At 55.7% G+C, this 144,179-nt stretch overlaps 2 protein-coding genes across 2 annotated transcripts in view; one reads left to right on the top strand and one right to left on the bottom strand.

Annotated features, from left to right (window-relative positions):
• The window catches only part of LOC134433002 (proto-oncogene vav-like), a gene marked incomplete at its 3' end in the record, with an annotated part of 57,298 nt that extends 683 nt beyond the window's left edge, over nucleotides 1-56,615 (bottom strand). The window contains 20 exon segments of the mRNA XM_063181879.1: nucleotides 2,041-2,086; nucleotides 5,396-5,418; nucleotides 11,845-11,942; nucleotides 12,797-12,898; nucleotides 13,006-13,115; nucleotides 15,097-15,229; nucleotides 16,585-16,670; nucleotides 20,043-20,129; nucleotides 26,704-26,772; nucleotides 29,075-29,170; nucleotides 31,538-31,634; nucleotides 37,576-37,685; nucleotides 40,494-40,562; nucleotides 41,594-41,683; nucleotides 42,111-42,143; nucleotides 42,145-42,220; nucleotides 44,929-44,994; nucleotides 50,637-50,695; nucleotides 52,470-52,586; nucleotides 56,412-56,615. Of these exon segments, the coding sequence (XP_063037949.1) occupies nucleotides 2,041-2,086; nucleotides 5,396-5,418; nucleotides 11,845-11,942; nucleotides 12,797-12,898; nucleotides 13,006-13,115; nucleotides 15,097-15,229; nucleotides 16,585-16,670; nucleotides 20,043-20,129; nucleotides 26,704-26,772; nucleotides 29,075-29,170; nucleotides 31,538-31,634; nucleotides 37,576-37,685; nucleotides 40,494-40,562; nucleotides 41,594-41,683; nucleotides 42,111-42,143; nucleotides 42,145-42,220; nucleotides 44,929-44,994; nucleotides 50,637-50,695; nucleotides 52,470-52,586; nucleotides 56,412-56,615 (1,771 nt within the window).
• A 16,838-nt stretch (nucleotides 56,616-73,453) lies between these two features.
• Nucleotides 73,454-133,527, top strand: LOC134432979 (2-hydroxyacyl-CoA lyase 2-like). The gene is given in 18 exon segments (XM_063181857.1): nucleotides 73,454-73,482; nucleotides 84,387-84,496; nucleotides 94,992-95,186; nucleotides 98,006-98,134; nucleotides 100,579-100,717; nucleotides 105,338-105,418; nucleotides 105,421-105,448; nucleotides 111,407-111,506; nucleotides 113,845-113,942; nucleotides 115,003-115,139; nucleotides 116,875-117,009; nucleotides 119,000-119,114; nucleotides 120,082-120,251; nucleotides 124,784-124,854; nucleotides 127,307-127,378; nucleotides 129,208-129,313; nucleotides 132,957-133,007; nucleotides 133,122-133,527. Coding segments are annotated over 17 exon segments (1,857 nt in total). The 5' UTR covers nucleotides 73,454-73,482; nucleotides 84,387-84,394; the 3' UTR covers nucleotides 133,250-133,527.
• The last annotated feature ends 10,652 nt before the right edge of the window (nucleotides 133,528-144,179 follow it).

Genomic DNA, 144,179 nt, shown 5'->3' with positions numbered 1-144,179 from the left:
TTGGGGGGAATCAAAAACACCCCCGGGACCCCCAAAAATGGATTTGGGGGGGTCCAAAACCCCCAAGAAGGGATTTGGGGGGCTCCAAAACCCCCCAGGACCCCCAAAAATGGATTTGGGGGGCTCCAAAACCCACCCGGGACCCCCAAAAATGGATTTGGGGGGGTCCAAAACCCCCCCGGGGACCCCCTAAAATGGATTTGGGGGAGTCCAAAAACCCCCCCGGGACCCCCAAATGGATTTGGGGGGGTCCAAAACCCCCCGGGGACCCCCAAAATGGATTTGGGGGGGTCCAAAACCCACCCGGGACCCCCAAAAATGGACTTGGGGGGGTCCAAAAGCCCCCCCCGGGACCCCCAAAATGGATTTGGGGGGGTCCAAAACCCCCCCGGGACCCCCAAAATGGATTTGGGGGGTAAAAAACCCCCGGGACCCCCAAAAATGGATTTTGGGGGGGGGGGTCAAAATCCCCAAAAATGGATTTAGGGGGTTTAAAAATCCCAAAAATTGATTTGCGGGGTCAAAAACCAACCAGGGACCCGCAAAATTTGAATTGAGGGGGGTGTTAAAAACCCCAAAAATTGAATTGGGGGGGTCAAAATTGGCAGGGACCCCCAAAAATGGATTTGGGGCAGTCCAAAAACCACCCGGGATCCCCCAAAAATGGATTTGGGGGGGACAAAACCAACCAGGGACACCCAAAAATGGATTTGGGGGGGGTCAAAAACCCCAAAAATTGATTTGGGGGGTCAAAAACCAACCAGGGACCCCCAAAAGTGGATTTGGGGGGGTCGAAATCCAACCAGGGCCCCCCAAAATTGGATTTGGGGGGAGTCCAAAACCCCAAAAATGGATTTGGGGGAGTCCAAAAACCCCCGGGACCCCCAAAATTGGATTTGGGGGGCTGTTAAAAACCCCAAAAATTTATTTGGGTGGGGTTAAAACCCCCAAAAATGGATTTGGGGGGGGACAAAACCAACCTGGGACCCCCAAAAATGGATTTGGGGGGGTCCAAAACCCCCCCGGGACCCCCAAAAATGGATTTGGGGGGGGTCAAAATCCCAAAAATGGATTTAGGGGGTTTAAAAATCCCAAAAATTGATTTGCGGGGTCAAAAACCAACCAGGGACCCCCAAAAATGGATTTGGGGGGGGGGGGTTAAAAAACCCCAAAAATTGAATTGGTGGGGTCAAAAACCAACCAGGGACCCCCAAAAATTGATTTGGGGGGGGGTTAAAAACCCCAAAAATTGAATTGGGGGGGTCAAAAACCAACCAGGGACCCCCAAAAATGGATTTGGGGGGAGGTTAAAAACCCCAAAAATTGAATTGGGGGGGTCAAAAACCAACCAGGGACCCCAAAAATGGATTTGGGGGGGTCCAAAACCCCCCGGGACCCCCCAAAAATGGATTTGGGGTGTCAAAACCCCCATAATACATTTGAGGGGGACAAAACCAACCTGGGACCCCCAAAATTTGAACTGAGAGGGTCAAGACCCCCCAAAACCTCCCCAAATTTCAATTCAGGGGGGGTCAGGACCCCCAAATTTCACCTGGCGGGGGATTGGGACCCCAAAATTTGAACTGAAGGGGGTCAAGACCCCCCAAACCCCCCCAAATTTTCAATTCAGGGAAGGGTCAGGACCCCCAAATTTCACCTGGTGGGGGATTGGGACCCCAAAATTTGAGCTGAGGGGGTCAAGACCCCCCAAAACCCCCCCAAATTTCAATTCAGGGAGGGTCAGGACCCCCAAATTTCACCTGGTGGGGGATTGGGACCCCAAAATTTGAGCTGAGGGGGTCAAGACCCCCTAAACCCCCCCCAAATTTCAATTCAGGGGGGGTCAGGACCCCCAAATTTCACCTGGCGGGGGATTGGGACCCCAAAATTTGAACTGAGGGGGTCAAGACCCCCTAAAACGCCCCCAAATTTCAATTCAGGGAGGGTCACGACCCCCAAATTTCAACTGGTGGGGTCAGGACCCCCAAAATTTCTCCCTCGGGGGGGTCGGGGGGGTCGGGACCCCCCCAAAGTGCTCACCCAGCTCCCCCCGTTTCTTTTCGGGTCCCGGGCGCTGCGATTTGTTCTGGAGGGGGGAAGGAGACCCCCGTGAGTTGGGGGTTGGGGACACCAAAATCCCAACCCGGGACCCCCAAAATCCCAACCCGGGACCCCAAAATCCCACCCGGGACCCCAAAAATCCCAACTTGTGACCCCAGAAACACCCGGACCCCCAAATCCCCAACCCGGACCCCAAACCCTCACCCGGGACTCCAAAATCACACCTGGGACCCCCAAAAATTCCAATCCAGGCCCCAAAATCACACCCGGGACCCCAAAATCACACCCAGGACCCAAAATTCCAACTTGTGACCCCAAAAATTCCAATCCAGGCCCCAAAATCACACCCGGGACCCCAAAATCCCAACTTAGACCCCAAAAATTCCAATCCAGGCCCCAAAATCACACCCGGGACCCCAAAATCACACCCAGGACCCCAAAATTCCAATCCAGGCCCAAAAATCACACCCGGACCCCAAAATCCCAACTTCGACCCCAAAAATTCCAATCCAGGCCCCACAATCACACCTGGGACCCCAAAAACCCAACCCGGGACTCCAAAATCCCAACCGGGACACCAAAATTGCAATCCAGGCCCCAAAATCACACCCGGGACCCCAAAATCCCACCCGGGACCCCAAAAGTCTCAACCTGAACCCAAAAAACCCACCCGGGACCCAAAATTACACCTGGGACCCCAAAATCCCACCCGGGACCCCAAAAATCCCACCCGGGACCCCAAAAATCCCACCCGGGACCCCAAAAACCCAACTGGGACCCCAAAATCCCACCCGGGACCCCAAAATTCCAACTTCGACCCCAAAAATTCCAATCCAGGCCCCAAAATCCCACCTGGGACCCCAAAAATCCCAACCGGGACCCCAAAATCCCAACCGGGACCCCAAAAATTCCAATCCAGGCCCCAAAATCACACCCGGGACCCCAAAATCCCAACCGGGACCCCAAAAGTCGCAACCTGAACCCAAAAAACCCACCCGGGACCCAAAATTACACCTGGGACCCCAAAATCCCACCCGGGACCCCAAAATCCCACCCGGGACCCCAAAATCCCACCCGGGACCCCAAAAACCCAACCGGACCCCAAAATCACACCCGGGACCCCAAAATCCCAACTTCGACCCCAAAAATTCCAATCCAGGCCCCAAAATCACACCCGGGACCCCAAAAGTCGCAACCTGAACCCAAAAAACCCACCCGGGACCCAAAATTACACCTGGGACCCCAAAATCCCACCCGGGACCCCAAAATCCCAACCGGGACCCCAAAAACCCCACCGGGGATCCGAAAACCCACCCGGGACCCCAAAATCACAACCGGGGACCCAAAATTCAAACCTGGGACACCAAAATCCCACCCGGGACCCCAAAAATCCCAACCTGGGACCTCAAAATCCCAACCGGGACCCCAAAAATTCCAATCCAGGCCCCAAAATCACACCCGGGACCCCCAAAATCCCAACATAGACCCCAAAAATTCCAATCCAGGCCCAAAATCCCACCCGGACCCCAAAAATTCCAATCCAGGCCCCAAAATCACACCCGGGACCCCAAAATCCCAACATAGACCCCAAAAATTCCAATCCAGGCCCCAAAATCCCACCCGGGACCCCAAAATCCCACCCGGGACCCCAAAAGTCGCAACCTGAACCCAAAAAACCCACCCGGGACCCAAAATTACACCTGGGACCCCAAAATCCCACCCGGGACCCCAAAAATTCCAATCCAGGCCCCAAAATCCCACCAGGACCCCAAAATCCCACCCGGGACCCCAAAAACCCAACCCAGGACCCCAAAATCCCAACTTCGACCCCAAAAATTCCAATCCAGGCCCCAAAATCACACCCGGACCCCAAAATCCCAACTTCGACCCCAAAAATTCCAATCCAGGCCCCAAAATCACACCCGGGACCCCAAAATCCCACCCGGGACCCCAAAAGTCGCAACCTGAACCCAAAAAACCCACCCGGGACCCAAAATTACACCTGGGACCCCAAAATCCCACCCGGGGACCCCAAAAACCCAACTGGGACCCCAAAATCCCACCCGGGACTCCAAAAATCCCACCCGGGACCCCAAAATTCCAACTTCGACCCCAAAAATTCCAATCCAGGCCCCAAAATCCCACCCGGGACCCCAAAATCCCAACCCGAGACCCCAAAAGTCGCAACCTGAACCCAAAAAAACCCACCCGGGACCCAAAATTACACCTGGGACCCCAAAATCCCACCCGGGACCCCCAAAATCCCAACCCGGGACCCCAAAATCACACCCGGGACCCCAAAATCCCAACTTCGACCCCAAAAATTCCAACTTCGACCCCAAAAATTCCAATCCAGGCCCCAAAAATCACACCTGGGACCCCAAAATCCCACCCGGGACCCCAAAAACCCCACCCGGGACGCCAAAAGTCGCAACCTGAACACAAAAAAACCCCACCCGGGACCCAAAATCCCACCTGGGACCCCAAAATCCCACCCGGGACCCCAAAATCCCAACTTCGACCCCAAAAATTCCAATCCAGGCCCCAAATCACACCCGGGACCCCCAAAATCCCAACCCGAGACCCCAAAAATCCAACTTCGACCCCAAAAATTCCAATCCAGGACCCAAAATTTCACCCCGGACCCCAAAATCACACCCGGGACCCCAAAATCACACCCGGGACCCCAAAAATTCCAATCCAGGCCCCAAATCACACCCGGGACCCCAAAATCCCACCCGGGACCCCAAAAACCCAACTGGGACCCCAAAATCACACCCGGGACCCCAAAATCCCAACATAGACCCCAAAAATTCCAATCCAGGCCCCAAAATCCCACCTGGGACCCCAAAAATCCCACCCGGGACCCCAAAATCCCAACCGGGACCCCAAAAATTCAATCCAGGCCCCAAAATCCCACCTGGACCCCAAAATCCCACCTGGGACCCCAAAAATCCCAACCGGGACCCCAAAATCCCAACCGGGACCCCAAAAATTCCAATCCAGGCCCCAAAATCACACCCGGGACCCCAAAATCCCACCCGGGACCCCAAAAGTCGCAACCTGAACCCAAAAAACCCACCCGGGACCCAAAATTACACCTGGGACCCCAAAAACCCAACCCGGGACCCCAAAAAACCCAACCCGGGACCCCAAAAATCCCAACTTCGACCCCAAAATCCCAACCGGGGACCCCAAAATTCAAACCCGAACCCCAAAAATCCCCCCAGAAACCCCCCGGGGATCCCCCTGCTAAAAATCCCCCCCAAATTTGGGGCTTTTGCTTCATCCCGAGGCGCCCCCTTCCCCCCCCCCGTTTTTGGGTTTTTGGTACCTTCCGTCCGCCCGATCCGGGGTCTGTGGGGAAGAGAATTAATTAGGGAGGGTTAATTAGGGGTTTTCTTAATTAGCGATGGGGTAATTAGATTGTGCTTTTGTTAATGAGGAGTAATTAGCGCCCATTTTATTAATGATGGAGGAATTGGTCATTAATTTCCTGAATTATTAAAGGAATAATTAGATTAATTAATTGTTGTTGGGGTAATTAGTCCATCCCTTTATTAATGATGTGGTAATTAGCCCCTCTCCTAATTAATGGTGGGGTAATTAGGGCTGAGGGTAATTAGTCCATCCCCTAATTAATGATATGGAAATTAGCCTCTCTCCTAATTAATGTTGGGGTAATTAGTCCATCCCGTAATTAATAATATTGTAATTAGCCTGGCTCTAAATTAACATTGGGGTAATTAGTCTAACTAATGATATAGTAATTAGTCCCTCTGCTAATTAATGTTTGGGTAATTAGTCCATCCCCTAAATAATGATATGGTAATTAGTTCATCCCCTAATTAATGATATGGCAATTAGCCCCTCTATTAATTCGTGTTGGGGTAATTAGGGCTGAGGATAATTAGCGCGTCCCCTAATTAATGATGGATTAATTAGCCTCAGCCCTAATTAATTAAAGGGAAAAAAAAATCTACCACTAATTAACGACAGCCAGTGACTCCACCCCCCTAATTAATGATGGATTAATTAGCCCAGCCCTAATTAATTCAGCGATTAATTAATTCCTCTCTTAACGAATGCTTGCATTGAATCAGGTGCTGCCATTGCGGCATCCCACAATGCCTTGCTCCATGTCGGCCATCTTGTATCCTACAGTGCCCTCCTGTGGCAGCCATCTTGTATCCCACAATGCCCTGCGAATTGTCAGCCATTTTGTATCGAATGATACGCAGCGTCAGCCATCTTGTATCCCACAATGCCCTGCGAATTGTCAGCCATTTTGTATCGAATGATACGCAGCGTCAGCCATGTTGTATCCACAATGCCCTGCTAATTGTCAGCCATCTTGTATCCCACAATGCCTGTTAAATGTCAGCCGTCTTGTGTCCTACAATTCCCAGCATGATCTCAGCCATTTTGTATCCCACAATGCCCTGCTTTGGCAGCCATCTTGTATTCCGTAATTATCAGTATCAGCCATTTTGTATCCCACAACGCCTCTGCTGTGTCAACCATTTTGTATCCCATGCTACTCAGTGTCATCCATCTTGAATCCTACAATACCCTGTGCTGTCAGCCATCTTGTATCCCACAATTCTCTGCTTTAGCAGCCATCTTGTATTCCGTAATTTTAACTGTCAGTCATTTTCTATCCCACGATGCCCTGCTGTGTCAGCCATCTTGTATTCTATAATGCTTACTGTCAGCCATCTTGTATCCCACAATGCCCGTTAAATGTCAGCCATCTTGTATCCTACAATTCCCAGCATGATCTCAGCCATTTTGTATCCCACAATGCCCTGCTTGGGCAGCCATCTTGTATTCCGTAATTATCAGTGTCAGCCCTCTTGTATCCCACAATGCCCTGCTGTGTCAACCATTTTGTATCCCATGCTACGCAGTGTCATCCATCTTGAATCCTACAATACCCTGTGCTGTCAGCCATCTTGTATCCCACAATTCTCTGCTTTAGCAGCCATCTTGTATTTCGTAATTTTAACTGTCAGCCATTTTGTATCCCACAATGTCCTGCTGTGTCAGCCATCTTGTATTCTATAATGCTTACTGTCAGCCCTCTTGTGTCCCACAATGCCCTGCGAATTGTCAGCCATTTTGTATCAAATGATACGCAGTGTCAGCCATCTTGTATCCCACAATGCCCTGTTAAATGTCAGCCATCTTGTATCCTACAATTCCCAGCATGATCTCAGCCATTTTGTATCCCACAATGCCTGCTTGGCAGCCAATCTTGTATTCCGTAATTAGCAGTGTCAGCCATTTTGTATCCCACAATGCCCTCTGCTGTGTCAACCATATTGTATCCCATGCTACTCAGTGTCATCCATCTTGGATCCTACAACACCCTGTGCTGTCAGCCATCTTGTATCCCACAATGCCCTGCTTTAGCAGCCATCTTGTATTTCGTAATTTTAACTGTCAGCCATTTTGTATCCCACAATGTCCTGCTGTGTCAGCCATCTTGTATTCTATAATGCTTACTGTCAGCCCTCTTATATCCCACAATGCCCTGTTAAATGTCAGCCATTTTTTATCCTCTGATACTCAGTGGCAGCCATCTTGTATCCCAAAATACCCTGCTAAATGTCAGCCATGTTGTATCCCAGAATGCCCTGCTAAATGTCAGCCATTTGTATCCCACAATGCCCTGCTTTGGCAGCCATCTTGTATTCCATAGTGATCAGTGTCAGTCATCTTGTATCCCACAATGCCCTGCTAATTGGCAGCCATCTTGTATCCTACAATTCCCAGCATGATCTCAGCCATTTTGTATCCCACAATGCCTGCTTGGGCAGCCATCTTGTATTCCGTAATTATCAGTGTCAGCCCTCTTGTATCCCACAATGCCCTGCTGTGTCAACCATTTTGTATCCCATGCTACGCAGTGTCATCCATCTAGAATCCTACAATACCCTGTGCTGTCAGCCATCTTGTATCCACAATTCTCTGCTTTAGCAGCCATCTTGTGTTCCGTAATTTTAACTGTCAGCCATTTTGTATCCCACAATGCCCTGCTGTGTCAGCCATCTTGTATTCTATAATGCTTACTGTCAGCCCTCTTGTATCCCACTATGCCCTGCGAATTGTCAGCCATTTTGTATCAAATGATACGCAGTGTCAGCCATCTTGTATCCCAGAATGCCCTGTTAAATGGCAGTCATCTTGTATCCTACAATTCCCAGCATCATCTCAGCCATTTTGTATCCCACAATGCCCTGCTTTGGCAGCCATCTTGGATTCTGTAATTAGCAGTGTCAGCCATCTTGTATCCACAATGCCCTGCTTTAGCAGCCATCTTGTATTCCGTAATTTCAACTGTCAGCCCTCTTGTATGCCACAATGCCCTGCTGTGTCAGCCGTCTTGTATTCCATAATGCTTACTGTCAGCCATCTTGTGTCCCACAATGCCCTGCTAAATGTCAGCCATTTTGTATCCTATGATACTCAGTGGCAGCCATTTTTGTATCCCAGAATGCCCTGCTAAATGTCAGCCATTTGTATCGCAGAATGCCCTGCTTTGGCAGCCATCTTGTATTCCATAGAGATCAGTGTCAGCCATCTTCTATCCCACAATGCCCTGTTAAATGTCAGCCATCTTGTATCCTACAATTCCCAGCATGTTCTCAGCCATTTTGTATACCACAATGCCCTCTGCTGTGTCAACCATTTTGTATCCCATGCTACGCAGTGTCATCCATCTTGAATCTTACAATACCCTGTGCTGTCAGCCATCTTGTATCCCACAATGCCCTGCTTTAGCAGCCATCTTGTATTCCGTAATTTTGTCAGCCATTTTGTATCCCACAATGTCCTGCTAAATGTCAGCCATTTTGTATCCTATGATACTCAGTGTCAGCCATTTTATATCTCACAATGCCCTGAGCTGTGTTAGCCCTTTTGTCTCCTGTGCTACTCAGTGGCAGCCATCTTGTATGCCAAAGCAATACCCTGCTAAATGTCAGCCATGTTGTATCCCAGAATGCCCTGCTAAATGTCAGCCATTTGTATCCCACAATGCCCTGCTGTGGCAGCCATCTTGTATTCCATAGTGATCAGTGCCAGCCATCTTGTATCCACAATGCTCTGCTTTAGCGGCCATCTTGTTTTCCATAGTGATCAGTGTCAGCCATCTTCTATCCCACAATGCCCTGTTTGATGTCAGCCATCTTGTATCCTACAATTCCCAGCATGGTCTCAGCCATTTTGTATCCCACAATGCCCTGCTTTGGTAGCCATCTTGTATTCCGTAATTTTAACTGTCAGCCATTTTGCATCCCACAATGCCCTGCTGTGTCAGCCATCTTGTATTCTATAATGCTTACTGTCAACCATGTTGTATCCCACAATGTCCTGCTAAATGTCAGCCATTTTGTATCATATGATACTCAGTGGCAGCCATCTTGTATCCCACAATACCCTGTGTTGTCAGCCATCTTGTATCCCACAATTCTCTGCCTTAGCAGCCATCTTGTATTCCATAATTTTAAGTGTCAGCCATGTTGGATCCCACAATGCACTTCTAAATGTCAGCCATTTTGTATCCTATGCTACTCAGTGTCATCCATCTTGCATCCCAGAATACTCTGCTAAATGTCAGCCATCTTGTATCCTATGATACTCAGTGTCAGACATATTGTATCCCACAATGCCCTCCAAAATGTCAGCCATCTTGTATTCCATAGTGCTTACTGTCAATCATGTTGTATCCTAGAATGTCCTGCTAAATGTCAGCCATTTTGTATCCCATGATACTCAGTGTCAGACATGTTATATCCCACAATGCCTGGCTAAATGTCAGCCATCTTGTATCCCAGAATGCCCTGCTAAATGTCAGCCATTTTGTATTGAATGATATGCAGTGTCAGCCATGTTGTATCCCACAATGCCCTGCGAAATGTCAGCCATTTTGTATCCCACAATACCTTGCTAAATGTCAGCCATTTTGTATCGAATGATACTCAATGTCAGCCATGTTGTATCCCACAATACCCTGGTTTAGCAGCCATCTTGTATTCTGCAGTGATCAGTGTCAGCCATCTTGTATCCCACAATGCCCTGCTTTAGCAGCCATCTTGTATTCTGTAACTATCAGTGTTGGCCATTTTGTATCCCACAATGCCCTGCTGTGTCAGCCATCTTGTATTCTATAATGCTTACTGTCAGCCATCTTTTATCCCACAATTCCTTGCTAAATGTCAGCCATTTTATATCCTATGATACAGTGTCAGCCATGTTGTATCCCACACCGCCCTGTGATGTCAGCCATATTATATCCCAAAATTACCAGCGTCGGCCATTTGGTATCCCACAATGCCCTGTGCTGTCAGTCATCTTATATCCCACAATGCCCTGTGCTGTCAGCTTTCATGTACTCTATAATGCTTAGCATCAGCCATTTTGCATCCACAATGCCCTCTGCTGTGTCAACCATTTTGTATCCTATGCTACTCAGTGTCAGCCATCTTGTATCGCACAATGCCCTGTGCTGTGTCAGCCATCTTGTATCCCACATTGCCTTGCATGTCAGCCATGTTGTATCCACAATTCCCTGCAAAATGTCAGCCATCTTGTATCCCACAATTCCCTGCTTGGGCAGTCATCTTATATTTCATAATGATCAGTGTCAGCCATTTTGTATCCCACAATATGCTGCGCTGTCAGCCATCTTGTATCCCACAATGCCCTGCTAAATGTCAGCCATCTTGTATCCTATGATACTCAGTGTCAGACATATTGTATCTTACAATGCCCTGCTAAATGTCAGCCGTCTTGTATCCTACAATTCTCTGCAAAACGTCAGACATGTTGTATCCCACAATGCCCTCCAAAATGTCAGCCATTTTGTATCCCACAATTCCCTTTGTTGTCAGCCATCTTGTGTCCTACAGTGCTCAGTGTCAGCGATCTTGTATCCCACAATGTCCTGCTAAATGTTACCCATTTTGTATCCTATGATACTCAGTGGCAGCCATCTTGTATCCCACAATGCCCTGCTAAATGTCAGCCATCTTGTATCCCACAATGCCCTGTGCTGTCAGCCATCTTGTATCCTAAAGTGCTCGGTGTCAGCCATCTTGTATCCCACAATGCCCTGTGCTGTCAGTCTTCATGTACTCTATAATTCTTAGCATCAGCCATTTTGTATCCCACAATGCCCTGCTAAATGTCAGCCATTTTGTATCCTATGCTACTCAGTGTCAGCCATCTTGTATCCCATAATACCCTGCTGTCCCAGCCATCTTGTACCCCACAATTCCCTGTCTTTGCAGCCATCTTGTTTTCCGTAATTATCAGTGTCAGCCATTTTGTATCCCACAAAGCCCTCTGCTGTGTCAATCATTTTGTATCCTATGCTACTCAATGTCAGCCATCTTGTATCCCACAATACCCTGTGCTGTCAGCCATCTTGTATCCTACAGTGTTCAGTGTCAGCCATCTTGTATCCCACAATTCTCTGATTTGGCAGCCATCTTGTATTCCGTAATTTTAAGCGTCAGCCATTATGTATCCCACAATGCACTTCTAAATGTCAGCCATTTTGTATCCTATGATACTCAGTGTCAGCCATCTTGTATCCCACAATGCCCTCCAAAATGTCAGCCATCTTGCATCCCACAAATCCCTGTGCTGTCAGCCATCTTGTAACTTCCAGTGCTCAGCGTCAGCCATCTTGTATCCCACCATGCCCCTCCCCAATCCCACAATGCCCCTCCCCAATCCCACAATGCCCCTCCCCAATCCCATGATGCCGCTCACCAGTTCCGGCCTTCCCGCAGGTCCCCACGCGCCCCAGGCACTCCTTGTGGGCGGGGGCTCGGCAGCGGCTGCAGCGATAGCCCTGGTAGAAGGTGCCCCTGGGGACACGGGGAGTACACGAGGTCATGGTCACAGAGAACACCACCAGATGTGCTCCACACCCACCCAAGGCCACCCGGGACTGCCCAGTCTATGGTTGCCCTGAGCGCACCCAGGACTGACCAGTCCATGGTTGACCCACTTTGGCTTCCACCCAACCTTGACCCACTTTGGTCTTGACCCACCTTGTAATTTTCTACCCAACCATTGACCCACCTGGACCTCCTGACCTCCACCCAACCTTGGTCTCCACCCAGCTTTCACCCACCTTGACTTCAAACCAACCTTGACCCACCTTGGCCTTGACACACTTTGGTCTTGACCTCCAACCAACCCTTGACCTACTTTGGTCTTGACCCACCTTGTAATTTTCTATCCAACCATTGACCCACCTTGACCTCCTGACCTCCACCCAACTTTGAACCACCTTGACTCCACCCAACCTTGACCCACTTTGGCCTTGACCAACTTTGGCCTTGACCTCCAACCCAATCTTGACCCATCTTGGTCTTCACCCACCTTGTCATTTTCTACCCAACCTTGACCCACCTTGGTCTTGACCCACCTTGACCCACCATGACTCCAACCCAACCTTGACCCACCCTGAGGTCACTCAGAGCTTGACCCCCCAAGGATCTCCTTGACCCCCAACCCTTGACCACCCTCCAAGGCTTGACCCACCTTGACCTTGACCTTCCCACCACCCCACCAGCCCCTCCATCACCAACTTCCACCTTGACCTCACCAACCCAAGGCCATGTCCCACCCACCTCCACCCTCCTGGGGGTCTCCTCCTCTCCCAACCCCTCCATGGCCTCTCCAGGACCACGTGGACAAAACTTTGGGTTCCTACCTCAGCAACATCTGGCAGGCCCTGCAGGATGTGGTGTCCTCGAAGGAGAACATCTGGAAGTCGTGTCCATCAGCCAGGGCGTTCTCAGGGAAGATGTTGGACCTGCCGGACACGGGGAGGGACCTGGGTCTGGTGGGGACAGCCCGGGCGTCCCCAGGAGCACCCGGTGGGGCAGGTGGGACCTCCTGGGTGGGGACAGGGCCACCTACAGGGCCATCTCGAACTGCTCCAGCCACTTCTTCTTCAGCTCGCGCGTCTTGAAGAAGAGCTCGTAGTCCGGCAGCCCGGCCATGTCCAGCAGCATGAAGGTGTGGGACCACTGTGGGGTGGGGTGGGGTCACGTGGGGACATTGGGGTCACCACCCTCCACCTCTGGGGTCATCGGGTGGTGGGGTGGCCACTGAGGAGGTGGACATGAGGGTGAACCAGGGACGAGATTTTGGAGATCCACCAGGGGAATGGGTTTTTGGGGTCCACCAAGGAAAAGGATCCTGGGATCCATCAGGGAACACAGTTTTGGGGTCCACCAAATCCGGACATTTGGGACCACCAGGGACCTGGATGTTGGGGTCCATCAGGGAACAGGATTTGGGGGTCCATCAGGGAATGGGATTTTGAGGTTCACCAGGGAATGGGGTTTTGGGGTTAACCAGGGAATGGGATCTTGGGGTCCACCAGATCTGGACATTTGTGACCACCAGGGACCTGGATGTTGGCACCACCAGGAACCAAAATCCTGGGAGCCACCACACCTGGACCTCTGAGGCCATGGGGAAGAGGATCTGAGGACCACCAGGGAATGGGGTTTTGGAGTTCACCAGATCTGGACATTTGGGACCACCAGGGACCAGAATCTTGGGATCCACCAGGGAAAGAGGGTTTGGGGTTCACCAGGGACCAGATTATGGAGATCCACCAGGGACCAGGATGTTGGGGTCCACCAGGAACCAAAATCCTGGGATCCACCAGACCTGGACCTCTGAGGTCATGGGGAAGAGGACCTGGGGACCACCAGGGAATGGGAGTGTGGGGTCACCAGGGACCAGATTTTGGGGATCCACCAGGGAATGGGGTTTTGGGGTCACCAGGGACCTGGATGTTGGAACCCACCAGGAACCAAAATCCTGGGATCCACCACACCTGGACCTCTGAGGTCATCGGGAAGAGGACCTGGGGTCCACCAGGGAATGGGGTTTTGGAGTTCACCAGATCTGGACATTTGGGACCACCAGGGACCAGGATCTTGGGATCCACCAGGGAATGAGGTTTTGGGGTCCACCAGGGACCAGGTTATGGGGATCCACCAGGGAATGGGGTTTTGGGGTCCACCAGGGACCAGATTATGGAGATCCATCAGGGACCTGGATGTTGGGGTCCACCAGGAACCAAAATCCTGGGATCCACCACACCTGGACCTCTGAGGTCTTGGGGAAGAGGACCTGGGGACCACCAGGGAATGGGAGTGTGGGGTCACCAGGGACCAGATTTTGGGGATCCACCAGGGAATGGGGTTTTGGGGTCACCAGGGACCTGGATGTTGGAACCCACCAGGAACCAAAATCCTGGGATCCACCAGACCTGGACCTCTGAGGTCATCGGGAAGAGGACTTGGGGACCACCAGGGAATGGGGTTTTGGGGTCCACCAGGGACCAGGATGTTGGGGTCCACCAGGAACCAAAATCCTGGGATCCACCACACCTGGACCTCTGAGGTCATGGGGAAGAGGATCTGAGGACCACCAGGGAATGGGGTTTTGGAGTTCACCAGGGACCAGGTTATGGGGATCCACCAGGGAATGGGGTTTTGGGGTCACCAGGGACCTGGATGTTGGAACCCACCAGGAACCAAAATCCTGGGATCCACCACACCTGGACCTCTGAGGTCATCGGGAAGAGGACCTGGGGACCACCAGGGAATGGGAGTGTGGGGTCACCAGGGACCAGATTATGGGGATCCACCAGGGAATGGGGTTTTGGGGTCCATCAGGGACCAGATTATGGAGATCCATCAGGGACCAGATTATGGAGATCCACCAGGGACCAGGATGTTGGGGTCCACCAGGAACCAAAATCCTGGGATCCACCACACCTGGACCTCTGAGGTCATCGGGAAGAGGACCTGGGGTCCACCAGGACCTGGACTCTCGAGACCACTTGGAACTGGACACGCGCCCACCAGGTTCCTGAGGTCCACAAGACTGGAGGACACCTGTGTCCACCTGGTTCCTTTGGGACTGGAGGAACGTGGACACTGATGTCCCCCTGATGTCCCCATGATGTCCCCACGGTGTCCCCGGTACCTTCTTGCCATCGCGAGGCTCGAGGTCACCATCGTGGAGCTGGTGGCTCTGGAGGTCCACCACGTCCTTGGTCTCGTAGGAGTCCCCGCGGCGCTTGCAGATGATCAGGGCCTTGTCCAGCAGGAAGCCGTACCTGGAGATGGTGGCAAAGGTGGCACCGTGTCCCTGAGGCCACCGCCGCTCCACGGGGTGTCCCCATGGCTGCCCTGGACCACCAGGAACCACCACACACCTCCAAGTGGCCCTGCGGTGTCCCTGTGGTGTCCCCAAGGGTGTCCCCATGGGGAGGTCTTGGTTTTCTCATGTCCCCATGGTGTTCCTGAGGTGTCCCCATGGATGTCCCCATGGCCCTGTGGTGTCCCCATGTCCCTGAGATGTCCCCATGGATGTTCTCATGTCCCCATGCTTGTCCCCATGGTGTCCCTGAGATGTCCCTGAGGTGTCCCCAAGGTGTTCCTGAGGTGTCCCCAAGGTGTTCCTGAGGTGTCCCCATGGATGTCCCCATGTCTCTGAGGTGTCCCGATGTTCCTGAGGTGTCTCCATGTCCCTGAGGTGTTCCTGAGATGTTCCTCAGGTGTCCCTGAGGTGTCTCCATAGATGTCCCCATGTTCTTGAGATGTTTCTGAGGTGTCTCCATGGATGTTCTCATGTCTCCATGGTGTCCCCATGATGTCCCCATGTCCCTGAGGTGTCCCCAGGTGTCTCCACGGATGTTCTCATGTCCCCATGGTGTCCCTGCAGTGTCTCCATGGTGTCCCCATGTCCCTGAGGTGCCCCTGAGGTGTCTCCATGGATGTCCCCATGTCCCTGAGGTGTCCCCATGTCCCTGAGATGTCTCCAAGGTGTCTCCATGAATGTCCCCATGTTCCTGAGGTGTTCCTGAGGTGTCCCTGCAGTGTCTCCATGGATGTTCTCATGTCCCTGAGGTGTTCCTGAGGTGTCTTCATGGATTTCTCTGCCTTCTTGAGGTGTTCCTGAGGTGTTCCTGAGGTGTCTCCATGGATGTCCCCATGTCCCTGAGGTGTCCCCATGTCCCTGAGATGTCTCCAAGGTGTCTCCATGGATGTCCCCAGGTTCCTGAGGTGTTCCTGAGATGTTCCTGAGGTGTCTCCATGTCCCTGAAGTGTCCCCAAGGTGTCCCTGAGGTGTCCCCATGGTGTCCCCATGTCCCTGAGGTGTTCCTGAGGTGTCCCTGCAGTGTCTCCATGGATGTTCTCATGTCCCCATGGTGTCCCCATGTCCCTGAGGTGACCCTGAGGTGTCCCTGCAGTGTCTCCATGGATGTTCTCATGTCCCCATGGTGTCCCCATGTCCCTGAGGTGATCCTGAGGTGTCTTCATGGATTTCTCCACGTTCTTGAGGTGTTCCTGAGATGTTCCTGAGGTGTCTGTGTGATGTCCCTATGTCTCTGTGGTGTCCCCATATTCCTGTGGTGTCCCCAGGTGTCCCCAGATGTCCCTGTGGTGTCCCCAGGTGTCCCCAGCCCACCTGTCCACCTTGGAGCGTCTCTCGGCGCTGGAGACCTTCAGCTCCCCGTCGATCTTGGGGCGCCCGAACTGCGCCAGGGACTGCGGCTGGCACGGGGTGGACATCGGGAGTGAGGTGGACATCAGGTATGGGATGGACATCAGGAACGGGGTGGACATCGGGGGTGAGGTGGACATCGGGTACGGGATGGACATCAGAAATGGGGTGGACATCGGGAGTGAGGTGGACATCGGGTACGGGATGGACATCAGGAACGGGGTGGACATCGGGGGTGAGGTGGACATCGGGTACGGGATGGACATGAGGAACGGGGTGGACATCAGGAGTGAGGTGGACATCGGGTACGGGATGGACATCAGGAACGGGGTGGACATCGGGAGTGAGGTGGACATCAGGTACGGGATGGACATCAGGAACGGGGTGGACATCGGGAACGGAGTGGACATTGGGACAACGGGAATGGGATGGACATCAGGAACAGGACATTGGGAATGGGACATCGGGAATGGAGTGGACATCAGGAATGGGGTGGACATTGGGACATCAGGAGCGAGATGGACATCGGGAATGGGGTGGACATCGGGAATGGGGTGGACATCAGGAGTGGGATGGACATTGGGACATCAGGAACGGGGTGGACATTGGGACATCAGGAATGAGGTGGACATCGGGAATGGAGTGGACATCAGGAATGGGATGGGCATTGGGAACAGAAACGGGATGAACATCAGAAATGAGGTGGACATCGGGAATGGGGTGGACATCGGGAATGGCATGGACATCGGGAATGGGGTGGACATCAGGAACGGGATGGACATTGGGACATCAGGAATGAGGTGGACATCACGAATGGGGTGGACATTGGGACAACGGGAATGGGACGGACATCAGGAACAGGACACTGGGAATGAGGTGGACATCAGGAACAGGATGGACATTGGGACCTCAGGAATGAGGTGGACATCACGAATGGGGTGGACATTGGGACATGGGGTGGACATCAGGAATGGGATGGACATCGGGAACAGAAATGGGATGGACATCAGGAATGAGGTGGACATCAGGAATGGGATGGACATTGGGACATCAGGAGCGAGATGGACATCGGGGGTGAGGTGGACATCGGGTACGGGATGGACATCAGGAACGGGGTGGACATCGGGAACGGAGTGGACATTGGGACAACGGGAATGGGATGGACATCAGGAACAGGACATTGGGAATGGGACATTGGGAATGGGACATTGGGAAGGGGGTGGACATTGGGAATGAGGTGGACATCGGGAATGGGGTGGACATCAGGAACGGGATGGACATTGGGACATCAGGAATGAGGTGGACATCAGGAATGAGGTGGACATCGGGTACGGGATGGACATCAGGAACGGGGTGGACATCGGGGGTGAGGTGGATGTCGGGTACGGGATGGACATCAGGAACGGGGTGGACATCGGGGGTGAGGTGGACATCGGGTATGGGATGGACATCAGGAGCGAGATGGACATCGGGGGTGAGGTGGACATCGGGTACGGGATGGACATCAGGAACGGGGTGGACATCGGGAATGGAGCGGACATTGGGACAACGGGAATGGGATGGACATCAGGAACAGGACATTGGGAATGAGGTGGACATCAGGAACGGGATGGACATTGGGACCTCAGGAATGAGGTGGACATCAGGAACGGGATGGACATTGGGACCTCAGGAATGAGGTGGACATCACGAATGGGGTGGACATTGGGACATGGGGTGGACATCAGGAATGGGATGGACATTGGGAACAGAAATGGGATGGACATCAGGAATGAGGTGGACATCAGGAATGGGATAGACATTGGGACATCAGGAGTGAGATGGACATCGGGAATGGGGTGGACATTGGGAATGGGGTGGACATCAGGAATGGGATGGACATCAGGAATGAGGTGGACATCAGGAATGGGATGGACATTGGGACATCAGGAGCGAGATGGACATCGGGAATGGGGTGGACATTGGGAATGGGGTGGACATCAGGAATGGGATGTGGGATGGACATCAGGGAGACATCATCAGGAACGGGATATTGGGAACAGGACACAGGAATGGGGTGGACATCAGGAATGGGGTGGACATTGGGAACGGGATGGACATCAGGAAGGGGGTGGACATGAGGAGCGGGATGGACATGAGGAATGGTGTGGACATCAGGGATGGGGTGGACATCGGGAACGGGGTGGACATCGGGAATGGGGTGGACATCCATCAGGGATGGGGTGGACATTGGGAACGGGGTGGACATCAGGAACAGGATGGACATGAGGAGCGGGATGGACATGAGGAGCGAGATGGACATGAGGAATGGTGTGGACATCAGGGATGGGGTGGACATCGGGAACGGGGTGGACATCGGGAATGGGGTGGACATCCATCAGGGATGGGGTGGACATTGGGAACGGGGTGGACATCAGGAACAGGATGGACATGAGGAGCGGGATGGACATGAGGAGCGGGATGGACATGAGGAGCGAGATGGACATGAGGAATGGTGTGGACATCAGGAATGGGGTGGACATCGGGAACGGGGTGGACATCGGGAATGGGATGGACATCAGGAACGAGATGGACATCAGGGATGGGGTGGACATCAGGAATAGGTTGGACACCGGGACATTGGAAACAGGGTGGACATCAGGGATGGGGTGGACATTGGGAATGGGACATTAGAAATGGGGTGGACATCCATCAGGGATGGGATGGACATCAGGAGCGAGATGGACATCAGGAATGGGGTGGACATCGGGAACGGGGTGGACATCAGGACTTCGGGAACGGATCCTGGGGGATTTTTGGGGTGTTTTGGGGGTATTTTTTTGGGGTCCCCACCATGTTGTGCAGGCAGAGCTGGACACACACTGGGGGGATTTGGGATCATCTGGGATAATTTGGGGGTCCCCGGGGTTATTTGGGTTTGGTTTTTTTTGGGGGTGTTCTTTGGGGGGGGGATTGGAGAATTTGGGTTTTTTTGGGGGGGATTGGGGATTTTGGGGGTTTTTTTGGGGGGAGGAATTTTGGGGTTTTTTTCGGGGGGGATTTTTGGGGTGGGTGTTTTGGGGGGTTTTTTGTGGGGGGGATTGGAGAATTTGGGGTTATTTGGGGGGGGATATTTGGGTTGGGTGTTTTGGGGGGTTTTTTGGGGGGGGATTGGAGAATTCGGGGTTATTTGGGGGGGGATTGGGGATTTTGGGGGTTTTTGGGGGGGGATTAGGGATTTTTGGGGTTTTGGGGGGGGGATTTTGGGGTTTTTTTGGGGGGGGATTTTTGGGGTGGGTGTTTTGGGGGGTTTTTGTGGGGATGATTGGGGATTTTGGGGGTTTTTTTGGGGGGGATTTTGGGGTTTTTTTGGGGGAGATTTTGGGGTTTTTTTGGGGGGGGGATTTTTGGGGTGTTTTGGGGTGTTTTTTTGGGGTCCCCACCATGTTGTGCAGGCAGAGCTGGATGCTCGTGAGCTGCTTCAGGGTCTCGTTGTCCCGTTTGACCTCGTTCACGCACTGCGCCAGGTCCTGCCGGCGTTTGGGGGGGGGGGGCTCCGGTCAGAGACCCCCGAACCCCCAAAATCCCCAAATCCACCCGAACCCCTAAATCCCACCCTGAAATCCCCACCCAGAATCCCCAAAATCCCCCAAAATCTCACCCAGAATCCCCAAAATCCCACCCTGGAATGCCCAAATTAACCCTGGAACCCCCAAATCCTCCCCAGGAACCCCCAAAATCCAACCCAGGACCCCCAAAATCCCACCCTGGAACCCCCAAATTATCCCGGGAACCCCAAATCCTCACCTGGACACCCCAAAATCCCACCCTGGAACCCGCAAATCCTCCCCTGGAACCCCAAAAATCCCACCCAGTATCCCCAAAATCCCACCCTGGAACCCCCAAATTATCCCGGGAACCCCAAATCCTCCCCTGGAACCCCCAAAATCCCACCCTGGAACCCCCAAATCCTCCCCTGGAACCCCCAAATCTTCACCTGAAAACCCCAAAATATCTCAAATTCCCCCCGAACCCCAAAATCCCACCCTGGAACCCCCAAACCTGCCTCGAACCCCAAAATCCCACCCAGAATCCCCAAATTCCACCCTGGAAACCCCAAAATCCCACCCAGAATCCCCAAATTCCACCCTGGAAACCCCAAAATCCCACCCAGAATCCCCAAATTCCACCCCGGAAACCCCAAAATCCCCCCCAGAAACCCCAAACCTCCCCTGAACCCCAAAATGTCCCCGGGATTCCCCCAAATCCCACCCTGGAAACCCCAAAATCCAACCCAGGACCCCCAAAATCCCACCCTGGAACCCCAAAATCCTCCCCTGGAACCCCCAAATCCTCCCCTGGAACCCGCAAATCTTCACCTGGAAACCCCAAAATATCTCAAATTCCCCCCGAACCCCAAAATCCCACCCAGAATCCCCAAATCCCACCCCTGGAACCCCCAAAATCCCACCCAGAATCCCCAAATTCCACCCCGGAACCCCAAAATCCCCCCAGAAACCCCAAACCTCCCCTGAACCCCAAAATGTCCCCGGGATTCCCCCAAATCCCACCCTGGAAACCCCAAAATCCAACCCAGGACCCCCAAAATCCCACCCTGGAACCCCAAATTATCCCTGGAACCCCAAATCCTCCCCTGGAACCCCCAAATCTTCACCTGGAAACCCCAAAATATCTCAAATTCCCCCCGAACCCCAAAATCCCACCCTGGAACCCCCAAACCTGCCTCGAACCCCAAAATCCACCCAGAATCCCCAAATCCCACCCTGGAAACCCCAAAATCCCACCCAGAATCCCCAAATTCCACCCTGGAAACCCCAAAATCCCACCCAGAAAACCCCAAATCCCACCCCGGAACCCCAAAATCCCCCCCAGAAACCCCCAAACCTCCCCTGAACCCCAAAATGTCCCCGGGATTCCCCCAAATCCCACCCTGGAAACCCCAAAATCCCCCCCAGAAACCCCAAACCTCCCCTGAACCCCAAAATGTCCCCGGGATTCCCCAAATCCCACCCTGGAAACCCAAATCCAACCCAGGACCCCCAAAATCCCACCCTGGAACCCCCAAATTATCCCACCCTGGAACCCCCAAATCCTCCCCTGGAACCCCAAAATCTTCACCTGGAAACCCCAAAATATCTCAAATTCCCCCCGAACCCCAAAATCCCACCCAGAATCCCCAAATCCCACCCCTGGACACCCCAAAATCCCACCCAGAAAACCCCAAATCCCACCCTGGAACCCAAAATCCCACCCAGAATCCCCAAATTCCACCCCGGAACCCCAAAATCCCCCCAGAAACCCCAAACCTCCCCTGAACCCCAAAATGTCCCCGGGATTCCCCCAAATCCCACCCTGGAAACCCCAAAATCCAACCCAGGACCCCCAAAATCCCACCCTGGAACCCCCAAATTATCCCCCCTGGAACCCCCAAATCTTCACCTGGAAACCCCAAAATATCTCAAATTCCCCCCGAACCCCAAAATCCCACCCTGGAACCCCCAAACCTGCCTCGAACCCCAAAATCCCACCCAGAATCCCAAATTCCACCCCGGAACCACCAAAATCCCACCCAGAATCCCCAAATTCCACCCCGGAACCCCAAAATCCACCCAGAACCTCAAACCTCCCCTGAACCCCAAAATGTCCCCGGGATTCCCCCAAATCCCACCCTGAAAACCCCAAAATCCAACCCAGGACCCCCAAAATCCCACCCTGGAACCCCCAAATTATCCCCCCTGGAACCCCCAAATCCTCCCCTGGAACCCCAAAATCTTCACCTGGAAACCCCAAAATATCTCAAATTCCCCCCGAACCCCAAAATCCCACCCAGAAAACCCAAATCCCACCCCTGGAACCCCCAAATCCTCCCCTGGAACCCCCAAATCTTCACCTGGAAACCCCACAATATCTCAAATTCCCCCCGAACTCCAAAATCCCCCCCAGAATCCCCAAATCCCACCCCTGGAACCCCAAAATCCCCCCCAGAATCCCCAAATTCCACCCCGGAACCCCAAAATCCCCCCCAGAATCCCAAACCTCCCCTGAACCCCAAAATGTCCCCGGGATTCCCCCAAATCCCACCCTGGAAACCCCAAAATCCAACCCAGGACCCCCAAAATCCCACCCTGGAACCCCCAAATTATCCCCCTGGAACCCCCAAATCTTCACCTGGAACCCCCAAATCTTCACCTGGAAACCCCAAAATATCTCAAATTCCCTCCAAACCCAAAATCCCACCCAGAATCCCAAAATCCCCAAAATCTCACCCAGAATCCCCAAAATCCCCCAAAATCTCACCCAGAATCCCCAAAATCCCACACTGGAACCCCCAAATTATCCCGGGAACCCCCAAATCCTCCCCTGGAACCCCAAAATCCAACCCAGGACCCCCAAAATCCCACCCTGGAACCCCCAAATTATCCCGGGAACCCCCAAATCCTCCCCTGGAACCCCCAAAATCCCACCCTGGAACCCGCAAATCCTCCCCTGGAACCCCAAAAATCCCACCCAGTATCCCCAAAATCCCACCCTGGAACCCCCAAATCCTCCCCTGGAACCCCCAAATCTTCACCTGGAAACCCCAAAATATCTCAAATTCCCCCGAACCCCAAAATCCCACCCTGGAACCCCCAAACCTGCCTCGAACCCCAAAATCCCACCCAGAATCCCCAAATCCCACCCCTGGAACCCCAAAATCCCACCCAGAAAACCCAAATCCCACCCTGGAAACCCCAAAATCCCACCAGAAACCCCAAACCTCCCCTGAACCCCAAAATGTCCCCGGGATTCCCCCAAATCCCACCCTGGAAACCCCAAAATCCAACCCAGGACCCCCAAAATCCCACCCTGGAACCCCCAAATTATCCCCCCTGGAACCCCAAATCCTCCCCTGGAACCCCCAAATCTTCACCTGGAAACCCCAAAATATCTCAAATTCCCCCCGAACCCCAAAATCCCACCCAGAATCCCAAATCCCACCCTGGAAACCCCAAAATCCCCCCCAGAAACCCCAAATCCCACCCTGGAACCCCAAAATCCCACCCAGAAACCCCAAACCTCCCCTGAACCCCAAAATGTCCCCGGGATTCCCCAAATCCCACCCTGGAAACCCCAAAATCCAACCAGGACCCCCAAAATCCTCCCCTGGAACCCCCAAATCCTCCCCTGGAACCCCCAAATCTTCACCTGGAAACCCCAAAATATCTCAAATTGCCCCCGAACCCCAAAATCCCACCCTGGAACCCCCAAACCTGCCTCGAACCCCAAAATCCCACCCAGAATCCCAAATTCCACCCCTGGAACCCCCAAAATCCCACCCAGAAAACCCCAAATCCCACCCCTGGAACCCCAAAATCCCACCCAGAATCCCCAAATCCCACCCCTGGAACCCCAAAATCCCCCCCAGAAACCCCAAATCGCACCCTGGAAACCCCAAAATCCCACCCAGAATCCCCAAACCTCCCCTGAACCCCAAAATGTCCCCGGATTCCCCAAATCCCACCCTGGAAACCCCAAAATCCAACCTAGGACCCCCAAAATCCCACCCTGGAACCCCCAAATTATCCCTGGAACCCCAAATCCTCCCCTGGAACCCCCAAATCTTCACCTGGAAACCCCAAAATATCTCAAATTCCCCCCGAACCCCAAAATCCCACCCTGGAACCCCCAAACCTGCCTCGAACCCCAAAATCCCACCCAGAATCCCCAAATCCCACCCCTGGAACCCCAAAATCCCACCCAGAAAACCCAAATCCCACCCTGGAACCCCAAAATCCCACCCAGAATCCCCAAATTCCACCCCGGAACCCCCAAAATCCCCCCCAGAATCCCCAAATTCCACCCCGGAAACCCCAAAATCCCCTCCAGAAACCCCAAACCTCCCCTGAACCCCAAAATCTCCCCGGGATTCCCCCAAATCCTCCCCTGGAAACCCCAAAATCCAACCCAGGTCCCCCAAAATCCCACCCTGGAACCCCAAATTATCCACCCTGGAACCCCAAATCCTCCCCTGGAACCCCCAAATCTTCACCTGGAAACCCCAAAATATCTCAAATTCCCCCCGAACCCCAAAATCCCACCCTGGAACCCCCAAACCTGCCTCGAACCCCAAAATCCAACCCAGGACCCCCAAAATCCCACCCTGGAACCCCCAAATCCTCCCTGGAACCCCCAAATCTTCACCTGGAAACCCAAATCTTCACCTGGAAACCCCAAAATATCTCAAATTCCCCCGAACCCCAAAATCCCACCCAGAATCCCCAAATCCCACCCTGGAAACCCCAAAGTCCCCCCCAGAAACCCCAAACCTCCCCTGAACCCCAAAATGTCCCCGGGATTCCCCCAAATCCCACCCTGGAAACCCCAAAATCCAACCCAGGACCCCCAAAATCCCACCCTGGAACCCCCAAATCCTCCCCTGGAACCCCCAAATCCTCCCCTGGAAACCCCAAATCTTCACCTGGAAACCCCAAAATATCTCAAATTCCCCCGAACCCCAAAATCCCACCCAGAATCCCCAAATCCCACCCTGGAAACCCCAAAATCCCCCCCAGAAACCCCAAACCTCCCCTGAACCCCAAAATGTCCCCGGGATTCCCCCAAATCCCACCCTGGAAACCCCAAAATCCAACCCAGGACCCCCAAAATCCCACCCTGGAACCCCCAAATTATCCCCCCTGGAACCCCCAAATCCTCCCCTGGAACCCCCAAATCTTCACCTGGAAACCCCAAAATATCTCAAATTCCCCCCGAACCCCAAAATCCCACCCAGAATCCCCAAATCCCACCCCTGGAACCCCAAAATCCCACCCAGAAAACCCCAAATCCCACCCCGGAACCCCAAAATCCCCCCAGAAACCCCAAACCTCCCCTGAACCCCAAAATCCCCCCAGAATCCCCAAATTCCACCCGGAACCCCAAAATCCCCCCCAGAAACCCCAAACCTCCCCTGAACCCCAAAATGTCCCCGGGATTCCCCCAAATCCCACCCTGGAAACCCCAAAATCCAACCCAGGACCCCCAAAATCCCACCCTGGAACCCCCAAATCCTCCCCTGGAACCCCCAAATCCTCCCCTGGAACCCCCAAATCTTCACCTGGAAACCCCAAAATATCTCAAATTCCCCCCGAACCCCAAAATCCCACCCTGGAATGCCCAAATTATCCCTGGAACCCCAGTCCTCCCCTGGACACCCCAAAATCCCACCCGGAACCCCCAAATCCCACCCTGGAAACCCCAAAATCCCACGCTGGAACCCCAAATCCGCACCTGGACACCCCAAAATCCCACCCAGAATCCTCAAACCTCCTCTGGAAACCCCAAAATCTCCCCCCCCCCCCCAGGACCCCCCAAATCTCCCCCAAGACCCCCAAAATTTCCCCCTAATTCCCCCAAATCTCTTCCAGAACCCTCCAAATCTTCCCCAGGACCCCCCAAATTGCTCCCAAATCCCCCCCAAATCTTCCCCAGGACCCCCCCAAATTCTCCTCAAATCCCCACAAAATCCCCTCAAATCCTCCCCCAAAATCCCCCTCAAACCCCTCAGGACCCCCCAAATCTCCCCCAAATTTCCCCCACAGGAGCCTAAAACTCTCCCCCCAAATCTCCCCCAAATTCTCCTCAAATCCCCCAAAATCCCCCTCAGTGCCCCCCAGGACCCCCCAAATCCCCCTCAGGACCCCCAAATCTCCCCCAGGACCCCGTCAAATCCCCCCTAAATCCTCCCCAGGACCCCCAAATCCCCCCCGCAAAATCCCCCTCAAACCCCTCAGGACCCCCAAACCTCCCCCAAATTTCCCCCAAATTCTCCTCAAATCCCCCCCAAATCTTCCCCAAATTCCCCAAAATCCCCCTCAATGCCCCCCAGGACCCCCCAAATCCCCCTCAGGACCCCCAAATCTCCCCCAAATCCCCACAAAATCCCCTCAAATCCTCCCCCAAAATCCCCCTCAAACCCCTCAGGACCCCCAAACCTCCCCCAAATTTCCCCCAAATTCTCCTCAAATCCCCCCCAAATCTTCCCCAAATTCCCCAAAATCCCCCTCAATGCCCCCCCAGGACCCCCCAAACCGCCCCCAGCCCCACCCTCATGGCGTCCAGGGCCCCCCTCAGCCGCTCCCGCTCGGCCGCGTCCGGGGTCAGCTTCACCAGCTCCTGCGCGGGGTCAAAGGTCAGCGTGGGCACAGGTGACCCCCAGGTGTGCCCAGGTGTGTCCCAGGTACCCCCAGCTGTGCCCCAGGTGTGACCCCAAATGTCTCCAGGTGTGCCCCAGGTGTGCCCCAGGTGTGTCCCCATGTCCCCAGGTGTGTCCCAGGTGTGCCCAGGTGTGCCCAGGTGTGTCCCAGGTGTGCCCAGGTGTGTCCCAGGTCCCCCCCAGGTACCCCCAGGTGTGCCCCAGGTGTGACCCCAAATGTCTCCAGGTGTGTCCCACGTGTGTCCCCATGTCCCCAGGTGTGTCCCCAGGTGTGTCCCCAGGTGTGTCCCCATGTCCCCAGGTGTGTCCCAGGTGTGCCCCAGGTACCCCCCAGGTGTGCCCAGGTGTGTCCCAGGTGTGACCCCAAATGTCTCCAGGTGTGTCCCAGGTGTGCCCAGGTGTGTCCCAGGTGTGTCCCCAGGTGTATCTCAGGTGTATCTCAGGTGTATCTCAGGTGTATCTCAGTGTGTCCCAGGTGTGTCCCCATGTCCCCAGGTGTCCCCAGGTGTGTCCCCAGGTGTGTCCCCATGTCCCCAGGTATGTCTCAGGTGTGTCCCAGGTGTGTCCCCATGTCCCCCAGGTGTATCTCAGGTGTATCTCAGGTGTCCCCATGTCCCCAGGTGTGTCCCCATGTCCCCAGGTGTCCCCAGGTGTATCTCAGGTGTGTCCCAGGTGTGTCCCTTCCCCCCAGGTGTCCCCAGGTGTGTCCCAGGTGTGTCCCCATGTCCCCATGTCCCCAGGTGTATCTCAGGTGTATCTCAGGTGTCCCCGGTCCCACCTGGAGCAGCAGCAGGTGATATTTCAGCACCCTCTGCATGGGCACCGCCAGCAGCTGCTGCCCCCAGGTGTGTCCCAGGTGTGTCCCCATGTCCCCAGGTGTATCTCAGGTGTCCCCATGTCCCCAGGTGTGTCCCAGGTGTGTCCCAGGTGTGTCCCCATGTCCCCAGGTGTGTCCCAGGTGTGTCCCCATGTCCCCAGGTGTATCTCAGGTGTATCTCAGGTGTGTCCCAGGTGTGTCCCCAGGTGTGTCCCCATGTCCCCAGGTGTGTCCCTCCCCCCCAGGTGTATCTCAGGTGTCCCCAGGTGTGTCCCCATGTCCCCAGGTGTATCTCAGGTGTATCTCAGGTGTATCTCAGGTGTCCCCATGTCCCCCAGGTGTATCTCAGGTGTATCTCAGGTGTCCCCGGTCCCACCTGGAGCAGCAGGTGATATTTCAGCACCCTCTGCATGGGCACCGCCAGCAGCTGCTGACCCCAGGTGTGTCCCCATGTCCCCAGGTGTGTCCCTCCCCCCAGGTGTGTCCCAGGTGTGTCCCCATGTCCCCAGGTGTGTCCCAGCTGTGTCCCAGGTGTATCTCAGCAGTCCCCAGGTGTGTCCCAGGTGTGTCCCCATGTCCCCAATGTCCCCAGGTGTGTCCCAGGTGTGTCCCAGGTGTGTCCCCATGTCCCCAATGTCCCCAGGTGTGTCCCAGGTGTGTCCCCAGGTGTGTCCCAGGTGTGTCCCCATGTCCCCCAGGTGTATCTCAGGTGTATCTCAGGTGTGTCCCCGGTCCCACCTGGAGCAGCAGCAGGTGATATTTCAGCACCCTCTGCATGGGCACCACCAGCAGCTGCTGACCCCAGGTGTGTCCCCATGTCCTCAGGTGTGTCCCCAATGTCCCCAGGTGTGTCCCCATGTCCCCAGGTGTGTCCCAGGTGTGTCCCCAGGTGTGTCCCAGGTGTGTTCCAGGTGTGTCCCCATGTCCCCAGGTGTGTCCCCATGTCCCCAGTTGTGTCCCAGGTGTGTCCCAGGTGTGCCCCCATGTCCCCAGGTGTGTCCCAGGTGTGTCCCCATGTCCCCAATGTCCCCAGGTGTCCCCAGGTGTGTCCCCATGTCCCCCAGGTGTGTCCCCATGTCCCCAGGTGTGTCCCAGGTGTCCCCGGTCCCACCTGGAGCAGCAGCAGGTGATATTTCAGCACCCTCTGCATGGGCACCACCAGCAGCTGCTGACCCCAGGTGTGTCCCCATGTCCCCAGGTGTGTCCCCATGTCCCCCAGGTGTATCTCAGGTGTATCTCAGGTGTGTCCCAGGTGTCCCCAGGTGTGTCCCAGCTGTGTCCCCATGTCCCCAGGTGTGTCCCAGGTGTGTCCCCATGTCCCCAGGTGTGTCCCCATGTCCCCAGGTGTGTCCCAGGTGTGTCCCCATGTCCCCAGGTGTGTCCCAGGTGTGTCCCCATGTCCCCAGGTGTCCCCAGGTGTGTCCCAGGTGTGTCTCAGGTGTCACCTGGAGCAGCAGGTGATATTTCAGCACCCTCTGCATGGGCACCATCAGGAGGTCGCGCAGGGAGAATCGCCCGTTGGTGGCGCGCTGCGAGCACTCCTGGGGACAGCGGGGACAGCGGGGACATGCGGGGACATTCGGGGACATTTGGGGACATTTGGGGTCACTTTGGGGACATTCGGGGTCAGTTTAGGGTTTTTTGGGGGCCGCTTTGGGGAAATTTTGGGTCGGTTTGGGGTCGTTTTGGGGACAATTTGGGGTCACTCAGCATCCGTTCGGGTCAGTCTGGGGTCACTCTGAGGACACTGGGGTCACTTGGGGGTCACTTGGGGGTCACTTTGGGGTCAGTTTCGGGTTTTTTGGGGGGGAATTTGGGGTCATTTGGGGAAATTTTGGGTCAGTTTGGGTCGGTTTGGGGTCGTTTTGGGGACATTCGGGGTCATTTTGGGGACAATTTGGGGCTGTTTGGGGACATTTGGGGTCACTTTGGGATCACTTTGAGGACACTGGGGTCACTCGGGGGTCACTTGGGGGGCACTTTGGGGTCAGTTTAGGGTTTTTTGGGGGGCGCTTTGGGGTCATTTGGGGAAATTTTGGGTCGGTTTGGGGTCGCTTTGGGGACATTCGGGGTCACTTTGGGGCAATTTGGGGTCAGTCTGGGGTCACTCTGAGGACACTGGGGTCACTTGGGGGTCACTTTGGGGACACTTGGGGTCACTTTGGGGTAATTTTGGGGATATTTGGGGTCATTTGGGGAAATTTTGGGTCAGTTTGGGTCGGTTTGGGGTCGGTTTGGGGACAATTTGGGGCTGTTTGGGGACATTTGGGGTCAGTCTGGGGTCACTTTGAGGACACTGGGGTCACTCGGGGGTCACTTTGGGGACATTCGGGGTCAGTTTAGGGTTTTTTGGGGGGGAATTTGGGGTCATTTGGGGAAATTTTGGGTCGGTTTGGGGTCGTTTTGGGGACATTCGGGGTCATTTTGGGGTCATTTGGGGTCAGTCTGGGGTCACTTTGAGGACACTGGGGTCACTTGGGGGTCACTTTGGGGACACTTGGGGTCACTTTGGGGTAATTTTGGGGATATTTGGGGTCATTTGGGGAAATTTTGGGTCGGTTTGGGTCGTTTTGGGGACATTCGGGGTCATTTTGGGGACAATTTGGGGCTGTTTGGGATCATTTGGGGTCAGTCTGGGGTCACTCTGAGGACACTGGGGTCGCTCGGGGGTCACTTTGGGGACGTTTGGGGTCAGTTTAGGGTTTTTTGGGGGGGCGCTTTGGGGTCATTTGGGGAAATTTTGGGTCAGTTTGGGTCGGTTTGGGGTCGTTTTGGGGACATTTGGGGTCACTTTGGGGACAATTTGGGGCTGTTTGGGGTCATTTGGGGTCAGTCTGGGGTCACTCTGAGGACACTGGGGTCACTCGGGGGTCACTTTGGGGACATTTGGGGTCACTTTGGGGTAATTTTGGGGATATTTGGGGTCATTTGGGGAAATTTTGGGTCAGTTTCGGTCGGTTTGGGGTCGTTTTGGGACATTTGGGGAAATTTTGGGGACATTTGGGGCTGTTTGGGGACAATTTGGGGTCAGTCTGGGGTCACTTTGAGGACACTGGGGTCACTCGGGGGTCACTTTGGGGACATTTGGGGTCAGTTTCGGGTTTTTTGGGGGGCGCTTTGGGGTCATTTGGGGAAATTTTGGGTCGGTTTGGGTCGTTTTGGGGTCGGTTTGGGGACAATTTGGGGACATTTGGGGCTGTTTGGGATCATTTGGGGTCAGTCTGGGGTCACTCTGAGGACACTGGGGTCGCTCGGGGGTCACTTTGGGGACATTTGGGGTCAGTTTCGGGTTTTTTGGGGTCGTTTGGGGGTCATTTAGGGTCACTTTAGGTTCAGTTCATGGTTTTTTGGGGGCGCTTTGGGGTCGCTTTTGGTCACTTTGGGGTCACTTTGGGGTCACTTTGGGGTCACTTTGGGGTCAATTTGGGTCAATTTGGGGTCACATTGGGGACATTTGGGGTAATTTGGGTCAGTTTAGGGTTTTTTGGGGTCATTTTGGGGTCACCTTGGGGTAGTTTGGGGTCATTTTGGGGACATTTGGGGTCAGTTTAGGGTTTTTTGGGGGCGCTTTGGGGTCACTTTTGGTCACTTTGGGGTCAGTTTCGGGTCACTTTGGGGGACATTTGGGGACACTTTGGGGCAGTTTGGGGTCATTTGGAACCAGTTTGGGGTCAGCGGGGACTTTGGGGTAATTTAGGGTCAGTTTGGGGCTGTTTGGATTCATTTAGGGCAATTTGGGGTCACTTTGGGGCCATCAGGGACATCGGCGCCACTTTGGGGCCATTTGGGGATTTTTTGGGTTTTTTTTTTTTTTTGAGGCCTACCTTGATCTTCGTGGGGAGTTTCGGAGAAGATTTTGGGGGGGTTTGAGGGATTTTTTTGATTTTTGGGGTTTTTTGGGGGCTCACCTGGAGCTTCATGCGCAGGTCGGTGCAGGTGGAGAGCTGGTCCAGGCGCCGCGCGGCCGCTTCCACCTGGCTGCAGTAGCGGCCGTAGAGCAGGAACCTGGGTGGAAACCCAAAATCAACGAAAATCAACCCAAAATCCGACAAAATTCACAAAAATTCCAACAAAATTCCCGCCAAAATTAAAAAAAATTCACCCAAAATCCAACAAAATCCACCCAAAATCCACCCAAAATCCACCTGGCTGCAGTAGCGGCCGTAGAGCAGGAACCTGGGGTGGAAACCCAAAATCAACGAAAATTCACCCAAAATCTGACAAAATTCACAAAAAATTCCAACAAAATTCCCGCCAAAATTAAAAAAAATTCACCCAAAATCCAACAAAATTCAACCAAAATCCACCCAAAATCCACCTGGCTGCAGTAGCGGCCGTAGAGCAGGAACCTGGGGCGGAAACCCAAAATCAACGAAAATCAACCCAAAATCTGACAAAATTCACACAAAAAAAATTCCAACAAAATTCACACAAAAATTTAAAAAAATTCATCCAAAATCCAACAAAATTCAACCAAAATCCACCCAAAATCCACCTGGCTGCAGTAGCGGCCGTAGAGCAGGAACCTGGGGTGGAAACCCAAAATCAACAAAAATCAACCCAAAATCTGACAAAATTCACAAAAATTCCAACAAAATCCGACGAAATTTCCACAAAAATTTAAAAAAATTCATCCAAAATCCAACAAAATCCACCCAAAATCCACCCAAAATCCACCTGGCTGCAGTAGCGGCCGTAGAGCAGGAACCTGGGGTGGAAACCCAAAATCAACGAAAATTCACCCAAAATCCGACAAAATTCACAAAAATTCCAACAAAATTCCTGCCAAAATTAAAAAAATTCACCCGAAATCCAACAAAATTCAACCAAAATCCACCCAAAATCCACCCAAAATCCACCTGGCTGCAGTAGCGGCCGTAGAGCAGGAACCTGGGGCGGAAACCCAAAATCAACGAAAATCAACCCAAAATCTGACAAAATTCACAAAAATTCCAACAAAATTCCTGCCAAAATTAAAAAAAAATCATCCAAAATCTGCCCAAAATCCACCCAAAATCCACCCAAAATCCACCCGGCTGCAGTAGCGGCCGTAGAGCAGGAACCTGGGTGGAAACCCAAAATCAACAAAAATCAACCCAAAATCTGACAAAATTCACAAAAATTCCAACAAAATTCCCGCCAAAATTAAAAAAAATTCACCCAAAATCCAACAAAATCCACCCAAAATCCACCCAAAATCCACCTGGCTGCAGTAGCGGCCGTAGAGCAGGAACCTGGGGTGGAAACCCAAAATCAACAAAAATTCACCCAAAATCTGACAAAGTTCACAAAAATTCCAACAAAATCCAACAAAATTCACACAAAATTAAAAAAAAATTTCATCCAAAATTCAACAAAATTCAACCAAAATCCACCCGGCTGCAGTAGCGGCCGTAGAGCAGGAACCTGGGGTGGAAACCCAAAATCAACGAAAATTAACCCAAAATCAACGAAAATTCACCCAAAATCTGACAAAATTCACAAAAATTCCAACAAAATTCCCGCCAAAATTAAAAAAAATTCATCCAAAATCCAACAAAATTCAACCAAAATCCACCCAAAATCCACCTGGCTGCAGTAGCAGCCGTAGAGCAGGAACCTGGGGTGGAAACCCAAAATCAACGAAAATTCACCCAAAATCTGACAAAATTCACACAAAAAAAATTCCAACAAAATTCACACAAAAATTTAAAAAAATTCATCCAAAATCCAACAAAATTCAACCAAAATCCACCCAAAATCCACCTGGCTGCAGTAGCGGCCGTAGAGCAGGAACCTGGCGTGGAAACCCAAAATCAACAAAAATTCACCCAAAATCTGACAAAATTCACAAAAATTCCAACAAAATTTCCCGTCAAAATTTTAAAAAATACAATGGAAATCTGCCCAAAATCCAACAAAATTCACACAAAAAATTTTTAAAAATTCACACCAAAATCCGACGAAATTCACCCAAAATCCGATAAAACTCACCCAAAATCCGATAAAACTCACCCAAAATCCGATAAAATTCACACAAAATCCAACAAAATTCACCCTGAATCCCCTCAGGACCCCCCAAAATCCCCCCAAGACCCCCTCGGGACCCCCCAAAATTCCCTCAGGACCCCCCAAATTCCCCCAGGACCCCCCAAAGTATCCTCAGAACCCCCCGGGTCCTCTCCAAAAGCCTCCCAAGACCCCCGAAATCCCCCTCAGGACCCCCCAAAAACCCCCCAAATCCCCCTGAATCCCCTCAGGACCCCCCAAAATTCACTCAGGACCCCCCAAATCCCCTCAGGACCCCCCAAACCCCCCAAATCCCCTCGGACCCCCCCAAACCCCCCAATTCCGCCCCCAAAATCCCCCAAAATCCCCCTAAATCCCCTCAGGACCCCCCAAAATCCCCCCAAGACCCCCTCAGGACCCCCCAAAATCCCCCAGGACCCCCCAAAAACCCCCCAAGACCCCCTCGGGACTCCCCCAAACCCCCCAATTCCACCCCCAAAATCCCCCCAAATCCCCCTAAATCCCCTCAGGACCCCCCAAAATCCCCCCAAGACCCCCTCAGGACCCCCCAAATTCCCCCAGGACCCCCCTAAATCCCCTCAGGACCCCCCAAAATCCCCCCAAGACCCTCTCGGGACCCCCCAAAATCCCCTCAGGACCCCCCAAAATCCCCCCAAGACCCCCTCGGGACTCCCCCAAACCCCCCAATTCCACCCCCAAAATCCCCCCAAATCCCCCTAAATCCTCTCAGGACCCCCCAAAATCCCCCCAAGACCCCCTCAGGACCCCCCAAATTCCCCCAGGACCCCCCCAAATCCCCTCAGGACCCCCCCAAAATCCCCCAAGACCTTCTCGGGACCCCCCCAAAATTCACTCAGGACCCCCCAAAATCCCCCCAAGACCCTCCCGGGACCCCCCAAAATCCCCTCCGGACCCCCCCAAACACCCTCAGGACCCCCAAATTCCCCCAGGACCCCCCAAAGTATCCTCAGAACCCCCCGGGATTCCCCCTAAATCCCCTCAGGACCCCCCAAAATCCCCCCAAGACCCCCTCGGGACCCCCCAAAATTCACTCAGGACCCCCCAAATTCCCCCAGGACCCCCCAAAATTCACTCACGATCCCTCAAATCGCCCTAAATCCCCTCAGGACCCCCCAAAATCCCCCCAAGACCCCTTCGGGACCCCCCAAAATTCACTCAGGACCCCTCAAATGCCCCCAAATCCCCTCAGGACCCCCCAAAATCCCCCCAAGACCTCCTCGGGACACCCCAAAATCCCCTCCGGACCCCCCAAATTCCCCCAGGACCCCCCAAAATTCACTCACGACCCCCCAAATCCCCCCAAATCCCCCTCAGGACCCCCCAAAATCCCCCCAAGACCTCCTCGGGACCCCCCAAAATTCACTCAGGACCCCCCAAATTCCCCTAGGACCCCCCAAAATCCCCCCAAGACCCCCTCGGGACCCCCCAAAATTCACTCAGGACCCCTCAAACACCCCAAACCCCCCAATTCCACCCCCAAAATCCCCCAAAATCCCCTCAGGACCCCCCAAAATCCCCCCAAGACCTCCTGGGGACACCCCAAAATTCCCTCCGGCCCCCCCCCAAATACCCGCTCAGGACCCCCCAAAATCCCCCCAAGACCCCTTCGGGACCCCCCGAAATTCCCTCAGGACCCCCAAAATTCCCCCAGGACCCCCCAAAATCCCCCCAAGACCCCCTCGGGACCCCCCAACCCCCCCAGCACCCCCCAAAGCCCCCAATTCCACCCCCAAAATATCCCAAAATCCCCCTAAATCCCCTCAGGACCCCCCAAAATCCCCCCAAGACCCCTTCGGGACCCCCCAAAATTCCCCCAGGACCCCACAAAATTCACTCACGACCCCCCAAATCCCCCCAAATCCCCCTCAGGACCCCCCAAAATCCCCCCAAGACCCCTTCGGGACCCCCCAAAATTCACTCAGGACCCCCCAAATTCCCTCAGGACCCCCCAAAATCCCCCCAAGACCCCCTCGGGACCCCCCAAAATTCACTCAGGACCCCTCAAACCCCCCAAACCCCCAATTCCGCCCCCAAAATCCCCCTGAATCCCCCAAAATCCCCTCAGGACCCCCCAAAATCCCCCCAAGACCCTCTCGGGACCCCCCAAACCCCCCAATTCCGCCCCCAAAATTCCCCCAAAATCCCCCGAAATCCCCTCAGGACCCCCCAAAATCCCCCCAAGACCCCCTCGGGACCCCCCAAAATTCACTCAGGACCCCTCAAACACCCCAAATCCCCCAATTCCACCCCTAAAATCCCCCTGAATCCCCCTAAATCCCCTCAGGACCTCCCAAATCCCCCCCAAATCCCCCCAGGACCCCCCAAAATTCACTCAGGACCCCCCAAAATCCCCCCAAGACCCCCTCGGGACCCCCCAAAATTCACTCAGGACCCCCCAAAATCCCCCCAAGACCCCCTCGGGACCCCCCAACCCCCCCCCAGCACCCCCCAAACCCCCCAATTCCACCCCCAAAATCCCCCCAAATCCCCCTAAATCCCCTCAAGACCCACCAAAATCCCCCCAAGACCTCCTCGGGACCCCCCAAAATTCACTCAGGACCCCCCAAATTCCCTCAGGACCCCCCAAAATCCCCCCAAGACCCCCTCGGGACCCCCCAAAATTCACTCAGGACCCCTCAAACCCCCCAAACCCCCAATTCCGCCCCCAAAATCCCCCTGAATCCCCCAAAATCCCCTCAGGACCCCCCAAAATCCCCCCAAGACCCTCTCGGGACCCCCCAAACCCCCCAATTCCGCCCCCAAAATTCCCCCAAAATCCCCCGAAATCCCCTCAGGACCCCCCAAAATCCCCCAAGACCCCCTCGGGACCCCCCAAAATTCACTCAGGACCCCTCAAACACCCCAAATCCCCCAATTCCACCCCTAAAATCCCCCTGAATCCCCCTAAATCCCCTCAGGACCTCCCAAATCCCCCCCAAATCCCCCCAGGACCCCCCAAAATTCACTCAGGACCCCCCAAAATCCCCCCAAGACCCCCTCGGGACCCCCCCAAAATTCACTCAGGACCCCCCAAAATCCCCCAAGACCCCCTCGGGACCCCCCAACCCCCCCCCAGCACCCCCCAAACCCCCCAATTCCACCCCCAAAATCTCCCAAAATCCCCCTAAATCCCCTCAGGATCCTCCAAAATCCCCCCAAGACCTCCTCGGGACCCCCCAAAATCCCCTCCGGACCCCCCAAACACCCTCAGGACCCCCCAAATCCCCCCAAGACCCCTTCGGGACCCCCCAAAATTCCCTCAGGACCCCCCAAATCCCCCTCAGGACCCCCCAAAATCCCCCCAAGACCCCTTCGGGACACCCCAAAATCCCCTCCGGACCCCCCCCAAACACCCTCAGGACCCCCCAAATCCCCCCAAGACCCCTTCGGGACCCCCCAAAATTCCCTCAGGACCCCCCAAAATCCCCTCAGGACCCCCCAAAATTCACTCACGACCCCCCAAATGCCCCCAAATCCCCTCAGGACCCCCCAAAATCCCCCCAAGACCCCTTCGGGACACCCCAAAATCCCCTCCGGACCCCCCCCCCCCAAACACCCTCAGGACCCCCCAAATCCCCCAAGACCCCTTCGGGACCCCCCCAAAATTCACTCAGGACCCCCCAAATTCCCCCAGGACCCCCCAAAATTCACTCACGGCCCCCAAAAATCCCCCCAAGACCCTCTCGGGACCCCCCAAAATTCACTCGGGACCCCCCAAATTCCCTCAGGACCCCCCAAAATTCACTCAGGACCCCCCAAATCCCCCAAACCCCCCAATTCCGCCCCCAAAATCCCCCCAAATCCCCTCAGGACCCCCCAAAATCCCCCCAAAATCCCCTCAGGACCCCCCAAAATCCCCTCAGGACCCCCCAAAATTCCCCCAGGACCCCCCAAATCCCCCCAGGCCCCCCCGTACCTCTCCTTGTACTGCAGGAACAGGGGGGGCAGCGCCCGCCCCCCCCCCCCGGGCCCCCCCAGCGCCCCCCGGAGCTCCCCCAGGAAACGGCGATGGAGCCCCAGCAGCTCCTGGGGGGGAACTGGGGTTACTGGGAGCACTGGGAATGGGCACTGGGAGCGAACTGGGGTTACTGGGAGCACTGGGAGCGAACTGGGAGAGCCCCAGCAGCTCCTGGGAGGGAACTGGGGTTACTGGGAGCACTGGGAACACTGGGAGAGCCCCAGCAGCTCCTGGGAGGGAACTGGGGTTACTGGGAGCACTGGGAGCGAACTGGGAGAGCCCCAGCAGCGACTGGGAGGGAACTGGGGTTACTGGGAGCACTGGGAGCACTGGGAATGGGCACTGGGAGCACTGGGAGCGAACTGGGGTTACTGGGAGCACTGGGAGCCAACTGGGAATGGGCACTGGGAGCACTGGGAGCACTGGGAGAGCCCCAGCAGCTCCTGGGGGGGAACTGGGGTTACTGGGAGCACTGGGAGCACTGGGAATGGGCACTGGGAGCACTGGGAGAGCCCCAGCAGCTCCTGGGGGGGAACTGGGGTTACTGGGAGCACTGGGAGCGAACTGGGAGAGCCCCAGCAGCTCCTGGGGGGGGAACTGGGGTTACTGGGAGCACTGGGAGCACTGGGAATGGGCACTGGGAGGGAACTGGGGTTACTGGGAGCACTGGGAGCACTGGGAATGGGCACTGGGAGGGAACTGGGAGCACTGGGAATGGGCACTGGGACGGAACTGGGGTTACTGGGAGCACTGGGAGCGAACTGGGAATGGGCACTGGGAGCGAACTGGGAGAGCCCCAGCAGCTTCTGGGAGGGAACTGGGGTTACTGGGAGCACTGGGAGCGAACTGGGGTTACTGGGAGCACTGGGAGCACTGGGAGAGCCCCAGCAGCTTCTGGGAGAGGGAACTGGGGTTACTGGGAGCACTGGAGCGAACTGGGAGAGCCCCAGCAGCTCCTGGGGGAGGGAACTGGGGTTACTGGGAGCACTGGGAGCACTGGGAATGGGGACTGGGAGCGAACTGGGGTTACTGGGAGCAAACTGGGAGCGAACTGGGAGAGCCCCAGCAGCTCCTGGGGGGGAACTGGGGTTACTGGGAGCACTGGGAGCACTGGGAGAGCCCCAGCAGCTCCTGGGGGGGAACTGGGGTTACTGGGAGCAAACTGGGAGCGAACTGGGGTTACTGGGAGCACTGGGAGCGAACTGGGAGAGCCCCAGCAGCTCCTGGGAGGGAACTGGGGTTACTGGGAGCACTGGGAGCACTGGGAATGGGCACTGGGAGGGAACTGGGGTTACTGGGAGCACTGGGAGCACTGGGAATGGGCACTGGGAGCACTGGGAGCGAACTGGGGTTACTGGGAGCACTGGGAGCGAATTGGGGTTACTGGGAGCACTGGGAGCACTGGGAGCCAACTGGGAATGGGCACTGGGAGCACTGGGAGAGCCCCAGCAGCTCCTGGGGGAGGGAACTGGGGTTACTGGGAGCACTGGGAGCACTGGGAATGGGCACTGGGAGCACTGGGAGCGCTGGGAATGGGCACTGGGAGGGAACTGGGGTTACTGGGAGCACTGGGAGCCAACTGGGAATGGGCACTGGGAGCACTGGGAGCGCTGGGAATGGACACTGGGAGGGAACTGGGGTTACTGGGAGCACTGGGAGCGAACTGGGGTTACTGGGAGCACTGGGAGCACTGGGAGCCAACTGGGAATGGGCACTGGGAGCACTGGGAGCACTGGGAGAGCCCCAGCAGCTCCTGGGGGAGGGAACTGGGGGTTACAAACTGGGAGCAAACTGGGAGGGACTGGGAGCACTGGGAGCGAACTGGGGTTACTGGGAGCACTGGGAGCACTGGGAATGGGGACTGGGAGCGAACTGGGTTACTGGGAGCACTGGGAGTGCTGGGAGAGCCCCAGCAGCTCCTGGGAGGGAACGGACTGGGGTTACTGGGAGCGAACTGGGAGCACTGGGAATGGGCACTGGGAGTGCCCCAGCAGCTCCTCTGAACGAACTGGGCCTACTGGGAGCACTGGGACTGGACTGGGAGGGGACTGGGAGAGCTGGAAGGGGCCACTGGTGTCACTGGTGTCACTGGTGTCACTGGTGTCATTGGTGTCACCGGTCAGTGTCGCCGTGTCCCCATGTCCCCATTGTCACTGTCACCTCCCCATCACTGGTGTCACTGGTGTCACTGGTGTCATTGGTCATTGTCCCCCTGTCCCCGTGTCCCCGTCACTGTCACCTCCACATTGATGAAGACGCTCTCCATGTCCCCTGTCCCCGTGTCCCCCTGTCCCCGTGTCCTGGTGTCAGCTGTCCCCGTGTCCCCACTGTCACCTCCACGTTGATGAAGACGCTCTCCATGTCCCCGTCCCATTGTCACTGTCACCTCCATGTCACTGGTGTCACTGGTGTCACTGGTCAGTGTCCCCCTGTCCCCGTGTCCCCATTGTCACCTCCACGTTGATGAAGACGCTCTCCATGTCCCCCTGTCCCCATGTCCTGGTGTCCCCATGTCCCCCTGTCCCCGTGTCCCTGTCACTGTCACCTCCATGTTGATGAAGACGCTCTCCATGTCCCCGTGTCCCCCTGTCCCCCTGTCCCCCTGTCCCCGTGTCCCCCTGTCCCCGTGTCCCTGTCACTGTCACCTCCACGTTGATGAAGATGCTCTCCATGTCCCCCTGTCCCCCTGTCCTGGTGTCCCCGTGTCCCCGTGTCCCCCTGTCCCCGTGTCCCCGTCACTGTCACCTCCACGTTGATGAAGACGCTCTCCATGTCCCCGTCCCATTGTCACTGTCACCTCCATGTCACTGGTGTCACTGGTGTCACTGGTGTCACTGGTCATTGTCCCCCTGTCCCGTGTCCCCCGTCACTGTCACCTCCACGTTGATGAAGACGCTCTCCATGTCCTGGGGGCTCAGGAAGTGCCGCAGCGGCCGCAGGAAATGCTGGGGACAGCAGGGGACACCGAGGGACATCAGGGGACATTGGGGGACAGCAGGGGACAGCAGGGGACATCGGGGGACATAGGGGGACATCAGGGGACATCAGGGGACAGCAGGGGACATTGGGGGACATCAGGGGACATTGGGGGACATTGGGGGACATTGGGGGACAGCAGGGGACATTGGGGGACACCGTGCCTTACTGGGACAACTGGGAGGCCACCTCTGTCCCCAGAGTCCCCAATGTCCCCAACATCCCCAATGTCCCCAATCCCCCCAGTGTCCCCAATGTCCCCAATCCCCCTCAATGTCCCAAACACCCCCAGTGTCCCCAGTGTCCCCAGTGCCCCCAATGTCCCCAAGGTGTCCCCCAATGTCCCCCAATGTCCCCAATCCCCAGTGTCCCCAGTGTCCCCAGTGTCCCCAATGCCCTCAATGTCCCCAACACCCCCAATGTCGCCAATCCACCCAGTGTCCCCAATGTCCCCAGTGTCCCCAACATCTCCAATGTCCCCAATATCCCCAACATCCCCAGTGTCCCCCAATGTCCCCCCAGTGTCCCCAGTGTCCCCAATGTCCCCAATCTCCCTCAATGTCCCCAACACCCCCAGTGTCCCCATTGTCCCCAGTGTCCCCAGTGTCCCCACTGTCCCCAAGGTGTCCCCAATGTCCCCAGTGTCCCCAGTGTCCCCCGTGTCCCACCTGGCAGATGGACTCCAGGATCTCCGTGTCCCCAGTGTCCCCAATGTCCCCAATGTCCCCCAGTGTCCCCAACGCCCTCAATGTCCCCAACACCCCCATTGTCCCCAATGTCCCCAATGTCCCCAGTGTCCCCAGTAACCCCAATGTCCCCAATGTCCCCAATGTCCCACCTGGCAGATGGACTCCAGGGTCTCCGTGTCCCCAATGTCCCCAATGTCCTCAATGTCCCAAATCCCCCCAGTGTCCCCAATGTCCCCAATGTCCCCAATGTCCCCAATGCCCCCAGTGTCCCCAATGTCCCCAAGGTGTCCCCAGTGTCCCCAATGTCCCACCTGGCAGATGGACTCCAGCGTCTCCGTGTATCTCTCCTCCGTCTGCCGCAGCTCCTGGAGGCAGCAGAGCCGCCGGTCCACGGCGCCTTTCTGTGGGGACATTGGGGACACAGGGGGACAGTGGGGACAATCAATCAATCTCAATCAATCAATCAATCAATCAACCTCCGAAAGACACTCGGGACCACCTCCAAAAACCACCTGGGAGTCCCAAAAAACACCTGGAAGCGCCCAAAATACTCTATTTTTGGGGCTCCCATCTATTTTTGGGGCTCCCAGTTCTATTTTTGGGCGTTCCCAGTTCTGTTTTTGGGGCTCTCATCTGTTTTTGAGGTGTCCCGGGTATTTTTTGGGGCTCCCATCTATTTTTGGGGCTCCCAGTTCTATTTTTGGGCGTTCCCAGTTCTGTTTTTGGGGCTCTCATCTGCTTTTGGGGTGTCCCGGGTATTTTTGGGGCTCCCATCTGTTTTGGGGGTATTTTTTGGGGGTTCCCCTCTGTTTTTGGGGCCCCACCCACCGCGGCCGGGGGCGGCTCCACCCTCATCAGGTCCCTCGTAGACGTCGTCGCCGTCGTCGCCTTCGGCCTCCACGCAGTCGTAGAGGTCATCGTCCTCCTCGGCCGTGTCACTGCGGGGACATCGGGGACATTGGGGACACTGGGGACACTGGGGGGATTGGGGGCATTGGGGACACTGGGGACACTGGGGACACTGGGGGCATTGGGGACATTGGGGACACTGGGGGCATTGGGGACACTGGGGACATTGGGGACACTGGGGACATTGGGGACACTGGGGACACTGGGGACACTGGGGACATCGGGGGGGACAGTGGGGACATTTGGGACATTGGGGACATTGGGGACATTGGCGACATTGGGGGATTGGGGACACTGGGGACACCTTGGGGACATTGAGGACATTGGGGTCATTGGGGACACTGGGGACACTGGGGGATATTGGGGACATTGGGGACATTGGGGACACTGGGGACATTGGGGACACTGGGGACAGTGGGGGGACATCGGGGACATTGGGGACAGTGGGGACACTGGGGGACATTGGGGACATTGGGGACATTGGGGGGATTGGGGACATCGGGGACATTGGGGACATTGGGGACAATGGGGGGATTGGGGACGTTGGGGATGTTGGGGACATTGGGGACACTGGGGACATGTACATGGACAACCCAGTACACCCCAGTACACCCCAGCCCATCCCAGCCCATCCCAGTACACGCCGGTGTCCCCAGTCCATCCCAGTCCATCCCAGTCCATCCCAGTACACCCCAGTACACCCCCAGTGCATCCCAGTACACCCCAGTACACCCCAGTGCATCCCAGTACACCCCAGTACATCCCAATACACCCCAGCCCATCCCAGTACACCCCAGTACACCCCAGTACACCCCAGTCCATCCCAGTCCATCCCAGTACATCCCAGTCCATCCCAGTACACCCCAGTACACCCCAGTACACCCCAGTCCATCCCAGTCCATCCCAGTCCATCCCAGTACATCCCAGTCCATCCCAGTACACCCCAGTACACCCCAGTACACCCCCAGTCCATCCCAGCCCATCCCAGTACATCCCAGTACACCCCAGTACATCCCAGTAAATCCCAGCCCATCCCAGTACATCCCAGTACACCCCAGTACACCCCAGTACATCCCAGTACACCCCAGCCCATCCCAGTACACCCCAGTCCATCCCAGTACACCCCAGTACACCCCAGTGCATCCAGTCCATCCCAGTACAACCCAGTACACCCCAGTACACCCCAGTACACCCCAGCCCATCCCAGTACATCCCAGTACACCCCAGTACACCCCAGTGCATCCCAGTCCATCCCAGTACAACCCAGTACACCCCAGTACACCCCAGTACATCCCAGTCCATCCCAGTACACCCCAGTACACCCCAGTACATCCCAGTACACCCCAGTACACCCCAGTACACCCCGGTGTCCCCGGTGTCCCCAGTACACCCAGTACACCCCAGTACACCCCAGTCCATCCCAGTACATCCCAGCCCACCCCAGTACATCCCAGCCCACCCCAGTACATCCCAGCCCACCCCAGTACATCCCAGTACACCCCAGTACACCCCAGTACATCCCAATAAATCCCAGCCCATCCCAGTTCATCCCAGTACACCCCAGTGTCCCCGGTGTCCCCAGTACATCCCAGCACACCCCAGTACACCCCAGTACACCCCAGTCCATCCCAGTCCATCCCAGTACACCCCAGTACATCCCAGTCCATCCCAGTACACCCCAGTCCATCCCAGTACATCCCAGTACATCCCAGTACACCCCAGTACACCCCAGTACATCCCAATAAATCCCAGCCCATCCCAGTACATCCCAGTACACCCCAGTACACCCCAGCCCATCCCAGCCCATCCCAGTCCATCCCAGTACACCCCAGTACACCGCAGTGTCCCCAGTCCATCCCAGTACACCCCAGTCCATCCCAGTACATCCCAGCCCATCCCAGTACACCCCAGTCCATCCAAGTACACCCCAGTACACCCCGGTGTCCCCAGTCCATCCCAGTCCATCCCAGTCCATCCCAGTCCATCCCAGTCCATCCCAGTACACCCCAGTACATCCCAGTAAATCCCAGCCCATCCCAGTACATCCCAGTACACCCCAGTACATCCCAGTACATCCCAGTCCATCCCAGTACACCCCAGTACACCCCAGTACATCCCAGTACACCCCAGTACAGCCCAGTCCATCCCAGTACACCCCAGTCCATCCCAGTACACCCCAGTACACCCCAGTACATCCCAGTAAATCCCAGCCCATCCCAGTACATCCCAGTACACCCCAGTACACCCCAGTCCATCCCAGCCCATCCCAGTACATCCCAGTACACCCCAGTGCATCCCAGCCCATCCCAGTCCATCCCAGTCCATCCCAGTACACCCCAGTACACCCCAGTGCATCCCAGTACACCCCAGTACACACCAGTACATCCCAGTACACCCCAGTACATCCCAGTACACCCCAGTACACCCCGGTGTCCCCGGGGTCCCCAGTACATCCCAGTACACCCCAGTGTCCCCAGTACATCCCAGTCCATCCCAGTCCATCCCAGTACATCCCAGTACACCCCAGTACACCCCGGTGTCCCCGGTGTCCCCGGTGTCCCCAGTACATCCCAGTACACCCCAGTGTCCCCAGTACATCCCAGTCCATCCCAGCCCATCCCAGTACACCCCAGTCCATCCCAGCCCATCCCAGTCCATCCCAGTCCATCCCAGTACACCCCAGTCCATCCCAGTACACCCCAGTACACCCCAGTACCCCCCGGTGTCCCGCGCTCACTCGATCAGGTCGGACAGGCCGCTGTAAACGTCGTCGTCCCCAACGCTGTCCTCGGACGGGAACGGCCTGGGGGACACGGCCGGACACTGCTGGACACTGGGGTGGACACTGGGAGTGGACATCACTGACCACTGAGGTGGACACTGCCGGACACTGGGGCTGGACACTGCCGGACATCACTGACCACTGGGGTGGACACTGCTGGACACTGCTGGACATCACTGACCACTGGGGCTGGACACTGCTGGACACTGCTGGACATCACTGACCACTGGGGTGGACACTGCTGGACATCACTGACCACTGGGGCTGGACACTGCTGGACATCACTGACCACTGGGGCTGGACACTGCTGGACACTGCTGGACATCACTGACCACTAGGGTGGACACTGCTGGACATCACTGACCATTGGGGTGGACACTGCTGGACACTGCTGGACACTGCTGGACATCACTGACCACTGGGGCTGGACACTGCTGGACATCACTGACCACTGGGGCTGGACACTGCTGGACACTGCTGGACATCACTGACCACTAGGGTGGACACTGCTGGACATCACTGACCATTGGGGTGGACACTGCTGGACACTGCTGGACACTGCTGGACATCACTGACCACTGGGGCTGGACACTGCTGGACACTGCTGGACATCACTGACCACTGGGGTGGACACTGCTGGACACTGGGACTGGACGCTGCTGGACACTGGGACTGGGCACTGCTGGACATCACTGACCACTGGGGTGGACACTGCCGGACACTGGGGCTGGACACTGCTGGACATCACTGACCACTGGGGTGGACACTGCCGGACACTGGGGCTGGACACTGCCGGACATCACTGACCACTGGGGCTGGACACTGCCGGACACTGGGACTGGACACTGCTGGACATCACTGACCACTGGGGCTGGACACTGCCGGACACTGGGGTGGACACTGCTGGACACTGCCGGACATCACTGACCACTGGGGTGGACACTGCCGGACACTGGGGTGGACACTGCTGGACATCACTGACCACTGGGGTGGACACTGCTGGACACTGGGGACACTGCCGGACATCACTGACCACTGGGGCTGGACACTGCTGGACACTGGGGACACTGTTGGACACTGCTGGACACTGGGACTGGACACTGCTGGACACTGCTGGCCATCACTGACCACTGGGACTGGACACTGGGGCTGGACACTGCTGGACACTGGGGACACTGGGGCTGGACACTGGGACTGGACACTGCTGGACACTGCTGGCCATCACTGACCACTGGGACTGGACACTGGGGCTGGACACTGCTGGCCAGCACTGACCACTGGGGCTGGACACTGGGACTGGACACTGCTGGACACTGCTGGCCAGCACTGACCACTGGGACTGGACATTGGGGCTGGACACTGCTGGACACTGGGACTGGACACTGGGGTCCCTCAGAGATGGGACTGGACACCAGGGACTGGACACTGGGGTCCCTGAGGGACTGGACACTGGGACTGGACATTGGGGACCCTCCGGGACTGGACACTGGGGTCCCTCAGGGACTGGACACCAGGGACTGGACACTGGGCTCCCTCAGGGACTGGACACCATGGACTGGACACTGGGCTCCCTCAGGGACTGGACACTGGGCTCCCTCAGGGACTGGACATCATGGACTGGACATTAGGGACCCTCCGGGACTGGACACTATGGTCCCTCAGGGACTGGACATCATGGACTGGACACTGGGGTCCCTCAGAGATGGGACTGGACACCATGGACTGGACACCAGGGACCGGACGCTGATGGACACCGGGGACTGGACACTGGAGTCCCTCAGAGATGGGACTGGACACCATGGACTGGACACCAGGGACCGGACGCTGATGGACACCGGGGACTGGACACTGGAGTCCCTCAGAGACGGGACTGGACCCTGGGAATGGACACTGGGGTCCCTCGTGGCACTGGACATCATGGACTGGACACTTGGGACCCTCAGGGTCAGGACTGGACACCAGGGACTGGACACTGGGGTCCCTCACAGACTGGACACTGGGACTGGACACTGGGGTCCCTCAGAGACTGGACACTGGGACTGGACATTGGGCTCCCTCATGGGACTGGACACCAGGGACTGGACATTAGGGACCCTCTGGGAGTGGACACTGGGGTCCCTCAGGGACTGGACACTGGGACTGGACATTTGGGACCCTCCAGGACTGGACACTGGGGTCCCTCAGAGATGGGACTGGGCACCATGGACTGGACACCAGGGACCGGACACTGATGGACACCGGGGACTGGACACTGGGGTCCCTCAGAGAGGGGACTGGACACTGGGAATGGACACTGGGGTCCCTCAGGGACTGGACACTGGGACTGGACACTGGAGTCTGTCGTGGATGGACACTGGGACTGGACACTGGGACTGGACACTGGGGTCCCTCAGGGACTGGACACTGGCACTGGACCCCCTGATCCTCAGGGACCGGACACCTGGGAACCGGACCCCAGTGACCATGAGGGACGGGACACCACTGACCCTCGGGGACTGGACACTGGGACTGGACACTGGGGTCCCTCAGAGATGGGACTGGGCACCATGGAATGGACACCAGGGACTGGACATTGGGCTCCCTCAGGGACTGGACACTGGGAATGGACACTGGGGTCCCTCAGAGATGGGACTGGGCACCATGGACTGGACACCAGGGACTGGACACTGATGGACACCGGGGACTGGACACTGGGGTCCCTCAGAGAGGGGACTGGACACTAGGAATGGACACTGGGGTCCCTCAGGGACTGGACACTGGGACTGGACACTGGAGTCTGTCGTGGATGGACACTGGGACTGGACACTGGGGTCCCTCAGGGACTGGACACTGGGACTGGACCCCCTGATCCTCAGGGACCGGACACCTGGGAACTGACCCCAGTGACCATGAGGGACTGGACACCACTGACCCTCGGGGACTGGACACTGGGACTGGACACTGGGGTCCCTCAGAGATGGGACTGGGCACCATGGACTGGACACCAGGGACTGGACATTGGGCTCCCTCAGGGACTGGACACTGGGAATGGACACTGGGGTCCCTCAGAGATGGGACTGGACACTGGGAATGGACACTAGGAATGGACACTGGGGTCCCTCATGGGACTGGACATCATGGACTGGACACTGGGGCCCCTCAGAGAGGGGACTGGACACTGGGAATGGACACTGGGAATGGACACTGGGAATGGACACTGGGGTCCCTCCTGGCACTGGACACTGGCACTGGACACTGGGACTGGACCCCCTGATCCTCAGGGACTGGACACCTGGGAACTGACCCCAGTGACCATGAGGGACTGGACACCACTGACCCTCGGGGACCGGACACTGGGACTGGACACTGGGGTCCCTCAGAGATGGGACTGGGCACCATGGACTGGACACCAGGGACTGGACATTGGGCTCCCTCAGGGACTGGACACTGGGAATGGACACTGGGGTCCCTCAGAGAGGGGACTGGACACCATGGACTGGACACTGGGACTGGACACTGATGGACACCGGGGACTGGACACTGGGGTCCCTCAGGGACTGGACACCATGGACTGGACACCAGGGACGCTCAGAGGTGGGAACTGGACCTCTGGACCCTGGGGATGGACACCTGGCCCCTCATGGATGGACACCTGGACCTGGGATGGACACCTGGACCTGGGGATGGACACCTGGACCTGGGATGGACACCTGGACCCTCATGGATGGACACCTGGACCTGGGGATGGACACCTGGACCTGGGATGGACACCTCGACCCTCATGGATGGACACCTGGACCTGGCATGGACACCTGGACCCTCAGGGATGGACACCTGGACCCTCATGGATGGACACCTGGACCATCATGGATGGACACCTGGACCTGGGATGGACACCTGGACATGGGATGGACACCTGGACCTGTGATGGACACCTGGACCTGGGATGGACACCTGGACCCTCATGGATGGACACCTGGACCTGGGATGGACACCTGGACCTGGGATGGACACCTGGACATGGGATGGACACCTGGACCCTCATGGATGGACACCTGGACCTGGGATGGACACCTGGACCTGGGATGGACACCTGGACCCTCATGGATGGACACCTGGACCCTTGGATGGACACCTGGACCCCCATGGATGGACACCTGGACATGGGGATGGACACCTGGACCTGGGATGGACACCTGGACCCTCAGGGATGGACACCTGGACATGGGGATGGACACCTGGACTCTGGGATGGACACCTGGCCCTGGGATGGACACCTGGACCCTCATGGATGGACACCTGGACCCTCATGGATGGACACCTGGACCTGGGGATGGACACCTGGACCTGGGATGGACACCTGGACCCCCATGGATGGACACCTGGACCTGTGATGGACACCTGGCCCCTCATGGATGGACACCTGGACCTGGGATGGACACCTGGACCCTCATGGATGGACACCTGGAGCTGGGATGGACACCTGGACATGGGATGGACACCTGGACCTGGGGATGGACACCTGGACCCCCATGGATGGACACCTGGACATGGGGATGGACACCTGGACCTGTGATGGACACCTGGACCCTCAGGGATGGACACCTGGACCTGGGATGGACACCTGGACCCTCATGGATGGACACCTGGACCTGGGATGGACACCTGGACATGGGATGGACACCTCGACCCTCATGGATGGACACCTGGACCTGGGGATGGACACCTGGACCTGGGGATGGACACCTGGACCTGGGATGGACACCTGGACCTGGGGATGGACACCTGGACCCTCATGGATGGACACCTGGACCTGGGATGGACACCTGGACCCCCATGGATGGACACCTGGACCCTCATGGATGGACACCTGGACCTGGGGATGGACACCTGGACCTGGGATGGACACCTGGACCTGGGATGGACACCTGGACCCTCATGGATGGACACCTGGACCCCCATGGATGGACACCTGGACCTGGGATGGACACCTGGACCTGGGGATGGACACCTGGACCCTCATGGATGGACACCTGGACCTGGGATGGACACCTGGACCTGGGATGGACACCTGGACATGGGGATGGACACCTGGACCTGGGGATGGACACCTGGACATGGGGATGGACACCTGGACCTGGAGATGGACACCTGGGCGCTGGGATGGACACCTGGACCTGGGATGGACACGTGGACATGGGATGGACACCTGGACCTGGGGATGGACACCTGGACCTGGGATGGACACCTGGACCCTCATGGATGGACACCTGGACATGGAATGGACACCTGGACCATGGATGGACACCTGGACCATGGATGGACACCTGGACCTGGGATGGACACCTGGACCTGGGATGGACACCTGGACCCTCATGGATGGACACCTGGACATGGGATGGACACCTGGACCATGGATGGACGCCTGGACATGGGGATGGACACCTGGACCTGGGGATGGACACCTGGACCTGGGGATGGACACCTGGACCCTGGGGATGGACACCTGGACCTGGGATGGACACCTGGCCCCTCATGGATGGACACCTGGACCTGGGGATGGACACCTGGACCTGGGATGGACACCTGGACATGGGATGGACACCTGGACCTGGGATGGACACCTGGAGCTGGGATGGACACCTGGACCTGGGATGGACAGACCCCTGTCCCTGTGCACTCACGTGAGGCCTCTGCTCTGCGCGATCGGCGTCCAGGAGAGCGTGGAGAGCGTCTCGATCACCTGGGGACACCGAGGGGACAGCGGGCACTGAGGGGACACCCGGACACCCGGGTGGACAGACGGACACCGGGGTGGACAGACGGACCCCGAGCTCACCCCCAGGACAGACGGACACCCGGGTGGACAGACGGACCCCGGGGTGGACAGACAGAGCCTGGGGTGGACAGACGGACCCTGAGCCCACCCCCCGGACAGCCAGACCCCGGGGTGGACAGACGGACCCCGGGGTGGACAGACGGACCCTGAGCCCACCCCCCAGGACAGACAGACCCCAGGGTGGACAGACGGACCCTGAGCCCACCCCCCAGGACAGACAGACCCCAGGGTGGACAGACGGACCCTGAGCCCACCCCCCAGGACAGCCGGACACTGGGGTGGACAGACAGACCCCAGGGTGGACAGACGGACCCTGGGGTGGACAGACAGACCCCGGGGTGGACAGACGGACCCTGGGGTGGACAGACGGACCCCAGGGTGGACAGACGGACCCCGAGCTCACCCCCAGGACAGACGGACACCGGGGTGGACAGACGGACCCTGGGGTGGACAGACGGACCCTGGGGTGGACAGACAGACCCCAGGGTGGACAGACGGACCCTGGGGTGGACAGACAGACCCCGGGGTGGACAGACGGACCCTGAGCCCACCCCTCAGGACAGACAGACCCTGGGGTGGACAGACGGACCCTGAGCCCACCCCCCAGGACAGCCGGACACCGGGGTGGACAGACGGACCCCGAGCTCACCCCCAGGACAGACGGACACCCGGGTGGACAGACGGACCCCGAGCTCACCCCCAGGACAGACGGACACCCGGGTGGACAGACGGACCCCGGGGTGGACAGACAGACCCTGGAGTGGACAGACGGACGCTGAGCCCACCCCCCCAGGACAGACGGACACCCGGGTGCCGTCCCCCAGGACAGACGGACACCGGGGTGGACAGACAGACCCTGGGGTGGACAGACGGACTCTAGGGTGGACAGACGGACACCGGGGTGGACAGACAGACCCTGGGGTGGACAGACAGACCCCAGGGTGGACAGACAGACCCTGGGGTGGACAGACGGACCCTGGGGTGGACAGACAGACCCCTGGGATGGACAGACAGACCCTGGGGTGGACAGACGGACCCTGAGCCCACCCCTCAGGACAGACAGACCCCGGGGTGGACAGACAGACCCCGGGGTGGACAGACGGACCCTGAGCCCAGCCCCCAGGACAGCCGGACCCCAGGGTGGACAGACGGACCCCAGGGTGGACAGACGGACCCCAAGGTGGACAGACGGACCCTGAGCCCACCCCTCAGGACAGACAGACCCCGGGGTGGACAGACGGACCCTGAGCCCACCCCCCAGGACAGCCGGACCCCGGGGTGGACAGACGGACCCCAGGGTGGACAGACGGACCCTGAGCCCACCCCTCAGGACAGACAGACGCCGGGGTGGACAGACAGACCCTGGGGTGGACAGACGGACTCTAGGGTGGACAGACGGACCCTGAGCCCACCCCCCAGGACAGCCGGACCCCAGGGTGGACAGACAGACCCCGGAGTGGACAGACGGACACCGGGGTGGACAGGCGGACCACAGTCCCGCCCCCCAGGACAGACGGACCCTGGGGTGGACAGATGGACGCTGGGGTGGACAAACAGACCCCAGAGCGGACAGACGGACGCTGGGGTGGACAGACGGACCCCGGGGTGGACAAACAGACCCCAGAGCGGACAGACGGACCCCATTCCCCGCCCAGGGCAGCCGGAGCCCCGGCCCCACCTTGCCGAAGTCCTGGACGTCGAAGAGGTCGAAGGCGCCGAAGAGCCGGTGCTTGGGCAGCCCGAACTTGTCGGCGCAGGCCGTCAGGAAGGTGCGGATGTTCCTCAGGCACAGGAACTGCGGCGGCACGGCCGTGGCACCGGTGTCACCGTCACCGGCGTCACCCGTGTCACCCGTGTCACCGGCGTCACCCATGTCACCGGCGTCAACTCTGTCACCTCTGTCACCTCTGTCACCGGCATCACCCGTGTCACCTCTGTCACCTCTGTCACCCGTGTCACCGGCGTCAACTCTGTCACCTCTGTCACCTCTGTCACCGGTGTCACCATCACCAGCATCACCGGTGCCACCGGTGTCACCTCTGTCACCTCTGTCACCTCCTCTGTCACCTCTGTCACCTGTGTCACCTCTGTCACCAGTGTCACCCGTGTCACCTCTGTCACCGGTGTCACCTCTGTCACCAGTGTCACCTCTGTCACCGGTATCACCTCTGTCACCTCTGTCACCAGTGTCACCCGTGTCACCTCTGTCACCGGTGTCACCAGCGTCACCTCTGTCACCTCTGTCACCTCTGTCACCGGTGTCACCATCACCAGCATCACCGGTGCCACCAGTGTCACCTCTGTCACCTCTGTCACCTCCTCTGTCACCTCTGTCACCCGTGTCACCTCTGTCACCGGTGTCACCTCTGTCACCCGTGTCACCAGTGTCACCTCTGTCACCAGTGTCACATCTGTCACCAGTGTCACCCGTGTCACCTCTGTCACCCGTGTCACCTCTGTCACCTCTGTCACCGGTGTCACCCGTGTCACCTCTGTCACCCGTGTCACCTCTGTCACCTCTGTCACCGGTGTCACATCTGTCACCTCTGTCACCCGTGTCACCGGTGTCACCTCTGTCAGTGCTGGCACCCCCTGCTGTCGCCGTCATAATCAGGGTGTTTGTGTCTCCATGGTTGTCACCACCGTTGTCACCGATGGTGACGCCATCTCTGTCACCGATGTCGTCACCGTCACTGTCACCCCCGTGGACATTGTCACCGTTGTCATTGTCATTGTCACCTCGTCAACGATTGTCCCTGTCCTTGTCACCCCCTTGGTGCCACCAGCATTGTCATTGTCACCCCATCAATGTCACCACCAACGGTGGCAGTGGCACTGCCATCATCTCTGTCACCAACGCTGTCACTGTCATTGTCACCCCCGTGGACATTGCCACCACCACCAGCATTGTCATTGTCACCCCGTCAACATCGCCACCAACGGTGGCAGTGGCACTGCCATCATCTCTGTCACCGATGTTGTCATTGTCATTGTCACCCCCATGGACATTGCCACCATCATTGTCATTGTCACCCCATCAATGTCACCACCAACGGTGGCAGTGGCACTGCCATCATCTCTGTCACCAGTGTTGTCATTGCCACCCCCGTGGACATTGCCACCATCATTGTCATTGTCATTGTCACCCCTGTGGACATTGCCACCATCATTGTCATTGTCACCCCATCAATGATTGTCCCTGTCCTTGTCACCTGTTTGGCGCCATCACCACCACCAGCATTGTCATTGTCACCCCGTCAACGTCACCACCAACGGTGGCAGTGGCACTGCCATCATCTCTGTCACCAACGCTGTCACTGTCATTGTCACCCCCGTGGACATTGCCACCATCACCATCATTGTCACTGTCATTGTCACCCCCGTGGACATTGCCACCATCATTGTCATTGTCATTGTCACCCTGTCAACGTCACCACCAACGGTGGCAGTGGCACTGCCATCATCTCTGTCACCAATGCTGTCATTGTCACCCCCGTGGACATTGCCACCATCATCGTCATTGTCATTGTCATTGTCATTGTCACCCCCATGAACATTGCCACCATCACCATCATTGTCATTGTCACCCCGTCAACGTCGCCACCAACGGTGGCAGTGGCACTGCCATCGTCTCTGTCACCAACGCTGTCACTGCCATTGTCACCCCCGTGGACATTGCCACCATCATTGTCACTGATGCCATCAATGACCCCATCATTGCCACCGTGATTGTCCCCATCCCCATTGTCCCCACCACTCACCATTGTCACCACCATTGTCCCCCATCAATGTCCCAATCAATGTCCCCATGGTGTCACTCAGCTGTGACATCTGCGGACGGGCACAGATGTCCCATGGTGGCACCGTCACTGTCCCCATTGTCCCCTTGGTGTCACTCACCTGTGACATCTGCGGCCGGGGACAGATGTCCCGTGGTGGCACCGTCACTGTCCCCATTGTCACCATGGTGTCACTCACCTGTGACATCTGCGGCCGGGGACAGATGTCCCTCGGTGGCCCTGCCATTGTCACTGTCCCCATGGTGTCACTCACCTGTGACATCTGCGGCCGGGACAGATGTCGCGCGGTGGCACGGCACGGGGCAGCAGTGCGTTCAGCAGGTGGCACAGCAGGACACTGTCACTGTCCCCATTGTCACTGTCCCCATTGTCCCCATTGTCCCCATGGTGTCACTCACCTGTGACATCTGTGGCCGGGGACAGATGTCGCGCGGTGGCACGGCGCGGGGCAGCAGCGCGTTCAGCAGGTGGCACAGCAGGACATTGTCACTGTCCCCATTGTCACTGTCCCCATTGTCACTGTCCCCATTGTCACTGTCCCCATTGTCCCCATCAATGTCCCCATTGTCACCATCCCCAGGGTGTCACTCACCTGTGACATCTGCGGCCGGGGACAGATGTCCCGCGGTGGCACTGTCACTGTCCCCATTGTCCCCATGGTGTCACTCACCTGTGACATTTGCGGCCGGGGACAGATGTCCCGTGGTGGCACTGTCACTGTCCCCATCACTGTCCCCATGGTGTCACTCACCTGTGACATCTGCGGCCGGGGACAGATGTCCCATGGTGGCACTGTCACTGTCCCCATTGTCACCATTGTCCCCATTGTCCCCATTGTCCCCATGGTGTCACTCACCTGTGACATCTGTGGCCGGGGACAGATGTCCCGCGGTGGCACTGTCACTGTCCCCATTGTCCCCATGGTGTCACTCACCTGTGACATCTGCGGCCGGGGACAGATGTCCCTCGGTGGCACGGCGCGGGGCAGCAGCGCGTTCAGCAGGTGGCACAGCAGGACATTGTCACTGTCCCCATTGTCACTGTCCCCATTGTCACTGTCCCCATGGTGTCACTCACCTGTGACATCTGTGGCTGGGGACAGATGTCGCGCGGTGGCACGGCGCGGGGCAGCAGCGCGTTCAGCAGGTGGCACAGCAGGACATTGTCACTGTCCCCATTGTCACTGTCCCCATTGTCACCCTCACGGTGTCACTCACCTGTGACATCTGTGGCCGGGGACAGATGTCGCGTGGTGGCACCATCAATGTCCCCATGGTGTCACTCACCTGTGACATCTGTGGCCAGGGACAGATGTCCCACGGTGGCACCGCCATTGTCACTGTCCCCGTTGTGTCACTCACCTGTGACATCTGCGGCCGGGGACAGATGTCGCGCGGTGGCACGGCGCAGGGCAGCAGCGCGTTCAGCAGGTGGCACAGCAGGACATTGTCACTGTCCCCATTGTCCCCATTGTCACTGTCCCCATTGTCACTGTCCCCATTGTCCCCATTGTCCCCATGGTGTCACTCACCTGTGACATCTGTGGCCGGGGACAGATGTCCCATGGTGACACGGCGCGGGGCAGCAGCGCGTTCAGCAGGTGGCACAGCAGGACATTGTCACTGTCCCCACTGTCCCCATTGTCACTGTCCCCATTGTCCCCATTGTCCCCATGGTGTCACTCACCTGTGACATCTGCGGCCGGGGACAGATGTCCCGCGGTGGCACGGCGCGGGGCAGCAGCGCGTTCAGCAGGTGGCACAGCAGGACATTGTCACTGTCCCCATTGTCCCCATCAATGTCCCCATGGTGTCACTCACCTGTGACATCTGCGGCCGGGGACAGATGTCCCGCGGTGGCACGGCGCGGGGCAGCAGCGCGTTCAGCAGGTGGCACAGCAGCACGCCGTCGCGCAGCGCCTGCGCCAGGTCCCACACCTGCCCCCCGGCGCCGCTGGCACGGTGCCCCGCGGGCAGGACGCGCGCGGCCACCAGCCAGTGGGCACACTGCCGCCACGCCTCCATGGGGACACCCGGGGGACACACGGGGCTTCTGGTGGGGCGGAGTGATGGATGGAGGTGGCTCCTGGTGGGGTGGACTTGTGTGGAGGAACTTCAATGGAAGAACTTCAATGGAGGTGGGCCCTGGTGGGGTGAACTTCTGTGGAGGAACTTCAATGGAGGTGGGTCCTGGTGGATGAACTTCAATGGAAGAACTTCAATGGAGGTGGGTCCTGCTGGGGTGAACTTCAATGGAGGTGGGTCCCGGTGGGATGAACTTCAATGGAGGTGGGTCCTGGTGGGATGAACTTCAATGGAGGTGGGTTCTTCTGGGGTGAACTTCAATGGAGGAACCAGTGGAGGTGGGTTCTGGTGGGGGTGAGCTTCAGTCGAAGAACTTCAATGGAGGTGGGTCCTGGTGGGGTGAACTTCAATGGAGGAACTGGTGGGATGAACTTCTATGGAGGAACTGATGGAGGTGGGTCCTGGTGGGATGGATTTCTGGTGGAGGTGGGTCCTGGTGGGATGAACTTGTGTGGAGGAACTTCAATGGAGGTGGGCCCTGGTGGGATGAAGTTCTGCGGAGGTGGGCCCTGGTGGGATGGACTTTTGTGGAGGAACTGGTGGGGTGAACTTCTGTGGAGAAACTTCAATGGAGGTGGATCCTGGTGGATGAACTTCAATGGAAGAACTTCAATGGAGGTGGGTCCTGGTGGGATGAACTTCAATGGAGGAACTTCAATGGATGTGGGTCCTGGTGGGGTGAAGTTCTGTGGAGGTGGATCCTGGTGGGATGAACTTCAGTGGAGGAACTTCAATGGAGGTGGGTCCTGGTGGGGTGAACTTGTGTGGAGGAACCGATGGAGGTGGGTCCTGGTGGGGTGAACTTCAATGGAGGAACTGGTGGGATGAACTTCTATGGAGGAACTGATGGAGGTGGGTCCTGGTGGGATGGATTTCTGGTGGAGGTGGGTCCTGTTGGGATGAACTTGTGTGGAGGAACTTCAATGGAGGTGGGCCCTGGTGGGATGAAGTTCTGTGGAGGTGGGCCCTGGTGGGATGGACTTTTGTGGAGGAACTGGTGGGGTGAACTTTTGTGGAGAAACTTCAATGGAGGTGGGTCCTGGTGGATGAACTTCAATGGAAGAACTTCAATGGAGGTGGGTCCTGGCAGGATGAACTTTTGTGGAGGAACCGATGGAGGTGGGTCCTGGTGGGATGGATTTGTGTGGAGGAACCGATGGAGGTGGGTCCTGGTGGATGAACTTCAATGGAAGAACTTCAATGGAGGTGGGCCCTGGTGGGATGGACTTTAATGGAGGAACTGGTGGAGATGGATCGGATGAAGTTACAGCCCTGGACACCTCTGGACACCCCTGGACACCCCAGGACACACCTGGACACCTCTGGACACCTCTGGATGACCCCTGGACACCCCTGGACACCTCTGGACACATCTGGACACATCTGGACACCCCTGGACACCCCTGGACACCTCTGGACACCCCTGGACACCCCAGGACACATCTGGACACCCCTGGACACCTCTGGACACCTCTGGACACCCCTGGACACCCCTGGACACCCCTGGACACCTCTGGACATCCCTGGATGACCCCAGGACACATCTGGACACCCCAGGACACCCCCTGGACACCTCTGGACACCTCTGGACACCCCTGGACACCCCTGGACACACCTGGACACCTCTGGATGACCCCAGGACACCCCTGGACACCCCTGGACACCCCTGGACACATCTGGACACCCCTGGACACCCCTGGACACCTCTGGACACCTCTGGACACACCTGGACACGTCTGGATGACCCCAGGACACCTCTGGACACCTCTGGACACCCCCTGGACACCTCTGGATGACCCCTGGACACCCCAGGACACATCTGGACGCCTCTGGACACATCTGGATGACCCCAGGACACCTCTGGACACCTCTGGATGACCCCTGGACACCCCAGGACACCTCTGGACGCCTCTGGACACCCCTGGACACCTCTCGACACCCCTGGACACCCCAGGACACATCTGGACATCCCTGGATGACCCCAGGACACCCCTGGACACCCCAGGACACCCCCTGGACACCCCAGGACACCCCAGGACACACCTGGACATCCCTGGATGACCCCAGGACACATCTGGACACCTCTGGACACATCTGGACACCCCAGGACACCCCTGGACACCCCTGGATGACCCCTGGACACCCCTGGACACCTCTGGACACCTCTGGACACCCCTGGACACCTCTGGACACATCTGGACACCTCTGGACACCCCTGGACACCCCAGGACACCTGTGGACACCTCTGGACACCTCTGGACACCTCTCGACACCCCCAGGACACCCCTGGACACCCCCAGGACACCCCAGGACACCCCTGGACACCTCTGGACACCTCTGGACACCCCTGGACACCCCAGGACACCCCTGGACACCTCTGGACACATCTGGACACCCCAGGACACCCCAGGACATCTCTGGACACCCCTGGACACATCTGGACACATCTGGACACCCCCAGGACACCCCAGGACACCTCTGGACACATCTGGACACCCCTGGACACCTCTGGATGACTCCAGGACACCCCAGGACACCCCTGGACACCCCAGGACATCCCTGGACACCTCTGGATGACCCCTGGACACCTCTGGACACCTCTGGACACATCTGGACACATCTGGACACCCCAGGACACCCCGGGACACCCCCGGACCAACCTGATCTCCTGCAGCCCCCGCGGGGCCTCCTCGGGGCTCGGGCGGTTCCTCCCGCCCAGCAAAGGAGGAACCGGAGGCGCCGCGGGGCCACCACGGGGCCACCGCGGGTGACGAGCGACGAGCGGCGCCGAGGGGCCACCGCAGCGTCCCCGCCGGGCCCTGCTGGAGCTCCTGCCGCGGTGGTGGCCCTGGTCCTGGTGGTGGTGGCCCTGGTGGTGGCCCTGGTCCTGGTGGTGGTGGTGGTGGTGGCCCTGGTCCTGGTGGTGGCCCTGGTGGTGGCCCAGGGTCACAGCCCGGAGGTGACACCGGGGACAATGGAGGTGGCGCCTGCGCCCCGGAGGTGACACCACAGGAGGAGGTGACACCACAGGAGGAGGTGACACCACAGGAGGTGACACAGGAGGAGGTGACACAGGAGGTGACACAGGAGGAGGTGACACCACAGGAGGAGGTGACACCACAGGAGGAGGTGACACCACAGGAGGAGGTGACACAGGAGGTGACACGCAGGAGGTGACACCACAGGACGTGGCTTCCTGTCCCAGCCGTGGTGGTGGCACCGGCGGGGAGGAGCTGCCACCAGGGGGGTGGTGGCCTCAAGGGGACAATGGGGGGGACACGGGGGGACACGGGGGAGACACCTGGGGCTGGGAGAGGGGATGGGTGTGGTGGCCCAGGAGGTCCAGGAGGGTCCAGGTGGGCTGGACATGGTGGAGGTGGGTCCTGGTGGGTTGGACATGGTGGACCAATGGGTCCACGTGGGCTGGATGTGGTGGAGATGGGTCCAGGTGGGCTGGATGTGGTGGCCCAAGGGGTCCAGGTGGTCGGGATGTGGTGACCCAGGAGGTCCAGGAGGTCCAGGAGACCTGGACATGATGGACCAGGAGGGTCCAGGTGGGATGAGCATGGTAAACCAGGAGAGGTCCAGGTGGGCTGGACATGGTGGTCAAGGAGGTCCAGGTGGGCTGGAAATGATGGACCAATGGGTCCAGGTGGGATGGGTGTGGTGGCCCAGGAGGTCCAGGAGGTCCAGGAGACCTGGACATGGTGGACCAGGAGGGTCCAGGTGGGATGGGTGTGGTGGTCCAGGAGGTCCAGGAGGTCCAGGATACCTGGACATGGTGGAGATGGGTCCAGGTGGTCTGGATGTGGTGGTCCAGGAGGGTCCAGGTGGGCTGGATGTGGTGGTCCAGGAGGTCCAGGTGGGCTGGACATGGTGGAGATGGGTCCAGGTGGTCTGGATGTGGTGGTCCAGGAGGGTCCAGGTGGGCTGGACATGGTGGACCAATGGGTCCAGGTGGTCTGGATGTGGTGGAGATGGGTCCAGGTGGGCTGGATGTGGTGGCCCAAGGGGTCCAGGTGGTCGGGATGTGGTGGCCCAGGAGGTCCAGGAGGTCCAGGAGACCTGGACATGATGGACCAGGAGGGTCCAGGTGGGATGAGCATGGTAAACCAGGAGAGGTCCAGGTGGGCTGGATGTGGTGGAGATGGGTCCAGGTGGTCTGGATGTGGTGGTCCAGCAGGTCCAGGAGGTCCAGGAGGCCTGGACATGGTGGACCAGGAGGGTCCAGGTGGGCTGGACATGATGGAGATGTGTCCAGGTGGTCTGGATGTGGTGGCCCAGGTGGTCCAGGAGGTCCAGGAGGTCCAGGAGGCCTGGACATGATGGACCAGGAGGGTCCAGGTGGGCTGGACATGGTGGTCCAGGAGGTGCAGGTGGTCTGGATGTGGTGGCCCAGGAGGTCCAGGAGGTCCAGGAGACCTGGACATGGTGGACCAGGAGTGTCCAGGTGGGATGAGCATGGTGGTCCAGGTGGTCTGGATGTGATGGAGGTGGGTCCAGGTGGGCTGGATGTGGTGATCAAGGAGGTCCAGGTGACCCGGAAATGGTGGGCCATGGAGTCCAGGAGAGGTCCAGGTGGGCTGGACATGATGAAGATGGGTCCAGGTGGGCTGGATGTGATGGCCCAGGTGGTCCAGGAGACCTGGACATGATGGACCAGGAGGGTCCAGGTGGGCTGGACATGGTGGACCAGGAGAGGTCCAGGTGGGCTGGATGTGGTGGAGATGAGTGCAGGTGGGCAGGACATGGTGGTCCAGGAGGTCCAAATGAGGTCCAGGTGGGCTGGACATGATGGAGATGGATCCAGGTGGGCTGGATGTGGTGGCCCAGCAGGTCCAGGAGGTCCAGGAGGTCCAGGAGACCTGGACATGATGGACCAGGAGGGTCCTGGTGGGCTGGATGTGGTGGCCCAGGAGGTCCAGGAGACCTGGACATGGTGGACCAGGAGGGTCCAGGTGGGCTGGACATGGTGGCCCAAGGGGTCCAGGTGGTCTGGATGGGGTGGCCCAGGAGGTCCATAACAGGCAGGGACCCCAAACTCTGCACGCCCAACCCCGCACCCCAAACCCTGCACCCCAAATTTCCCACCCCAAATCCCACACCAAAATTCTGCACCCCAAACCCTGCACCCCGAATTCTGCACCCCAAATTTCCCAACTCAAGTTCTGCACCCCAAATTTCCCACCCCGAATTCTGCACTCCAAATTTCCCAACCCAAACCCTGCACCCCGAATTCTGCACCCCGAATTCTGCACCCCAAATTCTGCACCCCACATTTCCCACCCCAAATTTCCCACCCCAAACTCCACACCCAAATTCTGCACCCCAAATTCTGCACCCCAAACCCTGCACCTCAAATTTCCCAACCCGAATTCTGCACCCCGAATTCTGCACCCCAAATTTCCCACCCCAAACCCCAACCCAAATTCTGCACCCCAAATTCCCCAACTCGAATTCTGCGCCCCAAATTTCCCACCCCAAACTCTGCACCCCAAATTCTGCACCCCAAATTTCCCACCCCAAATTCTGCACCCCACATTTCCCACCCCAAATTTCCCACCCCAAACTCCACACCCAAATTCTGCACCCCAAATTCTGCACCCCAAACCCCGCACCTCAAATTTCCCAACCCGAATTCTGCACCCCGAATTCTGCACCCCAAATTTCCCACCCCAAACCCCAACCCAAATTCTGCACCCCAAATTCCCCAACTCGAATTCTGCGCCCCAAATTCCCCAACCCCAAACCCTGCACCCCAAACCCCGCACCCCAAATTTCCCACCCCAAATTTCCCAACCCGAATTTCCCACCCCAAATTCTGCACCCCAAATTCTGCGCCCCAAATTTCCCAACCCGAATTCTGCACCCCAAACTCTGCACCACAAATTCTGCACCCCACATTTCTCACACCAAATTTCCCAACCCAAACCCTGCACCCCGAATTCTGCACCCCAAATTTCCCAACCCAAACCCCACACCCAAATTCTGCACCCCAAATTCTGCACCCCAAACCCCACACCCAAATTCTGCACCCCAAATTTCCCACCCCAAATTCTGCACCCCACATTTCCCACCCCAAACCCCACACCCAAATTCTGCACCCCAAACTCAGCCCCCGAAATTCTGCACCCCAAATTTCCCAACCCGAATTTCCCACCCCAAATTCTGCACCCCAAACTCTGCACCCCACATTTCCCGCCCCAAACCCCACACCCAAACTCTGCACCCCAAATTTCCCAACTCAAGTTCTGCACCCCAAATTCCCCAACTCGAATTCTGCACCCCAAATTTCCCACCCCAAACCCTGCACCCCAAATTCTGCACCCCAAATATCTCAACCCAAATTCTGCACCCCAAATTTCCCAACCCGAATTCTGCACCCCAAACCCTGCAACCCAAATTCTGCACCCCAAGCCCCGCACCCCAAATTTCCCACCCCGAATTCTGCACCCCGAATTCTGCACCCCAAATTTCCCACCACGAATTCTGCACCCCAAATTTCCCACCCCAAACCCTGCACCCCAAACCCTGCACCCCAAATTTCCCACCACAAATTCTGCACCCCAAACCCTGCACCCCAAATTTCCCACCCCAAACCCCGCACCCCAAATTTCCCACCCCCCAAATTTTGCCCCATCACCCCAAAAATTGCCCCAGAGGTCACCCCGGTTTTTTTTTGGGGGGGGACGATGCAGGCGGTGAAAAGAATCCATAAACAAATTTATTCGTTGATTCATAAATAATTAATTGAGGAAAATAATTAATAAATAAATAATTAAGAGCAATAATTAATTAAGAACAATAATTAATTAAGGACAACAATTAATTAAGGACAGCAGGGACCTCCCCCCCCCAAAGTGTCCCCAAATGTCCCCAAGGAGGTCCCAAGTGTCCAGCACTGGGTCCCAAATGTCCCCAAGTGTCCCCAAATGTCCCCGAGTGTCCCCAAGTGTCCCCAAATGTCCCCAAATGTCCCCAAGTGTCCCCAGGTGTCCCCAAGTGTCCAGCACTGGGTCCCCAAATGTCCCCAAGTGTCCCCAAATGTCCCCAAATGTCCCCAAGTGTCCAGCACTGGGGTCCCCAAATGTCCTCAAATGTCCCCAAGCACCAAATTGGGGGGGGTCACCGATGTCACTCGATGTCCCCAAATCTTCAGGTGTGAAGGTCACCGATGTCCCTCGATGTCCCCAAATCTCTGGGTGTGGCTGCCACCAAAGTCCCTCAATGTCCCCAAATCTTGGGGTTTGGAGGTCACCGATGTCCCTCGATGTCCCCAAATCTCGGGGTTTGGATGTCACCAATGTCCCTCGATGTCCCCAGATCTCTGGGTGTGGCTGCCACCAAAGTCCCTCAATGTCCCCAAATCTTGGGGTTTGGAGGTCACTGATGTCACTTGATGTCCCCAAATCTCGGGGTTTGGATGTCACCAATGTCCCTCGATGTCCCCAAATCTCTGGGTGTGGCTGCCACCAAAGTCCCTCAATGTCCCCAAATCTTGGGGTTTGGAGGTCACTGATGTCACTTGATGTCCCCAGATCTCTGGGTTTGGATGTCACCAATGTCCCTTGATGTCCCCAAATCTCTGGACAGGGGGACCTTGTCACTCAAATCTCCAGCCTTGGAGGTCACCGATGTCACCTGATGTCCCCAAATCTCCAGCCTGGGATGTCACCAATGTCCCTTGATGTCCCCAGATCTCTGGGTGTGGCTGCCACCAAAGTCCCTTGTCCCCAAATCTCTGGGTTTGGATGTCACCGGTGTCACCTGATGTCCCCAAACCTCCAACCATGGGTGTCACCAATGCCCCTCGATGTTCCCAAATCTCTGGGTTTGGATGTCACCAATGTCCCTTGATGTCCCCAGATCTCTGGGTGTGGCTGCCACCAAAGTCCCTCAATGTCCCCAAATCTCGGGGTTTGGATGTCACCAATGTCCCTCGATGTCCCCAAATCTTGGGGTTTGGAGGTCACTGATGTCACTTGATGTCCCCAGATCTCTTGGTTTGGATGTCACCAATGTCCCTTGATGTCCCCAAATCTCTGGACAGGGGGACCTTGTCACTCAAATCTCCAGCCTTGGAGGTCACCGATGTCACCTGATGTCCCCAAATCTCCAACCATGGATGTCACCGATGTCACTCGATGTCCCCAGATCTCTGGGTATGGCTGCACCAAAGTCCCTTGTCCCCAAATGCTCTGGGTTTGGATGTCACCGGTGTCACCTGATGTCCCCAAACCTCCAACCATGGGTGTCACCAATGCCCCTCGATGTCCCCAAATCTCTGGGTTTGGATGTCACCAATGTCCCTTGATGTCCCCAGATCTCTGGGTATGGCTGCCACCAAAGTCCCTTGTCCCCAAATCTTGGGTTTGGAGGTCACCGATGTCCCTCAGTGTCCCCAAATCTTGGGTTTGGAGGTCACTGATGTCCCTTGATGTCCCCAGATCTGTGGGTATGGCTGCCACCAAAGTCTCTTGTCCCCAAATCTTCAGGTGTGGAGGCCACCGATGTCCCTCGATGTCCCCAAATCTCTGGGTTTGGATGTCACCGATGTCCCTCGATGTCCCCAAACCTCCACACTCAGGACTCCCAGATGTCCCCAAGCCCCGCCCAGGCAGGTGACCAGCAGGACACGAGGACGGCCACCCCCTCATCACCCCGGTGCCACCACCAGGTGCCACCACCGGTGCCATCCCCCAGGTGCCACCACCAGGTGCCACCCTCTCATCACCCTGGTGCCACCATCCAGTGCCACGACCAGGTACCACCCCATCATCATCCCGGTGCCACCACCCACTGCCACCAGCCGCTGTCCCCACCAGGTGCCACCACCCAAGAGCCACCACCCGGTGCCACCACCAGGTTCCACTCCCTCATCACCCAGTGCCACCACCCACTGCCACCAGCCGCTGTCCCCACCAGGTGCCACCACCCAGTGCCACCACCAGGTGCCACCCCATCATCATCCCGGTGCCACCACCCGGTGCCACCACCCAGGTGCCACCACCCAGGTGCCACCAGCCGCTGTCACCCGCCCGCGATCCTCAGCAGCCCCACAAAGTTCCCCTCGCGCTCCTCCTGCTCCAGCTGCCACCCGCCCATGTCCCAAACGCCATGTCCCCAACGCCGATGTCCCCAACATCGCCGTCCCCAACAACGCTGTCCCCAACGCCGTCCCCAACGCCGTCCCCAACGCTGTCCCCAGAGGTGTCCCCAACCATCTCGAGGCTCAGGGTGTCCCCGGCCACAGCTGTGCCACCGCCTGTCCAGCTGCGAGCGCTGGCGGTGGCCGCCGGCCGGGGTGACAGGGACAGGGACACGGCCAGCAGCGGCCTTGGGGACGCGGCGCGGCGCAGCCGCAGGGTGACACGGCCTTGGGGACAGCGGGCGGCGGCGCAGGTGACACCCAGCTGGCCGTAGAGCAGGAACAGCCCGCCCGATGCCACCCGCAGCGACGTCCCCGACGCGTCCGGCCCGATGTCACCGCTCTGGAAAACGCCCCGGACGCCGTCGCGGTAATGCCAGCGCGGGGACGGGGACAGCGAGCCTGGGGACAGAGGGGACACCGGGTCAGGGGGGCAGTGGGACAGTGGGGACATTGGGGACAGTGGGGACAGGGGGGACACCGGGTCAGGGGGACAGTGGGGACAGTGGGGGCAGTGGGGACAGTGGGGACAGTGGGGACAGAGGGACACCGGGTCAGGGGGAGAGTGGGGACAGTGGGGACAGAGGGACAATGGGGACAGTGGGGACAGTGGGGACAGAGGGGACAGTGGGGACAGTGGGGACAATGGGGACAGTGGGGACAGTGGGGACATCAGGGACAATGGGGACAGAGGGGACACCGGTCAGGGGGCAGTGGGGACAGTGGGACAGTGGGACAATGGGGACAGTGGGGACATCAGGGACATGGGGACATTGGGGACACTGGAGACAGTGGGGGCAGTGGGGACAGCGAGCCTGGGGACAGAGGGGACACCGGGTCAGGGGGAGAGTGGGGACAATGGGGACAATGGGGACAGAGGGGACAGTGGGGACAGAGGGGACATGGGGACAGAGGGGACACCGGGTCAGGGGACAGTGGGACAATGGGGACAATGGGGACAGTGGGGACAGAGGGACACCGGGTCAGGGGGGCAGTGGGACATGGGGGACATTGCGGACATGGGGACAGTGGGGACAACGGGGACAATGGGGACAGAGGGGACACCGGGTCAGGGGGGGGGGGGGCAGTGGGGACACTGGGGACAGTGGGGACAATGGGACAGAGGGGACATCAGGGACAATGGGGACAGTGGGGACAATGGGGACAGAGGGGACACCGGGTCAGGGGGGCAGCGGGGACAGTGGGGACAGTGGGGACAGTGGGGACATGGGGACATCAGGGACAATTGGGACACTGGGGACAGTGGGGACATTGGGACAGTGGGACAGAGGGGACACGGGGTCAGGGGGACACTGGGGACAGCGGGGACATCAGGGAAAATGGGGACATTGGGGACAGCGAGCCTGGGGACAGAGGGGACACGGGGTCAGAAGGGCATTGGGGACACTGGGGACACTGGGACAATGGGGACATTGGGGACAATGGGGACAGTGGGGACAGTGGGGACAATGGAGACAATGGGGACATCATGGACAATGGGGACAGCGAGCCTGGGGACGAGGGGACACGGGGTCAGGGGGGCATTGGGGACACTGGGGGACATGGGGACATGGGACAGTGGGGACAATGAGGACATCAGGGACAATGGGGACAGAGGGAACACGGCGACAGGGGGACACTGGGGACATCAGGGGGGCATTGGGGACAGCAGGGGGACAGAGAACCTGGGGACAATGACACCCTGGGGACAATGACATCCTGGGGACAATGACACTGTGGGGACAATGACACTGTGGGGACAATGACACCGTCGGGACAATGACACCGTTGGGGACAATGACACTGTGGGGACAATGACATCCTGGGGACAATGACACCTTGGGGACATTCCGTGACACTTTGGGGACACTCTGGAACACCCTAGGAACATTCCAAGACGCCTTGGGGACAATGACACCGTGGGGACAATGACACCGTGGGGACACTCCATGACATCCTGGGACAATGACACCGTGGGGACAATGACACTGTGGGGACAATGACACCGTGGGGACACTCCATGACATCCTGGGGACAATGACACCGTGGGGACAATGACACCGTGGGGACAATGACATCCTGGGACACTCCATGACATCCTGGGGACAATGACACCCTGGGGACAATGACACTGTGGGGACATTCCGTGACATCCTGGGGACATTGACACTGTGGGGACAATGACACCGTGGGGACAATGACATCCTGGGGACAATGACACCCTGGGGACACTCCATGACATCCTGGGGACAATGACATCCTGGGGACAATGACACTGTGGGGACAATGACACTGTGGGGACAATGACACTCTGGGGACAATGACACCGTGGGGGACAATGACACCTTGGGGACATTCCGTGACACTTTGGGGACACTCTGGACACCCTAGGAACATTCCAAGACGCCTTGGGGACAATGACACCATGGGGACAATGACATCCTGGGGACAATGACACCCTGGGACACTCCATGACATCCTGGGGACAATGACACCTTGGGGACAATGACACTGTGGGGACAATGACATCCTGGGGACAATGACACCCTGGGGACACTCCATGACACCCTGGGGACAATGACACCCTGGGGACAATGACACCGTGGGGACAATGACACCCTGGGACAATGACACTGTGGGGACAATGACACTGTGGGGACAATGACACCCTGGGGACAATGACACTGTGGGACAATGGACATCCTGGGGACAGCAGCTCCGTGACGCCGCCTGTGCCACCGCCGGATGTGGCGGGAGAGGTGACAAGGGGGAGGTGACACTGGGGGAGGTGACACTGGGGGAGGTGACACTGAGGTGGTGGCATTGGGGGAGGGGACACCGGGAGGTGACACTGGGGGAGGGACACTGAGGTGGTGCATTGGGGAGGGGACACCGGGAGGTGACACTTGGGGGAGGGGACACTGAGGTGGTGGCATTGGGGGAGGGGACACCGGGATGGTGACACTTGGGGGAGGGGACACTGAGGTGGTGGCATTGGGGGAGGGGACACTGGGGAGGTGGCACTTCCTCTGCGAGGAGCCCGGGTGACAATTTCGATATGACTGCGGTGGGGGGAGGGGAGGGGAGGGGTGACATCAGGGACAGGAGGGGACATTGGGGACATTGGGGACATCGGGGACAATGGGGACAGTGGGGACAGGAGGGACATTGGGACAATGGGGACAGTGGGGATATTGGGGACATGAGGGACATGAGGGGACATTGGGGACATTGGGGACACTGGGGACATTGGGACATGGGGGACATGGGGGGACACTGGGGACATCAGGGGACTGAGGAGGACAGGAGGGGACATTGGGGACATCGGGGACCTTGGGGACATTGGGGACATTGGGGACATCGGGGACCTTGGGGACAGAGGAGACACTGGGGACATTGAGGGACATTGGGGACATTGGGGACATTGGGGACAGGAGGGGACACAGGGGACACCTGGGGACATCAGGGGACATCAAGGGGACATCAAGGCACATCAGGGGACAGGAGGGGACAGAAGGTGACATCGGGGGACACTGGGGACTTCAGGGGACATGAGGGACATCAGGGGACAGGAGGTGACATCAGGGGACAGGAGGGGACACAGGTGACACAGGTGACACTCAGTGACACTCAGTGACATTGAGGTGACATTCAGGTGACATTCAGCACTTACCGGGGCTGAGCAGGATGTGGCAGCGGTGGCAGCCTGAGGGGACAGGAGGGGACAACGTCAGCACCAGGGTCCCCAAGGTGTCCCCATTGTCCCCAAGGTGTCCCAAACATCCCCAAGGTGTCCCAATGTCCCCAAGGTGTCCCCAATTGTCCCCAAGGTGTCCCCAAGGTGTCCCCAGGGTGTCCCCAAGGTATCCTCAAGGTGTCCCAAATGTCCCCAAGGTGTCCCCAAGGTGTCCCCAATGTCCCCAAGGTGTCCCCAATGTCGCCAGTGTCCCCCGATGTCCCCAAGGTGTCCCCAATGTTCCAAGGTCCCCAATGTCCCCAGTGTCCCCAATGTCCCCAAGGTGTCCCAATGTCCCCAGGGTGTCCCCAATGTCCCAAGGGGTCCCCAAGAAGGGAAGGTGGCAAACACAGAGGACGGACACCCCGGACGGACAGACGGACGCAGCCCCGGACAGACGGACAGAGCCCAGGGCAAGGAGGACGCCCGGACGGACGGACGGACGGACGGACACCTGGACGGACCAGATGGACACACAGCCGGACGGACAGACACCCAGACGGACAGACGGACAGCCAGGCTGGTCATCACTGGACACGCGGATAGACAGACGGACACACAGCCGGACGGACGGACAGGCACCCGGACGGACAGACGGACAGCCAGGCTGGTCATCACTGGTCACTGGACACGCGGACGGACGGACGGACGGACGGACAGACGGACACCTGGACAGCCAGGCCGGTCACTGGACACGCGGACGGACGGACGGACGGACGGACGCCTGGACGGACAGACAGAGCGGGCGCTTGGACAGACGGACACCTGGGCAGGCGGACCCCGTCCCTCCCTCCAGAGGGACGGACAGACGGACGGAGGGCAGACAGACACCTGGACGGACAGAGGGACGGACGCCGGGGACACACGGACAGACGGGCAGACGGACAGACGGACAGACGGGCAAGCAAACAGCAGGAGAGACGGACACCGGGACAGACGGACACCGGGACAGAAGACGGACACCTGGACAAACCTGTACCAGGACAAACGGACACCGGGACCAACACCTGAACAACAGAAAACCGGACACAGGACAGACGGACACCTGGACAAACGGACACCAGGATAACTGGATAACCAGACACTGGGACAAACGGACATCGGGACACCAGGACAAACGGACACCAGGAGACCTGGACAGACGGACACCAGGACGAACGACACGGGGACAAACGGACACCAGGGCCAATGGCCAAAAAAACTGCAAACCAGACAAACGGACACCAGGACAGATGGACACCTGGACAGACGGACACCTGGACAGACGGACACCAGGACAGACGGACACCTGGACAGACGGACACCTGGACAGACGGACACCGGGATAACTGGATAACCAGACACTGGGACAAACGGACACCGGAACAAAAGGACAAACGGACACCGGGACATACGGACGTCGGGGACAGACAGACGGGCACCTGGGCTAGCGGACACCAGGATGAGCACCCGGACAGACGGACACCGGGACAGACGGACACCGGACAACCGGATAACCAGACACCGGACAAACGGACACCGGGATAACCGGATAACCAGACACTGGACAAACAGACCCCGGACAGACAGACACTGGGACAAACAGACCCCGGGACAGACAGACACTGGACAAACGGACGCCGGGACAAACGGACGCCGGGAGACCCGGACAAACGGACACCGGCACTCGCGGCCCCCCGGGACACCCCGACCCCGGGACGAGCGGCCGCGCCGCCCTCGGGACAGACGGACGGGCGGACGGACGGACGGACGGACGGACGGAGCCCTCCCTCCCCGCCGTGCCCACCTGCGGCGGGGGGCGGCCCCCGGAGCGCGGCCACGGCGGCGGCGGCGGCGGCTCCGAGCGCGGCCAGGGCGGCGATGGCGGCGAGCGCGGGCAGCACGAACCGGCACCGGCACCGGCACCGGCGGTGGGAGCGGCGCTGCTCCGGGTCCCGCTCCCGGGGCTGCTCCACGTCCCGGTTCTGCTCCAAATCCCGGTCCCGGTTCTTTTCCCGGTTCTGGTCCCAGTTTTGGTGCCGGTTCATGTCCCAGTTCTGCTCTCGGTCCCGGTTCATGTCCCGGTTCTGGTCCCGGTGCCAGTTCTGGTTCTGGTGCGGGTTCTGGTCCCAGTTCCGGTCCCGATTCTGGTCCAGTTCTGGTGCCCGTTCACGTCCCGGTTCATGTCCCACATCCGGTCCCGGTTCCGGTCCCAGTTGTGATGCCCGTTCTGGTCCCAGTTCTGGCTCTGGTGCGGGTTCTGGTTCCAGTTCTGCTGCCCGTTCTGGTGCCCGTTCTGGTCCCGGTTCGTGTCCCGGTCCTGGTGCCGGCACGGGTTCTGCTCCCGGTTCACGTCCCGGTCCTGGTGCCCGTTCTGGTGCCCGTTCTGCTCCCGGTTCGTGTCCCGGTCCTGGTGTCGGTTCTGGTTCTGGCACGGGTTCTGCTCCCAGTCATGTCCCGGTCCTGGTGCCCGTTCTGGTGCCCGTTCTGCTCCCGGTTCGTGTCCCGGTCCTGGTGTCGGTTCTGGTTCTGGCACGGGTTCTGCTCCCGGTTCGTGTCCCGGTCCTGGTGCCCGTTCTGGTTCTGGCACGGGTTCTGCTCCCGGTTCTTGTCCCGCTCCTGGTGCCGGTTCTGGTTCTGGCACGGGTTCTGCTCCCGGTTCACGTCCCCGTTCTGGTGCCATTCCCGGTTCTTGTCCCGCTCCTGGTGCCCGTCCTGGTGCCAGTCCCGGTTCCGGTCCCGGTCCATGTCCCCGCTCCTGGTGCCCGTCCTGGTGCCAGTCTCGGTTCCGGTCCCGGTCCATGTCCCGCTCCTGGTGCCCGTCCTGGTGCCAGTCCCGGTTCCGGTCCGGGTCCGGGCCCGGGCAGAGGCACCGGCGGGGCCGCGCGGCCGCCGCGGGATTCTCGGGCTCGGCGAGCGGCGACATCGCGGCGACATCGGCGACAGAGCGGAGCGGGGCCGCCTTTAACGGGACAGGAACGGGGAGGGGACAGCGGGGAGGGGACAGCGGTGACATCAGGGAATGCACCGGGGACAGCGGGGAGGGGACAGCGGTGACATCAGGGAATGCACCGGGGACAGCGGGAGGGGACAGCGGGGACAGCGGGGAGGGGACAGCGGTGACATCAGGGAATTATGCACCGGGGACAGCGGGGAGGGAACTGGAACAACGGGGAGGGGACAGCGGGGACAGCGGGGCGTGGGCGGCGACATCGGGGAGGGGACACGGTGACATCGGGGAGGGGACACGGTGACATCGGGGAGGGGACACGGTGACATCGGGGAACGCACCGGGGATGTCGGGGAGGGGACTGGAACAACGGGGAGGGGACAGCGGGGAAGGGACCGGGGACATCACGGAGGGGACAGCGGGGAGGGGACACGGGGAGGGGACACGGTGACATCGGGGAGGGGACACGGTGACATCAGGGAATGCACCGGGGACAGCGGGGAGGGAACTGGAACAACGGGGAGGGGACACGGTGACAGCGGGACAGCGGGGCGTGGGCGGCGACATCGGGGAAGGGACATCGGAACGGGAACGTCGGGGAGGGGACAGGGACACCGAGGAGGGGACAGCGGGGACAGCGGGGAGGGGACCGGGAAGGTGACATCAGGGAATGCACCGGGGACAGCGGGGAGGGGACCGGGAAGGTGACATCAGGGAATGCCCCCGGGATGTCGGGCAGGGAACTGGAACAACGGGGAGGGGACAGCGGGGACAGCGGGGAGGGGACAGAGGTGACATCAGGGAATGCACCGGCGACATCAGAGAGGGGACTGGGACATCGGGGAGGGGACATCGGGGAGGGGACACGGTGACATCGAGGAGGGACAGGGGACGTCAGGGAATGGAGCGGGGACAGCGGGAAGGGACAACGGGGAGGGGACATCGGGAAGGGACTGCGGGGAGGGGACACGGTGACACCGGCGAGGGGACAGAGGTGACATCAGGGGAGGGGACTGGAACATCGGGGAGGGGACACGGGGACATCACGGAGGGGACAGCGAGGAGGGGACATCAGGAAGGGGACGCGGTGACATCGAGGAGGGACCGGGGACATCAGGGAATGGAGCGGGGACAGCGGGGAGGGGACACGGGGACACCGGGGAAGGGACCGGGGACACCACAGAGGGGACACCGGGGTGGGGACAGAGGTGACATCAGGGAGGGGACATCGCGGAGGTGACATCGGGGAGGGAGCGGTGAAGGCGGGGAGGGGACGCGGTGACATCAGGGAAGGGACCGGGACATTGAGGAGGGGACCGGAGCATCGGGGAGGGGACAGAGGTGACATCAGGGAGGGGACAGAGGTGACAGCGGGGAGGGGACAGAGGTGACAGCGGGGAGGGGACAGAGGTGACATCGGGGAATGCACCGGGATGTCGGGAACTGGAACATCGGGGAGGGGACACGGTGACATCGGGAATGCACCGGCGACATCGGGAGGGGACATCGGGGAAGGGACATCGGGGAGGGGACAGGGGTGACATCAGGGAATGTCACCGGCGGCGTCGGGGAGGGGACAGCCGGGAGGGGACACGGTGACATCGGGGAGGGGTTGGTGACAGAGGGGAAGGGACCGGAGACATTGGAGAGGGGACAGCGGGGAGGGGACAGGGACAGCGGGGAAGAGACGGTGACATGGAGGAAAGGGACAGCGGGGAGGGGACAGCGGGGACATCAGGGAGGGGACAGCGGGGAGGGGACACGGGGACATCAGGGAGCGGGACGTGGGGAGGGGACACGGGGACATCGCCGAGGGGACAACGACAGCGGGGAGGGGACATCGGGGAGGGCGCACGGTGACATCAGGGAAGGGACACGGGGAAGGGACCGGGGATGTCGGGGAGGGGACAGAGGTGACATCGGGGAAGGGACACGGGGAGGGGACACGGGACATCAGGGAACGCACCGGGGATGTCGGGGAGGGGACACGGGGACATCGGGGAGGGGACAGAGGTGACATCGGGGAAGGGACACGGGGAAGGGGACACGGGGACATCGGGGAATGTACCGGGGATGTCGGGGAGGGGACAGCGGCGACATCGGAGAGGGGACAGCGGGAAGGGACAGTGGGGAGGGGACACGGCGACATCGGGGAGGGGACAGAGGTGACATCGGGGAATGCACCGGCGACATCGGGGAGCGGGACGTGGGGAGGGGACACGGGCAGGGGACAGAGGTGACATCGAGGGCAGGGGACAGAGGTGACATCGAGGAGGGACCGGGGACAGCGGGGAGGGGACCGCGACATGAAGGGAAGGGACAGCGGGGAGGGGACAGCAGAGAGGGACATCAGGGACGGGGACGGCGACATCGGGGAACGCGACGTGGGAGGGTCAGTGGTGACAGCGGTGCCACCTGTCCCCAGTGTCCTCCATGCCACCTGTGCCACCTGTCCCCAATGTCCCCCTTGTCCCACCGGTGCCACCTGTCCCCAATGTCCCCCTTGTTCCACCCGTCTCACCAGTGCCACCGGTGCCACCAGTGCCACCTGTCACCGGGGAGGTGACAACGAGGAATGCACCGGGGACAGCGGGGAGGGGGCGGCGACGTGGGGGAAGGGAGCGGGGACACCGGGGAGGGGACAGTGACACCGAGGGGGGGACCGAGAAGGGGTTGGGGACACCGGGGAGGGGACAACGACACCCACGGGACACCGGGGAGGGGTTGGGGACACCGGGGAGGGGACAGTGACACCGAGGAGGGGAGACTGGGATGGAGTTGGGGACACCGAGAAGGGGTTGGGGACACTGGAGAGGGGACAATGACACCGAGGGGAGGACCAGGAAGGGGTTGGGGACACCGAGAAGGGGTTGGGGACACTGAGGATGTGACAATGACATCGAGGGGACACCAGGGAGGGGTTGGGGACACTGGGGAGGGGACAATGACACCGAGGGGAGGGGGACCAGGAAGGGGTTGGGGACACCAGGAAGGGGACAGTGACACCGAGGGGGGGACACCAGGTAGGGGTTGGGGACACCGAGAAGGGCTTGGGGACACTGAGGATGTGACAATGACACCGAGGAGGGGACAATGACACCGAGAGGGACACCGGGAATGGGTTGGGGACATTGGGGAGGGGACAATGACACCGGGAATGGGTTGGGGACACCGGGAATGGGTTGGGGACACCGAGAAGAGGCCGGTGACACCCGGGAGGGGACAATGACACCGAGAAGGGCTTGGGGACACCAGGAAGGGGTTGGGGACACTGGAGAGGGCTTGGGGACACTGAGGATGTGACAATGACATCGAGGGGACACCAGGGACGGGCTGGGGACAGCGAGAAGGGGTTGGGGACACCGGGGAGGGGACAGTGACACCGGGGAGGGGACACCGGGAATGGGTTGGGGACACTGGAGAGGGGTTGGGGACACTGAGGATGTGACAATGACACCGAGGAGGGGACCGGGAAGGGGTTGGGGACACCGGGGAGGGGTTGGGGACACCGGGGAGGGGTTGGGGACACTGGGGAGGGGACAATGACACCGGGGAGGGGACAATGACACCGAGAGGGACACCGGGAAAGGGTTGGGGACACCGAGAAGAGGCCGGCGACACCCGGGAGGGGACAATGACATCGAGGAGGGCTCGGGGACACCAAAAAGGGCTCGGGGACACCGGGGAGGGGTCGGGGACACTTCGGGGTGACCCCTCGGGGACAAAGGCGACACCAGCGAGGGACAAACCCGACCCAGGGGGGGGTGGCACCGGCGACAAAAGCGACACCGGGGGGCGGGGCCAGATCCAGCGGGGGGGAGGTGACACCAAAGCGACACCGTGGGGGGGAGGGGAGGTTTTGGGGACACTCCCGGCCGTGACGTCACGGGTGGGAATTGTCCCCGAGTGTCCCCAAGCGCCACCCGCGGGGGTTTCCTGCGGAAATTTGGGAACTCTCGGTTTTTTTTTTTTTTTTTTGGGGGGAGGGAAAAAGGGGAGATTTGGGGGGGGGGGGGGGGGGGGGAGGGGAGGGACACCCCAAAAAAAGGGGATTCCTAAAAACCACAAAAAACCCCCCAAAAAAGCTCTAAAATGGGACCCCCAAAACCTCCCCAAATTCAGCGAAATGAGACCCCAAAAAAGCGTCAAATCCCCTGAAATGGGACCCCCAAAAAAAACCCCAAATCCCCCCCAAAAAACCCAAATCATCCCAAAATGGGACCTACAAAAAACCCCAAACTCCCCCCCAAAAAACCCAAAACGAGACCCACAAAAAAACCCCAAATTCCTCCCAAAAAACCTGAATCCCCAAAATGGGAACCCTAAAAAACCCCAAACACCCCCCAAAAAAACCCCATAAAAAACCCAGAGTGGGACACCCCAAAAAAAGCCCGAACGCCCCCAAAAAACCCAAACTCCCTCAAAATGAGACACCAAAAAACCCCAAATTCCACCAAAAGGGACCCCCAAAAAAAACCCAGTTGCCTCCCGAAATGGGACCCCAAAAAAACCCCAAAATAACCCAAAAACCCCAAATCTCCCCAAAATGGGACCCCCAAGTTTGAAGCCCCCTCAAATAGAAAACTTTTAAAGTTTATTTTATTTTATTTTATTTTATTTTATTTTATTTTATTTTATTTTATTTTATTTTATTTTATTTTGTTTTGTTTTGTTTCGTTTTATATTTAAAATTTATTTTATTTTATCTTGTGAAATTGTACTTTAATTAACTATAATTTCAATTTATTTGATTTTAATTTGTTGAAATTTCATTTAATTCGAATTTATTTTATTTTATTTTATTTTATTTTATTTTATTTTATTTTATTTTATTTTATTTTATTTTATTTTATTTTATTTTATTTTATTTTATTTTATTTATTTTATTTATTATTTTAGTTTAGTTTAGTTTAGTTTATTCTATTTATTATTTTATTTTATTTTATTTTATTTTATTTTATTTTATTTTATTTTATTTATTATTTTATTTTATTATTCCCCTCCTTGTCCCCCCCCCAATTGGGACTCCCGAGGGGGCGTGGCCTCTTTTCAAGCCACGCCCCTTCCCAGATCGCTCCGCCCACTCACCGCCCCTCACCCTTAACCCCGCCCCCTTTCCCAACCCACCAATCACCGCGCCGCGCCGGGGGCGCGAGCCCATGACGTCATCGCGCCGACCCGGAAGCGCGGCGAGCGCGAGGCGCCGTGAAGGGGGGGGGCGGGAAAACGGCAGCGCGCGCGTCACGTGACCGCGAGGGGGCGTGCGGATTGGGCGGGGCCGGCAGGTGTGGGCGGGGCCACGGCGCGCGCGGCGCTTCCGGATCGGCAGGTGAGGGGACCGGCGGGGGGAGGGGGACAGCGGGGGGGGTTTGGGGACATTTGGGGACATTTGGGGACACCTGGGGGGGCTGGGGGACACCGGGGACAACTGGGAGGGGGGTTCGGGACATTTGCGGGGGGTCCTGGGGGGTTTTGGAGCACTTTGGGACGCCGGGGGCGGGATTGGGGACACTCGGGGGGCTTGGGGACACCTGGGGACATCGGGGACACTTGGGGACACTGGACGGGAGTGTTGGGGACACTTGGGGGGGGTTTGGGACACCCGGGCACACCTGGAGGAGTTCCCGGCCATTGGGGTGGCTGTGGGGACAAAGGTGACAATCGGGGACCGGGTGGCTTTTGGGGACAAAGGTGACAATCGGGGACCAGGGTGGCTTTTGGGGACAGGGGTGGCTTTGGGGACAAAGGTGACAAAACCCCAAACCGCCAGGACTGAGCTCCATTGTCCCCTCAGTGTCCCCTCAGTGTCCCCTCATTGTCCCCTCATTGTCCCCTCCCTGTCCCCTCATTGTCCCCTCAGTGTCCCCTCAGTGTCCCCTTATTGTCCCCTCAGTGTCCCCCCATTGTCCCCCCCATTGTCCCCTCAGTGTCCCCTCAGTGTCCCCTCAGTGTCCCCTCAGTGTCCCCTCAGTGTCCCCCCATTGTCCCCTCAGTGTCCCCTCAGTGTCCCCCTCATTGTCCCCTCATTGTCCCCCCATTGTCCCCTCATTGTCCCCTCAGTGTCCCCTCATTGTCCCCTCATTGTCCCCTCATTGTCCCCTCATTGTCCCCTCAGTGTCCCCTCAGTGTCCCCCTCATTGTCCCCTCAGTGTCCCCTCAGTGTCCCCTCATTGTCCCCCTCATTGTCCCCTCATTGTCCCCCCATTGTCCCCCTCATTGTCCCCTCAGTGTCCCCTCATTGTCCCTCATTGTCCCCCCATTGTCCCCTCCCTGTCCCCTCATTGTCCCCTCATTGTCCCCCCATTGTCCCCTCCCTGTCCCCCCATTGTCCCCTCATTGTCCCCTCATTGTCCCCTCATTGTCCCCTCCCTGTCCCCTCATTGTCCCCTCAGTGTCCCCTCATTGTCCCCTCCCTGTCCCCTCATTGTCCCCTCAGTGTCCCCTCAGTGTCCCCTTATTGTCCCCTCAGTGTCCCCCCCATTGTCCCCCCATTGTCCCCTCAGTGTCCCCTCAGTGTCCCCTCAGTGTCCCCTCAGTGTCCCCTCATTGTCCCCTCAGTGTCCCCTCATTTGTCCCCCCCATTGTCCCCTCAGTGTCCCCTCAGTGTCCCCTCAGTGTCCCCTCAGTGTCCCCTCATTGTCCCCTCAGTGTCCCCTCATTGTCCCCTCATTGTCCCCCCATTGTCCCCTCATTGTCCCCTCAGTGTCCCCTCAGTGTCCCCTCATTGTCCCCTCATTGTCCCCTCATTGTCCCCTCAGTGTCCCCTCAGTGTCCCCTCATTGTCCCCTCAGTGTCCCCTCATTGTCCCCTCATTGTCCCCCCATTGTCCCCTCATTGTCCCCTCAGTGTCCCCTCATTGTCCCCCCATTGTCCCCTCCCTGTCCCCCCATTGTCCCCTCATTGTCCCCTCATTGTCCCCTCATTGTCCCCTCAGTGTCCCCCCATTGTCCCCTCCCTGTCCCCCCATTGTCCCCTCAGTGTCCCCCCATTGTCCCCCCATTGTCCCCTCAGTGTCCCCCCATTGTCCCCTCATTGTCCCCTCATTGTCCCCTCAGTGTCCCCTCAGTGTCCCCTCAGTGTCCCCCCATTGTCCCCCCATTGTCCCCCCATTGTCCCCTCAGTGTCCCCTCATTGTCCCCTCAGTGTCCCCTCAGTGTCCCCTCAGTGTCCCCTCATCGTCCCCTCAGTGTCCCCCCATTGTCCCCTCAGTGTCCCCTCATTGTCCCCTCAGTGTCCCCTCAGTGTCCCCTCAGTGTCCCCTCATTGTCCCCTCATTGTCCCCCCATTGTCCCCTCATTGTCCCCTCATTGTCCCCTCAGTGTCCCCCCATTGTCCCCCCATTGTCCCCCCATTGTCCCCTCAGTGTCCCCTCAGTGTCCCCCCATTGTCCCCCCATTGTCCCCCCAGTGTCCCCCCATTGTCCCCCCAGTGTCCCCTCATTGTCCCCTCATTGTCCCCTCATTGTCCCCTCAGTGTCCCCCCATTGTCCCCCCATTGTCCCCTCATTGTCCCCTCATTGTCCCCTCATTGTCCCCCCATTGTCCCCTCATTGTCCCCTCAGTGTCCCCTCAGTGTCCCCTCAGTGTCCCCTCAGTGTCCCCCCATTGTCCCCTCATTGTCCCCCCATTGTCCCCCCATTGTCCCCTCAGTGTCCCCTCATTGTCCCCTCATTGTCCCCCCATTGTCCCCTCATTGTCCCCCCATTGTCCCCCCATTGTCCCCTCAGTGTCCCCCCATTGTCCCCCCAATGTCCCCTCAGTGTCCCCCCATTGTCCCCTCAGTGTCCCCGTCCCCGGCCCCCCCAGAAATGCCCCCAAATTGGGGATTTTCACCCCAAAATTTGGAATTTTCACCCCCAAATTTGGAGATTTTTGCCCCAAACTGGGAGATTTTGGACCCAAAATTCGAATTTTCACACCAAATTTGAGGAATTTTGACTCAAATTCGAGGATTTGTGGGTAAAATTTGAGATTTTGGACCCCAAATTTGGAGATTTTTGCCCCAAATTTGGGGTTCTGAACCCCGAATTTGAAATTTTCCCCCCAGCCAAAAATCCTCAAATTTGAGTAAAAAATCCTCAGATTTGCGGTGAAAATTCTCAAATTCTGGGTCCGAAATTCCAATTTTGGGGCGAAAATCCCCAAATTTGGGGTGAAAATTCTCAAATTTGGGGCAAAAATCTCCAATTTTAACCAAAAATCCTCAAATTTGAGTCAAAAATCCACAAATTTGGGGTGAAAATTCTCAAATTTTGGGCAAAAATCTCCAAATTTGGGGGGAAAATTTCAAATTCTGGGTCCAGAACCCCAAATTTGGGACAAAAACCTCCAAATGTGGGGTCCAAAATCTCAAATTTTACCCACAAATTTTCAAGTTTGAGTCAAAATTCCTCAAATTTGGTGTGAAAATTCGAATTTTGGGTCCAAAATCTCCCATTTGGGCAAAAATCTCCAATTTTAACCAAAAATCCTCAAATTTGAGTCAAAAATCCTCAGATTTGGGGTGAAATTCTCAAATTCTGGGTCCAAAATTCCAAATTTTGGGGTGAAAATCCCCAAATTTGGGATGAAAATTCCAATTTTGGGGTTTTTTTCCCCCAAATTTTGGGGTTTTGCTCAAAATTTGGGATTTTGGCACAAAATTCAGGATTTTTACTCAAACTTTGGGATTTTCACTCCAAAATTTGGATTTTTTTGGCCCCAGAATTTTGGATTTTTGCCCCAGTTTGGGCCCTTTTGGCCCCGTTTGGGAATTCCAGGAATGTTTGGGGGAGTTCGTTAGGGGTAATTAGTTCGTTAGGGGTAATTAAGGCGAGACGCTGCTTATGCAAATGAGCCGTGTGATTGTGCCTGTGTATGCAAATGAGTCCCTGATTATGCAAATGAGCGTGGGCGGGTGGAGGAATCCGGATAAACCGGGACTGGTTAAACCGGGTCCAATTAACCCAGAGCTTAATTAATCCAGTCTGATTGATTAAACTGGGTTCAGTTAATCCCAAATGTAATTAATCCAGTCTGATTAATTAAACTGGGTTCAGTTAATCCCGAATTTAATTAATCCAGTCTGGTTAATTGAAAAGGGTTCAGTTAATGCAGAGTTTAATTAATCCAGTGTAATTAATTAAACTGGGTTCAATTAATCCAGAGTTTAATCAATCTAATGAATTAAACTGAGTCAAATTAATCCAGAATTTACTCAATTTAGTCTAATTAATTAAACTGTGTTCAATTATTGCAGAATTTAATTAATCCACTCTAATTAATTAAACTGGCTTCAGTTAACCCAGAGTTTAATGAATCCAATCCAATCTATTAAACTGTGTTCAATTATTCCAGAATTTAATTAATCCAGTCTAATTAATTAAACTGTGTTCAGTTATTCCAGAGTTTAATTAATCCAGTCTAATTAATTAAACTGGCTTCAGTTAACCCAGGGTTTAATGAATCCAGTCTAATTAATTTAACTGGGTTCAGTTAATGCAGAGTTTAATTAATCCAGTCTAATTAATTAAACTGTGTTCAATTAATGCAGAGTTTAATTAATCCAATCCAATCTATTAAACTGTGTTCAATTATTCCAGAATTTAATTAATCCAGTCTAATTAATTAAACTGGGTTCAGTTAATCCAGAGTTTAATGAATCCAGTCTAATTAATTAAACTGGGCTCAGTTAATGCAGAGTTTAATGAATCCAGTCTGATTAATTAAATTGGGTTCAGTTAATGCAGAGTTTAATGAATCCAGTCTAATTAATTAAACTGGGTTCAGTTAATGCAGAGTTTAATTAATCCAGTCGAATTAATTAAACTGGGTTCAATTAATCCAGAGTTTAATCAATCTAATGAATTAAACTGAGTCAAATTAATCCAGAATTTACTCAATTTAGTCTAATTAATTAAACTGTGTTCAATTATTGCAGAATTTAATTAATCCACTCTAATTAATTAAACTGGCTTCAGTTAACCCAGAGTTTAATGAATCCAATCCAATCTATTAAACTGTGTTCAATTATTCCAGAATTTAATTAATCCAGTCTAATTAATTAAACTGTGTTCAGTTATTCCAGAATTTAATTAATCCAGTCTAATTAATTAAACTGGCTTCAGTTAACCCAGGGTTTAATGAATCCAGTCTAATTAATTTAACTGGGTTCAGTTAATGCAGAGTTTAATTAATCCAGTCTAATTAATTAAACTGTGTTCAATTAATGCAGAGTTTAATGAATCCAATCCAATCTATTAAACTGTGTTCAATTATTCCAGAATTTAATTAATCCAGTCTAATTAATTAAACTGGTTTCAGTTAATCCAGAGTTTAATGAATCCAGTCTAATTAATTTAACTGGGTTCAGTTAATGCAGAGTTTAATTAATCCAGTCAAATTAATTAAATTGGGTTCAGTTAATGCAGGGTTTAATTAATCCAGTCTAATTAATTATTCTGGCTTCAGTTAATGCAGAGTTTAATGAATCCAGTCTAATTAATTTAACTGGCTTCAGTTAATGCAGAGTTTAATTAATCCAGTCTGATTAATTAAATTGGGTTCAGTTAATGCAGAGTTTAATGAATCCAGTCTAATTAATTAAACTGGGTTCAGTTAATCCAGAGTTTATTGAATCCACTCTAATTAATTTAACTGTGTTCAGTTAATGCTGAGTTTAATTAATCCAGTCAAATTAATTAAACTGGGTTCAGTTAATGCAGAGTTTAATTAATCCAGTCTAATTAATTAAATTGGGTTCAGTTAATGCAGAGTTTAATTAAGCCAGTGTAATTAATTAAACTGGGTTCAATTAATCCCAAAAGTAATTAACCCAATAGAATTAACTATTCTGGCTTCAGTTAATGCAGAGTTTAATTAATCCCGTCTAATTAATTAAATGGGGTTCAATTAATTCCTGGTCATTCCTGGTGTCCCCCAGGCGGGACAAGGGGACATTGGGGACGTTGGGGACACTGGGGACAGGTGGCACAGGGGACACGGGCACAGGTGCCACTGGTGGCATGAGGGACACGGGCACAGGTGGCACCAATGTCACCAATGTCACCAATGACATCATGGTGGCCCCATGGTGACACAGGTGGCACAGGGGACACGGGCACAGGTGGCATCGGTGGCACCACTGACCCCATGGTGGCCCCATGGTGGCCCCGTGGTGACACAGGTGGCACAGGTGGCACAGCTGGCACCAATGTCACCACTGACCCCATGGTGGCCCCGTGGTGACACAGGTGGCACAGGGGACACGGGCACAGGTGCCACTGGTGGCATGAGGGACACGGGCACAGGTGGCACCAATGTCACCACTGACCCCGTGGTGGCCCCGTGGTGACACAGGTGGGACCAGGGGGACATTGGGGACATTGGGGACAGGTGGCACAGAGGACATGGGCACAGGTGGCACCAATGTCACCAATGTCACCACTGACCCCGTGGTGGCCCCGTGGTGACACAGGTGGCACAGGGGACACGGGCACAGGTGGCACAGGTGGCACCAATGTCACCACTGACCTCATGGTGGCCCCGTGGTGACACAGGTGGCACAGGGGACACGGGCACAGGTGGCACCGGTGGCACGGAGGGCACAGATGTCACCGGTGTCACCGCTGACCCCGTGGTGGCCCCGTGGTGACACAGGTGGGACACGGGCACAGGTGGCACCAATGTCAGCAATGTCACCACTGACCCCGTGGTGGCCCCGTGGTGACACAGGTGGGACAGGGGACACGGGCACAGGTGGCACTGGTGGCACCACTGACCCTGTGGTGACACAGGTGGCACAGGGGACACGGGCACAGGTGGCACCGGTGGCACGGAGGGCACAGGTGTCACCGGTGTCACCGCTGACCCCGTGGTGGCCCCGCGGTGACCTCGCGGTGTCCCCGTCGTTGTTTCGCAGCTCCTGCCATGGCTTTGGTGACCGTCCTGGTGGCCCTGGTGGCCTTGGTGGCCGTGGTCCTGCTGGTGGTGGCCCAGCGCCTCGGGCTGCTCTACCGCCTGCGCCACAAGGTCTGGGGACACCGGGGGGATTGGGGACATCGGGGACACTGGGGACATCGGGGACATTGGGGACATCGGGGACACTGGGGACATCGGGGACACACTGGGGACAATGGGGACAATGGGGACATTGGGGACATTGGGGACACATTGGGGACACTGGGGGCTGGGGGGACATCGGGGACATCGGGGACACTGGGGACATCGGGGACATTGGGGACATCGGGGACACACTGGGGACAATGGGGACAATGGGGACATTGGGGACACATTGGGGACACTGGGGACACTGGGGACACCGGGGACATCGGGGACACTGGGACATTGGGGACATCGGGGACATTGGGGACATTGGGGACATTGGGGACATTGGGGGACATTGAGGACATCGGGGACATCGGGGACATCGGGGACACTGGGGACATTGGGGACACATTGGGGACACTGGGGACACATCGGGGACATCGGGGACATTGGGGACACTGGGGACATCGGGGGCATTGGAGATGTTGGGGACACATTGGGCTGGGGGGACATTTGGGACATTGGGGACACATTGGGGACACTGGGGACATTGGGGGGGCATTGGGGACACATTGGGGACACATTGGGGACACTGGGGGGACATTGGGGGGACATTGGGGACACATTGGGGACACATTGGGGACATTGGGGACATTGGAGATGTTGGGGACACATTGGGCTGGGGGGACACTGGGGCTGGGGGCACATTTGGGACATTGGGGACAATGGGGACAATGGGGATACTGGGGCTGGGGGGACATTTGGGGACAATAGGGACAATGGGGACACATTGGGGACACTGGGGGGATTGGAGATGTTGAGGACACGGGACATCGGGGACAATGGGGACATTGGGGACACTGGGGAGATTGGACATGTTGGGGACATCGGGGACACTGGGGACACATTGGGGACATTGGGGGGATTGGGGGGATTGGAGATGTTGGGGACACACGACATCGGGGACATGGGGGACACTGGGGGCTGGGGGGACATCGGGGACACTGGGGACATTGGGGACAATGGGGACATCGGGGGGACATTGGGGACACTGGGGACATCAGGGACATTGGGGACATCGGGGACACTGGGGACACTGGGGGGACATTGGGGACACTGGGGACATCAGGGACATTGGGGACATCGGGGACACTGGGGGGACATTGGGGACACTGGGGACACTGGGGACACTGGGGACATTGGGGACACTGGGGACACTGGGGACATTGGGGGGATTGGGGATGTTGGGGACATTGGGGACACTGGGGACATCAGGGACATTGGGGACACATTAGGGACATTGGGGACATTGGGGACACTGGGGGACATTGGGGACATTGGGGACATTGGGGACACTGGGGACATTGGGGACACTGGGGACATCGGGGACATTGGGGACACTGGGGACATTGGGGACACATTGGGGACATTGGGGACACTGGGGACATTGGGGACACATTGGGGACATTGGGGGCTGGGGGGACATTGGGGACACATTGGGGACATTGGGGACATTGGGGACATCGGGGACACATTGGGGACATTGGGGACATCGGGGACATTGGGGACACTGGGGACATTGGGGACATCGGGGACACATTGGGGACATTGGGGACATCGGGGACATTGGGGGCTGGGGGGACATTGGGGACATTGGGGACATCAGGGACATTGGGGACACTGGGGACACTGGGGACATTGGGGACACATTAGGGACATCGGGGACATTGGGGACATTGGGGACACTGGGGACATCGAGGACATCGGGGACATCGGGGACATTGGGGGCTGGGGGGACATTGGGGACATTGGGGACACATTGGGGACATTGGGGACACTGGGGACATCGGGGACATTGGGGACACTGGGGACATCAGGGACATTGGGGACATCGGGGACACATTGGGGACACTGGGGACACATTGGAGACATGGGGGACATGGGGGGACACTGGGGGGATTGGGGACATGGGGACACTGGGGACACTGGGGACATTGGGGACATCAGGGACATCGGGGACATTGGGGACATTGGGGACATCGGGGACATTGGGGACACTGGGGACATCGGGGACACTGGGGACACTGGGGACATCGGGGACATCAGGGACATCGGGGACATTGGGGACACTGGGGACATTGGGGACATTGGGGACATTGGGGACACTGGGGACACTGGGGACATCGGGGACATTGGGGACATCGGGGACATCGGGGACATTGGGGACACTGGGGACATTGGGGACACATTAGGGACATCGGGGACATTGGGGACATTGGGGACACTGGGGGACATTGGGGACACTGGGGACATCGGGGACACTGGGGACATCGAGGACATTGGGGACATCGGGGACATTGGGGGCTGGGGGGACATTGGGGACATTGGGGACACATTGGGGACATTGGGGACATCGGGGACACTGGGGACACTGGGGACATTGGGGACACACCGGGGACATTGGGGACACATTGGGGACAACGGGGACACCGGGGACACATTGGTGACATTCGGGGGATTGGAGATGTTGGGGACATTGGGGACACTGGGGACACATTGGGGACACTGGGGCTGGGGGCACGTTTGGGACAATGGGGACATTGGGGACACATTGGGGACACATTGGGGACACATTGGGGACATTGGGGGCTGGGGGGACACTGAGGCTGGGGGCACGTTTGGGACAATGGGGACATCGGGGACACATTGGGGACATTGGGGATGTTGGGGACATTGGGGACACATTGGGGACATTGGAGACATTGGGGGCTGGGGGGACACTGGGGACACCTTGGGCTGGGGGGGACATTGGGGCTGGGGACACATTGGGGACATTGGGGACACTGGGGACATGGGGACATTGGGGACACCTTGGGGACATTGGGGGGAGGTTAGAGATGTTGGGGACATTGGGGACACATTGGGCTGGGGGGACACTGAGGACATTGGGGACACATTTGGGACATTGGGGACACATTGGGGACACCTTGGGGACACTGGGGGGATTGGAGATGTTGGGGACACTGGGGACACATTGGGGACATTGGGGCTGGGGGGACACTGGGGCTGGGGACGCATTGGGGACATTGAGGACATTGGGGACACATTGGGGACATTGGGGACATCGGGGACGTTGTTGACACATTGGGGACATTGAGGACATTGGGGACATGGGGGATGTTGGGGACACTGGGGACTGGGCGGATGTTGGAGACAGGTGACACCGGTGGGGTGGAGAACATTGAGGAACCAATGGGATGGAGAACATTGAGGAACCAATGGGATGGAGAACATTGAGGAACCAATGGGATGGAGAACATTGAGGAACCAATGGGGTGGAGAACATTGAGGAACCAATGGGATGGAGAACATTGAGGATGGGTGACACCAATGGGATGGAGAACATTGAGGAACCAATGGGGTGGAGAACATTGAGGAACCAATGGGGTGGAGAACATTGAGGAACCAATGGGATGGAGAACATTGAGGAACCAATGGGATGGAGAACATTGAGGAACCAATGGGATGGAGAACATTGAGGAACCAATGGGGTGGAGAACATTGAGGAACCAATGGGGTGGAGAACATTGAGGAACCAATGGGATGGAGAACATTGAGGAACCAATGGGGTGGAGAACATTGAGGAACCAATGGGATGGAGAACATTGAGGACAGGTGACACCAGGGGATGGAGAACATTGAGGAACCAATGGGATGGAGAACATTGAGGAACCAATGGGATGGAGAACCTTGAGGAACCAATGGGATGGAGAACATTGAGGACAGGTGACTCCAATGGGGTGGAGAACATTGAGGAACCAATGGGATGGAGAACATTGAGGAACCAATGGGGTGGAGAACATTGAGGACAGGTGACACCGGTGGGATGGAGAACATTGAGGAACCAATGGGGTGGAGAACATTGAGGAACCAATGGGGTGGAGAACATTGAGGAACCAATGGGATGGAGAACATTGAGGAACCAATGGGGTGGAGAACATTGAGGAACCAATGGGATGGAGAACATTGAGGAACCAATGGGATGGAGAACATCGAGGAACCAATGGGATGGAGAACATTGAGGACAGGTGACTCCAATGGGATGGAGAACATTGAGGAACCAATGGGGTGGAGAACATTGAGGAACCAATGGGATGGAGAACCTTGACCACAGGTGACACCAGGGGATGGAGAACATTGAGGAACCAATGGGGTGGAGAACATTGAGGAACCAATGGGATGGAGAACATTGAGGACAGGTGACACCGGTGGGATGGAGAACATTGAGGAACCAATGGGATGGAGAACATTGAGGAACCAATGGGGTGGAGAACATTGAGGAACCAATGGGATGGAGAACATTGAGGAACCAATGGGGTGGAGAACATTGAGGACAGGTGACTCCAATGGGGTGGAGAACATTGAGGAACCAATGGGGTGGAGAACATTGAGGAACCAATGGGATGGAGAACATTGAGGAACCAATGGGGTGGAGAACATTGAGGAACCAATGGGATGGAGAACATTGAGGATGGGTGACACCAATGGGATGGAGAACATTGAGGAACCAATGGGGTGGAGAACATTGAGGAACCAATGGGGTGGAGAACATTGAGGAACCAATGGGATGGAGAACATTGAGGAACCAATGGGATGGAGAACATTGAGGAACCAATGGGATGGAGAACATTGAGGAACCAATGGGGTGGAGAACATTGAGGAACCAATGGGGTGGAGAACATTGAGGAACCAATGGGATGGAGAACATTGAGGAACCAATGGGATGGAGAACATTGAGGACAGGTGACACCAGGGGATGGAGAACATTGAGGAACCAATGGGATGGAGAACATTGAGGAACCAATGGGATGGAGAACCTTGAGGAACCAATGGGATGGAGAACATTGAGGACAGGTGACACCGGTGGGATGGAGAACATTGAGGAACCAATGGGATGGAGAACATTGAGGAACCAATGGGGTGGAGAACATTGAGGAACCAATGGGATGGAGAACATTGAGGAACCAATGGGGTGGAGAACATTGAGGACAGGTGACTCCAATGGGGTGGAGAACATTGAGGAACCAATGGGGTGGAGAACATTGAGGAACCAATGGGATGGAGAACATTGAGGAACCAATGGGGTGGAGAACATTGAGGAACCAATGGGATGGAGAACATTGAGGATGGGTGACACCAATGGGATGGAGAACATTGAGGAACCAATGGGGTGGAGAACATTGAGGAACCAATGGGGTGGAGAACATTGAGGAACCAATGGGATGGAGAACATTGAGGAACCAATGGGATGGAGAACATTGAGGAACCAATGGGATGGAGAACATTGAGGAACCAATGGGGTGGAGAACATTGAGGAACCAATGGGGTGGAGAACATTGAGGAACCAATGGGATGGAGAACATTGAGGAACCAATGGGATGGAGAACATTGAGGACAGGTGACACCAGGGGATGGAGAACATTGAGGAACCAATGGGATGGAGAACATTGAGGAACCAATGGGGTGGAGAACATTGAGGACAGGTGACACCGGTGGGATGGAGAACATTGAGGAACCAATGGGATGGAGAACATTGAGGACAGGTGACACCAGGGGATGGAGAACATTGAGGAACCAATGGGGTGGAGAACATTGAGGAACCAATGGGATGGAGAACATTGAGGAACCAATGGGGTGGAGAACATTGAGGAACCAATGGGATGGAGAACATTGAGGAACCAATGGGATGGAGAACATTGAGGACAGGTGACTCCAATGGGATGGAGAACATTGAGGAACCAATGGGGTGGAGAACATTGAGGAACCAATGGGATGGAGAACCTTGACCACAGGTGACACCAGGGGATGGAGAACATTGAGGAACCAATGGGGTGGAGAACATTGAGGAACCAATGGGATGGAGAACATTGAGGACAGGTGACACCGGTGGGATGGAGAACATTGAGGAACCAATGGGATGGAGAACATTGAGGAACCAATGGGGTGGAGAACATTGAGGAACCAATGGGATGGAGAACATTGAGGAACCAATGGGGTGGAGAACATTGAGGACGGGTGACACCAGGGGATGGAGAACATTGAGGACGGGTGACTCCAATGGGGTGGAGAACATTGAGGAACCAATGGGGTGGAGAACATTGAGGAACCAATGGGATGGAGAACATTGAGGACGGGTGACACCAATGGGATGGAGAACATTGAGGAACCAATGGGGTGGAGAACATTGAGGACAGGTGACACCGGTGGGATGGAGAACATTGAGGAACCAATGGGATGGAGAACATTGAGGACAGGTGACACCGGGGGGGTGGAGAACATTGAGGAACCAATGGGATGGAGAACATTGAGGAACCAATGGGATGGAGAACCTTGAGGAACCAATGGGATGGAGAACATTGAGGAACCAATGGGATGGAGAACATTGAGGACAGGTGACACCGGTGGGATGGAGAATATTGAGGAACCAATGGGGTGGAGAACATTGAGGACAGGTGACACCGGTGGGATGGAGAACATTGAGGAACCAATGGGATGGAGAACATTGAGGAACCAATGGGATGGAGAACATTGAGGACAGGTGACACCGGTGGGATGGAGAACATTGAGGAACCAATGGGATGGAGAACATTGAGGACAGGTGACACCGGTGGGATGGAGAACATTGAGGAACCAATGGGGTGGAGAACATTGAGGAACCAATGGGATGGAGAACATTGAGGAACCAATGGGGTGGAGAACATTGAGGAACCAATGGGGTGGAGAACATTGAGGACAGGTGACACCGGTGGGATGGAGAACATTGAGGAACCAATGGGGTGGAGAACATTGAGGAACCAATGGGATGGAGAACATTGAGGACAGGTGACACCAGGGGATGGAGAACATTGAGGAACCAATGGGATGGAGAACCTTGACCACAGGTGACACCGGTGGGGTGGAGAACATTGAGGAACCAATGGGGTGGAGAACATTGACCACAGGTGACACCAGGGGATGGAGAACATTGAGGAACCAATGGGATGGAGAACATTGAGGAACCAATGGGATGGAGAACACTGAGGAACCAATGGGATGGAGAACATTGAGGACAGGTGACACCGGTGGGATGGAGAACATTGAGGAACCAATGGGATGGAGAACATTGAGGACAGGTGACACCAATGGGGTGGAGAACATTGAGGAACCAATGGGGTGGAGAACATTGAGGACAGGTGACACCAATGGGGTGGAGAACATTGAGGAACCAATGGGATGGAGAACATTGAGGACAGGTGACACCAGGGGATGGAGAACATTGAGGAACCAATGGGATGGAGAACATTGAGGAACCAATGGGATGGAGAACCTTGAGGAACCAATGGGATGGAGAACATTGAGGACAGGTGACTCCAATGGGGTGGAGAACATTGAGGAACCAATGGGATGGAGAACATTGAGGAACCAATGGGGTGGAGAACATTGAGGACAGGTGACACCGGTGGGATGGAGAACATTGAGGAGCCAATGGGATGGAGAACATTGAGGACAGGTGACACCGGTGGGATGGAGAACATTGAGGAACCAATGGGGTGGAGAACATTGAGGAACCAATGGGGTGGAGAACATTGAGGAACCAATGGGATGGAGAACATTGAGGAACCAATGGGATGGAGAACATTGAGGACAGGTGACTCCAATGGGATGGAGAACATTGAGGAACCAATGGGGTGGAGAACATTGAGGAACCAATGGGATGGAGAACCTTGACCACAGGTGACACCAGGGGATGGAGAACATTGAGGAACCAATGGGGTGGAGAACATTGAGGAACCAATGGGATGGAGAACATTGAGGACAGGTGACACCGGTGGGATGGAGAACATTGAGGAACCAATGGGATGGAGAACATTGAGGAACCAATGGGGTGGAGAACATTGAGGAACCAATGGGATGGAGAACATTGAGGACGGGTGACACCAATGGGATGGAGAACATTGAGGAACCAATGGGGTGGAGAACATTGAGGACAGGTGACACCGGTGGGATGGAGAACATTGAGGAACCAATGGGATGGAGAACACTGAGGAACCAATGGGATGGAGAACATTGAGGAACCAATGGGATGGAGAACATTGAGGAACCAATGGGGTGGAGAACATTGAGGACAGGTGACACCGGTGGGATGGAGAACATTGAGGAACCAATGGGATGGAGAACATTGAGGACAGGTGACACCGGTGGGATGGAGAACATTGAGGAACCAATGGGATGGAGAACATTGAGGACAGGTGACACCGGTGGGATGGAGAACATTGAGGAACCAATGGGGTGGAGAACATTGAGGACAGGTGACACCAGGGGATGGAGAACATTGAGGAACCAATGGGATGGAGAACCTTGACCACAGGTGACACCGGTGGGGTGGAGAACATTGAGGAACCAATGGGGTGGAGAACATTGACCACAGGTGACACCAGGGGATGGAGAACATTGAGGAACCAATGGGATGGAGAACATTGAGGAACCAATGGGATGGAGAACACTGAGGAACCAATGGGATGGAGAACATTGAGGACGGGTGACACCAATGGGATGGAGAACATTGAGGAACCAATGGGATGGAGAACATTGAGGACAGGTGACACCGGTGGGATGGAGAACATTGAGGAACCAATGGGATGGAGAACACTGAGGACCCAATGGGATGGAGAACATTGAGGACAGGTGACACCGGTGGGATGGAGAACATTGAGGAACCAATGGGATGGAGAACATTGAGGACAGGTGACACCAATGGGGTGGAGAACATTGAGGAACCAATGGGATGGAGAACATTGAGGAACCAATGGGATGGAGAACATTGACCACAGGTGACACCGGTGGGATGGAGAACATTGAGGAACCAATGGGATGGAGAACATTGAGGAACCAATGGGGTGGAGAACATTGAGGACAGGGGACACCAATGGGGTGGAGAACATTGAGGAACCAATGGGATGGAGAACATTGAGGAACCAATGGGGTGGAGAACATTGAGGAACCAATGGGATGGAGAACATTGAGGACAGGTGACACCGGTGGGGTGGAGAACATTGAGGAACCAATGGGGTGGAGAACATTGAGGAACCAATGGGGTGGAGAACATTGAGGAACCAATGGGATGGAGAACATTGAGGAACCAATGGGGTGGAGAACATTGAGGAACCAATGGGGTGGAGAACATTGAGGAACCAATGGGGTGGAGAACATTGAGGACAGGTGACACCAGGGGATGGAGAACATTGAGGAACCAATGGGATGGAGAACCTTGACCACAGGTGACACCAGGGGATGGAGAACATTGAGGAACCAATGGGGTGGAGAACATTGAGGAACCAATGGGATGGAGAACATTGAGGACAGGTGACACCGGTGGGGTGGAGAACATTGAGGAACCAATGGGATGGAGAACATTGAGGAACCAATGGGGTGGAGAACATTGAGGAACCAATGGGATGGAGAACACTGAGGAACCAATGGGGTGGAGAACATTGAGGAACCAATGGGGTGGAGAACATTGAGGAACCAATGGGGTGGAGAACATTGAGGAACCAATGGGGTGGAGAACATTGAGGAACCAATGGGGTGGAGAACATTGAGGAACCAATGGGGTGGAGAACATTGACCACAAGTGACACCAGGGGATGGAGAACATTGAGGAACCAATGGGGTGGAGAACATTGAGGACAGGTGACACCGGTGGGATGGAGAACATTGAGGACAGGTGACACCGGTGGGATGGAGAACATTGAGGACAGGTGACACCAGGGGATGGAGAACATTGAGGAACCAATGGGGTGGAGAACATTGAGGAACCAATGGGGTGGAGAACATTGAGGAACCAATGGGATGGAGAACATTGAGGAACCAATGGGATGGAGAACATTGAGGAACCAATGGGATGGAGAACCTTGACCACAGGTGACACCGGTGGGATGGAGAACATTGAGGAACCAATGGGATGGAGAACATTGAGGAACCAATGGGATGGAGAACATTGAGGAACCAATGGGATGGAGAACCTTGACCACAGGTGACACCGGTGGGATGGAGAACATTGAGGAACCAATGGGATGGAGAACATTGAGGAACCAATGGGATGGAGAACATTGAGGACAGGTGACACCGGTGGGATGGAGAACATTGAGGAACCAATGGGGTGGAGAACATTGAGGAACCAATGGGATGGAGAACATTGAGGAACCAATGGGGTGGAGAACATTGAGGAACCAATGGGGTGGAGAACATTGACCACAGGTGACACCAATGGGATGGAGAACATTGAGGAACCAATGGGATGGAGAACATTGACCACAGGTGACACCAATGGGATGGAGAACATTGAGGAACCAATGGGATGGAGACCATTGCCCACAGGTGACCGCGGTGGGATGGAGATCCCCGATCTCAGCTGTCCCCTGGTGTCCCCTCGTGTCCCCAGGTGGACGCCTCCAGTCCCCGTCACGGTGGCGAGCTGGTGGCCGAGGTTCTCCGCGCCCACGGCGTCCGCTTCCTCTTCACGCTGCCTGGAGGACACATCTCGCCCGTGCTGGTGGCCTGCGAGAAGATCGGCATCCGCGTGGTGGACACGCGCCACGAGGCCACCGCCGTCTTCGCCGCCGACGCCGTCTCGCGCGTCTCGGGTCAGCCACGATTGTCACCGCGTGTCCCCATGGAGGTGGCACCGTGGAGGACATCTCCAGGGGGTTTGGGGACATCTCCAGGGGGTTTGGGGTCACCTAAAACATCTCCAGGGGGTTTGAGGTGTCCTCAAACATCTCCAGGGGGTTTGGGGACATCTCCAGAGGGTTTGAGGACGTCTCCTGGGGGTTTGGGGTGTCCTCAAACATCTCCAGAGGGTTTGAGGTGTCCTCAAACATCTCCAGGGGGTTTGGGGTCATCTCCAGAGGGTTTGGGGACATCTCCAGAGGGTTTGAGGACATCTCCAGGGGGTTTAGGGACATCTCCAGGGGGTTTGGGGTCATCTCAAGGGGGTTTGGGGACATCTCCAGAGGGTTTGGGGACATCTCAAGGGGGTTTGGGGACATCTCCAGGGGGTTTGGGGACATCTCCAGGGGGTTTGGGGTCACCTAAAACATCTCCAGAGGGTTTGAGGACATCTCCAGGGGGTTTGGGGTGTCCTCAAACATCTCCAGGGGGTTTGGGGTCACCTCAAACATCTCCAGGGGGTTTGGGGTCACCTCAAACATCTCCAGAGGGTTTGGGGACATCTCCAGAGGGTTTGAGGACATCTCCAGGTGGTTTGGGGACATCTCCAGAGGGTTTGGGGACATCTCCAGGGGGTTTGGGGTCACCTAAAACATCTCCAGAGGGTTTGAGGACATCTCCAGGGGGTTTGGGGTGTCCTCAAACATCTCCAGAGGGTTTGGGGACATCTCCAGAGGGTTTGAGGACGTCTCCAGGGGGTTTGGGGTGTCCTCAAACATCTCCAGAGGGTTTGGGGACATCTCCAGAGGGTTTGAGGACGTCTCCAGGGGGTTTGGGGTGTCCTAAAACATCTCCAGGGTGTTTGGGGTGTCCCAGAACATCTCCAGAGTGTTTGGGGACATCTCCAGAGGGTTTGAGGACATCTCCAGGGGGTTTGGGGTGTCCTCAAACATCTCCAGGGGGTTTGAGGTGTCCTCAAACATCTCCAGGGGTTTTGGGGACATCTCCAGAGGGTTTGGGGACATCTCCAGAGGGTTTGGGGACATCTCCAGAGGGTTTGGGGTGTCCTCCAACATCTCCAGAGGGTTTGGGGTGTCCCAGAACATCTCCAGGGGGTTTGGGGTGTCCAGAACAGAACATCTCCAGAGGGTTTGAGGTGTCCCAGAACATCTCCAGGGGGTTTGGGGACATCTCCTGGGGGTTTGAGGTGTCCCAGAACATCTCCAGGGGGTTTGAGGTGCCCACTCTGATGCCATCTGTCCATCTCGGGGCCACCTAGGTGCCAGCTTGGTGCTGCCATGGAGCCGTCTTGGTGCCACCTTGATGCCACTTTGGCGTCGCCTTGAAACCATCTTGGTGCCATCTTGTCGCCTTGGTGCCATCTTGATGTCACCTTGGCGCCATCTTGGCACCACCTTGGTGCCACCATGGAGCCATCTTGGTGCCACCTTGGTGCCATCTTGAGGCCACCTTGGTGCCACCTTGGCGCCATCTTGAAGCCACCTTGGTACCATCTTGATGTCACCTTGGCACCATCTTGGAGCCACCTTGGTGCCACCTTGGTGCCACCTTGAAGCCATCTTGGTGCCACCTTGGTGTTACCTTGGCACCATCTTGGCACCATCTTGGCACCACCTTGGCACCATCTTGGCACCATCTTGGAGCCACCTTGGTGCCACCTTGGTGCCACCACGGAGCCATCTTGGTGCCATCTTGAGGCCGTATTGGAGCCACCTTGTTGCCCCCTTTGTGCCCCCCATGGTGCCCCCTCTGTGCCCTCCATGGTGCCCCCATGGTGCCCCCTCTGTGCCCCCTCTGTGCCCTCCATGGTGCCCCCATGGTGCCCCCTTTGTGCCCCCTCTGTGCCCCCCATGGTGCCCCCTTTGTGCCCCCTCTGTGCCCCCTTGATGTCACCTTGGCACCACCTTGGTGCCACCATGGAGCCATCTTGGTGCCATCTTGGCGCTGCCATGGTGTCTCCTCGGTGCCATCACGGTGCCATCTTGAGGCCGTATTGGAGCCACCTTGTTGCCCCCTTTGTGCCCCCTTGATGCCCCCCATGGTGCCCCCTCTGTGCCCCCTTTGTGCCCCCTCTGTGCCCCCTTTGTGCCCCCTTTGTGCCCTCCATGGTGCCCCCTCTGTGCCCCCTCTGTGCCCCCTTTGTGCCCCCTCTGTGCCCCCTTTGTGCCCCCTTGATGTCACCTTGGCGCCATCTTGGCACCGCCTTGGTGCCATCTTGGTGCCACCTTGGTGCCACCTTGAAGCCACATTGGCACCCCCTCGGTGCCATCTTGGCGCCCCCTCGGTGCCACCTTGGTGCCACCATGGTGCCATCTTGGTGCCATCTTGGCGCCGCCACGATGTCTCCTCGGTGCCATCACGGTGCCATCTTGAGGGGCCATTTGGAGCCACCTTGTTGCCCCCTTTGTGCCCCCTCTGTGCCCCCTCTGTGCCCCCTTTGTGCCCCCTCTGTGCCCCCTTTGTGCCCCCTTTGTGCCCCCTTTGTGCCTCCTCTGTGCCCCCCATGGTGCCCCCTTTATGCCGCCCATGGTGCCCCCTTTGTGCCCCCTCTGTGCCCCCTCTGTGCCCTCCATGGTGCCCCCATGGTGCCCCCTTTGTGCCCCCTCTGTGCCCCGTCTGTGGCCCCCTTTGTGCCCCCTCTGTGCCCCCCATGGTGCCCCCTTTGTCCCCTCTTTGTGCCCCCTCTGTGCCCCCCATGGTGCCCCCTCTGTGCCCCCCATGGTGCCCCCTCTGTGCCCCCTTTGTGCCAGCTGTGTGTGCCCGCAGGGCGCTGTGGGCGTGGCGGCGGTGACGGCGGGTCCCGGTGTCACCAACGCGGTCACGGCCGTCAAGAACGCGCAGATGGCAGAGTGCCCGCTGCTGCTGCTGGGCGGCGCCGCTGCCAGCCTGCAGAAGGTGGGCACCCACCCCAAACGTCCCCGTGCCCTGCCCCGGTGCCCGGTGCCAACCCCCAGTCCCTGAATCCCCAAATCCCGGTGCCAACCCCCAATCCCTGAATCCCCAAATCCCGGTGCCAACCCCCAATCCCTGAATCCCCAAATCCCGGAATTCCCGAATTCCTGGTGCCAATCCCAAATTCCCGATGCCCAATCCCAAATTTCCAGTGCCAATCCCAAATTCCCGGTGCCAATCCCGAATTCCTGATGCCCAATCCCAAATTTCCAGTGCCAATCCCAAATTCCCGGTGCCAATCCCAAATTCCCGATGCCCATTCCCAAATTTCCAGTGCCAATCCCAAATTCCCGGTGCCAATCCCGAATTTCCGATGCCAATCCCAAATTCCTGAATTCCCATTTCCGGTGCCAATCCCAAATTCCTGATGCCCATTCCTGGTGCCAATCCCAAATTCCCGATGCCCAATCCCAAATTTCCAGTGCCAATCCCAAATTCCCGGTGCCAATCCCGAATTCCTGAGGCCAACCCTGAATTCCTGATGCCCATTCCCCGTGCCATGCCCAAATTCCCAATGCCCATTCCCGAATTCCTGATGCCAACCCCCAATTCCTGAATTCTCATTCCCAGTGCCAATCCCAAATTCCCGGTGCCAATCCCAAATTCCCGATGCCCAATCCCAAATTCCCAGTGCCAATCCCGAATTCCTGATGCCCATTCCCGGTGCCAATCCCGAATTCCTGATGCCAATCCCGAATTCCCGGTGCCCATTCCCGAATTCCTGATGCCAACCCCCAATTCCTGAATTCTCATTCCCAGTGCCATGCCCGAATTCCCGATGCCAATCCCAAATTCCTGATGCCCATTCCCGGTGCCAATCCCAAATTCCTGATGCCCATTCCCGGTGCCAATCCCAAATTCCCTTTGCCAATCCCAAATTCCTGATGCCAATCCCAAATTCTTGAATTCCCATTCCCGATGCCAATCCCGAATTCCTGATGCCCATTCCCCGATCCCCGGTGCCAACCCCGAATTCCCAGTGCCAATCCCAAATTCCCGATGCCATCCCTGAATTCCTGAATTCCCAAATTCCCTGTGCCATTCCCCAATTCCCGGTGCCAATCCCGAATTCCTGATGCCCATTCCCGGTGCCAATCCCAAATTCCTGAATTCCCATTCCCAAATTCCCGGTGCCCATTCCCGAATTCCTGATGCCAACCCCCAATTCCTGAATTCCCAAATTCCCGGTGCCATGCCCAAATTCCTGGTGCCAATCCCAAATTCCTGAATTCCCGAATTCCCAGTGCCAATCCCAAATTCCTGATGCCCATTCCCAAATTCCCGGTGCCAATCCCGAATTCCTGAATTCCCAAATCCCTGAATTCCCAAAATCCCGAATTCCCGGGATTTTCTCGTTCCAGGACTCTCCAGGACATCCCGCAGGTTCCGCTGTTCCCAAATCCCCAAATCCCCTTTGCCAATTCCTGAATTCCCAGATTCCCAAAATTCCCAAAATTCCCAAATTCTGGAATTCCCAAATTCTGGAATTCCCAAATTCCGGAATTCCCAAAATCCCCCAAATCCCGGGATTTTCTCGTTCCAGGGCCGGGGGGCTCTCCAGGACATCCCGCAGGTTCCTCTGTTCCCAAATCCCCAAATCCCCTTTGCCATTCCCGAACCCCCGAATTCCCAAATTCCCAAAATTCCCAAATTCCGGAAATCCCAAAATCCCGGGATTCTCTCGTTCCAGGGCCGGGGGCTCTCCAGGACACCCCGCAGGTTCCTCTGTTCCCAAATCCCCAAATCCCCTTTGCCATTCCCGAATTCCTGAATTCCCAAAATTCCCAAACTCCAGATTCCCAAAATTCCCAAATTCCGGAATTCCCAAATTCTCCCAAATCCCCAAAATCCCGGGATTCTCTCGTTCCAGGGCCGCGGGGCTCTCCAGGACATCCCGCAGGTTCCTCTGTTCCCAAATCCCATAATCCCTTTTGCCATTCCCGAATTCCTGAATTCCCTCATTCCCAAACTCCAGATTCCCAAAATTCCCGAATTCCGGAATTCCCAAAATCCCCAAAATCCCGGGATTCTCTCGTTCCAGGGCCGGGGGGCTCTCCAGGACATCCCGCAGGCGCCGCTGTTCCCAAATCCCCAAATCCCCTTTGCCATTCCTGAATTCCTGAATTCCCAAAATTCCCAAACTCCAGATTCCCAAAATTCCCAAATTCTGGAATTCCCAAATTCTGGAATTCCCAAAATCCCCAAAATCCCGGGATTCTCTCGTTCCAGGGCCGCGGGGCTCTCCAGGACATCCCGCAGGTTCCGCTGCTCCCAAATCCCCAAATCCCCTTTGCCAATTCCTGAATTCCCTCATTCCCAAAATTCCCAAAATTCCCAAATTCCGGAATTCCCAAATCCCCCAAAATCCCGGGATTTTCTCGTTCCAGGGCCGGGGGGCTCTGCAGGACATCCCGCAGGTTCCGCTGTTCCGCACGCTGTGCAAGGCGTCGCTCTCGGTGCGCGCCGTGCGCGACATCGTCCCCACGCTGCGCCGCGCCTTCGCCACCGCCATGGAGGGCACGCCCGGTGAGGATTCCTAAAATTTCCTAAAAATTCCCAAAAAATTTCCCAAAAATTCCCAAAATTCCCGTGGGCTGGAATCCCAAAATTCCCCAAAATACCTCGAAATTTCTACGGGATTTGTAATTTCCGTCCCCACGCCATCGCCACCTCCATGGAGGGCACGCCTGGTGAGGGACAATTCCCAAAATTACCCAAAAATTCCCAAAATTCCCCAAAATTCCCATGACTTGGAATCCCAAAATTCCCAAATTTTCCCATGGTTGGAATCCCAAAATTCCCCAAAATTCCCCATGGGTTGAAATCCCAAAAATTCCCAAAATTTCCTTGGGTTGGAATCCCAAAATTCCCTAAAATACCCCAAAATTTCCATGGGTTGGAATCCCAAAAATTTCCAAAATTTCCTTGGGTTGGAATCTCAAAATTCCTCAAAATTCCTCAAAATTCCCATGGGTTGGAATCCAAAAATTCCCCAAAATTCCTCAAAGTTCCCATGGGTTGGAGTCCCAAAATTCCTGAAATTTCCTTGGGTTGGAATCACAAAATTCCCAAATTTTCCCAGGGTTGGAATCCCAAAATCTCTCTGGGTGGGAATCCCAAAATTCCTCAAAATTCCTCAAAATTCCCATGGGTTGGAATCCCAAAATTCTCAAATTTCCCCAGGATTGGGATCCCAAAATTTCCCAAAATTCCCAGGACTTGGAATCCCAAAATTCCCAAATTTTCCCATGGTTGGAATCCCAAAATTCCCCATGGGTTGAAATCCCAAAAATTCCCAAAATTTCCTTGGGTTGGAATCCCAAAATTCCCCAAAATACCCCGAAATTCCCATGGGTTGGAATCCCAAAAATTCCCAAAATTTCCTTGGGTTGGAATCCCAAAATTCCCCAAAATTCCCCATGGGTTGAAATCCCAAAAATTCCCAAAATTTCCTTGGGTTGGAATCCCAGAATTCCCCAAAATTCCTCAAAATTCCCATGGGCTGGAATCCCAAAATTCTCAAATTTCCCCAGGATTGGAATCCCAAAATTTCCCAAAATTCCCAGGACTTGGAATCCCAAAATTCCCAAATTTTCCCATGGTTGGAATCCCAAAATTCCCCATGGGTTGAAATCCCAAAAATTCCCAAAATTTCCTTGGGTTGGAATCCCAGAATTCCCCAAAATTCCTCAAAATTCCCGTGGGCTGGAATCCCAAAATTCTCAAATTTCCCCAGGATTGAAATCCCAAAATTTCCCAAAATTCCCATGGGTTGGAATCCCAAAATTCCCAAATTTTCCCAGGGTTGGAATCCCAAAATTCCCCATGGGTTGAAATCCCAAAAATTCCCAAAATTTCCTTGGGTTGGAATCCCAGAATTCCCCAAAATTCCTCAAAATTCCCGTGGGCTGGAATCCCAAAATTCTCAAATTTCCCCAGGATTGGGATCCCAAAATTTCCCAAAATTCCCAGGACTTGGAATCCCAAAATTCCCAAATTTTCCCATGGTTGGAATCCCAAAATTCCCCATGGGTTGAAATCCCAAAAATTCCCAAAATTTCCTTGGGCTGGAATCCCAAAATTCCCCAAAATACCTCGAAATTTCTACGGGATTTGTAATTTCCGTCCCCGCGCCATCGCCACCGCCATGGAGGGCACGCCTGGTGAGGGACAATTCCCAAAATTCCCCAAAAATTCCCAAAATTTCCCAAAAATTCCCAATATTCCCATGGGTTGGAATCCCAAAATTCCCTGAATTATCCCGAAATTTCCTTGGCATTTGTAATTTCCGTCCCCACGCCATCGCCATCGCCATCGCCGTGGAGGGCACGCCTGGTGAGGATTCCTAAAATTTCCCAAAAATTCCCCAAAAATTCCCAAAATTCCCATGGGCTGGAATCCCAAAATTCTCAAATTTCCCCAGGATTGGAATCCCAAAATTTCCAAATTTTCCATGGTTGGAATCCCAAAATTCCCCATGGGTTGAAATCCCAAAAATTCCTCAAATTTCCTTGGGTTGGAATCCCAGAATTCCCCAAAATTCCTCAAAATTCCCACGGGTTGGAATCCCAAAATTCTCAAATTTCCCCAGGATTGGGATCCCAAAATTTCCCAAAATTCCCAGGACGTGGAATCCCAAAATTCTCAAATTTTCCCATGATTGGAATCCCAAAATTCACCAAATTTCCCCATGGGTTGAAATCCCAAAAATTCCCAAATTTTCCCATGGTTGGAATCCCAGAATTCCCCAAAATTCCTCAAAATTCCCGTGGGGCTGGAATCCCAAAATTCTCAAATTTCCCCAGGATTGAAATCCCAAAATTTCCCAAAATTTCCCTGGCTTGGAATCCCAAAATTCCCAAATTTTCCCATGGTTGGATCCCAAAATTCCCCAAAATTCCCCATGGGTTGAAATCCCAAAAATTCCCAAAATTTCCTTGGGTTGGAATCCCAGAATTCCCCAAAATACCCCGAAATTCCCATGGGTTGAAATCCCAAAAATTCCCAAAATTTCCTTGGGTTGGAATCTCAAAATTCCCCAAAATTCCCCAAATTTTCCCAGGGTTGGAATCCAAAAATTCCCCAAAATTCCTCAAAGTTCCCATGGGTTGGAGTCCCAAAATTCCTGAAATTTCCTTGGGTTGGAATCACAAAATTCCCCAAAATTCCCAAAATTTCCCTGGCTTGGAATCCCAAAATCCCCCAAATTTCCCGGGATTGGGATCCCAGAATTTTCTGGGATTTGAGGTTCCAAAATTGGCCCCAAAATGGAATTTGGGTGGGAAGAACCCCAAAATTCGAGGGTTGGAATCCCAAAATTTCCCGAAATTCCCATGGGTTGGAATCCCAAAATTTCCCGAAATCCCATGGGTTGGAATCCAAAATTCTCAAATTTCCCCAGGATTGGAATCCTGAAATTTCCCAAAATTCCTCAAAATTTCCCTGGCTTGGAATCCAAAAAATCCCAAAATTTCCCCGGGATTTGGATCCCAAAATTGCCCCCAAAATGGGAATTTGGGTTGGGAGAAATCCCAAAATTTCCTGGGGATTTTTGGGGGATTTTTGGGGAATTTTTTGGGGTCTTGCTGTGGGATTTGGGGTCACAAAATTCTCAAAGGGATTTTGGGTTTTTTGGGATATTTTTTGGTCAATTTTGGGGGGATTTTTTGGGATTTTTGGGGTTTTTGGGGTGCTGCTGTGGGATTTGGGGTCTCAAACCCCTCAAAGGGATTTTGGGGTGTCCCTGATGGATTTGGGGTTTTTTGGGATATTTTTTGGTTGATTTTGGGGTGGTTTTTTTGGGATTTTTGGGTTTTTTTTTCGGATATTTTTTTGGTTGATTTTGGGGTGTTTTTTTGGGGGATTTTTTGGATTTTTTTGGGATATTTTTTGGTTGATTTTGGGGTGGTTTTTTGGGATTTTTGGGGTTTTTGGGATCTTTTTTGGTTGATTTTGGGGTGGTTTTTAAGGATTTTTGGGGTTTTTTGGGATATTTTTTGGTTGATTTTGGGGTGGTTTTTTTGGGGAATTTTGGGGTTTTTTAGGATCTATTTTGGCTGATTTTGGGGTGGTTTTTTTGGGGTTTTTTGGGGTTCTGCTGTGGGATTTGGGGTCTCAAACCCCTCAAAGGGATTTTGGGGTGTCCCCTGATGGATTTGGGATTTTTTTTGGGATATTTTTTGGTTGATTTTGGGGTGGGTTTTTTTGGGATTTTTGGGGTTTTTGGGGATGTTTTTTTGGTTGATTTTAGGGTGGATTTTTGGGTTTTTTTGGGATATTTTTGGTTGATTTTGGGGTTGTTTTTTTGGGATTTTTGGGGTTTTTTTGGGATATTTTTGGTTGATTTTGGGTGGGTTTTTTTGGGAATTTTGGGGTTTTTTGGGATATTTTTGGTTTGATTTTGGGGTGGGTTTTTTGGGGATTTTTTGGGTTTTTTGGGACATTTTTTGGTCAATTTTGGGGTGATTTTTTTTGGGATTTTTGGGGTTTTTTGGGATATTTTTTGGTCAATTTTGGGGTGATTTTTTTGGGATTTTTGGGGGTTTTTGGGGTCTTGCTGTGGGATTTGGGGTCTCAAACCCCTTGAAGGGATTTTGGGGTGTCCCTGATGGATTTGGGGTTTTTTTTGGGATATTTTTTGGTTGATTTTGGGGTGGTTTTTTTGGGATTTTTGGGGTGCTGCTGTGGGATTTGCTTTCTCAAAACCCCTTGAAGGGATTTGGGGGTGGTTTTGGGGTGCCCTTGATGGATTTGGGGTGTTTTTGGAGTTCTGCTGATGGATTTTTTGGTGTTTTTGGGGTGCCCCCGATGGATTTGGGGTGTCCCTGATGGATTTGGGGATTTTTGGGATATTTTCTGGTTGGTTTTTGGGTGGTTTTTTTTTGATTTTTTGGGGTTTTTTGAGGTCCTTCTGTGGGATTGGGTCGCAAACTCCTCAAAGGGATTTTGGGGTGCCCCTGATGGATTTGGGGTTTTTTGGGATATTTTTGGTTGATTTTGGGGTGGTTTTTTTTGGGATTTTTGGGGTGCTGCTGTGGGATTTGGGATCTCAAACCCCATAAAGGGATTTTTTGGGGTGCCCCGATGGATTTTTTGGTGTTTTTGGGGTGCCCTTTATGGATTTTTGGTGTTTTTGGGGTTGCCCAGGCCCCGTGTTCGTGGAGCTGCCCATCGATGTCCTTTATCCCTTCCACGTGGTCCAGAAGGAGCTCGGGGCTCCAAAACCCCCCGGGGGCTGCGGGGGAAACTCGTCCAGTGGTGAGAAAAAGAAACCCCAAAAAAACACCCCAAAACTGCCCCCAAACCACCCCGAAAATACCCCGGATTCCTCCCAAAAATACCCCAAAATAACCCCAAAAATACCCCCAAATAACCCCAAAATACCCCAAAAATACACCCCAAAATAACCCCAAAAATACCCCAAAATAACCCCCAAAAATACCCCAAAACAACCCCAAAATAACCCAAAAAAAATCCTCAAATAGCCCAAAAAATCACCCAAAAACCACCCCAAAACTGCTCCCATAGCACCCCGAAAATACCCCGGATTCCTCCAAAAATACCCCAAAATAACCCCAAAAATAACCCCAAAAATACCCAAAACCCACCCCAAAATAACCCAAAAAAATCCTCAAAATAGCAAAAAATCACCCAAAAACCACCCCAAATAACCCTAAAAACAACCTGAAAAATACCCCAAAAACCGCCCCAAAACTGCCCCAAAAATACCCCAAAAACCATCCCAGAAATGCCCCAAATCCAACCCAAACCCCACCCCAAAATAACCCAAAAATCCCCAAACCCCACCCCAAAAATACCCAAAAATCACCCCAAAAAACACCTGGAAAATACCCCGAAAACCACCCCAAAAATACCCCGATACCCACCCTAAAAAACCACCCAAAATTACCCCAAAATTACCCCCAAAATAACCCAAATAACCCCAAAAACACCCCAGAAACCACCCCCAAAACAGCCCCAAAATTACCCCAAAAATACCCAAAACCCACCCCAAAATAACCCGAAAAAAATCCTCAAAATAGCCCAAAAAATCACCCAAAAACCACCCCAAAAACTGCCCCCATAGCACCCCGACAATACCCCGGATTCCTCCCAAAAATACCCCAAAATAACCCCAAAAAACACCCAAAACGCACCCCAAAAATACCCTAAAATAACCCCAAAAAAACCCCAAAATAACCCCCAAAAATACCCCAAAATAACCCCCAAAAATACCCCAAAACAACCCCAAAATAACCCGAAAAAATCCTCAAAATAGCCAAAAAAATCACCCAAAAACCACCCCAAAACTGCCCCAAAAATACCCCAAAAACCATCCCAGAAATGCCCCAAATCCAACCCAAACCCCACCCTAAAATAACCCAAAAATCCCCAAACCCCACCCCAAAAATACCCAAAAATCACCCCAAAAAACACCTGGAAAATACCCCGAAAACCACCCCAAAAATACCCGATACCCACCCTAAAAAACCACCAAAATTACCCCAAAATTACCCCCAAAATAACCCAAAACAACCCCAAAATATCCCCAAAAACACCCAGAGAACCACCCCAAAACAGCCCCAAAAATACCCCAAAACCCACCCCAAAATAACCCGAAAAAAATCCTCAAAATAGCCCAAAAAAATCACCCAAAAACCACCCCAAAACTGCCCCAAAATACCCCAAAAACCATCGCAGAAATGCCCCAAAACCACCTGAAACCCCCCAAATAACCCCAAATCCCCCCAAAAAACCACCCCAAAATAAACCAAAAATGCCCCAAACTTCCCCAAAATAGCCCCAAAAAACCACCCCAAAAACCACCCCAAAAACTCCCAAAAACTACCCCAAAACCACCACAAAAAAAGCCCAAAATAACCCAAAATAACCCCAAAATACCCAAAATCCTTCCCAAAACTACCCCAAAAACCAACCCACAAACACCCCAAAACCACCCCAATAATACCCCAAAAACCACCCCAAAATAACCCAAACGAAATCCCCAAAATAGCCAAAAATACCCCCAAAATACCCAAAACCACCCCAAAATAACCCCAATAATACCCCAAAACCCACCCCAAAATAACCCAAATAAAATCCCCAAATAGTCAAAAATACCCCAAAACCACCCCAAAAAATCCCAAAACCACCCCAAAAAATCCCAAAATAACCCAAAATAACTCCAAATCCTTCCCAAAACTACCCCAAAAACCAACCCACAAATACCCCAAAACCACCCCAAAATAACCCGAAAAAAATCCCCAAAATAGCCAAAATCACCCAAAACCACCCCAAAACTGCCCCAAAAACCATCCCAGAAATGCCCCAAATCCACCCAAACCCTACAAAAAACCCAAAACCCCATTGTAAACCCCACAAAAAACCCCTCAAAAATTCCTGAAAACCCTCACAGAAACCCCATAAAAAAACCAAAATTCAACCTAAAAAAACCCCCAAAAAACCCCATAAAAACCCAACAACAACCCCATTGCAAACCCCACAAAAACCCCTCAAAAAACCCATTGTAAACCTCACAAAAACCCCATAAAAACCCCAAAATTAAACCTGAAAAACCCAAAATGCCACCTAAAAAACCCAAACCCCAAAAAAACCCAAATCCCACAAAAACCCACAAAAACCCCTCAAAAATTCCTGAAAACCCTCACAGAAACCCCATAAAAACCCCAAAATTCAACCTAAAAAAACCCAAAATGCCACAAAAAAAACCCCAAGAAGTCCCCAAACCCCATAAAAACCTCAAAAACCCCAAACCCCATAAAAACCCCCAAAACCCCATAAAAACCCCATAAAATTCCCATTCCAGGTACCTGAGGAATTACCTGTGCGAACCCCAAACCCCATAAAATCCCACTAAAACCCCACAAAAACCCCTCATAAAACCCCTTAAAACTTCACAGAAACCCCATAAATACCCCAAAATTCAACCTAAAAACCCCCAAAATGCCACAAAAAAAACCCCAAAAAATCCCCAAACCCCATAAAAACCCCAAATCCCCAAAAAACCGCACAAAAACCCCACAAAAACCCCATAAAAACCCCATTATAAACCCCACAAAAACCCCTCAGAAAACCCCTGAAAACCTCCCAAAACCCCATAAAAACCCCAAAAATCAAACCCAAAAAACCCCGAAAAATCCCCAAACCCCATAAAAACCCCAAAAACTCCCAATCCCATAAAAACCCCCCAAAAACCCCATAAAAATCCCGTTTCAGGTACCTGTGGAATTACCTGTGCAAACCCCAACCCCATAAACCCCAAATCCCACAAAAAACCAAATCCCACCAAAACCCCATTGCAAACCTCACAAAAAACCCTCAAAAACCTCTGAAACCCTCACAGAAACCCCATAAAAACCCCAAAAATCAAACCCAAAAATCCCCAAACCCCATAAAAACCCCAAAAATCAAACCCAAAAATCCCCAAACCCCATAAAAACCCCAAATCCCACAAAAAACCCCACGAAAACCCCATTGTAAACCCCACAAAAACCCCTCAAAAATTCCTGAAAACCCTCACAGAAACCCCATAAAAACCCCAAAATTAAACCCAAAAAAACCCCCAAAAACCCCATAAAAACCCAACAACAACCCCATTGCAAACCCCACAAAAACCCCTCAAAAACCCCATTGTAAACCTCACAAAAACCCCATAAAAACCCCAAAATTAAACCTGAAAAACCCCAAAATGCCACCTAAAAACCCCAAACCCCAAAAAACCCCAAATCCCACAAAAACCCCTCAAAAATTCCTGAAAACCCTCACAGAAACCCCATAAAAAACCCAAAATTAAACCTAAAAACCCCCAAAATGCCACAAAAAAAACCCCAAAAAATCCCCAAACCCCATAAAAACCCCAAATCCCCAAAAAACCGCACAAAAAACCCACAAAAACCCCATAAAACCCCATTATAAACCCCACAAAAAACCCTCAAAAACCCCTGAGAAACTTCCCAAAACCCCATAAAAACCCCAAAAATCAAACCCAGAAAACCCCGAAAAATCCCCAAACCCCATAAAAACCCCAAAACACCCAAATCCCATAAAAACCCCATAAAAACCCCATAAAAATCCCGTTTCAGGTACCTGTGGAATTACCTGTGCAAACCCCAAACCCCATAAACCCCAAACCCCACAAAAAACCAAATCCCACCAAAACCCCATTGCAAACCTCACAAAAAACCCTCAAAAACCTCTGAAACCCTCACAGAAACCCCATAAAAACCCCAAAAATCAAACCCAAAAATCCCCAAACCCCATAAAAACCCCAAATCCCACAAAAAACCCCACGAAAACCCCATTGTAAACCTCACAAAAACCCCTCAAAAATTCCTGAAAACCCTCACAGAAACCCCATAAAAAACCCAAAATTCAACCTAAAAAACCCCAAAATGCCACAAAAAAAGCCCAAAAAATCCCCAAACCCCATAAAAACCCCAAACCCCATAAAAACCCCTCAAAAACCCCATAAAAAATCCCATAAAAACCCCAAAATTCAACCTAAAAAAACCCAAAATGCCACAAAAAAAAAAACCAAGAAGTCCCCAAACCCCATAAAAACCCCAAAAACCCCATAAAACTCCCATTTCAGGTACCTGTGGAATTACCTCTGCGAACCCCAAACCCCTTAAACCCCAAATCCCACAAAAACCCCATTGCAAACCCCACAAAAAACCCTCAAAAACCCCTGAGAAACCTCCCAAAAACCCCATAAATACGCCAAAATTAAACCTAAAAAACCCCAAAAATCCCCAAACCCCATAAAAACCCCCCAAAAACCCCATAAAAATCCCATTAAAAACCCCAATTTAGGTACCTGTAGAATTACCTGTGCAAACCCCAAACCCCATAAAATCCCACAAAAACCCCACAAAAACCCCATAATGACCCCACAAAAACCCCAGAAATCAACCCCAAAAAACCCCAAAAAATCCCCAAACCCCATAAAAACCCCAAAAACCCCAAACCCCATAAAAAAACCCCATAAAAAACCCCATAAAACCCCATAAAAACCCCAATTCAGGTACCTGTGGAATTACCTGTGCGAACCCCAAACCCCATAAAAACCCCAAATCCCCAAAAACCCCACTAAAAAACCACAAAAACCCCATAAAAACCCCATTGTAAACCCCACAAAAACCCCTCAAAAACCCCTGAAAAACCCCTCATAAAACCCCTGAAAACCCCATAAAACCCCTCATAAAACCCCTCATAAAACCCCTGAAAACTTCACAGAAAGCCCATAAAAACCCCAAAAATGAAACCCAAAAAACCCCAAAAAATCCCCAAACCCCATAAAAACCCCAAATCCCACAAAAAACCCCACGAAAACCCCATTGTAAACCCCACAAAAAACCCCTCAAAAACCCCTGAAAACCCTCACAGAAACCCCATAAAAACCCCAAAATTCAACCCAAAAAAACCCCCAAAAACCCCATAAAAACCCAACAACAACCCCATTGCAAACCCCACAAAAACCCCTCAAAAACCCCATTGTAAACCTCACAAAAACCCCATAAAAACCCCAAAATTAAACCTGAAAAACCCCAAAATGCCACCTAAAAACCCCAAACCCCAAAAAACCCCAAATCCCACAAAAACCCACAAAAACCCCTGAAAACCCTCACAGAAACCCCATAAAAACCCCAAAATTCAACCTAAAAAAACCCAAAATTCCACAAAAAAAGCCCCCAAAAAATCCCCAAACCCCATAAAAACCTCAAAAACCCAAAACCCCATAAAAACCCCCCAAAACCCCATAAAAACCCCATAAAATTCCCATTCCAGGTACCTGAGGAATTACCTGTGCGAACCCCAAACCCCATAAAATCCCACAAAAACCCCACAAAAACCCCTCATAAAACCCCTTAAAACCTCACAGAAACCCCATAAAAACCCCAAAATTCAACCTAAAAACCCCCAAAATGCCACAAAAAAACCCCCAAAAAATCCCCAAACCCCATAAAAACCCCAAATCCCCAAAAAACCGCACAAAAAACCCACAAAAACCCCATAAAAACCGCATTATAAACCCCACAAAAACCCCTCAAAAACCCCTGAAAACCTCCCAAAACCCCATAAAAACCCCAAAAATCAAACCCAAAAAACCCCGAAAAATCCCCAAACCCCATAAAAACCCCAAAACCCCAAATCCCATAAAAACCCCCCAAAAACCCCATAAAAATCCCGTTTCAGGTACCTGAGGAATTACCTGTGCGATCTCTTTGCGGGGGCCTGGGAGCCGCGGGAGCTGCACCCGCTGGGGCTGAGCATCCCCAGGGCGACCCCGCAGCAGGTGAGGCACAAAAACCCCGAAAATCGCCCCAAAAATCACCCCAAAATATCCGAAAATTCACCCCAAAAATCACCCCAAAATATCCGAAAATTCACCCCAAAAATCATCCCAAAATATCCCAAAATATCCCCAAAATATTCCAAAAATCACCCCAAAATATCCCAAAAATCACCCCAAAAATCACCCCAAAATATCCCAAAAATCACCCCAAAAATCACCCCAAAATATCCCAAAAATCCCCAAAATGGGGGAAAAAAATCCCCAAAATTTGGGGGGAAAACACTGAAAATTGGGGGGAAAAAAGCCCTGAAAATTGGGAGGAAAACCCTCAAAATTTGGGGGAAAACCCTTAAATTTTAGGGGGGAGAACCCCAAAAGAGGTGAGAGTCTAAAAACCCCAAAAGAAACCCTAAAAAAACAAACAAAAATCCCTAAGTGGGAAAAACTCGAACAGGAGAAAAAACCACCAAAATCTGGTGGGGGGAAAATTCAAAAATGGGGGGAAAAAACCTCTAAAATATGGGGGGGGAAAAACCCAAAAAGAGGTGAGAGACAAAAACCCAAAAATATCCCAACAATAACCCCAAAAAATCCCAAAATAACCCCAAAATGGGGAAAACCCCAAAAATTTGGAGGAAAAAAAGCCAAAATTTGGGGAAAACCCCCTGAAAATTGGGAGGAAAACCTCTAAAATTTAGGGGGAAAAAAACCCAAAATTGGGGGGTAAAACCAGCGAAATTTGGGGAAATAACAGCGAAAACTGGGGGGAAAATGCCTCTAAAATTTGGGGGAAAACTCCAAAAGAGGTGAGAGTCTAAAAACTCTGTAAATAACTCCAAAAAAAACCCCAAAAATCCCAAAATGGGAAAAAAATCAAACAGGGGAATAAACCCTAAAATTTGGAGGAAAAAAATTCAAAATTGCAGGGAAGAAACTCTAAAATTTAGGGGGGGAAAACCCCAAAGGAGGTGAGAGACAAAAATCCAAAAATAACCCCCAAAAAAACCCAAATTGGGAAAAAAATCCAACAGGGAAAAAACCCCCAAAATTTGGGGGAAAAACCTGAAAATTGCAGGAAATAACAGTGAAAATTGGAGGAAAAACCTTAAATTGGGGTGGGGAAAAACCTCTAAATGTGGGAGAAAACCCAAAAAAAGATGAGAGCCCAAAACCCCCCCCAAAAAACAACCAAAAAATCCCAAAATTGGGGAAAAAACCACCAAAATTTGGGTGAAAAACTCCAAAATGGGGGGGGAAAAAACTCAAAATGGGGGGAAAAAGCCCTGAAAATTGGGAGGAAAACCCTTAAATTTTAGGGGGGAAAACCCTAAAAGAGGTGAGAGTCTAAAAACCCCAAAATAACCCCAAAAAAACAAACAAAAAAAAATCCCAAAATAAAATAAAAAAAAAAAACCACCAAAATTTGGGGGGAAAAACCTCAAAATTGGGGGAAATAACAGCGAAAATTGGGGGGGAAAAAACAAAAAAAAAAAAAAGGGGGGGGGGAAACCTCCTAAAATTTGGGGAAAACCCCTAAAAAAACCCAGAATGGGGAGGAAAACCAAAATGGGGGAAAACACCCCAAAAATTTGGGGAAAACCCTCAAAACTGGGGGAGAAAACGCCAAAAATTGGGGGGAAAACCCCAAAAATGGGGGGAAAGCCCAAAAGGGACAAAAGCCCCAAAAATTTAGGGGAAAAAACCTCAAAATTGGGAAAAAAACACTCTCAAAATTCAGGGAAAACCCCAAAAATGAGGGGGAAAAAAACCTTAAAATTTGGAGGGAAACCCCAAAAAACCAAAATTTAGGGGAAAAACCCCAAAAGGGACAAAACCCCAAAACCCAAACTGGAGGTTAGTCCTGGATTTGGGGTTAATCCTGACCCTTTTGGGGTTAATCCCGGCCCTTTTGGGGTTATTCCCGGCCCTTTTGGGGTTAATCCTGACCCTTTTGGGGTCATTCTTTTGGGGTTATTCCCAGGTTTGGGGCTGTTTGAGCCAGGTTTTGGGGTTCATTCTGGTGCTTTTGGGGTTAATCCCAGCCTTGTTTGGGTTAATCCCGGGTTAATCCCTGTTAATCCTGGGTTAATCCCGGGTTAGTCTGGGTTAATCCCGGGTTAATCCCGGGTTAATCCCGGGTTATCTCTGTTAACCCAGGTCCAGCAGGTTGCAGAGCTCCTGAGCCGGGCTCTGTTGGGGTTAACCCCGGGTTAATCCCAGTTGTGTTTGGGTTAATCCCGGGTTAATCCCGGGTTAATCCCGGGTTAATCCCGGGTTAATCCCGGGTTAATCTGGGTTAATCCCGGGTTAATCCCGGGTTAATCCCGGCTCTATCCAGGTGCAGCAGGTTGCAGAGCTCCTGAGCCGGGCCCAGCGGCCGCTGCTGCTCGTGGGCAGTCAGGCCCTGCTGCCCCCAACGCCCGCAGAGGAGCTCAGGTGGGGACTGGGAGGGACTGGGTTATACTGGGAGGGACTGGGATAAACTGGGATATACTGGGAGGGACTGGGAGGGACTGGGATAAACTGGGAGGGACTGGGATAAACTGGGAGGGACTGGGTTATACTGGGATGGACTGGGAGGGACTGGGATCGCAGCTGGGTCACTTCTGGGGCCAAACTGGGCCGGTTTGGGGTCTGGATGGAGCCGGTTTGGGGCCAGTTTGGGGCCAAATGAAGGCGATTTTGAGACCAGTTTGGGGTCAAATGGAGCCGGTTTGGGGCCAGTTTGGGGCTGAACTGAGCCAGTTTGGGGCCAAATGGAGCCAGTTTGGGGTCAAATGCAGCCAGTTTTGGGGCCAGTTTGGGGCCAAATGCAGCCGGTTTTGGGGCCAGTTTGGGGCCAAAAGGAGCCAATTTGGGACCAGTTTGGGGCCAAATGGAGCCGGTTTTGAGACCAGTTTGGAGCCAATTTGGAGCCAGTTTGGGGCCAGTTTGGGGCCAAATGGAGCCGGTTTTGGGGGCCAGTTTGGGGCCTGTTTGGGCCCAGTTTGGGGCCAGTTTGGGCCCAGTTTGGGGCCAAATGAAGGTGATTTTGAGACCAGTTTGGGGCCAAATGGAGCCGGTTTTGGGGCCAAATGGAGCCAATTTGGGGCCAGTTTGGGGCTGAACTTTGCCAGTTTGGGGTCAAATTGAGCCGGTTTTGGGGCTGAACTGAGCCAGTTTGGGGTCAAATGGAGCCGGTTTTGGGGGCCATTTTGGGGCCGAACTGAGCCAGTTTGGGGCCAAATGGAGCCGGTTTTAGGGGCCAGTTTGGGGATGAACTGAGGCAGTTTGGGGCCAAATGGAGCCGGTTTGGGGAGCCAGTTTGAGACCAGTTTGGGGCTAAATGCAGCCGGTTTTGGGGTCAGTTTGGGGCCAAACGGAGCCGGTTTTGGGGGCCAGTTTGGGGCCAAACGGAGCCAGTTTGGGGCCAAATGCAGCCGGTTTTGGGGCCATTTTGGGGCTGAACATGGCCAGTTTGGGTCACTGTCCCCTGGTGTCCCCTGGTGTCCCCCAGGGCGGCCCTGCAGGCCCTGGGCGTGCCCTGCTACCTGGGCGGCGCCGCGCGGGGGCTGCTGCCCCCCGAGTGCCCCCTGGGGCTGCGGCAGAACCGGCGCCAGGCGCTGAGGGACGCGGACCTGGTGCTGCTGGCAGGTACCGGGAGGGGGGGGACACCTGGGGACAGCTGGGGACAGCTGGGGACACCCTGGGGACACCTCGGGGACATTGGGGACATTGGGGACATTGGGGACACCGCAGGGACATTGGGGACACCCTGGGGACACCTTGGGGACATTGGGGACACCCTGGGGAGAACTCGGGGACATTGGGGACACCCTGGGGACATTGGGGACATTGGGGACACCGCGGGGACATTGGGGAAACCCTGGGGACACCTGGGGACACCACGGGGACATTGGGGACACCCTGGGGACACAGCGGGGACACCCTGGGGACATTGGGGACACCCTGGGGACACCGCGGGGACACTTTGGGGACACTGGGGACATTGGGGACATTGGGGACAGCTTGGGGACACCCTGGGGAGAACTCGGGGACACCCTGGGGACATTGGGGACAGCTGGGGACACCCTGGGGACATTGGGGACATTGGGGACACCCTGGGGACATTGGGGACACCCTGGGGACACCCTGGGGACACCCTGGGGACACCCTGGGGACATTGGGGACATTGGGGACACCCTGGGGACATTGGGGACACCCTGGGGACAGCTTGGGGACAGCTGGGGACATTGGGGACACCCTGGGGACATTGGGGACACCCTGGGGACACCCTGGGGACACCCTGGGGACACCCTGGGGACATTGGGGACAACCTGGGGACATTGGGGACATTGGGGACACCGCGGGGACATTGGGGACACCCTGGGGACACCCTGGGGACACCTCGGGGACACCCTGGGGACATTGGGGACACCTTGGGGACACCGCGGGGACATTGGGGACACCCTGGGGACACCCTGGGGACACCCTGGGGACACCTTGGGGACACCCTGGGGACACCTCGGGGACACCCTGGGGACACCTCGGGGACACCTCGGGGACACCTTGGGGGCACCTTGGGGGCACCTTGGGGACACCTTGGGGACACTTTGGGGACACTTTGGGGACACCCTGGGGACACCTTGGGGACACTTTGGGGACACTTTGGGGACACCCTGGGGACACCTTGGGGACATCCTGGGGACACCATGGGGACACTTTGGGGACACCCTGGGGACACCTTGGGGACACCTCGGGGACACCCTGGGGACACCTTGGGGACACCCTGGGGACACCTTGGGGACATCCTGGGGACACCATGGGGACACTTTGGGGACACTTTGGGGACACTTTGGGGACAACTCGGGGACACCTTGGGGACACCTTGGGGACACCTTGGGGACACCTTGGGGACACTTTGGGGACACCTTGGGGACACCTTGGGGACACTTTGGGGACACTTTGGGGACAACTCGGGGACACCTTGGGGACACCCTGGGGACACCCTGGGGACAGCTTGGGGACACCCTGGGGACACCTCTGGGACACTTTGGGGACACCATGGGGACACCCTGGGGACATCCTGGGGACACCCTGGGGACACCCTGGGGACACTTTGGGGACAACTCGGGGACACCTTGGGGACACTTTGGGGACAACTCGGGGACACCCTGGGGACACCTTGGGGACACCCTGGGGACACCCTGGGGACATCCTGGGGACACATTGGGGACACTTTGGGGACAACTCGGGGACACCCTGGGGACACCCTGGGGACACCTTGGGGACACCTTGGGGACCCCTTGGGGACACCGTGGGGACACTTTGGGGACACCTTGGGGACACCTTGGGGACACCTTGGGGACACTTTGCCGCGTCTCCCCAGGCACCGTGTGCGATTTCCGCCTCTCCTACGGGCGCCTCTTCGGCCGCGGCGCCGCCGTGGTGGCCGTGAACCGCAACCGGGAGCAGCTGCTGAGGAACTCGGACGTGTTCTGGAAACCGCGGCTGGCCGTGCTGGGTGAGGGACCCTGGGACGCGAATAACCGGTTTGGGTCGGAATGAACCGGTTTGGGTCGGAATGAGGTGGTTTGGGGTCGGAATGAACCTATTTTGGGGTCAGAATGAGGCGGTTTTGGGGTTAAAATGAGGCGGTTTTGGGGTTAAAATGAGGCGGTTTTGGGGTTAAAATGAGGCGGGTTTGGGGCCAGAATGAGGCGGTTTTTGGGTTAAAATGAGGCGGTTTTCGGGTTAAAATGAGGTGGTTTGGGGTCAGAATGAACCGGTTTGGGGTCGGAATGAGGCGGTTTGGGGCCAGAATGAACCGGTTTGGGGTCAGAATGAGGCAGTTTTGGTGTTAAACTGAGGGGGTTTTGGGGTCAGAATGAGGCGGTTTGGGGTTAAAATGAGGCGGTTTGGGGTTAAAATGAGTCAGTTTTGGGGTTAAAATGAGGCGGTTTTGGGGTTAAAATGAGTCGGTTTGGGGTCAGAATGAGGCAGTTTTGCGGTTAAAATGAGGCGGTTTTGGGGTCAGAATGAGGCGGTTTTGGGGTTAAAATGAGGCGGTTTGGGGTCAAACCACAACCGGGAGCAGCTGCTGAGGAACTCGGAATGTTCTGGAAACCGCGGCTGGCCGTGCTGGGTGAGGGACCCTGGGACGCGAATAACCGGTTTGGGGTCGGAATGAACCGGTTTGGGGTCGGAATGAACCGGTTTGGGTCGGAATGAACCGGTTTGGGGTCAGGATGAACCGGTTTGGGGCCGGAATGAACCGGTTTTGGGGCCAGAATGAGGCAGTTTTGGTGTTAAACTGAGGGGGTTTTGGGGTCAGAATGAGGCAGTTTTGGGGTCAGAATGAGGCAGTTTTGGGGTTAAAATGAGGTGGTTTGGGGCCAGAACGAGGCAGTTTTGGGTCAAAATGAGGCGGTTTTGGGGTTAAAATGAGGCGGGTTTGGGGCCAGAATGAGGCGGTTTTGGGGTTAAAATGAGGCGGTTTGGGGTCAGAATGAGGCGGTTTTGGGGTTTAAATGAGGTGGTTTGGGGTCAAAATGAGGCGGTTTGGGGTTAAAATGAGGCGGTTTTGGGGTTAAAATGAGGCAGTTTTGGGGTTAAAATGAGGCAGGTTTGGGTTAAAATGAGGCGGTTTGGGGTCAAACCGCGACCGGGAGCAGCTGCTGAGGAACTCGGAATGTTCTGGAAACCGCGGCTGGCCGGGCAGGGTGAGGGACCCTGGGACACAAAGGAACCGGTTTGGGTCGGAATGAACCGGTTTGGGGTCAGAATGAGGCAGTTTTCTGGTGACATTGGGTGACACTGGGTGACATTTCTGGTGACATTGTCCCCAAGGTGACCCCGCGTCCCTGCTGGTGGCGCTGTGGTGACACTGGGTGACATTGGGTGACACTGGGTGACACTGGGTGACATTGGGTGACATTGGGTGACACTGGGTGACATTGGGTGACATTTTTGTGTCCCCAGGTGACCCGGCGTCCCTGCTGGTGGCGCTGTGGTGACACTGGGTGACATTGGGTGACACTGGGTGACACTGGGTGACATTTGGTGACATTCCTGTGTCCCCAGGTGACCCTGCGTCCCTGCTGGTGGCGCTGTGGTGACATTGGGTGACATTGGGTGACATTGGGTGACATTTTCGGTGACATTGGGTGACATTCCCTCAGGTGACCCGGCGTCGCTGCTGGTGGCGCTGTGGTGACACTGGGTGACACTGGGTGACACTGGGTGACATTTTCGGTGACATTGGGTGACATTCCTGTGTCCCCAGGTGACCCCGCGTCCCTGCTGGTGGCGCTGTGGTGACACTGGGTGACATTGGGTGACACTGGGTGACATTTTCGGTGACATTGGGTGACATTGGGCGGCACTGGGTGACACTGGGTGACACTGGGTGACATTTGGTGACATTCCTGTGTCCCCAGGTGACCCGGCGTCGCTGCTGGTGGCGCTGTGGTGACACTGGGTGACATTGGGTGACATTGGGTGACATTCCCCAGGTGACCCGGCGTCGCTGCTGGTGGCGCTGTCGCGGAGCCTGCCCGGCTTCGGCTGCCCCCGGCCGTGGCTGCAGCGGCTGCGGGAGGCCGAGGAGGAGAAGGAGCGGCAGAACCGGTGAGGGACGGACAGACGGACAGAGGGGACAGACGGACACGGGGACGGGGACAGGGGGACAGGGATGGGGACAGACGGACAGGGATGGGCAGAACCGGTGAGGGACGGACAGACGGACAGAGGGGACGGACGGACACGGGGATGGGGACAGGGGGACAGGGATGGGGACAGACGGACAGGGATGGGCTGAACCGGTGAGGGACGGACAGACGGACAGAGGGGACAGACGGACACGGGGACGGGGACAGGGGGACAGGGAGGGGCTGAACGGGTGAGGGACGGACAGACGGACACGGGACGGGGACAGGGGGACAGGGATGGGCTGAACGGGTGAGGGACGGACAGACGGACACGGGACGGGGACAGGGGGACAGGGATGGGCTGAACCGGTGAGGGACGGACAGATGGACACGGAGGGGGGACAGACGGACACGGGAATGGGGACAGGGGGACACGGGAATGGAGACAGGGGGACAGACGGACACGGGGGGGGACAGGGGGACAGAGGGGGGACAGAGGGACAGGGACGGGTGGGGACATTTGGGGGATCCCATTCCCGATTTGGGGGGGGCACCGCAGCCCCTTCCACACCGCTCCAAGGGGGGGGTTGGGATTTTTGGGCTCAGACCCCCCCAATTTGGGATTTTTGGGCTCATTCCTTTTTTGGGAGGATTTTTTGGGTTCAGACTCCCCCCATTTTGGGATTTTTGGGCTCATTCCTTTTTTGGGAGGATTTTTGGGTTCAGACCCCCCCCCCAGTTCGGGATTTTTGGGCTCAGACCGCCCCCAGCTCGGGATTTTTGGGCTCATTCCTTTTTTGGGAGGATTTTTGGGCTCAGACCCCCCCAATTTGGGATTTTTGGGCTCAGACCCCCCCAGTTCGGGATTTTTGGGCTCCTTCCTTTTTTGGGAGGATTTTTGGGCTCAGACCGCCCAGATTTGGGATTTCCGTGTTCCGTCCCCGCAGCGCCAAGGCCGCGGTGCCCCCCCCGTGCCACCTGAACCCCCTGATGCTGCTCCAGGCCCTCGATCGGCTCCTGCCCCCCCAGAGCCTCCTGGTGGCCGACGGCGGCGACTTCGTGGGCACGGCGGCGTACACGGTGCGGCCACGGCAGCCCCGCGGGTGGCTGGACCCGGGTAAGGGACACTGGGGACACTGGGGGCGTTGGGGACATTGGGGACGTTGGGGGGATTGGGGACGTTGGGGGGATTGGGGGGATTGGGGGCGTTGGGGACATTGGGGGGATTGGGGGGATTGGGGACATTGATGGGACATTGGGGACACTGGGGACATTGGTGGGACATTGGGGACATTGGGGACATTGGGGACGTTGGGGATGTTGGGGATGTTGATGGGACATTGGGGACGTTGGGGACGTTGGGGACATTGGGGACGTTGGGGACGTTGGGGACATTGGGGACATTGGGGACATTGGGGATGTTGATGGGACATTGGGGACATTGGGGACATTGGGGACATTGGGGGGATTGGGGGGATTGGGGACAATGGGGACATGGGGATGTTGGGGACAATGGGGACAATGGAGACACTGGGGACATTGGGGACACTGGGGACATTGATGGGACATTGATGGGACATTGATGGGACATTGGGGACATTGGGGCGATTGGGGACATTGGAAACACTGGGGACATTGGGGACATTGGGGACATTGGAGGGATTGGGGACATTGAGGATGTTGGGGACATTGGGGACACTGGGGACACTGGGGACATTGGGGCGATTGGGGACATTGGGGACATTGGGGACACTGATGGGACATTGGGGGGATTGGGGACATTGGGGACATTGGGGACACTGATGGGACATTGGGGGGATTGGGGATGTTGGGGGGATTGGGGACATTGGGGACATTGGGGATGTTGGGGACATTGGGGACATTGAGGGGACAGCGGCGTACACGGTGCGGCCACGGCAGCCCCGCGGGTGGCTGGACCCAGGTATGGTGACATTGGGGACAATGGGGACACCTGGGGGGATTGGGGATGTTGGGGACATTGGGGACATTGGGGACACTGGGGGCGTTGGGGACATTGGGGATGTTGGGGACACTGGGGACATTGGGGGGATTGGGGACATTGGGGACATTGAGGGGACGGCGGCGTACACGGTGCGGCCACGGCAGCCCCGCGGGTGGCTGGACCCAGGTATGGGACACTGGGGACAATGGGGACATTGGGGACATTGGGGACGTTGGGGGGATTGGGGGGATTGGGGGGATTGGGGACATTGATGGGACATTGGGGACACTGGGGACATTGGTGGGACATTGGGGACCTTGGGGACACTGGGGACATTGATGGGACATTGGGGATGTTGGGGACGTTGGGGACATTGGGGACATTGGGGACATTGGGGACATTGATGGGACACTGGGGATGTTGGGGACATTGGTGGGACACTGGGGACATTGATGGGACATTGGGGACATTGGGGACATTGAGGGGACATTGGGTACACGGTGCGGCCACGGCAGCCCCGCGGGTGGCTGGACCCGGGTATGGTGACACTGGGGACACTGGGGGCGTTGGGGACGTTGGGGACATTGGGGACATTGGGGATGTTGGGGACACTGGGGACATCGGGGACATTGGGGACATTGGGGGCGTTGGGGACATTGGGGACATTGGGGACATTAATGGGACATGGGGGACAGCGGCGTACACGGTGTGGCCACGGCAGCCCCGCGGGTGGCTGGACCCGGGTAAGGGACACTGGGGACAATGGGGACACCTGGGGGGATTGGGGATGTTGGGGACATTGGGGACATTGGGGACACTGGGGGCGTTGGGGACATTGGGGACATTGAGGGGATTGGGGGGATTGGGGACATTGGGGACATTGGGGACACCTGGGGGGATTGGGGACATTGGGGACAATGGGGATGTTGGGGACATTAATGGGACATTGGGGACATTGGGGACATTGATGGGACACTGAGGGGACAGCGGCGTACACGGTGCGGCCACGGCAGCCCCGGGGGTGGCTGGACCCGGGTAAGGGACACTGGGGACATTGGGGACAATGGGGATATTGATGGGACATTGGGGGGATTGGGGACATTGGGGATGTTGGGGACACTGGGGACATTGGGGATGTTGGGGACACTGGGGACATTGGGGGGATTGGGGACATTGGGGACATTGGGGGGATTGGGGACATTGGGGACATTGGGGACACTGGGGATGTTGGGGACACTGGGGATGTTGGGGACACTGGGGACATTGGGGACATTGGGGACATTGGGGATGTTGGGGACATTGGGGACATTGGGGACACTGGGGATGTTGGGGACACTGGGGGCGTTGGGGGGATTGGGGACATTGGGGACACTGGGAGGATTGGGGGCATTGGGGGGATTGGGGACAATGGGGACATGGGGATGTTGGGGACAATGGGGACAATGGAGACACTGGGGACATTGGGGACACTGGGGACATTGATGGGACATTGATGGGACATTGGGGACATTGGGGCGATTGGGGACATTGGAAACACTGGGGACATTGGGGACATTGGAGGGATTGGGGACATTGAGGATGTTGGGGACATTGGGGGGATTGGGGACATTGGGGACATTGAGGGGACAGCGGCGTACACGGTGCGGCCACGGCAGCCCCGGGGGTGGCTGGACCCGGCTAAGGGACATTGGGGACACTGGGGACAATGGGGACACTGGGGATATTGATGGGACATTGGAGATGTTGGGGACATTGGGGATGTTGGGGGATTGGGGACATTGGGGACATTGGGGGGATTGGGGACATTGGGGACACTGGGGATGTTGGGGATGTTGGGGACATTGGGGACATTGAGGGGACGGCGGCGTACACGGTGCGGCCACGGCAGCCCCAGGGGTGGCTGGACCCGGGTAAGGGACACTGGGGACACTGGGGACAATGGGGACACTGGGGATATTGATGGGACATTGGGGATGTTGGGGACATTGGGGATGTTGGGGGATTGGGGACATTGGGGACATTGGGGGGATTGGGGACATTGGGGACACTGGGGACATTGGTGGGACATTGGGGACATTGGGGACATTGGGGACGTTGGGGATGTTGGGGACGTTGGGGACATTGGGGACACTGGGGACATTGGTGGGACATTGGGGACATTGGGGACACTGGGGACATTGGGGACGTTGGGGACGCTGGGGACATTGGGGACATTGGGGACACTGGGGACATTGATGGCACACTGGGGACACTGGGGACATTTGGGACATTGGGGACACTGGGAACAATGGGGACATTGATGGGACATTGGGGATGTTGGGGACACTGGAGACATTGATGGCACATTGGGGACATTGGGGACACTGGGGACATTGGGGACATTGGGGACACTGGGGACACTGATGGGGGATTGGGGACATTGGGGATGTTGGGGACATTGATGGCACATTGGGGACACTGGGGACACTGGGGACATTGGGGACACTGGGGACACTGGAGATGTTGGGGACACTGGGGACATTTGGGACATTTGGGACACTGGGGACACCTGTGGTCACGGCCACCCCTGCCAGCAGACAGGTAGGAGCACGTCCCCGTGTCCCCTCTGTGCCTGGTTTGGTGGCACTGATGTCCCCAGTGTCCCCTCAGGTCCCTTTGGCACTCATGTCCCTGATGTCCCTGGTGGTGGCACTGGTGTCCTCATTGTCCCCCGTGTCCCCAGTGCTGGCACTGATGTCCCCTCTGTCCCCTTTGTCCCGCCTGGCCCCGGTGGTGGCACTGATGTCCCCAGTGTCCCCTCAGGTCCCTTTGGCACTGCTGTCCCTGTGTCCCCTCTGTCCCTGCTGTCCCTGCTGTCCCCAGTGGTGGCACTGATGTCCTCTGATGTCCCCTGATGTCCCCAATGTCCCCATTGTCCCCTCAGGTCCCTTTGGCACTGATGTCCCTGATGTCCCCGGTGGTGGCACTGATGTCCCCAATGTCCCTTCACTGTCCCTGCTGTCCCCGGTGGTGTCCCTGATGTCCCCAATGTCCCCAATGTCCCCTCAGGTCCCTTTGGCACTGATGTCCCTGTGTCCCTGCTGTCCCCAGTGGTGGCACTGATGTCCCCGGTGGTGGCACTGATGTCTCCAATGTCCCCAATGTCCCCAATGTCCCCATTGTCCCCTCAGGTCCCTTTGGCACTGATGTCCCCTGTGTCCCTGCTGTCCCCGGTGGTGTCCCTGATGTCCCCAATGTCCCCAATGTCCCCTCAGGTCCCTTTGGCACTCATGTCCCCACTGTCCCTGGTGGTGTCACTGATGTCCCCACTGTCCCCTGTATCCCTGGTGGTGGCACTGATGTCCCCTGATGTCCCCATTGTCCCCTCAGGTCCCTTTGGCACTCATGTCCCTGTGTCCCCAATGTCCCTGATGTCCCCTGATGTCCCCAATGTCCCCAATGTCCCCACTGTCCCCATTGTCCCCTCAGGTCCCTTTGGCACTGATGTCCCCAATGTCCCCAATGTCCCCAATGTCCCTGATGCCCCCAATGTCCCCACTGTCCCCACTGTCCCCTCAGGTCCCTTTGGCACTGATGTCCCCAATGTCCCCAATGTCCCCTGATGTCCCCATTGTCCCCTCAGGTCCCTTTGGCACTGATGTCCCCAATGTCCCCAATGTCCCCTGATGTCCCCATTGTCCCCTCAGGTCCCTTTGGCACGCTGGGCGTGGGCGGAGGATTCGCGCTCGGGGCCAAACTCTGCCGGCCCGAGGCTGAGGTGACACCTGGGGACACCTGGGGACAGCGGGGGGGACACTGGGGGGGACAGCGGGGACATTGGAGGGGACATTGGGGGGATGGGGACACTGGGGGGGGACATTGGGGACACTGGGGGGGACATTGGGGACATTGGGGGGATGGGAGTGGGGGGGCTTTGGGGAGATCTGGGGGGACACTGGGGATGTTGGGGGGATGGGGACATTGAGGGGGACATTGGGGACATTGGGGACTGTGGGATATGGGGACATTGAGGTATTTGGGGACATTGGGGACATTGGGGGAATGGGGAGGGATGGGGGACACTGGGGACATTGGGGGACATTGTGGGGACATTGGGGGACACTGGGGACAATGGGGGGATATTGGGGACACTGGGGGGATGGGAGTGGGGGGCATTGGGGACATGGGGACACTGGGGATATTGGGGGATGGGGACATGGGGGGACATTGGGGGACATTGAGGGGGACATTGGGGACATTTAGGGGGGCAGGGGGGACTGTGGGATATGAGGACATTGAGGTATTTGGGGACATTGGGGACATTGGGGACACTGGGGGAATGGGGAGGGATGGGGGGACACTGGGACATTGGGGACATTGGGGAATTTGGGGACAGTGGGGACATTGGAGGGGACATGGGGACACTGGGGACATTGGGGGGATGGGGACATTGAGGGGGACATGGGGACATTGGGGGGGACATTGGGGACATTGGGGACATTGGGGGGATGGGAGTGGGGGGGCATTGGGGACATGGGGGAGACATGGGGGGGACATTGGGGACAATGGGGGGACATTGGGGACATCGGGGCGGACATGGGGACACTGGGGATATTGGGGGATGGGGACATGGGGGGACATTAGGGGACATTGAGGGGGACACTGGGGACATGTAGGGGGACATGGGGGACATTGGAGGGGATGGGGACATTGGGGACATTTAGGGGGGCAGGGGGGACTGTGGGATATGAGGACATTGAGGTATTTGGGGACATTGGGGACATTGGGGACATTGGGGGAATGGGGAGGGATGGGGGACACTGGGGACATTGGGGACATTGGGGAATTTGGGGACAGTGGGGACATTGGAGGGGACATGGGGACACTGGGGACATTGGGGGGATGGGGACATTGAGGGGGACATGGGGACATTGGGGGGGACGTTGGGGGGACATTGGGGACATTGGGGGGATGGGAGTGGGGGGGCATTGGGGACATCGGGGGGGACACTGGGGACATTTGGGACATTGGGGAGATGGGGACATGGGGGAGACATGGGGGGGACATTGGGGACATCGGGGGGGACATGGGGACACTGGGGATATTGGGGGATGGGGACATGGGGGGACATTAGGGGACATTGAGGGGGACACTGGGGACATGTAGGGGGACATTGGGGACATTGGAGGGGATGGGGACATTGGGGACATTTAGGGGGGCAGGGGGGACTGTGGGATATGAGGACATTGAGGTATTTGGGGACACTGGGGACATTGGGGACACTGGGGGAATGGGGAGGGATGGGGGGACACTGGGGGACATTGGGGAATTTGGGGACACTGGGGACATTGGGGGACACTGGGGACATTGGGGGGATATTGGGGACACTGGGGGGTCACTGGGGGATGGGAGACGTTGGGGGGATTGGGGACACTGGGGACATGGGGACATTGAGGGGGACATGGGGACATTGGGGACAATGGGAGGATATTGGGGACACTGGGAGTGGGTGGGCATTGGGGACATTGGGGACATCGGGGGGGACACTGGGGATATTTGGGACATTGAGGGGGGCATGGGGACATTGGGGACATTGGGGACATTGGGGCATTGAGGGCATTGGGGACATTGCGGGGATGGGGGACAGGGGACATTGGGGACACTGGGGACAGCAGAGGGACATTGGGGACATTGGGGGTATGAGGAGATTGGGGACATCGGGGGACATTGAGGGGGGCATGGGGACATGGAGGGGACATTGGGGGATTTGGGAACATTGAGGGACATTGGGGGGGACAAGGGGGACACCGGGGACATTGGGGGGACATTGGGGATGTTGGGGGGTATTGGGGACATTGGGGACAAGGGGGGAGTGGGGGCGCTGGGGACAATGGGGACATTGATGAGACATTGGGGACATTGGAGACACTGGGGACATTGATGGGACACTGGGGACATTGGAGACACTGGGGACCTTGGGGACATTGGGGACATTGATGGAGACACTGGGGACCTTGGGGACATTGGGGATGGGGGGTGTGAAGGGGATATTGGGGACATTGGGGACATTGGGGACATTGGGGGTGGGGGGTGTGAAGGGGGTGGGGACATTGAGGGGGACACTGGGGACATTGGAGGGGCCAGAGGGTCCCCAGGGCCACCCATGGGTGGCACTCGGTGACACTGGGTGACATTTGGTGACATTTGGTGACATTTGGGGACTGTCCCAGGTGTGGGTCCTGTTCGGGGACGGCTCCCTGGGCTTCAGCCTGATGGAGTTCGACACCTTCGTGCGCCACAAGGTCACTGTCACTGTGTCACTGTCACTGTGTCACTGTCATTGTCACTGTCACTGTCACTGTGTCACTGTGTCACTGTCACTGTGTCACTGTGTCACTGTCACTGTCACTGTGTCACTGTGTCACTGTCATTGTCACTGTGTCACTGTGTCACTGTCACTGTCACTGTGTCACTGTGTCACTGTCACTGTGTCATTGTCACTGTCACTGTCACTGTGTCACTGTCACTGTGTCACTGTCACTGTGTCACTGTGTCACTGTGTCACTGTCATTGTCACTGTGTCACTGTCACTGTGTCACTGTCTTTGTCACTGTGTCACTGTGTCACTGTCACTGTCACTGTCTCACTGTCTCACTGTCACTGTCACTGTGTCACTGTCACTGTCACTGTGTCACTGTGTCACTGTGTCACTGTGTCACTGTCACTGTCACTGTCACTGTGTCACTGTCACTGTCACTGTGTCATTGTCACTGTGTCATTGTCACTGTCACTGTGTCACTGTCACTGTCACTGTCACTGTGTCATTGTCACTGTGTCACTGTCACTGTGTCACTGTCACTGTCACTGTCACTGTGTCACTGTCACCGTGTCATTGTCACTGTCACTGTGTCATTGTCACTGTCACTGTGTCACTGTCACTGTCACTGTCACTGTGTCATTGTCACTGTGTCACTGTCACTGTGTCACTGTCACTGTCACTGTGTCACTGTGTCACTGTCACTGTGTCATTGTCACTGTCACTGTGTCTGTGTCACTGTCACTGTCACTGTGTCACTGTCACTGTCACTGTCACTGTGTCACTGTCACCGTGTCATTGTCACTGTCACTGTGTCACTGTCACTGTGTCACTGTCACTGTGTCATTGTCCCTGTCACTGTGTCACTGTCACCGTGTCATTGTCACTGTCCCTGTGTCACTGTCACTGTGTCACTGTCACTGTCATTGTGTCACTGTCATTGTCAGTGTCATCTATCACTGTGTCATTGTCACCGTCATTGTCCCTGTCCCCTGTGTCACTTTGTCCCCTCCTGCTCTCCCCATGTCCCTGTCCCCAGCTGTGTCCCTGTCCCTGTGTCCCTGCTGTCCCCAGCTGTGTCCCATCTGTGTCACTTCGTCCCCTGTCCCCAGGCCCCGTCCCCAGGTCCATGTCCCTGTCCCAGCTGTGTCCCTGTGTCACTCTGTCTGTCCCCATGTCCCTGTCCCATCAGTGTCACTCTGTCCCCTGTCCCCAGCTGTGTCCCTGTGTCCCATCAGTGTCACTCTGTCCCTGCTGTCCCCACGTCCCCGTGTCACTCTGTCTGTCCCCTGTCCCCATGTCCCTGTCCCAGCTGTGTCCCCGTGTCACTCTGTCTGTCCCTGTCCCCAGGTCCCTGTCCCCATGTCCCCGTGTCACTGTGTCTGTCCCATCAGTGTCCCCGTGTCACTCTGTCTATCCCCGTGTCCCCGTGTCACTCTGTCTGTCCCTGCTGTCCCCGTGTCACTCTGTCTGTCCCATCAGTGTCCCCGTGTCACTCTGTCTCTCCCTGCTGTCCCCAGGTCCCTGTCCATGTCCCCGTGTCACTCTGTCTGTCCCCGTGTCACTCTGTCTGTCCCCGTGTCACTCTGTCTGTCCCTGCTGTCCCCGTGTCACTCTGTCTGTCCCCGTGTCCCCGTGTCACTCTGTCTGTCCCCGTGTCACTCTGTCTGTCCCTGCTGTCCCCGTGTCACTCCGTCTGTCCCCGTGTCACTCTGTCTGTCCCTGCTGTCCCCGTGTCACTCTGTCTGTCCCCGTGTCACTCTGTCTGTCCCCGTGTCACTCTGTCTGTCCCCGTGTCACTCTGTCTGTCCCCAGGTCCCGGTCATCGCCCTGGTTGGCAACGACGCCGGCTGGACCCAGATCAGCCGCGAGCAGCTCCCCCTGCTGGGCAGCGCCGTGGGCTGCGGGCTGAACTACAGCGGTGAGTGAGTGACCAACTGACCACTGAGTGACCATGAGTGACCACTGACCCATAGTGACCACTGACCGACCACTGAGTGACCGCTGACCCACTGACCCACAGTGACCACTGAGTGCCCCGTAACCAGGCACAGCAGCTCCCCCTGCTGGGCAGTGCCGTGGGCTGCGGGCTGAACTACAGCGGTGAGTGACCAACGAGTGACCAACTGACCACTGAGTGACCATGAGTGACCACTGACCCATAGTGACCACTGAGTGACCGCTGACCCACTGACCCACTGTGACCACTGAGTGCCCCATACCCAGGCACAGCAGCTCCCCCTGCTGGGCAGCGCCGTGGGCTGCGGGCTGGCCTACAGCGGTGAGTGAGTGACCAACGAGTGACCAATGAGTGACCACTGAGTGACCAACTGACCACTGAGTGACCACTGAGTGACCAACTGACCCACAGTGGGCACTGACCCACAGTGACCACTGAGTGCCCCGTAACCAGGCACAGCAGCTCCCCCTGCTGGGCAGCGCCGTGGGCTGCAGGCTGGCCTACAGCGGTGAGTGACCAACTGACCACTGAGTGACCACTGAGTGACCACTGAGTGACCACTGACCACTGAGTGACCACTGACCCATAGTGACCACTGACCCATAGTGACCACTGAGTGACCGCTGACCCACAGTCACCACTGAGTGCCCCATACCCAGGCACAGCAGCTCCCCCTGCTGGGCAGCGCCGTGGGCTGCGGGCTGAACTACAGCGGTGAGTGAGTGACCAACTGACCACTGAGTGACCACTGAGTGACCAACTGACCACTGAGTGACCACTGAGTGACCACTGACCATGGACTGACCCATAGTGACCAACTGACCACTGAGTGACCACCGACCACTGAGTGACCACTGAGTGACCAACTGACCACTGAGTGACCACTGAGTGACCACTGACCATGGACTGACCCATAGTGACCAACTGACCACTGAGTGACCACTGAGTGACCAACTGACCACTGAGTGACCACTGACCATGGACTGACCCATAGTGACCAACTGACCACTGAGTGACCACTGAGTGACCAACTGACCACTGAGTGACCACTGACCATGGACTGACCCATAGTGACCACTGAGTGACCACTGACCAATGAGTGACCAATGAGTGACACTGAGTGACCACTGACCATTGACTGACCCATAGTGACCAACTGACCACTGAGTGACCACTGAGTGACCACTGACCACTGAGTGACCACTGAGTGACCACTGACCATGGACTGACCCATAGTGACCACTGAGTGACCACTGACCAATGAGTGACCACTGACCAATGAGTGACCACTGAGTGACCACTGACCACTGAGTGACCACTGAGTGACCAACTGACCACTGAGTGACCACTGAGTGACCACTGATCATGGACTGACCCATAGTGACCACTGAGTGACCACTGACCAATGAGTGACCACTGAGTGACCACTGAGTGACCGCTGACCATTGACTGACCCATAGTGACCAACTGACCACTGAGTGACCCCTGAGTGACCACTGACCACTGAGTGACCACTGAGTGACCACTGACCATGGACTGACCCATAGTGACCACTGAGTGACCACTGACCAATGAGTGACCACTGAGTGACCACTGAGTGACCGCTGACCATGGACTGACCACTGAGTGACCACTGAGTGACCACCCCCCTGCCCCTCTGGTGACACTGCCACCCTGGGGAGGTGACAATGCCACCTCTCTGTGTCCCCATGGTGACAGTGCCACCCGTGTGTCACCATGGTGGCAGTGCCACCCCTTGGTGACAGTGCCACCCCCATGCTAACAGTGCCACCCCCCATGGAGGTGACAGTGCCACCCGTGTGTCACCATGGTGACAGTGCCATCCCCATGGTGACAGTGCCACCCCCATGGAGGTGACAGTGCCACCTGTGTGTCACCATGGTGACAGTGCCACCCCTATGGTGACAGTGCCACCCCCATGGAGGTGACAGTGCCATCCCCATGGTCACAGTGCCACCCCCATGGTGACAGTGCCACCCCCATGGAGGTGACAGTGCCACCCGTGTGTCACCATGGTGTCAGTGCCACCCCTATGGTGACAATGCCACCCCCAGCAGTGACAATGCCACCTGTGTGTCACCATGGTGACAGTGCCACCCCCATGGTGACAGTGCCGTCCCCATGGAGGTGACAGTGCTATCCCTATGGTGACAGTGCCGTCCCCATGGAGGTGACAGTGCTATCCCTATGGTGACAGTGCCACCCCCATGGAGGTGACAGTGCTATCCATGTGTCACCATGATGACAGTGCCACCCCCATGGTGACAGTGCCACCCCCATGGTGACAGTGCCACCCCCATGGTGACAGTGCCACGCCCATGGAGGTGACAGTGCCATCCCCTGGTGACAGTGCCACCCCTATGGTGACAGTGCCACTCCCATGGAGGTGACAGTGCCACCCGTGTGTCACCATGGTGGCAGTGCCACTCCCATGGTGACAGTGCCATCCCCATGGAGGTGACAGTGCCGTCCCCATGGTCACAGTGCCACCCCCATGGTGACAGTGCCACCCCCATGGAGGTGACAGTGCCGTCCCTATGGTGACAGTGCTGTCCCTATGGTGACAGTGCCACCCCCATGGTGACAGTGCCACCCCCATGGAGGTGACAGTGCCACCCGTGTGTCACCATGGTGACAGTGCCACCCCTATGGAGGTGACAGTGCCATCCCTATGGTGACAGTGCCACTCCCATGGAGGTGACAGTGCCACCCGTGTGTCACCATGGTGACAGTGCCACCCCCATGGAGGTGACAGTGCCATCCCTATGGTGACAGTGCCACTCCCATGGAGGTGACAGTGCCACCCGTGTGTCACCATGATGACAGTGCCACCCCTATGGTGACAATGCCACCCCCAGCAGTGACAGTGCCACTCCCATGGTGACAGTGCCACCCCCATGGAGGTGACAGTGCCATCCATGTGTCACCATGGTGGCAGTGCCACTCCCTGTGATGACAATGCCACCCCCAGCAGTCACAATGCCACCCATGTGTCCCCATGGTCACAGTGCCACCCCCATGGTGACAATGCCACCCCCATGGAGGTGACAGTGCCGTCCCCATGGTGACAGTGCCACCCCTATGGTGACAGTGCCACCCCCATGGAGGTGACAGTGCTGTCCCTATGGTGACAGTGCCATCCCCATGGTGACAGTGCCACCCCTATGGTGACAGTGCCACCCCCATGGAGGTGACAGTGCCACCCGTGTGTCCCCATGGTGACAGTGCCATCCCCATGGTGACAGTGCCACCCCCATGGTGACAGTGCCACCCCCATGGAGGTGACAGTGCCACCCGTGTGTCACCATGGTGGCAGTGCCACTCCCTGTGATGACAATGCCACCCCCAGCAGTGACAATGCCACCTGTGTGTCACCATGGTGACAGTGCCACCCCCATGGTGACAGTGCCACCCGTGTGTCCCCATGGTGACAATGCCACCCCCATGGAGGTGACAGTGCCACCCCTATGGTGACAGTGCCACCCCCATGGTCACAGTGCCATCCCCATGGAGGTGACAGTGCCACCCCCATGGTGACAGTGCCACCCCCATGGAGGTGACAGTGCCACCCGTGTGTCCCCAGATTACCACAAGGTGGCGGCGGCTCTGGGCGGGCGCGGCTTCGTCCTGGACAGCGCTGGGGACACCGGAGGGGACAACGGAGGGGACAGCGGAGGGGACACCGGAGGGGACAACGGAGGGGACAGCGCTGGGGACAGCGTTGGGGACATCGCTGGGGACGTTGTTGGGGACACGGAGCGCAGGGTGGTGGCCGTGCTGAGGGCGGCACAGGCCGAGTGCCACCGCGGGCGCCCCGTCCTCGTCAACGCCCTCCTGGGGCCCAGCGACTTCCGGCAGGGCTCCGTGTCCGTCTGAGGGACACCCGAGGGACACCCGCGTCACCAGGGCCACCAAATGTCACCGAGGGTCATCAGAGTGTCACCGGGGTCACCCAGGGTCACCAAGGGTCACCGAATGTCACCGAGGGACACCAAATGGTCATCAAGGGTCACCCAATGTCACCGAGTCTCTTTGAGTGTGTCATTGTGCGTCACTGAGCGTCACCGAGGGTCACCAAATGTCCCCAAGTGTCACCAGGGGTCCCCAAGGGTCACCAAATGTCCCCAAGGGTCATCGAGGGTCCCCAAGTGTCACCAAGGGTTCCTGAGGGTTCCTGAGGGTCACCGAGTGTCCCCAAGTGTCCCTGAGTGTCCCCAAGTGTCCTGAGGGTCACAGAGTGTCCCCAAGTGTCACCAGCGGTCCCCAAGGGTCACCAAGGGTTCCTGAGGGTCCCCAAGTGTCCCCAAGTGTCCTGAGGGGTCATTGAGTGTCCCCAGGTGTCCCCAAGGGTCACCGGGTGCCATCGAATGTCCCCAAGGGTCATCGAGGGTCACCAAATGTCCCCAAGGGTCACTGGGTGCCATCGAATGTCCCCAAGGGTCATCGAGTGTCACTGAAGGTCCACAAGGGTCACCAAATGTCACCGAGGGTCACCAGAGTGTCACGGAGGGACATGGGAGTGTCACCGAATGTCCCCAAGGGTCACCAAGGGCCACCGAGGGTCACCAGAGCGTCACCAAATGTCACCGAGGGACACGGGAGTGTCACCGAATGTCACCGAGGGTCACCAGAGCGTCACCGAGTCTCTCTAAATGTCGCTGTGTGTCCTTGAGGCGTCGCTGAGTGTCCCCAAGGGTCAGCGAGTGTCATCGAGTGTCCCCAAGTGTCCCTGAGTGTCCCCAAGTGTCATTGAGTGTCCCCAAGTGTCCCTGAGTGTCCCCAAGGGTCATTGAGTGTCCCCAGGTGTCCCCAAGTGTCCCCAAGGCCACCCCGTCCTCGTCAACGCCCTCCTGGGGCCCAGCGACTTCCGGCAGGGCTCCGTGTCCGTCTGAGGGACACCCGAGGGACACCCGCGTCACCAGGGCCACCAAATGTCACCGAGGGACATCAGAGTGTCACCGGGGTCACCCAGGGTCACCAAATGTCACCAAATGTCACCGAGGGACACCAAATGGTCATCAAGGGTCACCCAATGTCACCGAGTCTCTTTGATTGTGTCATTGTGCGTCACTGAGCGTCACCGAGGGTCACAGAGTGTCCCCAAGTGTCACCAGGGGTCCCCAAGGGTCACCAAATGTCCCCAAGGGTCATCGAGGGTCCCCAAGTGTCACCAAGGGTTCCTGAGGGTCACTGAGTGTCCCCAAGGGTCCCCAAGTGTCCCCAAGGTTCCTGAGGGTCCCCAAGGGTCACCAGGGGTCCCCAAGGGTCACCAAGGGTTCCTGGGGGTCATTGAGTGTCCCCAAGGGTCATCGAGGGTCCCCGAGGGTTCCTGAGGGTCACAGAGTGTCCCCAAGGATCACCAGGGGTCCCCAAGGGTCACCAAGGGTTCCTGAGGGTCCCCAAGTGTCCCCAAGTGTCCTGAGGGGTCACCGAGTGTCCCCAGGTGTCCCCAAGTGTCCCCAAGGCCGCCCCGTCCTCGTCAACGCCCTCCTGGGGCCCAGCGACTTCCGGCAGGGCTCCGTGTCCGTCTGAGGGACACCCGAGGGACACCCGCGTCACCCAGGGCCACCAAATGTCACCGAGGGACATCAGAGTGTCACCGGGGTCACCCAGGGTCACCAAATGTCACCAAATGTCACCAAGGGACACCAAATGGTCATCAAGGGTCACCCAATGTCACCGAGTCTCTTTGATTGTGTCATTGTGCGTCACTGAGCGTCACCGAGGGTCACAGAGTGTCCCCAAGGGTCCCCAAGCGTCACTGAGGGTCACCAAATGTCCCCAAGGGTCATCGAGGGTCCCCAAGTGTCACCAAGGGTTCCTGAGGGTCACTGAGTGTCCCCAAGGGTCCTGAGGGGTCATTGAGTGTCCCCAAGGGTCACAGAGTGTCCCCAAGGGTCCCCAAGGGTCACCAAGGTTCCTGAGGGTCCCCAAGGGTCACCAGGGGTCCCCAAGGGTCACCAAGGGTTCCTGGGGGTCATTGAGTGTCCCCAAGGGTCATCGAGTGTCCCCAAGGGTCACCAAGGGTCCCCGAGGGTTCCTGAGGGTCACAGAGTGTCCCCAAGGGTCACAGAGTGTCCCCAAGTGTCACCAGGGGTCCCCAAGGGTCACCAAATGTCCCCAAGGGTCATCGAGGGTCACCGAGGGTCACAGAGTGTCCCCAAGTGTCGCCAGGGGTCCCCAAGGGTCACCAAATGTCCCCAAGGGTCACCGAGGGTCACCGAGGGTCACAGAGTGTCCCCAAGTGTCGCCAGGGGTCCCCAAGGGTCACCAAATGTCCCCAAGGGTCATCGAGGGTCCCCAAGTGTCACCAAGGGTTCCTGAGGGTCACTGAGTGTCCTCAAGGGTCCTGAGGGGTCATTGAGTGTCCCCAAGGGTCACAGAGTGTCCCCAAGGTTCCTGAGGGTCCCCAAGGTTCCTGAGGGTCCCCAAGTGTTACCAGGGGTCCCCAAGGGTCACCAAGGGTTCCTGGGGGTCATTGAGCGTCCCCAAGGGTCACTGAGTGTCCCCAAGGGTCCCCAAGTGTCCCCAAGGTTCCTGAGGGTCCCCAAGGGTCACCAAGGGTTCCTGGGGGTCACTGAGTGTCCCCAAGGGTCATCGAGGGTCCCCGAGGGTTCCTGAGGGTCACAGAGTGTCCCCAAGGGTCACAGAGTGTCCCCAAGGGTCACCAAGGGTTCCTGAGGGTTCCTGAGGGTCACTAAGTGTCCCCAAGGGTCACTGAGTGTCCCCAAGTGTCACCAGGGGTCCCCAAGGGTCACCAAGGGTTCCTGGGGGTCATTGAGTGTCCCCAAGGGTCACAGAGTGTCCCCAAGGGTCACCAAGGCTTCCTGAGGGTCCCCGAGTGTCCCCAAGTGTCCTGAGGGGTCACTGAGTGTCCCCAAGTGTCCCCTGAGTGTCCCCAAGGCCGCCCCGTCCTCGTCAACGCCCTCCTGGGGCCCAGCGACTTCCGGCAGGGCTCCGTGTCCATCTGAGGGACACCGAGGGACACCCGCGTCACCAGGGCCACCAAATGTCACCGAGGGACATCAGAGTGTCACCGGGGTCACCCAGGGCCACCGAGGGTCACCGAATGTCACCGAGGGACATCAGAGTGTCACCAGGGTCACCCAGGGCCACCGAGTGTCACCGAATGTCACCGAGGGACACCAAATGGTCATCAAGGGTCACCCAATGTCACCGAGTCTCTTTGAGTGTGTCATTGTGCGTCACTGAGCATCACCAAGGGTCGTCGAGTGTCCCCAAGGGTCATCGAGGGTCCCCAAGTGTCACCAAATGTCCCCAAGGGTCATCGAGGGTCCCCAAGTGTCACCAAGGGTTCCTGAGGGTCCCCAAGTGTCCCCAAGGGTCCTGAGGGGTCACTGAGTGTCCCCAAGGGTCACAGAGTGTCCCCAAGGGTCCCCAAGTGTCCCCAAGGTTCCTGAGGGTCCCCAAGGGTCACCAGGGGTCCCCAAGGGTCACCAAGGGTTCCTGGGGGTCATTGAGTGTCCCCAAGGGTCATCGAGTGTCCCCAAGGGTCACCAGAGGTTCTGAGGGGTCACTGAGTGTCCCCAAGGGTCCCCAAGTGTCCCCAGGGGTCCCCAAGGGTCACCAAGGGTTCCTGAGGGTCCCTGAGTGTCCCCAAGGGTCACTGAGTGTCACAGAATGTCATCAACTGTCCCCAAGTGTCACTGAGTGTCATCGAGTGTCCCCAAGTGTCACCAGGGGTCCCCAAGGGTCACCAAGGGTTCCTGGGGGTCACTGAGTGTCCCCAAGTGTCCTGAGGGGTCATCGAGTGTCCCTGAGTGTCCCCAAGGGTCCTGAGGGGTCATCGAGTGTCCCCAAGTGTCACCAGGTGGCCCCAAGGGTCATTGAGTGTCCCCAAGTGGCCCCGAGTGTCCCCAAGGGCCACCAAATGCCACCAGAGTGTCACTAGAGGTCATTGAGTGTCATCGAGTGTCATTGGGTGTCCCCGAGTGTCCCCAAGGGTCCCCAAGGGTCCTGAGGGGTCATTGAGTGTCCCCAAGGGTCCCCAAGGGTCACCGGGTGCCATCGAATGTCCCCAAGGGTCACCGAGGGTCACTGAGGGTCCCCAAGGGTCATCGAGTGTCACCAAATGTCCCTGAGGGTCCCCAAGGGTCACCAGGTGTCCCCAAGAGTGACCAAAGTGTCCCCAAGGGTCACCGAGGGTCACTGAGGGTCCCCAAGTGGCCCCGAGTGTCCCCAAGGATCACCAAATGTTACCAGAGTGTCACCAAATCCCACTGAGTGTCCCTGAGCGTCCCCAAGGGTCACAGAGTGTCACTGAATGTCACTGAGTGTCACCAAGGGACACCAAATGTCCCCAAGGGTCATCGAGTGTCCCTGAGTGTCCCCAAAGGTCACCGGATGTCCCCAAGGGTCACTGGGTGTCATCAAATGTCCCCAAGAGTCATCAGGTGTCCCCAAGGGCCACCAGATGCCACCAGAGTGTCACCAAATCTCACTGAGTGTCATCCAGGGTCACCAAATGTCCCTGAGCGTCCCCAAGGGTCACAGAGTGTCACCAAGGGACACCGAGTGTCACCGAATGTCACTGAGTGTCACTGAGTGTCCCCGAGGGTCCCCAAGGGTCCTGAGGGGTCACTGAGTGTCCCCGAGTGTCCCCAAGGGTCCCCAAGGGTCACTGAGTGTCCCCAAGTGTCCCCAAGTGTCCCCAAGGGTCCCCAAGGGTCCCCGAGTGTCACAGAGCGTCCCTGAGTGTCCCCAAATGTCCCCGAGTGTGCTGAGGGGTCATCGAGAGTCCCCAGTGTCCAGCAAGTGTCACCAAATGTCCCCAAGGGTCCCCAAGGGTCCTGAGGGGTCCCCAAGGGCCCTCAAGGGTGCCCAAGTGTCCCCGAGTGTCCCCAGGTGTCCCCAAGGGTCACTGGGTGTCACAGAATGTCAGCAACTGTCACCCAGTGTCACCGAGTGTCATCGAGTGTCCCCAAGTGTCACCGAGTGTCCCCAAGGGTCACTGAGTGTCACCGAGTGTCACCGAGTGTCCCCAAGGGTCCTGAGGGGTCATTGAGTGTCCCCGAGTGTCCCCAAGGGTCACTGAGGGTCATCAAATGTCCCCAAGAGTCATCAGGTGTCCCCAAGGGCCGCTAGATGCCACCAGAGTGTCCCCAAAGGTCATTGAGTGTCATCCAGGGTCACTGAGTGTCCCCAAGTGTCCCCAAGGGTCACCGAGTGTCACCAAGGGACACCGAGTGTCACCGAATGTCACTGAGTGTCACTGAGTGTCCCCGAATGTCCCCAAGGGTCCTGAGGGGTCATCGAGCGTCCCCAAGTGTCCCCAAGTGTCCCCAAGTGTCCCCAAGGGTCACTGAGTGTCCCCAAGGGTCAGCAAGTGTCACCAAATGTCCCCAAGGGTCACTGAGTGTCCCCAAGGGACACCGAATGTCACTGAGTGTCCCCGAGTGTCCCCAATGGCCAGCAGTGTCACCGAATGTCCCTGAGTGTCCCCAAGGGTCCTGAGGGCTCCCTGAGTGTCCCTGAGTGTCCCCAGGAGTGCTGGGTGTCCCCGAGTGTCCCCAAGTGTCACTGAGTGTCCCCAAGTGTCCCCAAATGTCACAGAGTGTCCCTGGGTGTCCCCGAGTGTCCCCAAGGGTACCCAAGAGTCCCCGAGTGTCCCCGAGCGTCCGCAGTGTCCAGCAGTGTCCCCAAATGTCCCCAAGGGACACCGAATGTCCCTGAGTGTCCCCGAGCGTCCCCAATGGCCAGCAGTGTCCCCAAGTGTCCCCAAGTGTCCCCAAGTGTCCGCAGTGTCCCCAAATGTCCCCGAGGCTCCCCAGGGCTCCCCGGGTGTCCCCAGAGTGTCCCCAAAGCTCTTGGAGTGTCACCGAGTGGGGGGAGCAGCTGGAACGGGGGCAGCAACAGCTGGATTGGGGGGGGGGTCACAGCTGGATTGGGGTTGGGAACCCCCGGAATGGGGGAAACAGCTGGAACGGGGGGGGGGGGGGTCCACATCTGGATTGGGGGTTGGGAACCCCCAGAATGGGGGGGGGAAACAGCTGGGACGGGTCCAGGCGGAGTCGGGAACAGCTGGAATTGGAGGAGGGGGGGGTCCACATCTGGATTTGGGGGGGCTCACATCTGGATTGGGGTGTAGGAACCGCTGGAATGGGGGGAAACAGCTGGAACGGGTCCAGGCGGAGTCGGGAACAGCTGGAACGGGGGAGGGGGAGGGGGTCCACATCTGGATTGGGGGTCTCGAGGCCCAGAATTGGGGGGGCTCACAGCTGGATTGGGGTTAGGAACAGCTGGAATGGGGGAAACATCTGGAACGGGTCCAGGAGGAGTCTGGAACAGCTGGAAGGGGGGGGGGGGGGGTGTCCACATCTGGATTTGGGGGGGGCTCACAGCTGGATTGGGGTTAGGAACCCCCGGAATGGGAGGAAACAGCTGGAACGGGTCCAGGAGGAGTTGGGAACAGCTGGAACGGGGGGGGTTCCACATCTGGATTTGGGGTTGGGAACCCCCGGAATGGGGGAAACATCTGGAACAGGTCCGGGAGGAGTCGGGAATGGGAGGAACAGCTGGAACCGGGGGGGGGGGGGCGGGGCTCCACATCTGGATTGGGGGTCTCGAGGCCCGGAATTCGGGGGGGGGGCTCACAGCTGGATTTAGGTTAGGAACGCCCGGAATGGGGGTGAAACATCTGGAACGGGTCCAGGAGGAGTCGGGAACAGCTGGAATGGGGGGGAGGGGGGGGATGTCCACATCTGGATTGGGGGCGGCTCACAGCTGGATTGGGGTTAGGAACCTCTGGAATGGGGGGAAACATCTGGAACCGGTCCAGGTGGAGTCAGGAACAGCTGGAATGGGGGGGGGGGGGTTCCACATCTGGATTGGGGGTCTCGAGGCCTGGCATTGGTCCAGGAGGAGTCTGGAACAGCTGGAATTGGGATTTCACATCTGGATTTGGGGTTTTGGGCCCCAGAAGGGGGGGGGAGGTTCACATCTGGATTGGGGTGTAGGAACATCTGGAATGGGGGGAAACATCTGGAGCGGGTCCAGGCGGAGCCGGGAATGGGAGGAACAGCTGGAACAGGGCGGGGTCCCACATCTGGAATGAATGAGGGGTTCACATCTGGATTGGGGGTAGGAACAGCTGGAATGGGGGGGGCAACATCTGGAACGGGTCCAGGCGGAGTCGGGAATGGGCAGAACAGCTGGAATGGGGGGGGGGGGGGGGGGGGTGTTTTCCACATCTGGATTGGGGGTGTTGAGCCCCGATGGGGGGGGGTGTTCACAGCTGGAACGGGGGTGGGAACAGCTGGAATGGGCCCAGGCGGAGGCTGGAACAGCTGGAACCCAACAGCTGGAACTGGCGAGGTTCACATCTGCATTGGGGTTCGGAACCCCTGGAACGGCTCCAGGTGGAGTCGGGAACGGGGCGGGAACAGCTGGAATGGGGGGGAACATCTGGATTGCAGGGATCGAACCCTTCATTCCCATTGATTTTTTCCCTTTATTTTTCCCTCTATTTTCCTGTTTTTCCCATTCATTTTTTCGCTTCATTCAATTTTTTTTGCTTTATTCCCATTTATCTTTCCCATTGATTTTCCCCTTTATTTTTCTTTTATTCCCATTTCTTTTCTCCCTTTATTTTTCCTTTATTCCCATTTATTTTCCCCTTTTCCCAGTTTATTTTTCCTTTTTATTCCCATTTATTTTTCCCTTTATTTTTCCTTTATTCCCATTTATTTTTCCCTTTTATTCCATTTATTTTTCCCCTTTATTTTCCCCTTTATTTTCCTTTTTTTCCCATTTCTTTCTTCGCTTCATTCAATTTTTTTTTGCTTTATTCCCATTTATCTTTCCCATTTATTTTTCCCTTTTATTCCCATTTATTTTCCCTTTATTTTCCCTTTCATTCCCATTTATTTTCCCCCTTTATTCTCATTTTTTTCCCATTTTTCCCCATTATTTTCCCCAATTTTTTTTGCATTTTTCCCCATTTATTCCCCCCCTTATTCTCATTTTTTTCCATTTTTCCCCATTATTTTTCCCGTTTTTTCTTTACATTTTTCCCTTTTTTTTTTTGCATTTTTTCCCCTTTATTTTTCCCATTTTTCTTTCCTTTTTCCCCATTTATTCCTCCCCTTTATTCTCATTTTTCCCACTTTTTCCCCATTATTTTTCCCTTTTTTTTTTTTGCATTTTACCCCATTTATTTTTCCCTTTATTTCCCCCTTTTATTCCCATTTATTTTCCCCTTTATTCTCATTTTTCCCTTTTTTTTTTTGCATTTTTCCCCATTTATTCCCCCCTTATTCTCATTTTTTCCCATTTTTCCCATTATTTTTCCTTTTTTTTCTTTGCATTTTTCCCATTTTTTTTTGCATTTTTTCCCCTCTATTTTTCCCATTTTCTTTCCTTTTTCCCCATTTATTCCCCCCCTTTATTCTCATTTTTTTCCATTTTTCCCCATTATTTTGCCCATTTTTTTTGCTTTTTTTCCCATTTATTTTTCCCTTTATTTCCCCATTTTACTCCCATTTATTTTCCCCTTTATTCTCATTTTTCCCCATTATTTTCCCCAATTTTTTTGCATTTTTCCCCATTTATTTTCCCTTTATTTCCCCCTTTCACTCCCATTTATTTTCCCCCTTTATTCACATTTTTCCATTTTTCCCCATTATTTTTCCCTTTTTTTTGCATTTTTTCCCATTTATTTTTCCCTTTTATTCCCATTTATTTTTCCCTTTATTTCCCCCTTTTTTCCCATTTATTTTCCCCCTTTATTCTCATTTTTCCATCTTCCCCCATTATTTTTCCCAATTTTTTTTGCATTTTTTTCCCTTTTTTTTCGCTTTTATTCCCATTTATTTTCCCCCTTTATTCTCATTTTTTCCATTTTTCCCCTTTATTTTTCCCATTTTTTTTGCATTTTTTTCCCATTTATTTTTCCCTTTATTTCCGCTTTTATTCTCATTTTCCCATTTTTCCCCATTATTTTTCCCTTTTTTTTTGCATTTTTTCCCATTTATTTTTCCCTTTTATTCCCATTTATTTTCCCTTTATTTCCCCCTTTTATTCCCATTTATTTTCCCCCTTTATTCTCATTTTTTCCGATTTTCCCCCATTATTTTCCCCAATTTTTTTTGCATTTTTCCCCATTTATTTTTCCCTTTATTTCCCCCTTTTACTCCCATTTATTTTCCCTATTATTATAATTTTTCCCACTATTTCCCCATTATTTTTCCCTTTTTTTTTTTGCATTTTTCCCCATTTATTCCCCCCCTTTATTCTCATTTTTTTCCATTTTTTCCCCATTATTTTCACCAATTTTTTTTGCATTTTTTCCCTTTTTTTGCATTTTTTTTCCCATTTTTTTCGCTTTTTTCCCCGCACCCCCCCGGAAATCGCCGCCTCTGCGGCGCCGCCGCCTCCTCGCGGCTTTTGGCCCAAAAAAACCCAAAAAAAACCCAAAAAAAAGGAACCGAAACGGCAAAAAAAAAAAAAAAAAACCAAAGCCGGGGCCGAAAATTCAAATTTTCACACGGAGCTGCTCGAGCGCGGCCCCGGCCCAGCCCCGAATTCCGAATTTAACCCCAAAATTCTGAATTTAACCCCCAAAAATTCCGAATTTCACCCAAAATCCTGAATTTCACCCCAAAATTCTGAATTTAACCCAAAAATTCTGAATTTAACCCCCAAATCCTGAATTTCACCCAAAAATTCTGAATTTAACCCCAAAATTCTGAATTTATCCCAAAAATTCCGAATTTAACCCAAGATTCTGAATTTAACCCCAAAATTCTGAATTTAACCCCCAAAAATTCCGAATTTAACCCCAAAATTCTGAATTTAACCCCCAAATCCTGAATTTCACCCAAAAATTCTGAATTTAACCCCAAAATTCTGAATTTATCCCCAAAAATTCTGAATTTAACCCCAAAATTCTGAATTTAACCCCAAAATTCTGAATTTAATCCAAAAATTCTGAATTTAACCCCAAAATTCTGAATTTAACCCCAAAATTCTGAATTTAACCCCCAAAAATTCCGAATTGAACCCCAAAATTCTGAATTTAACCCAAAATTCTGAATTTAACCCCCAAATCCTGAATTTCACCCAAAAATTCTGAATTTAACCCCAAAATTCTGAATTTAACCCCAAAATTCTGAATTTATCCCCAAAAAATCTGAATTTAACCCCAAAATTCTGAATTTAATCCAAAAATTCTGAATTTAACCCCAAAATTCTGAATTTAACCCCAAAATTCTGAATTTAACCCCCAAAAATTCCGAATTGAACCCCAAAATTCTGAATTTAACCCCCAAATCCTGAATTTCACCCAAAAATTCTGAATTTAACCCCAAAATTCTGAATTTATCCCAAAATTCTGAATTTAACCCCAAAATTCTGAATTTAACCCCAAAATTCTGAATTTATCCCAAAAATTCTGAATTTAACCCAAAAAATTCGGAATTTAACCCAAAAAATTCCGAGTTTAACCCAAAAAATGAGAATTATTTGGGAGTTTATGCCAAAAAATTCAGGATTTTAACCCCAAAGTTCAGGATTTTTATCACAAAATTCGGGATTTTAACTCAAAATTTGGGGATTTTACAAAAAGATGGGATTTGACCCCAAAAATCCGAGATTTTTAACCCAAAAAATGAGAATTATTTGGGAGTTTCTGCCCAAAATTGGACATTTTTACCCTCAAATTCAGGACTTTTATCACAAAATTCGGGATTTTAACCCAAAAATTGGGAATTATTTCCAAGTTTGTGCCAAAAATTCGGGATTTTTACCCAAAATTGGGGATTTATTTGGGAACTTATTCCAAAAATTT

This window comes from Melospiza melodia (assembly GCF_035770615.1).
Source record: "Melospiza melodia melodia isolate bMelMel2 chromosome 17 unlocalized genomic scaffold, bMelMel2.pri SUPER_17_unloc_1, whole genome shotgun sequence".
NCBI classification, from domain to species: domain Eukaryota; kingdom Metazoa; phylum Chordata; class Aves; order Passeriformes; family Passerellidae; genus Melospiza; species Melospiza melodia.
This window is presented reverse-complemented; position numbering and strand designations above follow the sequence as displayed.